Source organism: Alosa sapidissima, chromosome 1, assembly GCF_018492685.1.
Source record: "Alosa sapidissima isolate fAloSap1 chromosome 1, fAloSap1.pri, whole genome shotgun sequence".
NCBI lineage: Eukaryota > Metazoa > Chordata > Actinopteri > Clupeiformes > Clupeidae > Alosa > Alosa sapidissima.
Genome location: NC_055957.1, coordinates 15144941 through 15267659, shown reverse-complemented (window position 1 = coordinate 15267659; position 122719 = coordinate 15144941). Strand labels below are relative to the sequence as shown.

Sequence of the window (122719 nt, the reverse complement as noted above, 5' to 3'; positions counted from 1 at the left end):
AGTTTAAAACGTGTGCTAACCTCTGTACACTTAACCTTCACAGTGCATATGTAGTTTCTGTTGTTCTCTACAAACAAAGCATGCCTACATAAACGTATGCATGCTTGTAAACAGACTTTGCGTGTATAACACTGATTCATAAGGGTAACTTATTTATAGTACTGTACAGTCATTAAAAAGCCAATTAGGTGGACCTGCAAAGCACCACAGACAGAGCACTGAATTACACTCTAACTTCATATTGTTGGTAATCCTGGAGCCTGATCATTTGTGTCAATTCTGCACCTTTTAATCTGCAGGGGAATTGCAGGACATTCTATGATTATGGCACCCATGGCCACATTTACAGCAGGTCCCTGCCCTGAGAGCACATGGTTGAGACGACCATGTGACCACACCCCCCCCCCCCCCACACACACACACACACACACACACCTCGCAACTGTCCCTCAACCACCAGGAACACCACCAATACCCGCCCTCCCCAAACACTCTCACATAAGAGTTTCTCCCTCTGAACTCTCCCCTGCTCTTACATGCATACTGTACACTCACTTATGCACACTGTACTCTGCTCTCCCCTCTGCACCCCTCTCTGTGCACCTGTTGTGGTAAATCTGGGCTGCATACCTGTGCATCAGAATCAGTTCATGTTTGTCCTTACAGTGCTCTCCAGAAATAGGATTACCTGTCCCTTCCATGAAGATATTATTTTGAACCCATTTGGCCTTTTGCCAATGGCTTGACTCTAATGACTTGCCTGGTTACATAAAGGTTCAATAAAAACGGATAACATAAACTTGTTGTTTTCATTTCTGCTCTGCGCAGTAGCCCTACACACTTTGATCTTGTTGCCAAGGAGATAAAGATCAGCACAAATTCTTGACATTTCTCCCCGCATTTCTCCCCGTTCCATGATAACAGGAGATGAAACTTTTGTTTGTCTACAACACTAGATGAAACTACAGCTCTCATCACCCACGCAACAATGGTGTTCACAAGCATACAATGGACACAAGCATGCAGATGGAGAACCACCCCACCAGCACAAAGGGGCTAGTCGTCATGTCAGGATCACTACTCTTTCATGCAGCATTTCTGCTTCCCTGTCTGCCACACTGAACAGACATTTGAATCAACTTGCATTTCTTCTCAGCCTGTGGTGGTGTCCCAGAGATTGTGATTATGGTGCCGTACTGGTGCTCAAGAAGTGATTGGGATCATTGCAGAAGGTTTCTTCTTCGGTTCATTTACGTCCAGTCTTCAGTGGAGTCAAATGACATGAGGACACTGCTTTTTTTGTGTCCTTTCTTCTCACATTGCCTGTTTTGCAACAATTGTGACTGATAGGGTTGGAGCTAATCTAATCACACGGCATTTAGCTGTTTTGACTGGTATGCCACAGGGCCTGTTGGAGATGAGAAACAGACCCCCTGCAGCTGAGACGCTGAAGACACAAAGTGCCACCTCCAGCTGTTCCCATCAGGAAGGCCTAATTCTATTAAAGGAAAATTAGTCAGTACCCCGCACCCCCCACCTCCACCCACCCTCCTGCTGAAAGTGCCTCTTTTGCCCTCCCCCTCCCCCATCTTTCTTCTATCTGCCTTTTTCTTCTCCGCCCTCTGCTCTCTCTCTCTCTCTCTCTCTCTCTACTGCTCTCCTTCTCTCTCCCTCTGCAGCGCTCTCTCTCTCTCCTTCTCTCTCTTTCACCTTTTCTTTGTTTGTCTCTCTCACCCCCTCGTCTCGCTCACCAGTCTGTCAGTGTGTGCATGTGTTATTGCGTGTGTGCAACATGTGCCCAGGTTGTGGTACAGTGCAGTGAGTCAGTGGCCACTGCTGATTCAGCCCTGGCACCCCCCCCCCCCCCCCCCCCTGCTTGCACGCGTTGATCTTGTAATGATAGGTGTCTGATCCGCGCAGAGTCGCTGCACGCAGGTTGAAACTGGCCTGGGGGATAAATCAAGCAGAGAGGCTCTCTCTATTCCCTGACCCCGCCACCACCCCTGCCATCACTACCACCAGCACCACCCAAAACCCAGAGTTAGAGTTTCAGGTGTGGGGAGACACTTCAGCCGTCAGCTGAGCATTCACAAGGTCAACATGCACATTTGATTCTGTAAAATAGATTATTTCATTATTTTCTTTGTGTATTATTTTGCACCAAATCATTTTATTTCATATTATTTGGTGCAAAAAAAATGTTTAGACATGTCAGATAAACCGTGTTAAATGTCAGCTGATGACTTGGCAACCTGTCGGATCTGAGGTTGCATTATGTGGTTGAGCGCTATGAACTGCGCCCTGTTGCAAGAACACAGGTCAGCCAGCATGCTAAAGCCAGGGTCCTGTTTACTCACTGCTCACATGTCTCTTCAGTAATACTCACAATTGCCAGTTTGAACCAGCTCAGATCTGACATGCATTGTCTCTGTCCTCTGTTTAAAAACAAGATACATGTTGTTTTCTTTTTCTTTGGGCCGGCATGAATTCATTAATAGGTGCAACCTGGACGCCTCCCTTTGGAGGAGGGAATGCGTGGAATGTCAGCAACCCGCCTCACTCTGCCAGCGTGGTTTGGAATTCTGACCTCAGGTATATCACACGGCTCCTAGAGTTGAGCATGAGTACCTGCTGTAACCATTCTTGTGAAAACCCTTTCCACATGGAAGTTCTCTGGAAATAGACAGCTCTGTGGGTGAATGCTGTACAACTCACGTACACTCATCAGGTCTGAATTCACCTGGCAGGCATTTCAATTTGACCAAAATTGGGAGACACCTCTGAAAGTCTTGTGTTAATTCTTTCGATGCTATAAGCACCCCGAAGGCTGAATGCAAAGTGCCCCTCCTTTACTGACCAAGGCCACTCAAGTGACGCAATGGAGCTTAGTCCAGGACACACACAATTAGCAGGAGGACAGGCAATCCCAGTGTTTACAATACTCTGTCAAAAGGGTGGATATGCCTGTGCTTTCACATTGTATTTGCTGGCCACACTGCATGTTTAAGGAGATACAGTAGCAGGAGAGGATCCTGAGCAAACACCTTGTTATGTAAATAGCTCATGGTTCTGACTCATCATCCTATCAGGCCTCACTTCCAACAGAAACATACAATTCAGTACCATATATAACCGTACCTGCACAATGCAACCATACAATATATAAGCAAAGAGGTTATCTGTGTACTTTGAAATGCTCCTTTGATTCATTAAATGCTGAAGCAAAACAGACCTTCATTGTAATTTATAATTTTAGGACATCTAAATTCCTCAGTGGGTAAGCACAAAGAAACAAAAAAAGATAACAGCTTTCTCCACTTTCCTAGATCAGATCCTGTTTTGTGTTTTGCCTTACATGCCTTGGGACAGCATCATTAATGGTGTAGTAGCTAATAAAACCCTGAGATGCTTTGCGTTGGCAGATTAGCAGCTGGACAAATACCAGCAGGCAGTCACTCAGACCTTGGAGTAGCTTTTTTTGGAGTTTTATAACCTTCATGTTTTCTTATAGGCTTCACGATAATATGGATGTCTGCTTTGGGTTTGAAATAGGCTAAAGACAAAGTGAAATAGAGAAACACAAACACAGACACATTCACATAACTCATTCTTAGCAGACAGTTTTTGGGAAGGGCAGTGGATTTCCAGGTTGGGTGTTGAAGTGCAGCTGCTCTGCCCCAGACGGTGGGCTGGCTGCGGGTGTCTCTTGTCTGGGGGTTTGCTAAGCTCCTGTGATCTGCATGGGCTGGGCAAGAACCACGGGGAGCGTTTGCAGACAGTCACATTTAGAGCTCTCGACGGGGTGAGTCAGTCAGCCCCAGACACCATAAATGTTCATTTCAGCACCCGGGATTCGGTGAGTAAAGTCACAGCATGGGCGTAGATTTAGGGTGGGACGCTAAGGACTAGTCCTAATCAATATTTAAAGATGACAAAATTGTCCCCACCAATATTTTAGCGAACTTATTTGTGCTGCTGATCATTCCGACAGCCAGCACAACAGTAGGCTACAAGAAACGTCGTCATATGATTTGCTGAAAAACAGAGTGGGAAGGGTTATCTGACATGCACGCTACAGTAGGCCTACACGCATAGAGAGTGTCAAAGGCTACTGTACTTGTTTGCACCGGCAGTCAAGCGAGCGGGTGTGTCAACGACAACGGTAAGTTAGGGCTGTCTGCCAATACATAGCTTATCCCAAAAAAGGCCAGAGTAAAACATTGTGATATTCCCTTTGCCCTTCAGCATGTACATGTTTGCCTCTTTTTGTGGTTTGTAGATCAGCTTTCCCACCCCAAAATACAAAGCTTTTTCATTGCAGTCTAGGCAAAATAATTAGCCATAGCCTACAAACTGGCAACTGGTGACCAGGCTTAGGCTTTCTTATTTTATTGTGTAAAATAGCATTAGCTGTTAGGATATTACCCAGGATATTGTCACAGCTAAGCTAGCTTCTGTAATCTTTCAACCAAAATTAGGAGTCATGTTGAATAAGGGTGTGTCGCACGGATAGTCACATAGGCTATAAGTCACCATCACTGACTGTTAGGCTAATTGGGCTACCAATCTTGCAGTCGCAATAAACAATGGATCCGAGACATTTTCCTGTTTCTATATTCTGTTATATTCTGTTTATGGCTAATGTATTTGTGAATATAGCCTGCACAATGCAAAGAAATACTGGTGCATTTCCATACTCCATAGAAATGAACATTGCGAGACACTTATCTGTTCTATGATCTCATCCCAGAAAGATTTTCTTTGACTTGTTAGTTTTTTTTAACATTTATTTTATCTAATGACATGCTGAATTGAATCCACATATCCTTGCACTTGCGAAACTATTTTTCAGCATTCACGTTCCTCTTAAAGTGACAGGCACTCAATTAGATTTACACACCAAATGTGATGATATAGACAAGTGTAGCCTAATAATTTAAATATCAATATGATGTAATCAAATTACTAAATATGTTTAGCTATTAGTAATCATGTAGATCATAAAATACTATAAATAATTATCAATATAAATTTATAGTTTATATGAATTACAAAATATGAAAAAGAAACCTATGACAACCATCACTTTCTATGTGTGTGTGTGTGTGTGTGGAGGGTCAATCAAATTCTATGATTGCCACTGATGTGAATGATCTCACAAATCACACAAACCAAATCAAATTTAAAAAAATCGCAATAGTATCGAAATCGAGATTCTTCACTTGCTATTGGTATTGAAACAATAATGTTGGTATCGTGACAACAGGAGTTGTGGATGTGTCCCTACCAAAGCTGAGACCAAACCTACGCCTTTGAGTCACACTCACGGCCCCCCAGTCAATCAGACACTGGGGTAAACATTACCTTTCTACTCCGTCTAACTGCTGTTTTCGGAAATGCTCCGAGAGCAAATAAGTCCTCCCATGAAAGATGACACACAGAAAATAAGTTATCACACACCTTAATCATGATTAGGAGACCATATTGGGCAGGAAGTGTGCTCCTGTCCTAGAACAAAATGCCCTGGCTGTTCTCATGTGGTATGCACATTGTGTTTGAAACACTGCTCAGCTGTGTGGAGTGCATATTGCTGCTGGGACTGCAGTGCATTTACTGTTGTTCTTAAGCACTCCCCATCTCACAGTGAGTCATATATCCAGACTACATTCTACATATCCACACTAGACACCCACGTTATTTTATTTTGTTACATTTGTATTACTTGTTTAGCGGACCCTTTGATAGTAAACAACTTACAGGAAAGGCACGCCACGTCTAGAGGTAACTGAATGCATATGGCATGGCCAGGTGAGATGTATACTAACTAAATTGGACATACATAATGGTTATCTATGTGATCTCATCTGTCTCTACAACTCTGAATGATATGCTAGTGTGTACATGCCTGCGTATGTTCAGTGTACTGACCCTTGAGCCCTGTGTTAACCTACTTTGTTTAACGTGATAGCTGGAAAGCATAAGCTGCAGGAAGAGAATCGTTTTCTTGGCATCTTGTCTGATCTGACCTGACCCTGCACCAGCCAAAGGACTTGCAAAGTCGGACATTTGGAGTGTGCCGGTGAACAAGGCTGCAAGTGACCCTTGACCCCCGGGGCCGTGGCCACACAAAGGCAGAGGAAGTGCACAGCCCGGCCTGGTAATCTGGGGATTGAGCACTGGGGCGGACCTGCCCCTGCAGCAGTGGATGAGCCGAGCGGAGTTTATCTTCAGCAGTTTGGACAACCGGGCCGTCACTTCCCCTTGTTTATGGAGTCATGTGGACATGCCTGCTGCCTGTCTCTCTCTCTCTCTCTCTGTCTCTTTCGTTCTTCCTTTTTCAGACAGCCTGCATTTCTACTAACAACACTGCCCACATGTTTCAAATCTGTGCAGTGACCTGACTGAGGGCTCAGAATAGGTTTCACTGCTAAGTCCTGCTAGTAAACGAAAGAAGAACACATCAGTTGTCCTTGCAAGATCTAATTCAGCTGACCTCACTGCACAAACTGATAACATGGCCTTGAACATAATGTTTATCAGCCTTAGTAGGAATGTGTTCAATGGCCCTTCCCTAAAATAATAAAATTGTGCACAATACATACACAGTTATAAGACAGTCACACATTCTAAGGGTTTTTTGAAATGTGCTTTGCACAAAGACATGTCTGTTTTGCATAAGAACATGTAAATAAATGCATCAGATGAATTCAATGTTCTTGCAAAAATGCTTCACAGTATGTTGAAATACACATGTATGATTTATTATGGTACATTTATTAAAGCTGTTCCTTAGTTGTCTCAAATTTCATTTTGTTTTAGACTGATTGATTTTGGAGGAAACACAAGGCAGACCTCCCATGCTTTAGTGGTTTGAAATGTATCCTCTGCGTCTCCATGATATTTATGACTTTTGCCATATCAGTTGCTATTTCACTCATGTCTTTTCACTCACGTCAAAAGCTCACAACATGGATCATCTTTTGACCCGTTCTAAAACTTCAACTGGACAGCACTGTTGTACACATACTAATGACAGTGAATTGAGAAACAGAAAGAGAAGGAATGCAAAAGCAGACATGCGCCACTGAAACAATGCATGTGCCCAAATCCCTCCCCCTCCCTGTCTCCTGATTCATTGCTGCAGGGCTACTGTGAGGCGGTTTAGTTTCTGTGGGCCTCCCTGCCAGATTAAGGCTTTGGCCGTGATGAACACATGCCTGACTGAGTGGAGTCCTGTCGTGTGCCGGGCCATGGCTAAACAATCCGATGCGGTGGGGAGGGTGTGTGTGAGCTTTTTCTCGTCACCTTTGCTCACCATTAACCTCTTCTCCTCTTCTCCTCCCTCCCTCTTTCTTCTTCTCACTAACTCTTACCTTCTCCATTACACACACCGACGACACCTTCCAGGAATGGTTCTTCTTTTCTTCTTCTTTTTCTTCTTCAGAAAGATACCCATATCTTCTAACACCCCACAATATCTTCTGTGACAGGCTTCCTGAAATTGCCTCATTTGATCTTACTATGTGCAAAAATCTCATAGAAATGCACTGCATGTGAAGTTAAGCGTGATTGCTGTGGACATAGCTGTGCTTCCTGCTCTGGGCAACAATATGGTCATAACGGACTGTATGCTCAGGAGAGGCTAATCAGATACCCCTCTCAGGAACAAGCACACAGGATGGTGTATACACAACACAGCCCTCACAAATCAACAGGCCATTTAAAAGAAAGAAGTCATAAACGGCACCAATAGGGCTCAACAATAAACCATGCTTATTTGGTTTGAATGTAAGAATGAATGTAATGTGTGTGAATGTAATGTGTTTAAATGTCACGTGTAATAAGCTTGGATTTGGCCAGTAATGACTCTTGAACATGGTGTCATAGGTACAGTGCAAATGCACACCTAATTCTCAAAGAATAGTTGCACACACATTTTATTGCATTTTAGTGTGATGTTCTGGAAGTAATTTTATATAGTGTCATGGCCTATGCTCAGATGAAGTAAATGATGGTCATTTGTGTGACATTACTTATCAGACAAGGAGGTCTAGTCTTCTCTTTCCATGTCCCCTGACTGTTTTGAAACCTCTGAATTTATTGGTCTATCATAAATCTGCCGTCATAACAGGAAGCCTTCTGTTGAGGCAACAGGAAACGTGGGCAGAAAAGATGACATGCTTCGGCCTTCTTTCCTCTAAACACCTGCTTCAACATGGAGTCCTGTTACGTCAAGAGCGACAGATACTGTAGAGGAGAAACAGGTAAAGAGGTGATGGTGAAATTCCATGTTTGCCTAGAGTGCGACATGAATTTCTCCGCACCCTTTTACACACGTGGGAGTAGTTCAAAGGACGCACAGGGAAATCATCCAACTCGTTAAGGACTGAAGGTGTGGGCCATGCTCCAAAACAGTGTTTGACAGCAAGATGCATTATGCTGTGATCTTCTGGCAGATTAAACCAATAACCTGACACCTGACTATTTTTTAACTCACTTATGTGGAAAACTCAGGGAACTCCCTGTAACTCAGCTCGAGTCATGACGGATGATGACTAGACTCTAGGACGTCACAAACCCAACAGCTCTACAGCTATTTATGTTATAGTAGATGTGGTGTGTTGTGGAAAAAATGATTTTGCTTATGAATACCCTTGATCAACTCATCTCACCTTTGTGTTCACATAGGTCATATGATGGGGAAGCCTCTTTGCACATTCCTCAGGCATGGAAATCACCACCATTCATCTGGCTATAATAAGTAATGTGTGGCCATAAAGCCTGGTTTCCTGTGTCCTGTATCTCACATCAGCACAAAGCCTTTAGAATTCTGACAAGTTACAAGGTCGCAGGTCAAGCAGGAAGCCACACAAGACTCCCATAATTACATCCACAAACTCAGACAAGACATGTGTATCAGAAGGCTAGCAGAACTTCAATGGCCCCATCTAAGATCTAAGATTAGTTCACTTGTCTCCCTTCAGAGCAGATAGTCCTGAGGACACAAACAACTTTTGCCCTCTGAACATCTGGATGATGTATACGGTGAGGTGTCCAAAATGTGAAGAGGGGAGAGGTTGGAGAAGGTGGATCTGTGTGCTGATTTGTCTTGGCCCACTCCATTTGTCTGCCTGTCTTTCAGTCTGTCTGTGTCTCTGTCTGAATATAGTCAGAGACAGTGTGATGCATGCAGAGTTAGGGATGTCTGGAAAGCAGGGAATAACCAGGAAAACCCAGGGAGTTTCAGGAAGGCTGAGAGTTGCGCTCAGTTATAAAGGGATATACCAAGGCCCTTTTGCACCACAAAAAATATCATGTGTAGACCAAAAGTCAAAAATAAAATGCCCTTCCCACACAAAAATCTCCGGTCCCTTTTTTAGTCCTGCTAAAATACTACATGAAACTGCAAACACAAAAAGCACTGTTACAAATATAACCCCACAGTACCTAAAAATAGGCATCCATTCAGACTATTCATAGTAGCAGTGGCAGTTACCTCAATTGAGGCTTCATCGTTGCAAAGGGTTGAGCCGCCGCTGCCATGGAAATAAAAGCCTTCTGTTCCTGTTTTTCTTCTATTTTTTCCCTGTGCTTTGACGTCAGCCCGCTCCCAAAGCACGCAGCTCCTCTCTGCTGCCGCCCATGGATACGCACCAGACTTAAGTAATGTCTGCCTGCAGAGGCTCCTGGCTGAACACGCAGATTGTGCTTAACAGAGAGACCTCAGGGCAGATTGCATCTCTCCTGTTAGGCCTGGGCACCTGTGAAGCGCTGCCTTTGTCCTTTTGTTTCTTTGACTTTAAACAATGTTAGAAGTTTTTTTTTTGTCTTGTTCTTCTTTTGCAAGTGGTGTGACGATTGCACAATATTTCCTATAGATAGTTACCTGACATCTGGAAAGGCACCTCCAACGCGTCAACGCATGTTCTTCCACTTTCTACCTCATAGTTTGATAGAATGTAAGTCTTTGCACTGGTCTTGAAATCATCAATTGAACGAAGGAAAATGTTAGAAAGATGACATGGCAAATGCTCATGAACAAATATTAATGTCTGAAACAGACACAATGTGCCAAAATGGCATGAATTGCTGAATTTGATGTCTCTCCTCAGTAGTACAAGCATGCAATCAACAATCTACATGAAACTTGCCAAGAGCTGCTATCAATAGCTGTTGTTGCTAGATTTATGAAGACAATTGTAAAAGATCTACAAGGGGCACATTTTGCAGGTCACATGTGTGAGCGGCTCACATTAAGGTCGTGGTTTGTAACTCGTGGCGCCAGTCACAGGAACAAAGCTGCGGCGGGCCCCCTTCACCCCTGAAGACCGCAGGCTCCGGGTTCCCCTCCTTTGCACATCTCTCACTCCAGTGCGGCCCTGAGCCTCACTGGTGCGGTCACAGGGTCAAACCAGGTGACCCCTCCTGGTGTGTCTGTCTTAGCAAGCAGGGATCACAAGCAGACCAAAAACAGAGCGATGGCTGCAGGGAGAAATTAATGGAGTTTGGTAACTGTTCTTGCTGCCTGAAAATTCAATTATCACAGCAAAACAATCTCCTTGAAGAGCCTTGAGTGTATAATCAGTTGTGTTTCTTTGCAACATTATTCTCGGTTATATTCCTGTGCTTGACTGTGCTGGAAGGTATGCTGCATTCTTGTGTAAAAAAATGAATGGATAAAAAAGATCACAAAGAAACAACAGAAATGGATAGAGGACATTGTAAGAACTGTGAGCAGCTTGTCCAGTGGGCTACTCTGTGTTGGTTGAGTAATGGGTGGTGACTTACAGATGAATGCCTCTCTGTCTGCCTGTGGTTAGCCAGAGCTCTTCTGAGCTATTTTGTACCAAATCCATGTGCTGCTGCTACAGCTGATGATGAACAAAACAATACCGCATGCGCAAGTGGGAGCAAGTAAACAAACCCATGCAGACGATGTCAACACACACTTTTCAAACGGATGGCCAGGCAGTCTGAATGCACACCAAAAGAAAACAATGTCTTGTAGTGCTACACGGGTAATACTGTGTCTAATACTGTCATATTAACATTATGTAAGACAAGCATGACAAAGTTGCATGGTAATGAGTTCATTGTTGTACCATGTGTTATGCCCAGACCAGAGCCAAACTATTCTTAATGGTATTACTGTCCCTAGCCTTTTGTTGGGACTCACATGAGGTGCTTTCTTGCTGTTTTGTTGGACCTGGGAAATTCCCCAAACAGCAACATCACAGATCACATGAACAATAGTCAGGAGGTCTTTGTCTATGTTAGAATGTTAGATTCCAAAAATAGACCCTTAATGACTATTTCTGTCATGGTGTGTTGTCCAGGGAGCCCAGATTGCTGCAGACAAAAGGCCCATTGCAGGGTCCCTAGTGAAATGTCTTAAACTTTGAAAATACTACTGATTACTTTAAGCTGTTGAAAAGCCCTCAATATGTTTGTATAGAATAATTCATCTTGAGGTTCAGAAGAAAGTCTCTCATACAAATGAGAGCTAGGTTCTAAGTCCTAAGTTGTTTCAGAGTGAACTTGCTTGTCGGTGTTAACCACGCTAACCACTTAAAGCAACACAATGTAGTTCTTCTACCTTACAATAATGGCTTAAAATGGCTTTTTGATGCTACACTTACTTACAATGCAGAGAATGGGTTATCTGACATTGCCAACGTGCCCCCGCAAGATATGGTATTGCACTATTTACATTGTTGATTTGGGTAGGAATAGGTCCCTTTTTTAACAAGTTGGATACCCTCTTGTGTAAAGTCCAGGTACCCAGGGGATATGAGTATATAGGTACTCAGGACGGTACAGTGAATAACATACATGGATGATAAGGATAGTATGTTGTTATGTCCCAATCTAAATCCTGCTTTGTAGAACCACCTCCAACACCCTTGGAGCACACCCATTGATGCATGCACACCAACTTTTGCTCTCACACACATACATTGAACAACAAGCAGTAGTTTCTTTTACAGGGTTTATTTTCAGATAAACTTGACATCAGATAATAAATAACCAAATATATTAGTATTTTCTTGCAGAACAACTTATGGAAATGCATAAATAATTTCATGTTACAAACCACACATTTTTGCAATTAAATATGCTAGTGCTGACTCAACAGCACAGTAAAGTTTCTATGTTTTTTTTTTAAATACCATACCCCCCTCCATTTTGACCTTTGACTGAAAAAGTTACATTTCCAGCCATAACTTTTCTACTCCTCACATTGAGTAAAGTGCATAGCTGCACCATTAGGTCATTCCCGTTATTCCAACTGTCCTGTCACGTATACTCCAGGAAGCATTGACCTTCACCTGCTTCTGGGTGCATCACGGATGCTAGTTCCATAGCGTTACGCGAATAGTCCCTCAGCACTTCTAGGAACGCAAATGTCCCATCATCGCTGATCAGCCGTGCGCCCTCGGAGTACCGGACCACCCGCGTCCGGAGAGGCTTCCAATAGGATCGAGAATAATCCTGTTACTGGTGACTGTCCTCATATTCAGTGAATGACAACATCATTCTGAAACTTGACAACTTCTTGAGCAAAGTCTGTCTTTCAGCGCTCTCGCAGGGCCAGGGAGGGCACCCACTGGTTGTTGCAGCGGCTTTCCTTACAGTAGCGCCCCACTTCGTTGAGTTTCAGGTGGTCAGCATGGGGATTCTGAAAGAGCATAAACAGTTATTCAGTTATCGTCGTGTCGTGGACTACTTGAATGCTGCAGACAGGCTATAGCCTACAACTTATGATCAAAAGAGAACCGAGAGAAGGAGGTTTCGATACTCACAGTGACAAGTATACAGTGAAGGTCCTTTGATTCATTGGCGTTGCTGTCTGTGAGGGTTTCTCCCAAGATTTGCGCAAGACGCTTCATGCCAGAGACGCGCAGGATGTTAATGTCGAAGTCGCAACAGAAGGCTTGGATGAGCGTAAAGTGGATCTGCAGTGCAACATCATTTTCGTCTTCCTCGTCTGTGGCAAGTATGCACAACACCACATTGTCCGGATCCCTGCAAAATGTCAAACATAATTAGTCCACACATCTCCATCAGTAATGAATAAGATGGTGTGAGTCACAGTAGACTGCGCTCAAATAGGCGATGTATAATATACTTACACATTCATTAACTTTGCAGATTCGTAGACACCAACTGTGAGACAGTTTTGACGTTGAGCTGCCACCAGCAGTTCCTCCAGCGCTTGACTTACAGTGTCCATCCTTCAACAAAACGATTCCAAGTTAGAGTATGTAGGTAACATAAATTACAGATAGCCTATGACTGACCATAACCAGAAACTAAAAACTAAAGCGATGCATGCTACTTACTTTCTGTCAGTAGTGTTGCATCCAGACACCTCTTCGAAAGTCATAGTGATTTGATTTCTAAATTCCAAAAGCAGAATGTCCCCAAGTAAATCCAATAGGCGTACTGCACAGAACAGACAGCTGGGTAATCCGTTAAAATCCTCGCGAAACAGTTTCGCTCAATATCAAGGCAGTGCATCCAGGGCTTGTCTGACGGCTGAGTCAACACTGCAAGTTCTTATAGTTCTCCATGTGGGCGTGGATGAAACTACAGTCGAAACCTCTAATTGGTCGAGAGCTTTCAAACGAGACTACTGCGATTCAGCGTTGATTGCCATTGATCTTGTTCACGGAACGCGCGCTTTGAAGTGCATAACGACCTGCATTATTATGCTACCTTTCCCTCTTGCAGGATTAAGAACAAAACCTTTACTAAATTAAATCTTAAATGCAGATTGTTAGTCTTTGTTCTTTCTTGATTGTTCGCCCTGCAAGTTTCACTGAGATTTTTGCCTGACATTTAATGGAAATAAATCGTTGGCCTTTAAGATATCATTACGAGAAAGTGTACTATTTTTAAATTAAACGAACTCTACTTGTAAGCTGGAGACACAGGTTGCATGCGTCACGTTTTCAGAACATAATGTTTTGTAGTTCGCAACAAATCTTTATCGCCATCTAGTGGGTTATTCTACATAAACCTAGATGCGCTGCACGGTGTATTACCAATAAGGGGATGCAGCCTACATTTAAATAGAATTTAATCAATAAAATAAACATAATCAACTACGGTTGTGTTGTTTTAGTGACATTATAATGCATTTATTCTTCATTATATATGCTTGTAGTATTAAGATTTCGTCACCATGGACTTCCTATCAGTAGCTCAAAAACTCCCTCTTGTGGTCAATTTTCTGGGACAATTCATGAGATCGCCTAGGCCTAGTTGCTGAATGCGTCATCACCTAGTCTTGCATACATGCCCGTACATGACCTCAGTCTATGTATGTACATGACCGGAGAACTGCCTGAACATGACCGTTAGCAAATATCAAAGCAAATATAGAATAGCGTATGTTTTTTTCATTGTGAAGGCCAGTAGCCTAGCCTGTCAAAGGCAGATCGATAATAATTTTGATTTGTCCATATCAATGAGCTGTAGTCTATACACTCTTAAAAGTGCTGGGTTATTATTTTAACTAAAGCACTGGGTTAATGACATTTTTACTTTTTATTGGGTTATCATAACCCATGCTGGGTTATTGTTAAGACCCAGGTGCTGGGTTAGTGGCTGAGAGCACAAAAAATCATGTAATGCACCCAGTGCCTGGGTAATTTTAACCCAGTCATTGGTCATTATAATATAGTCTACCAGTTGGATTGACAATCGCAAAGACATGAAGACAACAGTCTTGTACCCCTGGAACAGTGTTCTAGAATATTTGATTGCAACCGTTGGTCCTCCACATCAAGCGACAAGCCGGCAGTGAAAGCTCGAAGGTATGTTGAATTTGTGTAAAATCCGTATGCCACAATTTATATGATGATATATGATATGATATTTGGTAGAATGCATAGACTAATCCGGTGTAGGCTAACTTTTTGAAGATAGTAACGTTATATTAAGGTTAACATTAACGGTGACGTTAACGTTGCTACACAAGCTATTTTTCAAGCTATTTGGTTATGTTAGCTGCTAACGTTAGCTGCTAACTTGCATACTGTAGGCCAACTGGCTAACTTAGGATAACACATAAGTAAACTCATTGTAGAAGTGTTTTTAATCAGATACTGTATTCTATGACGTCTGTTGTGGTTAGAAAGTGCTTTAACGGGATGTGTTTTCAGCAAACGTTAGGCAACGATAGGTAGGTAGAAGCTAGCTAGTTAGCGTTAACGTTAGCTTGCCACTTCGCTGGCCATTGCAGGGAGTCATAGCAGAGGTGAAGTTCGGCACTTCTTTTGAATCTGAGGGACTAGAGGTGACTACATATTTGGCATTTACGTTCAATTTAAACAGAACAGAAACAGTAAAGCGGAACTTCAAGCGTAACTCTGCCAAAATGCAGCCTAGGGTGTTTTTGGGAATGTACCTGAATCAAACTTTAGTTTAAAACCATAATTACGTCCATTTTTAAGCTTCTATGAGTTGTCGTTTTCGGGTGGGGTGGCCTTTTGAATGCACTACTATTTTGATACATGATCGTGTCAAAATCTGTATTTTTAAAACACTAAGAAGGCTCAACACAACTTGAAACTTTGATCGAAGTATTATCAGTGTCTATACACATGAACTCGAGCATTGAGAACATTGTTCGTGTACACATAGTTTACTAAAATGAAAGGGTTTGTTTTTAAAATAGCGCTAGCGATTTGATGCGATCATGTATAAAAGTAGTAGTGCTCCTATCATCAAAAGGCCATTTCACCTGAAAACGACAATGCAAGCTTAGAAGTGGCGCTTCGGACGTAATTTTGCTTTTATGACATCCTCTACATTCACATTGCACAGTAGCCTAGATCACAATCTACATATTTGTCATATAATGTATTGATAAGAAGGTCCTCAAATTGTCTATAAACTAATGGTCCGTACATGATTATCTGTTCCACAGGCAATGTTCAGCCCCACTCATATTCCAGATCCTGCCCAGTTTACAGCTGCAACACAGGTACACAGTAAAACCTTGACCATCATCACCCTAGCATCTATAATTTGGTTCTTAGCTGAAGTTCACTTTGGTTTCAGTCATGTGAAGTTTGTCATCAGGAACACAATATATGAGCAGATAGATCTAACTAGCCTACTATTCAAACATTTCCTTACATACTGAAATCCACTGCTTCATCAATCCCTTATTTAATCAAATATATCCCTGTTTGTTCCCTACATTTACTATCTGTGTCTGTTTCATAGCCATGTACAGTTAAACAGCAGCAATTGTTTTTTACTGGATGTATTGTACAGCTCAGCTGTGCTGTTGCCGTTTTCGTTGCTGTGCTGCTCAATAATGGAATAATAACCATAATTTAGGTCAAAATTGAAATCACAATTATTTAGTCTAAACCAGGAGTTCTCAACATTTTCTATCCCATGGCCCACCTAGACATACTTGTAACAAAACAGGGCCTGGTAAATAGCCTATTGTTAACATACTGTATGTGAATGTTAGCCTCTTATATTGACCTGGGTTAAGATGAGTTGCATGTGTGGCAATTACTCAGCCCACTGACTTTAGTTTATCTAATTGTGATAAACTTGACGTACTGTTCACTCCAATAATTTAGTTTTTCTTTATTTTCTAATGACACCGGATAATGACGAAGGACTGTTACAGCGACCTCCACACCACCCTCTTCCAGAGCTCCTTCAGAAGACTAACGATAGTAAGATATTTTACATGTAATGTATGTTATCATTTCATAGTGACAACTGTTAATTGGCAGAAGGAAGCCAAATATGAAGGGCTGGGCTCTCCTGAACGTAAGCTATTTAGCATGCAGATGGAGAACACACTGACACAGGCACACACACACAAAATACACAGCACAGTCCTATTCAAAATGGAGAATGACAAAAATTACAGAAAAAGTTTGAGAACCACAGGTGTGGGGTCACTCGTTTAGCTCTGTTAGTTGGACCTGGGTGATGCTGTTATTTGTGTAACGGGCCCTTTTTCTGTATTTCCTAGTGGCACAAGATGATTGGCAACAAGAGACACCCAGTGATGAGCTCTCCTGAATGTAAGTTAATTAACACGCAGACACAGAACAGAGTCTGTAAAGCAACTTTGTAAGCAATTAAAGCTGTGTCACTCACAGACACTCATTTCGGTTACATTACCTGTACAGTCTAGTCTGTTCTCCTGCAATCAAACTAGCTGTCTTAGTCTAAAACTACATACAGTCAAGTTAGTTTGACCCGAGAGCATGGTGGCTAGCTAGCAGGTATCTTTATATTAAAGACAATGTTTCTACTATTAGGCTGATAGAGATTCCACTTGGTAGTCACTAGAGTAGCTGGCTGCCTGTTTCGGTTTTAATTTTGGGTAGGAAGAAAAGTCTCTCTCTCTCTCTCTCTCTCTCTCTCTCTCTCTCTCTCATAGGCTAGGCTGTGCAGAGTCCAAAAAGGCTGCCCTCATTCATACGTCATTCTGACTGAATCCGATATGATCTGACACTGATTACCTAAAAGAATCATTAATCTTTGTTTTAACCTTTTTAATCTTTGTGTTTCAAGTGTCCCATCTGTCCCGTCCAGACCTTCCACACAGGATCCCTCAAAGTAAGACATATTTTAGTGTATGATGTGTTTCATGTGTCTATACTTTTTACTCTGTGTTATGGTAGGCTAGAGGCTGAGAGAGGGTAGTCACTAGAGTAGCTGGCTGCCTGTTTCGGACAAGACACATTTCATCCATTGTATTTTTGTTAACACCTATATTTTTTCTGTTTTCCACAGGTCAAAGATTTCCCAGATCAGCTCCTGCAGGATGCACAGGTATTTTGGACAAGTTCTCTCTACTGTTGTCACTACACTACTGTATTATGAGCATTGCTAGTTAATTGTTTTTTTTTTTTTTTTTTAGTTTTTTGTAAAATGTTTTTTAGATTTTAGTAAAATTGTTGTTCAAAATGAAATGAAACAGTGTTTTTTACTTTTGTACTGTAGCCCATTTGTGGCAATCAATAAAAAATATAAAAATTAATATAATGTATTCTCCTATGTCTATTTCAGCTGATTTTTTCAGCCCTATTTCACCTTGATGTACATAAGTAAAATAAAGTAAAGAAATATGTTTTTGGAAATCCATAAGCAAAAAAACAGAACACCCAATAGTGGGTCAAATATATAACCCAACAGAGAGGTAAATATGAACCAGTAATGGGCTGGTAGGTCATATCCATTTTTCTGGGTTATTTTGACCCATCATGTTAGTAAGAATGACCCATAGTTGGTTTGATAAAAGTAACCCAATTTAGAGTTAAAGTCACCAACCCAATGGATTATGTTATTTTAACCCAACATGAGGTCGGTCCAATAGTGACCCAGGTACCTGGGCTAGGAATAACCCAATTTGGGTTGTTTCCAACCCAGCATTTTTAAGAGTGTATAGGCTAATTGTTATCTGCATTTTTAAAATGTGTATGCCTACTGTGAAACATAGCTTATTTGCACAGCTACTGTGAAACTAAAGTAACATTTGATGAGATGTTTTTTTTAATTAAAAACTCACTTAAAGGAACACATTAGCAAAACAATAGGCTATAATGATAGGCCTATCAAAGGCAAAAAAAATCATCAGTAGACTACTTATAGGCTTATTGCATTAGACCAACATAGAACTGCCTACACTCTCCCTGACCAAAACTATTTTTAACTTTTAACCTCCTTGTAATCGTCATAAATCCTTAAAGAACAATTAGACACCAGGGAGTGGAGGCATGTCAAAGCATTAAGCCTGATGATGCATAATATTATCACCATGGTTAAATTCTCTGTTTTCAAAGTTTACTCGATTATGGGGGAGAAGTTAGCGCTGGCCTTAAAAAAATATATATATTTAATACTGAGTAAATATTATGTTAAGTCTGAAGCTATATTTTCTCTCAAGTATACACTTGAATGACTTCGACCAGAATAGAGAAAAGTGATGACACCACGTGATGGATTTGTTAGGAGAACTGAACAGACAATCATGTGCAAACATCTCTTCTCATATTGTTGGTGCAAATTACCTAATAAAATCCTAATAATCTGTAGCTGTTACTGTCAACACACTTTACTCCCTGATTATGTCCAAGATATCATAAGAAACATTGAATTGTGCCTTTGATGTTGCAAATTGTGTCTTTAATTCTGTTAAATAATTGAACTTTGAAACTTTTTATGTAAATAGTACCCTAAATACATTGGAAAATAGCTTGTGAAAATGTTTGTCTAGCAATCTGCTTAAGTGTTTAGACATTCCTTACTAAAATAATAGAGTTTTAGTAAGAGTTTTTCAAATGTCAAAACTGCTGTTTTTTAAGTGTCAAAGTAGCTATGATGGTTGAATTCATTGTCGTTCATATGCAGAAATGTATTATTTTAGACATGATGAACTTGTATGTTCGACGTTTGAGTTTTTCAAAAACAACCGATCGGCCGATAGTCATTTTTAACAAACACAATGTAAAAATGTTCTCCCATAACAAGGTTCTAATCAAGATGGGGAATTATGTATTTGAATAGGCCTAACTATCGAGTTTCCTAATGAAAGTTTCTTCATCAGTAATTAGTTTTGTTGTATAGAATAGAAAGAGGTATTTGTTCTGTACATTGCCACAAACTACATTGTGAGCAGTTAATCCTAATGAATGCAAGCAAAACATTTTACAAATACAGTACGAGTTAAGTACAAGTATATATACTCTTTTGATCCTGTGAGGGAAATTTGGTCTCTGCATTTATCCCAATCCGTGAATTAGTGAAACACACTCAGCACATAGTGAACACAACAGTGAGGTGAAGCTACAACAGTGGCACTTGGGGAGCAATGAGGGGTTAGGTGCCTTGCTCAAGGGCACTTCAGCCATTCCTACTGGTCGGGGTTTGAACCGGCAACCCTGCGGTTACAAGTCCGAAGCGCCAACCAGTAGGCCACGGCTGCCCACCAGTAGGCCACAGCTGCCCACCCAAAGTTACTTTACTTTAAGCCTTTGAAACCTATATCATGCTCTTCCTTATTTGAAACACCTTTGTTGAAATACAAGAAATTGAAGACTGAAACTATAGGGTGTAGTAGTGGGTGTTTGGGAATGAACGTTAGCTCAGATGCTCACATTTATTTTGTGTAGACTTTTTGTGGTCTTAATGCAACATTTTGCCAAGGGCCACCAAGGACTGTGAGCGAGTCAACAGCTGGGATCAACCATTTCATAGACAGCTTCTAACCCCAAGCAGTCACTCTGTTGAACGCTCAGAAATAGCTCCCACCCGTACACTGAACAGTCAGTCAGTCAGTCAACACTGTTCTGCTCATACCTCATGTACTGTATAATACTCCAATCTTACAACTACAATATTGTTATTAAGACATCATTGCACTGAACCGCCTTGCACTATATTTATATTTATACTTAAATCTTTAACCTCAGACTATACTGATATTGCACTATTCCTTCCCTCTCTTCATTGTATATTGTACCTCGCCTGCGCTTGTTGAGGTGTCCATGACCATGGCAACCTTGACAGGGACAACAACAGTGCCGCCCAACGGACATTTGCACTACTCTATCCCACCCATAGTGTTCTATTTATTTATTTAAAATGTACTGTAATTATACGTATACATATCTATATTCTACTGCTCTTCATACTATTCTTACTGCTCTGTTTTTATTCTTTATGTTAAGTGAGTGTTGTAGGCTACTTTGAGAGCAAAGATTAACCGGAGTCAAATTCCTTGTTTGTTTTACGGAAACTTGGCCATAAAAGCTGATTCTGATTCTGGTTAAAATAGTCCTCTTTTTCCTTTTTCACAAACTCCAATCTGGTCATCATAGGAAAATAGCACTTAGACCAATTGTTTACAACTGTTCACCCATCTGTAGTTGTATGCTGTTAATTTGCAAACTCCAGGTGGATGTCGGAAGGTAGGCCTAACTGCAAGTTCTACAATGTATTGCTGTGACTGCTGTGAGACCAGACATGGCGTTGTATTCAGAATGTGAGTGCAGGAAGAGTCCAAAGAGTACGGTTACTTTAGGCTAGTGACAATGGCCCCAATTTTTTTAGATACCCAACAACCCAACCCAAAATTTTTTAAACCCAACAATGTTTTTCCTCATCTCTAAGGTCTCCCATATATGAAATGGATTCTTGGCTAAAAATATTTTACTGCTAAGATTGTTAAATTAACAGATATTGTTATACACCCCAAAACCAAAAAAGGACTAAAATATAGCCTGTCCGTATTGGAGTTAAGACATATAAATTAGTGCAGATCAATCACACAAGCTCTGAGAGCTTTGAAACTTGGCTTGAAACTTGGCAAGTCAGGACGTTGCTTTACCTACTAGAAAAGACTGGATGTGAATATCTTGATGTATGGAATGAATAGAGACATGTAAACATACACCTAAAATAAGCGGACATGCAAAAAAATAATATCTATGCAGAATGTTTTCATTTACTTTGTGGCTGCTTTGCCAGGGATTATCATAGAAACACATATGATGGCTTGTTGGAAAGGTGGGGTTGTACTGAATCCAACAATACCAAATATGTAAATATAGTATGACACATTATGTTCTGTCACTCAATGTATGAGGTGTCCAAAATGAAAGAAAACAGAACACTGGCAAAATACAGTCTCAAGTCCAAATCACATTATCAGTGGTGAGAAGAATGTTGACAAATTAATTGTTACTGCAAGGTAAGTGCTGATCTATATCTACATTTAATAATGATACATTTCATATGAAACACAGATCCAATTGAATCAGGTTAACATTGGAATGGAACACCTTTATTAAAATATTTACATTCACTTGAATTTTGTTTTGGTCATGTCATTACTGAATAATGGAAAATAATATTGTTAGCTTTTGTCTGTCCAGACCAGCAGTGGACAGTAGAGCCTACACTGCTTACTTCACCCCTAAGTAGCTAAACAGTTAGTTGTAGAAACTACTTTCCCTAGCTAAGAAAGTACTTATCCCTCTGACTAATGTTGCATGTGTAATTCAACTTGATTTGCATTTTCAATGAAATATCTAAAATGTATATCATTTTTCCTTTTCACTAGTCTCTTGAATCATTGGATCCAAAGCTTTGTATCATTTGTGGAAAACATTTTGAAAAGGGCAAGCAATTGTCCATTTCTGGCACATTTCCTGCTTGGTCAGGTGGTGGCACTATGCCAGGCAGGCCCATTGGGTGTCTAGATATCATCATAATCATAATATCGATTAACCTGTTAAGTTTCAGACCATTTATTCAAAGCATAGAACATTTCTGGCACATTTCATGCTTAGCCAGATGGTGGCGCTATGCTAGGTATCTGAATTACACATGTGAATATCATCACAATAATGATTTACAATATTTTATACCTACCAAGATTCAAATATATCAGTTAAGGCATTGCCCATTTCTGACACATTTCCTGTTTGGCCAGGTGGTGGCGCTATGCCAGGCAGGCCAATAGGGTTTCTGGATATTCTCTTAATCATAATATCTATTAACGTGAGAAGTTTCAGACTGTTCATTCAATGCACTTTGACTAATTTCCTGTTTATGTGTAAGATATTAAAATCATAACATATTACAACATATCAAAAATCCCTTCGCGATTTAACATCAGCGTCATCATGCCATCATATTTGCCAAATTTCACATGAATCTGACAAACCGTCTAGGAGGAGTACGTTCAAATTTATCACGTGACATCAGTGTTCTTGTCATTGTTTCTGTTGCCAGTGGGTGGCACTATGACAAATATGGATTATGGGCTTGTGAATATTGTCATTACCATGGTATTCAATAACCTGTGAAATTTAAAACATTGCAAGCCATGCATGGTGAATTAAGACACATTTATTGTTTTTGTGGAAGGGTATTAAAATTCATAGTTTCGCCATTTCGTCAAATTACAACATATCAAAAAAAGCTTCACCATTTAGAATCAGAAGCATATTGGCATCATGTATACCAACTTTCACATGAATCGGAGCAACCGTCTAGGAGGAGTATGTTAAAATTGATCATGTCCACAACACACAAAATCTCAATTACCTCACTTCCTGTGGGCGTGGCTAATGGCATGTTAATACAAAAGTTGATTGTTTTTGGGATGAAATTTGGTGTGTGTATCTAACACGTTAAGCCAACCACAAGTTACAGTGACATAAGGGGGCGCTATGAAGTTCCTGGGCCACGCCCAGTGCCAAGGCTTTTCCCCTCTGTATTCATGGTACCGCTTGATGTGTGTGCCACATTTCCTGTTGGGCGTGGCTAATGCATTGTACATACGAAAGTTGTTCATCTTGGGGATATACACACACCTACCAAATTTGGTGTGTCTAGCTGAAAGTATGTGCCAACCACTGGATCAATCACCTAAGGGGGCGCTACTGAGTGCCTGGGCCACGGCCGGGGCCAAGCCTTCATGCCTGTGTAGCCATTGTCATACCAGATGTGTGTGCCAAATTCCAAGACTTTTCAACCATGGTAACCACCACAAAAATAGCAAAAAGGTGAACAAATAATAATAATAATAATAATAATAATAATCCCGCCAAAAACAATAGGGCTTCGCACCTCTCGGTGCACAAGGCCATCCCGGCCTCACGCACCGTCGGTGCTCGGGCCCTAATAATAATAAAAATAATAGATGACCTGATATATAATGATAAATATCCAACACCTTGACTAGTGTTAACATAATGCTATGTTTGTTAAAAATCCAACTCAATTAAGAATCATTCATTTAACATTAAGGCCATAATATTGAGGCTAATTTTGGCAGATAAATACATTCTTCTATTTGTAAGACAGACTTACAGAGAGACAGAGAGACTTACAGTTCAGATAACACAAACAACAGAGGGTTAAAGCAAAGCCACTGAGAATTAGAGGGCACCTTAGTCATGACTTAAACTTGCATACCTTGCAAATCAACCAGTTAAAAGTCCCATGTAACAACTGTTTTGTTTCTCCCATTTATGGTAGCAATTTATAAACAAAAACATAATTCAACCTTTTTAAACCATCCTTTGATATGTAGCCTTTGACATCCTGGTTCTGTAGATCACCACTCCACAAACCATGGCAACAGCTACCAGGAAAGCTCCAATGACCATCTCTAGGTTTGGCTTCAAGTTTTGGGCCTCTGTGCAACAGAAAGGGGAAAGTTTTCAGAGACAGTCAGGACTCAAACTTAACAACAAGAATGTAACAACAGAACTGAAATCTCAGTGAAATTTGATGTAAACAAACAAAGCCGCACTGAGCTGCTAATAACTGTCAATCATAAAATGACAACCTCCACAGGGTGCACCACTTCTCTGAAATAGCAAATGTAGCCATGATAGTTAACAGTTAGTTCCAGTAGAACAATTGATTGATTTCTGATTAATCACTTGTACTGTAACTGCTGCACTCTGTCTTTGGCATTATGCCTCTCAGGTTGAATCACAGCTGTGAGCGCATCCTTTGCCAGCCTCGAATCATTTCATACTGTACTTTGGTACTGAGGTTTTGTTTTACGTGACCAGATGTTATTATCCAGGTAAGGATTTCTAATTAACTGATTGCTACGCTTCGTATCACTGGTCAAGTGGTCTTTGGCTGCGTTACCTTGATCGGGCACATTTCGCTGGGGCCTAATACGCACGGGACCCTGGGAGATGAAGTGACGTGAGGTCTCGAGGGGGGCGTCCCTCTTGCTCCTTTCGAGCTCAGTGAAGTGGGTAACCTGGCCAACAGGCAGGAGAGAATGCTCGCTCTCATGCTCCTCAGTGGGGAGAAAATCATCATCAGTCAGGCTGGGAGCTTCCCTCTTGAGACGTGATGAAGGACATTCCTGAGAACAGGTGCTGCCCACTATGCCAGCCTTACAGAGGATGGTGGAGCAGGTGATGAACACCTGCACACAGAAGACATGGCTTAATCACAAGAACCAACAGAGGACAATAAACTGACCTTACATGTACATTGCATGAACAGTAGACTGTAAGCACAATAAGCTATGATCATTACCTGGTCTTGGAGGCCAATGAACTTGAAAGCCTTCATTGCAAACTGGACCTTTGAGTCATCGCCATTGGTATAGATCTCCACAGTCTCATCCACTTCACATCTGTAAAATAGCAGCATAATGGTAGCCACTAGCCAGCTGTTGCTTTCAGTTCAGATCAGAGAATATAGTTTGGACACCAATGGTTTTGGAATGAACCAACACACCCATTAGCATGCAACAACTGAAAACAGTCTGCAATGGAAAGGGCCCAGACCCTGTTTAAATGTGGTTTGGTGAAACATGGCTATTATAAGGGGTTATTACTTAAACATTTGAGTTAAATTCCAAGCAAAGTAAATGCTTCATAAACATTCAGATCACAACTAGTCTTACCCGTTTTGAAGAATCTGATATTTGCGTTGATCGGTAGGGACATCAGTAGGAGCAGCGGTGCAATCGAGTGCAATCAAATGGGTGTTGGGAATAGAAGAGATGGCCTCGATCTGCATGTACATCATCTCTCCCAGGTCGAACTCCAGAGGGTAGGAGTTTGGGTCCTCTGCTTGACTGTATGCCTCTGACTTGAAGAATTCAAACTGCAATGTGAACTTACCAAAGCCTCTCTGCGTGAAATTGCCTGGTGGCCTGTGACCATTGAATTCAATAGTCACGTTACTCCGTTTGGGATACTTGCAAGAAAATCCAATATCCACCAAAGGATCCCTGACTACGACAGCACTGGTATCATTATAGGACACAACATCATTGGAAAAGATGAGATATTGTCCATCATCCTTAAAAACAGATATGGGGAGCAAAATATTAGAGGCAACGATTTGACAGTAGCAGGTCAATAAAACCGGGGCAGATTAACAGAACTCGACCAATTTTTTTTATTTTTTATAAAAAACCCCAGAAATATTTGAAACATTTTGAATCTGGTTCTGTCTATCAATTCCTAAACACCTGCAAACAAGGACAAGTAAACACCTGCAAACAAGGACAAGTAAAGATTTGTCACCTATTTTGAGACTCCAAAACAAGGCCTAGCAGTTATTAGCTGCTCTAGATAGTTTGTTGAGAGCTTCTTCCGTTACATGTGCACTGAATGCCACAGGGTTGTAACATAGTTTTAGCACAATATTAGAAAGATTACCGTATTATGGCCAGTGGTGGAATGTAACGAAGTACAAATACTTCGTTACTGTACTTAAGTAAATTTCCCACGTATTTGTACTTTACTTAAGTAAAATGTATAGTGCTTTTGACTTTTACTTCGTTACATTTTACAGCAATTATCTGTACTTTTACTCCGCTACATTTCTACAACACCATCGTTCCTTTTTACGATACATTTTATAATCAGTTTTTTTTCTCTCTCTGACAAACACGGTTTGTTTTACCGGGGGGTTGCTACCAAAGATTCTGGAGCGCTACGGGCATTCTTAGAAACATAAGCTTCTAGTCTATACCAGGCGTGAGCTTGTAGCCATCTGCATTCGGTAGGCTATATTCACCAGAACAAATTCAACTTGTTTACTTTGGATTTACTTAAGAACTTTGTGTTTAGGATGAGTTTACTTAACAAAGTTTTGTCAAGTGTGGTTCCACGTAACTGTATCACTTAAACGTAACTTAATGTGGATGTGTGCTAGATATCTTTTTAACTTAAATTAATTGAACATAACAATGTGACTTTGATTGAACAGGAGAGTATTAAGTTGAGTCAATGTAAGAATGCTGAATTAATTGAACATAACAGCATTAAGTTGGTTGAACACAGCCATATTAAGTTGGTTCAATGTAAGAATACTAAATAAAAATAAAATAATTCAATTACTTACCATCTACTTTATTCACTCTTGTTCAGTTAATGTTATTTATTTCAGTCAATTGTAAAGAATATAGTATCTTTAGAGTTATTTAATACAGTTTCGTGGAACCACTTGACAAAACATTTTTAATTAAATCCAACAAGATATTTTTTTGAGTGTAGCAATCTCATCGGAGAGGAGGCCCTAACGCTGCAGATAACAGACAGAGAAAGGCACAGCACACAGTTGCATGTACAGTGTAGCCATGGGTCTGGATAACATTTCTAAATAAAATAAAATGTCTAAAATTGAACAAATGTGTTGAAATAGCAAACAGACACACAGTCTTCAAAACAAATCTGCATTTATTTAGCAGCAACCTTTGTCTCCATTCTCATCAATCCATCAGGGACATTTTTTAGTAAAATAGAAATGCAATGAACAGAAAAATATCTCTGCTAAACACAGCATGTTTAGTTTTGTTACATTGTTAGTGATTCAACTATAATGTCTACATCTTCTAGTGGAGGCATTGGCACCCTCATGTTTGATTAGAAATATCCCGATGGTGGTTTTCTCCATCTGGCTCTGGGCATCAGTCCGCGTCCTTTACCACAGACCAAAAAAAAATACATTTAATTTCAAACAAAAGTATATGTTTTTAGATATGTTTGAATTCAGTGGATTAACCTCGCATCTCCCATCTCCTTTAAATTAAAGCAATGGTTCTGAGTGAATTTCACCTTGGGTCATTGCATGATCATCGCGAGATCCAAACCCCCCCCCCCCCAAGTAGGTTTTTTCCTTTGGTCGAGTTTTTCCTGGTCGAGTTTGCACTGTCAGTCTATGTATCAGCCCAATGGCTTGCCAAAACCAAAAGTGTATCTCGTAAATTACCCCACTAATAATGTCCGGAATATCACTAAACTTCTACAGTAGTACAAAAAAGAGTCTGTACTCATTAAACGAGGCATTGGAAAGTTTGTAAGTAGCCTACACCAGGAGCTTATTTAAATAACACTTGCCTGATAGCTTCTACTCTGCTGCTACCGCTACGTCGACATCACTTCCGTGATTTGTGAAAAGCTCGTAAAAGTCCTTTGCAAAACTCACAAGTGTAAGAGAAAAGCTAGTGAATTCAACACTCCATAGTCATATATTGATAACTGGATGATATTTTAAATTGTATTTTCAGGTCAATAAGTGTTGACCTGAAAATACAAGCATTTATAAAACTTATGCATCGCTTTCTGCCAGGACTTTTACGGGCTTTTACCAAATCACGAAGTGACGTCAACGTAGCGTTGCAGTAGGTGTTGTTTATGAGTACAGACCCTTTTTGTACTACTGTAGAAGTTTGGTAATATTCCGGACATTATTAGTGGGGTAATTTACGAGATACACTTCTGGTGAAATTCACTCCGAACCATTGCTTTAGACTCTCTGCTCTCCAAAATCCCTCTAACGTCTATGATTTCTTTTAACTAAAAAGCTAGTTAACCAAAGATTAAAACTTTGGGTGACATTTTACCAACACAGACTAGGAAGCTTTGTCTGTAAAGGGTTTATGCGTGGTCAAACAGACCGATGGTGACTTGTTCTGCTTTAACATGCATATAGACAGCCTTAACAAAACATTACAAGCACCGAAACATGAACAAGGAAATGTCCATGGGTACTAAAATAATATAAGAAGCCATATTCATTCATACCCATTTTCCACTAGACGTACCACTGCTACTCTCACTGCTGTAATGCTTTACTGTTTTTTTGATATTCATTTACACTTACCAGGTATTCCTTTATGAGTTTCTCAGAGCCTTCATTTAAGTACACAAGTGCTTTCAGGTTGCAAGCTCTCAACAAGCCAATGGTATAATTCTGCAAAATAGGGAAATGAACACTACTTTACTTACATTTACAAATTAAGCATCTTAACATTTACCATGCCTTACCATGCAACCCCCTTTGTTAAATGTTAAAAGAGATTGTTAGAACGCACTGATCTTCAATGTAAATCTATTCATGGGGTTGAAACAGGCAGTGCACCCCAAATATGTCAATGTTAACTTTCAAATTCATGTCATGTCAGCAAGGTAAGACCTTTCAAAAAAAGTTAGCAGGTGCATGGCAAGGTCCGTTAGCTCATGGCCTAATATTGGATCCCAGGTTTTCAAAGTGGGAGGCACAAAACAACTTCTCACTAACCTGGTCAATGGCAGCCATGATCTCCTCCCTTCCTACGCACACACAGCAAACAGCTATTGTGCAGATGATGTCGAGTTCTGACATTCTGACAACGTTATGAGGGGAGAGGAGATAGAAAGAACAACTAACAATACAACCCAGCATTTGGAAATACAGAAAGAATTACAATTAGCATATGGTATGGGTGTCTGCGACCAAAGTAACCATGAGCTAACCTGTAATACTTCAATAAATGAGACCTTGATGACACTCCGGTCTTGCGCTCCACATTTGCACTGCCACATAAAGGCCTGTGGGGAGATGAGAAAGTATATAAAACTCAACAAATTTACACTAAAATGTGTAAAACTATAATAATATTGGATCACAGAATCAATTCAGAATTGTAATAGAATTGAACGAGGAAGAAAACCTTTAATTAGATTGGCTTGTTTGTGATTTAATTAATTACTTGTTTGTGATTAACAAATCATTCAAACATTGAAGAGTAGGCAGCCTGTAAAATTTAGCATGTAGCATGTAAAATTGAAAATTATTTACCTCCTGAATATAGTGGTTGACAACAAATGTGTGTGCTTAAAATGGGCAAGTTTCCATGCAAGAAACTGCCATTTGCTTTGCTCTTTTAACTGATATATAAGCCAGATGAGAGCCAAGTAGCCTATGATAGCAATACAAAAATAATGACAAGTCTGATGTTCCTGCAACTGCTGTCCTTCAAAGATTGCAGCTACACCTGGCTAATGTTACAGAGAGACTAGGCAAGATGGCAGAGTTTGCTACACGAACATTAAAATGATTCAAATGTTTCTTGACGGACTTTAGAGTCTGCATCAACCCTAGCTAATTGTTCATGACACAGGAGGATAAGTTGGTCAAACAGAGTGGGATGCACCTACGTTTAAACATTAAATTTTTCAGATACTGATCCAACTATTAGTATTCACATAAACCCAGGCAGGGTTTGTATGGGGCTAACGTTAGCTGCTAGCTTATCTTAGCAGTTAAATACATGAAGTCATCCTGACCTTGGCACTTCTATGAACATTCAATTGTGATTTATATGAAATAACCCCATCAAGGCACCACCCCTGTCTATCTTCAGTAGGGAGCAAAACTAACCCGGGAAACATGATAGAATTCTAACCTGAGATGACTTAACGTTAGCTCGCCAGCCACCATGACAGATTTAGTAGCTAACATTAGCTGCTCGAGTTTAGTAACACATTTACACTTACACATAAGATCTACTAAAATGATTATTCAAGTTGTTGTTACGACAAACTCGCTAAACTCAAAACAAAAACACTATGAACAGCAACAAATACATACCTTGCAATTACAGGATCCAAAAATGTTCTGTGAGCAAGTGAGGAAAAAATGGCGGGCCTTCACTTTCTCACTGGCGGAGTCCTCACCATGGTCCTCATAAGTTGTGAAATAATGCTACGGCAACCATAGAGGGACAAATTTCCTAATCTAATGTGTTTTGTTCAAGAAAGTTGTGTAGATCCAATGCAAACATGTTAAGTTAATCAGAAAAAACGCATTATTGATTTGAAATAACACAACCAACTCAATTTCACCTTAGAAACCTAATTTTGTTTTGTAAATCCTACGAAAGAGGATTTATTAAGATGAACAATAGTGAGATTTCACTTTTTTGAGTGTATCCGCGGATCAGCGAAGTTACAGGCTATGCCCATGCTTCTGTCACACGTCTGATCATTTGCGGCACAAATGAATGGTAGACTATTAATGAACCGGTGGCCGGAAAAAACGTAACATTTTCCAGATTAGGAAATATTCCTTAATTGTGTGTGATTAAATAAAGATGCATAGCCTACAATTGGGGGGTAGTAACGTGAGGGCTCATTCAATGTCTATGCGTCTGCGCAAGTGAAACTGAACAATCATAAAGACACCTTTCTCAGCAACTTTTCTGTTCAATCAGCATAATTGGCATTACGATCCACCCGACGTTTCCCTAGTCTACCCCGTTAAACTTCAGGCTCTCGTGTTTTGCTGAATGATATTACTCAGCATATCACCCTAGTAGATAACCACAATTACAGTCTCTAGAATTGTAGGTCAGAATGTAAACTGGGCCACAGATGGTAAGCACAATTGCATTAACTTAAAACTATCTAGTCGAGTATAACCTAAAACTAATTAAAATGCCACAGCCCATACTGATTTTTCCTTTTAGAATATAGATATTAAGACAATAAATCATTATGCAAATACTTTTACTTTTAATACTTAAAGTACATTTAAAAGCAGGTACTTTTTACTTTCACTTAAGTAGGGTTGTCATTGTGGTACTTTTACTTTTACTAAAGTAAATATTTCTCTGTGTATTTGTACTTTTACTTAAGTACTGAGTTTCAGTACTTCCTCCACCACTGATTATGGCTTTATGGAGCCACAAAATGAGTTACGAGCTTATGGCTCCAGTGATGCAGTGTTGTTTCACTACGGTAATGTAGTGACTATTGTTCAACTATGTACTATACAACACTGAAGGCCTTCTTTTAGTACATTTACCACTATCATTTCCCTGAAAAATGCTTACTGGACATGTATTTTAGTCTCCTCAGTCTACCTATGTGCAATATTTAAATATGTCATCAACAAATGCAATACAGAAAGTTAGTCAAGCTGACAAAGAAATTGTTTATCCAATCCAAATCCTTATCATCCATTGACATGATAACTATATTTGGTAGACGTTCTTCGGTTCTTTGTGTGCACTACTTTTTTTGGATAGAATGTGTTCAAATTCATGACTGAATGGCTGATATCAGCAGAGAAATAAGATTTTAAGGCATATTACTGATTTTCTGTTCCAAGAGTGGGATATGACATCACATGAGTCACTGTATTGACCCTTTCAACCAGGTAAACAAAAACAATGCTTGAACATTCTATTTGGGCCCCAATCTACTTCCTCTGCATTAAGATAACATATGGAATGTTAAAACGGAAGTCTTGTGGGGCCAACTATGATGCTGATAATGGAACTCTCTTGAAAGGGTCCATACACTTTAATTTTTCATGTTCATAGTCATTCCCAAATATTTCCTGGCAAAATCACCTACATTGACCACCAACAACATGCTACATGTCAGCAAAATCACCTACATTGACCACCAACAACATGCTACATGTCAGCAAAGTGAAGAATCAGAGACTGAGGAATGACAAATAACTTTTAGTTGGATATAAGCATTATTGAAAGTTATTTAAAATAACAGGACCTGAACCTGAACTAAATATCTAACTTAAACCTATACTATGTTTAATTCTTTCTTGATTATATGGTGTGCTCATTTGCATTTAAGCTGCGTCTTAGAATTCTAACAATCTGAGCTGACCTCTAATATGGCTTAAGGGTGTGAAGTCTCACCGCCATTTCAGTGCCGCAGCCATCGAGGGAAATGTTGGCTAACAGGTGAGTCCCGTTTGAGAACAGGGTACAGTTGGAATTGCCAATCCTCAGCTGATGTGCTTTCAGCACAGATTGTTTCAGCACAATGTGCATAGTGGTTTCCATGCAGATTAAATCCATATCTGTAAGAGATTAACAGACATGTTAACCTATTTTCTGGAGCACTACCGATAAAATACATTGGTAGGGCTTTAAAGCTTTTTTTATTAACCCTGCAGTGGACAGTTTGGTGCCTACTTACTGTATCAGTGATCACAAATACAATTATGGGAAATCATTGTGTTTCCTGGTATTCTGGTCACACTGGGTGTTAAACCATCAGCATAACTACCTTGTTGGGTGTAATTTGTCCGACTTATTAGGAGAAATATTCTGCATTATACAACAATTGGGTTCTATGGAACTATTTATTTGTTTCTGATTATCTGATATCCCTGGACATTTCAACTCAGACTTTCCACAGCTAATAATAAATCACTCTGCGATACAATGCGATACTGCAGGAAAATTACCTTCTTGGGTGTAACTTGTCTGACCTATTAGGAGAAATATTCTGCATTATTATGTGCTTATACACCATATACCCAAAATCAATTTAATTATAAAACTGATTAATAATAACACTGAAAAGCTCTCACCTGCTGTTGTTTCTATCATGCCTAAAGGGAGAGAAAAAGGTGTTAAGCTTATCTGACCATTGTCTGAGTCAACTACAACATGGCTAACTACTAAGCAAATATTGATTTTTGTTAAAAGGAAAGTGAAGGATTGATTTTTGTTGATTGCATCATTGTGCAAAAAGATCTAAGGGTATTAATAATGCTGGGCAAAAGGCAAAATGCTTCACTGGAAGTTTCAGCAAGTTAATGTGATATGGCAATCTCCCCCAACACCTAATTCTATGGCATAGAAACATTCATAATTGATTTCCTTGGACAATGGACAATGTGTCTCAAAATCACTTACCAGCAAGCAGAAAAATACTTAAAATAAAAAATGCTGAGAAAAACATTGATATTGATGTGTTAGAATATAAAAAGGATATGTTATCATAAATATAATGATTGCATATCAGAAAAACCACAAATGGTGGCACATCTATAAGATGTTGCAAGAGAGAACAGATGTTCAACTCATACCTGTTAAATTTGAAGCAGGATACACTAAAGTAAAACAGAGGAATTTAAAGGAAGATTTAAATATTTTTTTATATAAAAAAACAACATATTACCAATTCTGAGTGAAGCTGATTAGGCTGGCTAAAATGGTTTATACCATATTTATCATTACTGACAACATACTGAGCCCTCACAGCAATGTGAATTAGTTAAGTCTAGTAAAACAGTAAAATGATGTACAATTGTTTCCATATTAATAGTTTCCGATGCACTTTTTCTCATTCATTATCCATGCCTTAAGTAATGTACATTCATTTGAAAATTATCAAAATGTGTCCAATGGAAAAAATCATTGAGTTATTTTGGAAAACCTACTGATGAATTTGAAGTGGACTACACGCAATACGCTGGATGCTGGATGCTTAATCCTAAACTTTCTTGAATGTTCCAGGAATGCTTCAAGAGAAGAACAAATAGCAAAATAAAAGGCCTATAATAAATTAATTTGTTCATGCATTCAGTCTACCGTTTCTTTATGTGCCTTACTAGAGTGAAAATAACATAAAACATAACAGAAGGTTGATAAACATGTAGGTTGACAAACGAATGTAATTTAGAAATGATTTGAAAAGGGTTGAAAAGAAAATGGCTGTCAGTCTCAAAGGGTTCAATTAAAGTGAAATAGAAAGTGTCATCTTCTACACAACCAAAGCATTAATAACTTACAGAGATTCATGTAAGAAGGTGTGCTATGTACATTTATAGTTAAGGCCAATTTCACCCTTGACAGTAAACACTGTAGATAGATAAGACAGACAGACAAAGAGACAGACAGGTAGATTAACTCACTTGTACACAGCGATGGCGTTCACAAAGGCAGCTGAATGAGCCGAAGCCTCCTGAGCACTTACTGCAAGGCTCCTCTTCTTAAATAGACATGCCAGTCCCTCTCTGACACATCGCAATGAGGCCGATCCTTCCCCTCCAGCCCAGTAGTGACACCAGGTTCACCCCAGGGACAAAGCCTTGGGGCCACAGCATGACAGACAACTGCAACAATGAGAAAGGTCAAAAGAACAGGGACACTATATTATTTTGTGTTGTCCTTTCAATTAGAACCATTAACGGCATAGAATGTTCATTGTTTTGTTAATTTCCCCTTGGGGATCAATAAAGTATCTATCTATCTTGTAACATTAGAATGACAACTAGCGCATAGGCTACCACATTACAATCGGCCCTAGTCTTATGGTTTTAGCGACAATTATTGTGCTTTGTATTCTTTAGTAAAAATATGTAGTACAACCCTGTTTCCAAAGAAATGTCAAAAAATGGGTCACCTGCAAAGCCACATTCATAGCCAAAGGCTCCATCTACCTCAAAGCGATGGTTTTGTCCTCTCAAGAATGTTTTGAATGGTGTCACAGGCTGACTAATGAGCTACTGAGTGCAACAAGTAGCCTACAATTATGATAGGTTTGTCACAAAAGGTTGGCCGTGGTTTCACATGTGGCCTGAAAGTTTTAGTATTTTGGACAGCTACAGTATCGTAACACCCCCAATTATCACCACTTTTGTTCAGAAATTCTAAAACAACAATGTTTTTTAACACTTCAAAATAACATTTACTAAATGACCCTTACATTTTTCAGTAGCCATAGATGTGTAGATTTGAACAAAATCTGGTTTGGTTCTTAAAGCGATGGTTCGGAGTAATTTCACCCTAGGGTCCTTTGCACCATGACCCCGAGCCAAACACCCTCCCAGAACCTGTTTTCCCTTGGTCGAACCCTGCTCGAGTAGCCCTGTCAGAAACTAGTTTCTGCAGGCGTAATGGAACCAACTTTTATCTCGTAAATTACCCCACTAATAATGCCCTGAATGGTACGAAACATCTACAGTATGTTCTTTACTCATAAAACGAGGCATTGAAAAGTTTGTAAGTACACCAGGAGTGTATTTAAATAACACTTGCCTGATGGATGCTAATATCTGCTACTATACCGCTCCAGGAATGCACTAATATTTTGTTTGTAGTACCAGTTTGCAACAATTATTAGTTAACATGAAATTTTAAACACTTCGGAAAAAAATATATATAAAACTGGATATACCAAGGACCAGGACTTTTAAAGGCTTTTCCCAATTCCAATCCCACTTTTGCTGCCTTTAAGCCACTTAAATCCATAGCCTAGATGAGCATTGCGCATACGTTACAACTTGACGTGATGGTGAAGCTAAATGCCCAAGAATCGTCACGTCATAAAAGTTGTAGGCCTACTAAACGCAAAAACGTAATGACAGCTTGTTCGTGGTGGTGTAGTGCTGCCAAATTGAAATGGGATAGGCAAGGGTTATCTTATATTCGGCTATTATGTGTGGCACATTTATTGGGCTTTTAGCCTCTTTTAATTTATTTGATGAGGAACTGATAAAGACTGAGCAGCAGAAAAGTCATAGTCGATACATAAATAATTTATTATTATAATTAGGTTATTGATAGCCTACTATTACTTTACTTCTATTACTGTTATTATTATTATTATTATTCGGATGAGGCAAAGGAATGTAAATCTGAAATGTTGGCTACAAACAGTCTATACTGCTGTAACTGCACTGCTGCTATTATTAATTGTTATTCCACTGCTTGGTTGAATTTCCCATTGTCCTACATAATTTAGAACGACCATTAACCGTATGTTATTTGCACACCTATGAAGTAGATCCATTTTTTTGGCCGTATCACACTTGTATATTAATTCGCCGAACTTGTTTAAATGAACTGTCACGTTGCATCCGAGCTGTAAAATGCAGACGGTCAGAACATTGCAACATTGTAGCATATGACGGAGGTGGCTTTTAGATGGATGACAGCAGGCTAAGTAAAATAGCGATGTTTCAAAGCTAAAGTTCATCAGAATCTTGGGATACGCCCGCTTGACAACGGGAGAGATAGAACTAACCATCCATTTAGAACTAGTAACGGCAGTTTGTCCTGCAAGTTGAGATATTAGTTGATATGTGTCGGAAGAAATTAGTTCTACAAACAAGACAGTTTTAGCGATTAAAACGTTTAAATTGTAACAGGAAATGAACACAACGCAAGTGGCAACAGTGGAATAAGCGGGATAATGGACTCCACGGTGGTCTGTTCACAGAAGTTAATGCACGGTCGAGGTTATAAAACGGCCCCGACGCGAAGCGGAGGGCCGTTTAAACCTCGTAAGTGCATTGTTGCAATCTCTGAAGTGCACCGTATCGTCCATTATCCCTTACTTATTATACGGCTCTCTCAATGCAAGTAGAATACTCCATTGACTTGAATGGGATTTCCGAAAGTTCTAGCGGTCATTATTTATTGGGAAAGGACCTCTGAAAACAAGAATGACCGCTGCCAATGGCAACGGAGTTTGTGCTTGGAACTTCATTCAAAAGTGAAAGAAGACGGTTGATCAGCTGTGTTCTAAAGAATGTTTGATTCAAGTTCAGAGTGTGTTGCGAACTATTTGTTTCTCAGCAAAAGCAACGACGAAACGGTAACAAATAAGTGTAAAGAGACATATCATGGAGTTTATTTTTTCGTTTTGGCAAGTAGCCGTATAATAAGCGGGATCATGTATAAAACTCCGGTCATTATGGGAAAATAAGTCCCTTTAGGGCGAAACAAGACCCCGACGCGCCCGTTCGCCCTCTCGGGACTTATTTTCCCCATAATGACCGGCGTTCTATACATTATCCCTTACTTAACTTCCGGGAACTATTTGAGGCTTCCATTAGCTGCCATTGTTGGAAAAAAATGGAACATTAGGTACTCTATGGAGTTGTCGCAACTCTGGCTCTGGGTAAAATCTCTGAGGGTAATTGTTGCATCATAGTGTGGAACTCTTGGTTTGTGAACATTCTAATCACATATTTGTGACCGTACTCCTCATCAGGTTAAGTAAACATATTTTTTAAAAAGAAAGTACTTAAAATATTACAAGAAGGTTAGCATCAATATTTAACTCTATTTAAAAGCCTTTAATCGATGTAGTATGAACTTGCCACATAGACTATGTGACAGAAGAATGAAGATGGAGACAGGAAAGCTGGAGATGTGAGAATTTAAAATTAAATGTACCTCAAAGTACAAAATATGACCGCCACTCAATCCTGCATATTCTCTCCGCAAAAATAAATCACGCTTGTCAATTTGTCTCCATCACCTTCTCTTGCAACTTTTGTGTATATAAATGAGTGTGTGCATGTGTGTGTTTGCTTTTGTGTATGTGCTTCTATCTCTCTCTCTCTTTCTCTCCCTGTGTGTGTGTGTATGTGTGTGTGTGTGTGTACACGCATACACAAAAACACACACACATGCAGGCAAGCGCGGCACACACACACAGACACACACACATACACACACTCACAAGCGACCCCCCCCCCCCACACACACACACACACACACACACACACACATACACATGGTTGCACATATTTATCATGCCATAATTGGAAGTCAAAGTTGTGTTTTTGGAAAAAAAAACTCAAAACTCTTTTATAATAGTAGTATAATAGTATAATAACAGTAACAATAATTTGACATCATAGATATCAGATTCATACTAATGTAACTCTTTGTAGTTTCTGAGATTTAAGTATTTATGTTACCATACTATTTTTAGCTGTCAGTCACATGTGGTTACTAATTTTTCACTATTCCTAAAAACACAAGTGGAAATGCAGGTTCCTTTGACCACATGGTAAAAACGTAATGCACCTATGACACATGCAGTAAGTATCAAGGGATTAAAAAAAGATTGTCCAACTTGGTTTTGGGGAGAGCTGATGAGATTTGATGAGTTTCAACAACCCATTTGTTTTTTCTACTTTTTGGGGGGTTTTATGGGGTTTTCATCCCAGTTGAACATCTGTGAAACTTTGTATCATCCTCCCTTTCACACACAAACACACAGAATGTTGTTAGAGTCAGATTTGTTGAAATTGAGTCACCTTTTGTACAGGTTTCATGATATAATGCAATTTAATGTGAATTCAATGGTGGGTATTAGTGAGTGAGTGTGTTTATGTGTGTGAGCTTGTGTGTGTGTTTGTGTCTGTGTATATTTGTTGCTATGTTCTTGCACTATGTTTTTCCATGATCATTGTTTTAGTTAACTAAAAGGTTTGAAGGATGTTTTTTTTTACTATATGACAATTTTGTAAAATAACTAGGCTGATGAAAGTGAGGTGAGGTATTTCCCGCCCTGTCAAAGCTGATGGCATCCCCAGCCTTTGCTCTCAGGTGCCGAGCCTGGTCATGTGCTAGCCCACGTTAAACTTTTAGCCAGCCAGTGTTCGTGAGCATTTGATAAGGGATGTCATGCGTTGTGCTTCATTCAGCATTATAATCCAATTCCTCACCTAAAGCGCACATTTTGTAAATAAGCGGATCGGATATCATTTTGTCTTAATTAATATTCACGGTTCGAGTTGCGATTGGGGCACCAGGTTTTTCTTTTCTGTGCTTATGATCAGTGGGTCTTGAAGACATGTTAAGGCTCTAACAGGTAGAACTGGTTATATGACATACCACAAACTCCATAATGTAGGCTATTGCTGTCCTTCAAATCACAAAGCTTTGTTATATATTTATATTCTTAACCCAATAATGACTAAAGGCCCATTCACACTAAAAACGATAACGATAACGATAACTATAAATATCGTTCTCGTTAATATGAATGACGACGTTCACACATAAACTATAACGATAACGACATGAAGAACGATATCGTTGGGGATCACTTTCAGAGCGATTTTCACAACGATAAAATGCTAATAGCCAATCAGAACCCATCGAATTTTAGCCCTCACATTTATTAACACAATGAGAGACTTTGTTTATCGTTGTTCAGTGTGAACGCTTTTATCGTTATGGTTATAGTTATAGTTATCGTTATCGTTCTTGGTGTGAATGGGCCTTAACAGTTCTTTAAGGAAAAGGGACACAGATTAAGTTCTATAGACCCTTTCAACAATGAAAACAAAAACAATGCTTGAACGTTCTATTTGGGCCCCAATCTACTTCCTCTGCATTAAGATAACATATGGAATGTTAAAAAGGAAGTCTTGTGGGGCCAACTATGATGCTGATAATGGAACTCTCTTGAAAGGGTCAAGAGAGTTGGCCAACTATGATGCTGATAATGGAACTCTCTTGAAAGGGTCAAGAGAGTTCCATTATCAGCATCATAGTTGGCCCCACAAGGCTTCCGTTTTAACATTCCATATGTTATCGTAATGCAGAGGAAGTAGAATGGGAACCAAATAGGATACAAGGATACAAGGAAGTTTATTGTCACATGCATATAGTTACTGGAAGTAAGAAATGCAGTGAAATTATGTCTGGTGTCAGCCTATTTGTGCATTGTGCATTTATGGGGAACGGTTGTGAACGGTTGGTGAGGAAGTCAAATATCCAGTGACACAGGGTGGTGTTCAGTCCTAAGGCCTTCATCTTTGTGACCAAGGTGAGAGGTACTATCGTGTTGAATGCTGAACTAAAGTCAATGAACAGCATTCTCACATAATTCCCATTCCCCTCCTCCAGGTGAGTTAAGGTGGTGTGCATGAGGTTTGAGATGGCATCCTCTGTAGACCTGTTGGCTCTGTAAGCAAATTGGAGGGGGTCGAAGGAGGCAGGGAGGGATGAGCAGATAATGTTTTTCACAAGCTTCTCAAAACACTTCATCACTGTAGACGTCAGGGCTACTGGGCGGTAGTCATTCAGACATGATGGATTTTTGTTTTTCGGTACTGGAACAATAACAGACTGCTTGAGGCAAGTAGGAACTGTCTCTTGAGCCAATGATGTGTTAAAGATATAAGTGAACACAGGAGCTAACTGAGCAGCGCAGGATTTCAAAACCCTGTTAGAAATTCCATCCGGTCCAGCAACTTTTCTACAATTAACCCTCCTAAAGGCATTGCTCACATCGACCTCAGAGACACAGAAAGGTGCATCCTCATTTGCTTCACATGCTGCAGCTAGTGCAAGATAGTCTGTGTTTTTCATGTCAAAGCAAGCATAAAAAGCATTAAGTTCATCAGGGAGGGCTTTACTCACATTCATCATAGGAGGGGACTTTCTTTCAAAGCCAGTGATGGTTCGGAGTCCTTTCCACACTCAAATAGAATGTTCAAGCATTGTTTTTGTTTTTATTGTTGAAAGGGTCTATAAGAGACAGCAACTTGACATTTGGTGTGAGCCCTCTTGGGACAAGTGGTAAGAAAGGGGGTCACAAAGTGTCAGAGATGCACCGTTTTGGTGTAAATGTGAGATTTGAAACAGAATTTTCAAAATGGCTTTTGTGGATATCTTTGTGTTTGTATGTGTGTATGTCAAAGGGAAGATGAAACAAAGTATCAGAGATATTAAGTTTGGGTGAAAAATAAAACGGCAGTAGACCAAGATGAGCATCCAATCATGATTTGTCTTTTGTCCATGTACAGTGGCGAGAATAAGTATTTGAACCCATGCTAAAGTTGACTAAAAAGAAAAATATAAAAACATCTGTTTGAAATTGATCTTAATGCCTTAATTAAAACAAATAGTAAAAATCCAACCTTTAAGGACACCAATTTTCTTAGTGAATGAAGAATGTATCATAAATAAATAAATGTTCTTCCTTAAATTACAGGGGCAATACGTATTTGACCCCTATGTTAAATTCCCATAGAGGCAGGCATATTTTTTATTTTTAAAGGCCACTTATTTCATGGATCCAGGATACTATGCATCCTGATAAAGTTCCCTTGGCCTTTGGAATTAAAATAGCCCCACATCATCACATACCCTTCACCATACCTAGAGATTGGCATGGTGTGTTTTTCAGTTAGCTTATTAGCTGGTTTGATTTGCATTGAACCCAATGAGCATTTTAGTCAACTTTAGCATGGGTTCAAATACTTATTCTCCCCACTGTATATATATATATATGTGTGCCAGGCCTATCTGTGTATTAAATACAAGATGTACCGCATAGTGGTACAAAATATGACCGCCGCTCAGTCCTGTACATCTGTTCCACGAAAATGATCACACTTTGTCTCCATCTCCTACTCCATCCCCCACCCTTGAAACTTTGTGTCATGCTTGTGTGTGCCTGTGTGTGTGTGTGTGCGCACCTTTGTCCGTGTTTGTGTGTGTGTGGATGTGTGTGTGTTTGTGCATGTGTGTGTCTGAGTGTGGATGTGTGTGTGTGTGTGTGTGTGTATGTCAATGTATCCATCTCCTTATAGAGCCTGACCAATGGGATTTTGATGTTTGAGTTACGTTTTAGCAAACGTTAGCATTGTGGCTAACTAACTTAGCTCCTGTCAGTATTGTCAGAAAAGAATGAGATGACAGTTGAAAGACTGATTGCAGTGCTGTTATCAATTTACTTGGTATAACCGCGTTTATGTTTCACAAATACATCAACAATCAAACTAGCCTCTATCACTCAACCAATGCTAACGGTAACATTGTTTTACCTATGGATATAACATTAAGCTGGTGTAAGATTAACGTAGCTGCAGTAAAAACCAAGCATGTCCATTCTCAGGTTTATTTCGGGTTCAAGAAGAAATGGGAATTAACTTTTTATGTGAAAACCATCCTACTCTTATTAGACATTCTCTGCCTAAGCTACACTTAGGAGTCATAGGAAGAGTTGCAGGAAGTAAGTGAGTGAAGTCCCAGGTAAAAAAAAAAAAACTATTAAAAGTATACTTTTTGAAAGTGTACTAATTACAGTTTGTACTTTTTTTGTCAAATCCAAGTGTAATTAAGTGTATTGAATTATGTTCAACTTAATACCAACTTGACTATACTTTGAGTGTAATTAGTGTGCTAAAATGGAACAACTTTTTTCAAACTTTAAGTGTTTTTAAGTACATTATACAAAAAGAGATTTTATGAGCATTCGGAACACAGCCGCAGTACAATTTTGTAACATCCCAAGTGTATTGGAAATGTACTTAAAAGGCATTACAGTATAACTAATAATAGTGTAGTAGTGTATTTTGAATACACTCTTATCATCATCATTTCTATTCATTTGGCATGCTTCTGTAATATTTTAAATTAACTTCAAATGTACTTCCTGACTACAATAAGTGTCTTGAAAGTTTGCAGTTATGTTAATAAAAGTATAGTCTTAAGATACTTTAAGCATTATAAAGGCATGCAATTTAAGTATAATATTAGTGTGATTTACATTTTATTGACATGAATGAAAACAAAACATAATATTCATCCATAACAAAAGTAAAACATTTTTCTGAAAGTTATGGATCTCTTGAGCATATCTTTTCAAGTTGGATGTGGTAACGCGATAAAACATGCATTTGGGCGTGTTATATTTTTTCACATTTCGAGTGGCTGTTTGGAGCGCTGGTCAGATTCCTCCTCCCTCGCAGCATTTTCTTCCATGCTTGGGGAGCAGTTTCCTCTGAGTGTGCACGTGCAGAGAGAATTTGAAAGGTACAGCTGGTAGAGTTGTGCAGTGAGTGAACTTCCCTCCCAACACTGAGATGTGGTGGCAAAAGCTGTGGTAGCTAGCTTCCTTATAAGCACACCATCTTCCAGTCCAAGATGCATAAAGTTTTCGGTGGCAACCCGGGGCTGGACAGCAGTCAAATGCATTGACCTTGGTATTAGAGAATTTGTCTCTGTTGTCTGTGAACAGAAAGAAGATGGACAACATTTTACAAGATAAACAATATTTTACACAGAAATCCATTGGCAATGATGAGATTAATACAGATTATCTGTACCTATTTGACATTTACTTTTTATGGGTCAAATTGGTATTGACACCATCTGTTTGCCATCCTGGTATGGGTAGACCTGGCCAGGTAGTCTTTCCTTAAAGTGTTGTGCACCTTGGCACCGATATGAGTGCAACCACCCTGTTTTCTGCATTTGATTACCTTAGATTCCTTTGTTTCCAATCGTATTATCGTTTTCGGGTCAAATGGCATTTTAAATGGGAGTCGTAGGGGCACTAGCCTACTATTTTGATGCATGAATCAAAATCATCATGTATCAAAATAGTTCTACCCCTACGACTCCCATTCAAAATGGCATTTGACCCAGAAACGACAATACAGTCAAGCTTAATGGTGGCACTTCTGACTTAATTATGCTTTCAAACGAAAGTTTGACTCAGGTACATTCACAAAAAGACCCTAGGTTGCATTTTTTGAGTTATGCTTTAAGAGTAATGGGGCAAGGTCCTGGATGAAGAATATTTACCTTTACTGCTGATTATTTGAGGCGTTCAGACATCTCGGTTTCAAAACTGTCCAGGAACACCTGTAAAAACATAGTTAGGCTAAAGATTAAAACTAGGTAAACTAGATGTACCGCATAGCGGTACAAAATATGACCGCCGCTCAGTCCTGTACATCCATTCCGCGAAAATAAATCACACTTCAATTTGTCTCCATCTTTTACTCCATCCCCCACTCTTGAAACTTTTGTGTATGCTTGTTTGGCATGCCTGAGTGTGTGTGTGCGGCTGCACAGAAAGTAGCCTACTTGTGCTGAAAAGGTGAATAGATTGTAGAATAGCCAAAGAAGATGTAGCATTGTTATAAAACCTTTAAAATCTCTAAACAATCACAAGTAGGGCAGGTCATCACAGTTCATCCATTGCAACTGGATTGATGAAAGGTCACTTACACCTGTAGGCTACATTGTATTTGGGAAAAGCAAAAGGTATCAGCATAATGTTATTTATTTATTTATTTATTTTTTATGTATTTATAAACAAAAACATCTCTGTCAGTTCCATGCCGTTTTCAACAGCTATCAAAAACAAAGGTCATTTTTGGATGGATGGATTTTTTGTGAATATTTCTTCTTCTACATAAGATTTTAGTCATCTTTAGTTCATGTAATACTTTATTGTCAATGCACAAATTAAGTAACAGTAGTCTGAAACGTTATTGTTAATGCACAAATTAAGTAACAGTAGTCTGAAACGAAATGCTGTTTTACATCTAACCAGTGGTGCAAATAACTGACATGTCCAAATGGGCCTTGATGAAATGCGTCGCTAGACTGTTCATACACATTTTAACGGGCCAAAGTTGAAGAGCTTTTGTCCGTTATTGTTCGTGCAAATATAGGCTGATTCATGTTCCCTTGCATTGTGTAACTGAGGTCCATGGCTAGTCTGGCTTTCATCAGACCAAGCTCAATCTTTTAAGAAATCAAAAAATAAATAGCGGGCAGATCAGGCTGGGTTCACCCAGCCTAGTCCATAGGCACCCGATATTGTTTAATTTTCAGATTGAGATATACACGCTCTGGCTATTCTAAATGCAAAAATGCATTAGGGAGTTATGACAAAACTGTAACTAACAAACTAGATCCTAATAGAAAGCTGTTAGCTTCCCTAAGCTACAGGTAGGATTATAAGGTAGGCCTATTTACAACATAAATTGTCAATAGGCTATGCTGGCGACACAAATAAAATCTCCTTTGGAAACCAATGGCTTACGACTTACAGTATCAAGCGGACTTAAACTGCCATATCGTGGCGAAAAGTTGTAATAACATTCACGCAGTTCCATGAGTCAAGGAAAGCGCGAATGAAGTAGCCACTTCTAAATGGGACCCACTACACAGTAGGTACAACACACTTAAGGTGTGTTGCTAAAGCAGCCATAATGAAATGAAGGTGTCATTGTTTGGATACTTCACACACACATGCTTTTTAATTTCACAGACTACAACTACCAAGCTGGAATCAAAGCACATCGATTCCCCTCTCACACCCTGCACGCACTTAAAACAAAATAAACAGGCGTCTCAGTCTCACGCATGTATAGGCAAAACTGTATCAGACCGGTGTAACGTTGGTAAATCTTCCATTGCACAGAATGATTTTGTAGCACGTGCAATAAATGACAGTCGAAAGATACAAACAGTGCTGCTATCAATTTGCTTGGTATAACCGCATTTATAGTTTTCTACAAATGCATCCATCAAATGGGCCTCCATCACTCAACCAACGCTAACGGTAACATTACCTAGGTCCTTATTGATATTACAAGATTAACGTACCTGCAGTAAAAACCAAGCATGTCCGATAAACATCCTCACTTCATCCTCACTTACACTTCATGTGAACATCGTCCTGTCCTTATTAGATGTTCGCTGCGGTAAATTACAGTCCTTGTAGGAAGTGTCCATTATTTTTTCAACCCACTTTTAACTTCCAAAAAAATTACGTCTCACTGCAACGATGCGCCATCTAGTGGACAAACGACTACTTATCGCCAATACTGAAAATGCAGCCATGATGATGATGATGAATATTTTGGCTTTCTTTTGATCCTATTGAATTTGTAATTATGTATCGGCCGTTCTAATACCGATAGTATGTGGGTGCCTGTGTGTGTGTATGTTTATATGTGTGCACCGCCATTTACAGGCCAATGAGTGTACAGTCACTAAATGTACACATAACCTAATTTTTTTAGCCCCCCCCATGGATGAAATTCTACGAAACTTGGCATACCCCCAGACCCCCAGAGAATGCCAGGTCAATCATACACATAAAATTTGGTGCAGTTCTGAACATCTTAACTGAAGATAGGGGCGATTAAAGCAGAATAATATTGCATTTTCATTTTTGACCGGGGGGGGGCAAATCACAAATGAGTGATTATGAGCCAGGTTGATGTGGGCCCTTGAGACCAACATACCATAAAAGATTCACAGAGAACTGTGTCTGCCCTACCCTCCTTTCGGGGGGTCCAGTCCAGCGGGGGGGCTGCAGATGAAAACGAAAAATGACGGTTCCATGCTATCCATGTGGGGGTGCATGCCCACCAAGTTTTGTGTACCCCGGTCTTTCAGTGTCCCGGGAATCCTTGTTGGTGTACGTCACTAAATGTACACATAAATTATTTTATTGTAAGGCCCCCCATGAACGAAAGTACACAAAACTTGGCATGCATTCAGAGGGTGTCATAATGATCCTACACTTTTAATTTCGTGCAGTTTTGACCTTGTCAGCCAGAGATATTGAGATGAAAACACCTAATTTTTTGCTTTTTAATTTTTAACTAGGTGGCGCTATACATGAAATAAGTGGTAATGGGATGGGTTGACATGCCCCCTTAAGACCAACATACAAAAAAAAGGTGGACCTCCTAGGCCCTACAGTTCTCGAGATATTCACAGAAAACTGTCTCCGGCCACCTACAGGCCAGTTGGTGTATAGTAACATAAATTAATTTATTGTGTGGCCCCCCATGAACGGAATTCCACAAAACTTGGCGTGCATACAGAGGGTGTCATAATGATCCTACACTTCCAATTTCGTGCAGTTTTGACTATGTTAGGTCACAGATACCTTCAATTACACCACCTCATTTTTACTTTTTTGTGTTTAACTAGGTGGCGCTATACATGAAATGAGTGGTTATGGAATGGGTTGACATGGCCCCTTGAGATCAACATACAAAAAAAAAATGGTCCTCCTAAACCCTACGGTTTTCGAGATATTCACAGAAAACTGTGTCTGCCCTACCCTCCTTTCGGGGGGTCCAATTCAGCGGGGGGGCTACAGATCAAAACGAAAAACGATGGTTCCATGCTATCCATGTGGGGTTACATGTCCACCAAGTTTCGTGTACCCCGGTCTTTCAGTGTCCCGGGAATCATTGACGGAAATTTGGGCATGCGAAAAAGAAAAAAAAAAAAAAAAAGAAAAAGAAAAAAAAAATTAAAATAAAAAAAATAAAAAAGAAAAAAAATAAATAAATCTGACTAAACCTATATGACGCTTCGCTGCGCGGCGGTCATAATTACAAACACTACCATGAAACACTACCATCTGTCAAACACGAATAATTAAAAAAATCTAAATCTATCGCATAAACCAAGGCATAATATCAATCATGTAGCCTAAGCTTCATAGCACTAACTTAGTAGAACACCAGGTTTAATTTCCCCTCTAATATCAATGGTGGAAAAAAACGTTCTACTTCATAAAATGCATGTAATTTGTCCTGTAGACTCATTTTAAAAGATGTCTTTACGATTAAAGAAAAAAACAGCTACAACACCATTAGCTGCTAGCATGCCTAATGAATGTGAAGTGTGAAATGTGACTAGCCTAGCACCATCCTCCTTTCTGTGAGGTAGCCTACACCACACATAATATTAAAGAACATTGGTGAACTTTAGGCAAACGTTGCTTAATAAAGAACACACTTTCTTCCATCATAGTTTGTCTAATGTTAGTGCTAGCCAACGCTTGTCAATAATCCCACAAACACAAAGCAGGCTAATGTAGTTTTCTTCTTGATAGGGATCTGGGTCGACAACCTACATCAGAATGATTTAACAATATGCTTTGGGACTCACCTGATAACGAATAACTTGGCACTTTAGATCCAACTGGCTTCAGCCCTTGTTATCTCATATGACGAGTCCTTCTGGCTCTGTAAGACCAACGTCTCTGGCATGACTAGAATTTATGGTAGGCCTATCTTTAATTTGGACACCTGACAACCTGTAACCTTATACAGACCGTAAACGTATGCATTTTCTGGTCTCTACAGTCCATCTGTCTTGCAAATAAAGTTACAAGCATAGACTATCAAATAACGTTAATGTTTGCTCACACCACGTTTTGCTCGAAAGGTGCACAGATCCGCCCACTCCATTTCAAAAACAGCCATGTTATTGGTCAACTGGACTGCCTATAAATTTAACTGTGTTGCCTATAAATGTAACAAAATGCCACATTCATCCTCTCACAACCTCTACTACATCACAAACGTATAGGCTACTACCTTACTAAGACACAAAATCAACAAAAGAAAAAATATTATTTGATGACCAAAACTGATAGATCAGTGCGTCTAGGCTAGGTTATTGCACATTGCCATCCATGCGGCTGACATATCAGGCCTAAAGGCTACACACATTAGTATTTTATTAAAGGTGAGATGACTATGAAACTATACAAACAATGTATTAGGCCTACCAAAAAAATATACTTTCTATAAGTACACTATATTACAACTCTAAGTATTAGCAATTTAATACACTTAAACTAAATAAACTTCTTTACAATTTAAAATACACTAACAACAAAGTACACTTTTAAAAGTACATTACAAAAACACTTTGAATATTGCACAATAAGTATATTTAATTTTAGTACACTGAAATTGAACTTAATGACATCTACTTTGAAGTATACTTTCTAAAAGTACACATTAAACATACTTTACATAAAGTACAAAAAGTGTAAGCATACTTGCTTTATACTTCATGTACTTTAATCATATTTCTAACACACTATAGTACAAAAGTATACTACTTTTTTTCCTGGGGTGGTACAAGTCAAGTCTAGCAGCAAGACACTGTGCCATCTGGTGGACAAACTATGTAATGGCAATACTGGAAATGCAGCCTAAATGAAGAATCAATATTCAGTTTTTCTTTACTGAATTTGTAATTATTTATCTGCCGTTATAATTGCAGTTACCGATTGTATGTGCGTGCCTGTGTGTGTGTATATATGTGTGTGTGGGTGTGTGTGTGTGCGGGAATGATGCCAAAAACCTCCCTTCCTACCATCCGGTGGATCCATCAAATGTCATGTCAAACGCCTACCAGCACGTTCATTGCTTTATCATGCAACAACAAATGTGTAGCTACCTCTCCGGAGGTTTTGTTTTTGGTGCATTTTGTCTGTTTGTCTAAAATCTAAGACAGTAGAAAATTATGTTTAAAGACTTAATTAAATTAAAAACATAATTTTCTACTGTCTTAGATTTTAGTTTCACATTGCAAGTAACGCTTAACATGACCAATAGGGCTACAAATTGTGGTTAACTAGTGTCGATAGCATATTGCGAGTAGGCCTAGTTGTGAACCATAGGAACTTTAATCGTAGCCTATAGCCAAATTGAAATAAATGCGAATTTATGATAAGCCTGTCAGTTCTGGGACTGGCGACCCACAGTTGGATAAGCAGGTCCCCCTGAACAGTCTGCATTGCTACACTGAGGGCTTCTCTGTCTGCTGATGTTTTGCTCAAAGGTCCAGGCGGTCCACATATAGCCTTCATGCCATTTCAGCTGAAAACACTTTTCATTTGTTAGCCTACTCATAAAGGTATCTTTATTAGTGTCAACATTACAGTATTTAGGCTATGTTACTGTAATCTCAAGCCACTCTAAGAAATGGCCGTAGGTCTACTTTTATAATACAGCACAGAAAAATCTATTCAAATTGCAGTCCGAGGGATATTGTCCATAAAACGTTGTTAAACTTAGCCTATAGGCTAGGATATATAATCACATATTTGGAGATTTGAAGTGGGCTCATATGCTTCCATAACGTATTGATGTAAGAAAGAGAAAATGTGGTAAGGCCAGCCTATGGCATTTCTCATATCTCGCAGATAATTGGTTAGTCCTGTTTTGCCGATGGTTATTACGCATAATAGTTTATTAATAATAATAAGCTTTATTTGTATAGCACCTTTCATACACAGAATGCAGCTCAAAGTGCTTTACATTTGAAGCATGTAACACAATAATAGTCAGTCAGTCATTATCAATCACTTTTCTTTGCTGTTTGTGATCTACTCAGCAACATATCAAAAATATAGAAAATGACGTCATAAGACTGGCAGCCTTAACCCTCTTACCCCCCACAAGCACGCCATATGGCAACTGTGGCAAGGAAAAACTCCCATATTCCAGGAAGAAACCTTGAGCAGAACCTGACTTAATAGGGGGAGCCCATCTGCTTCTGGCTGGCTGCGCCCTCCAATAGTAGCAGATGTAGAATAATCTGAAAATGTAGTCTACAGGATAAGATGAGTTAACTAAAAGCTTTCCTGTACAGGTATGTTTTCAGATCTTTTTTAAAAATATTTACTGAACTCACCTGCTTGATGTACAGAGGCAGGGTGTTCCATAGTTTGGGGGCATAATGGATAAACGCAGCTTCTCCACTTTGTTTGTGGAGCACTTTGGGTACGATTAAAAGATTTGAATTGGATGATCTAAGTTTCCTTTGTGGTTGATAAGATATTAAAAGCTCAGAGATATATGAAGGTGCTATGCCATTCAGAGCTTTGTAAGTAATTAACATAACCTTAAAATCAATTCTATAGGAAATAGGGAGCCAGTGCAGTTCAGCCAACACAGGGGTGATGTGTTCTCTCTTCTTAGTCTTAGTTATAAGTCTAGCCGCAGAGTTCTGTATGAGTGCCAATTTCTTTAGATGTTTTTTGGGAAGACCAGTGAAAAGTGCATTGCAGTAGTCTAACCTGCTAGTGATGAAGGCGTGAATTAGTTTTTCTGCATCTTGTTGAGTTAAAAAGGGCCGCACTTTGGCAATGTTTCTCAAGTGGAAATAGGCTGTCTGAGTAACTTTACCGATATGGGGCTTAAAACTTAACTCTGCATCTAGGATGACACCGAGGCTTGTTACTTTTGGTTTGACCTGGTGTGCCAAGTTCCCCAGATTACTAAGAATAATATCTCGCTTTAGTTTTGGTCCAACCAGAAGTACCTCTGTTTTGTCATCATTTAGTTTCAAAAAGTTTTTGCTCATCCACTGATTAATGGAGGTTAGGCATGCAGTGAGGGAGCAAAGGCCATCTGGGTTAGTTGGCTCCACAGAGATATACAATTGGGTATCATCTGCGTAGCTGTGGAAGTTTACATTATGCTGACTTATGACGTTTCCCAATGGAAGCATATATAGAGAAAATAGCAGGGGACCAAGGCAGCTCCCCTGGGCCACACCAAAAGGCAAGTCATGTTTTTCAGATACATGATCTCCTAGACTGATATAAAAATCTCTGCCAGTAATGTAGGTTTGAAACCAGTTTAGAGCATTATCAGAGAGACCCACCCACTTTGCAAGGCGGTGAATTAGGATGCTATGATCAATGGTGTCAAATGCCGCACTCAAATCCAGAAGAATAAGGATTGAGACTTTGTTTGAGTCGGTAGCTAGTCTGAGATCATTGACTATTTTTACTAGAGCCGTTTCTGTGCTGTGATTTGATCTAAAACCTGATTGGAATTTTTCAAGGATACTGTTTTCGTTGAGGAAGGTATTTAACTGATTACAAACAACTTTTTCAAGTACTTTGCTCAAAAACGATAGATTTGATATAGGCCTGTAGTTGCTCAGATTGGTATGGTCAAGATTTGACTTTTTAAGTAAAGGTTTCACAACAGCGGTTTTAAAAGCAGTTGGAAATATACCTGTTTCTAATGAGGTATTTATTACCTTGAGAAAAAAGGGAGCTAAGCTATCATATACTTTTTTGAGGAATGTAGTAGGGATTGGATCTAAAACACATGTTGAGGAGCCGATTTGAGTTATAATTTTACCAAGCTCAGATTGAGTAATAGTGCTAAAGGACCTTAATTTTGGGGGGCTGTTTTTGGGTGTACTATCAAACATATTACTTGTGTTACCAATAGCCTCCCTTATAGAAATGACTTTGTTTTTGAAGAAGTCTGCAAATTCTTCGCATCTTAGAGAGGATGCCTGACTGAGTGTATCAAAAGGTGTTTGATGCAATAGCCTATCAATGGTAGAGAACAACACCCTAGAGTTTCCACTGTTTTCAGCAATTACCTTAGAGAAGTGGTTCCTCCTCTCATTCCGAATAGCTCTATTATAATTTGCAATTTTTTCTTTTAGAATGGCACGGTGAACCTGTAACTTAGTTTTTCTCCATGTTCTCTCAGCTTTCCTACATGATCTTTTTAGATCATGGATATTTTCGTTCATCCAAGGTGTCAGTTTGCTACAGGGCCTTTTTTTAGTTTTTAAGGGTGCCACTCTGTCAAGCAGAGCGCCTAATTCACGATTGAGAGCCTCTACCATTTGATCAATGGGATGATGTAAAATATCTAAATTTATGGAGTCTATAAGAGCTATGAACTGCTGTTCTGCTCTAATGTCCAAGAGTCGCGATTTGATTGCAATTTCGGGATGAATTTTTGGAGTATGTAGTACTATATTAAAAGATACACAATGATGATCAGACATATTTATATCATTTACTGATAAGTCTGTGACTTCTATCCCAACAATAGCAATAGTTTAAGCAACAATAGCAATAGCTTGTCACTAATAACGACACAAATAGACTAATGAATGTTCATTTAATGAAGTTTCAACATTGTACAGTGTTCCTACATGTATTCATGTTCCAACACAAGCCTACATGTGATCATGTTCCAACAGAATAAGTACATGTTGCAACAATTCTGGGCACATGTTGGATACGTGTAAGTACGTGTAGGTATATGTAGGCTGCTTATAAAAAGGCAATTATTCTGATACATGTAAGTAAGGCGGGTGGTATGACGTTCGGTTGGTCGATCGGTTGGTTGATCAGATGGACGGTCGGAAGGTTTTAGGCACGATTCCCGCGCCATATGTGTGGATGTGTGTGTGTGTGCATGCATGCGTGTCTGTGAGTGTGTGTCTATGTGTGCGTGCATACATGTATGTGTGTGTTTATGTTGTTGGTTTATGTACGTGTTTGTGAGAAAGAGTGCGTGTGAGACAGTATCATCCTCTAGCAGCAACCCATCGCTTCACTAAATGTACACATAACTTATTTTATAGTCCCCCATGGATGAAAATTCATGAAACTTGGCATACGCCCAGAGGATGTCAGGTTAATCAAACACATGAAATTTGGTGCAGTCCAGAACATCCCACCGCACCTCACTGAATAATATATAGTCCAAGGCACAACCTCAAAAGCCATTTGAACAACTTCCAATCTGATGACAACCACGTCCACCTTTTCCTCCAAACAGATTTTTATATAGTGAATGTGCAGTTAATAGCAGTTTTTTCAGTAGTAATCGTATAAATAATAGTGTTTTGTGTAGGTATTGTGTATTGCATTTTATATTTATCATTGTGTATTTCATATCATGTGGTTAACGTTAACGTTAGCAACATGGTGCAGTGCTTCATACCTGAATGCCATCACCGCTCAGTCTGTCGGTCTGATGCATGGGCCGGTGCATAGTCTGCTCTTGGACCACCATCATATTCAGTTTGACTTGCCGTGAATTAATACACAAAATGTTAATTAAATGTATGATTCAATTGTCAATGGAGAAATTGTATTGGATTCTTACTTCCAGAATCGGCTGTGGGCGTTACTGTCGAGGTCTACAGGATATGACCGCTACGCTAGCAGCAGTCATAATAAGAATCCTTGAAGGTATAGTATGGAGAATCGTGCAATTTTAGGAACGATTCATATAGATTTTTGCAACTGGTGATTTTTTACTTGCTAGGACCCCATTGAATACAAAACAACCTGTTTCCAATTTTTTTCTTCATTTTCAGTGCCAAAATTCAAGATGGTGGACAATATATCCAGAAAAATAATATAAAGGCTTAAAGTGGTCAATTTTTTGATAAATATACATATAATAAGGTAGTCAAGTGAGATACAGACTATTTACAAAAGATGTATTGCATCATTTGCCAAGAAATTTGGAGAAAAATGGGAAAAATAGAAAAACATTTAAAAAATCTGCATTTTGTTTCATTATTGAAGAGTTCAACAAAACATTGTCACTCAAGTATTTATCCTCACCACTGTCACTGTCTTTTTAATATTGGTGCACATCTCCTCAGAGCCTTCACACCTGCAAAGTTGTGTGAATGGTAAGTTGTTACTCTTGCAAGAACACCTTCTACTGCATTGGCTGGCAAGACAACAGCACTTCACAAGCTGTACATCAGGAGCCCATTGCCCATCAACAATTTGCCTCCATCCCAGTGATAGTGAGTCAATAATCTTTGGAGCAGGCACTGTATCTTGTGCCCAAACATTTGCTTGCCTGTGTGCTCTCAGAATTTCAATTTCAACTTAATTTCACTTATAGAGCGTCAAAACATTACCCATGTCTCATGGCGCTTTACAGAGTGTTAAACATTCAGACAGAGCCAATGAGTAACGGGCGAGGAAAAACTCGCAAGAATTGGAGAAACATATCGGATGAAACCCTAAGCAGATCCACGACTCAAGGGCCTGACCCATCTGCCTGGGGTCAGTTACAGGACAGTAAGGTCTATATACAGGGAATAGAACATGGTATTTAGAGCCATCTGAAGTATATGTTACAAAGTGGTTAGATGGTTACATAACCAGTATGATAATGCATGAATCCTATTTAGTGTTAAGTTCAAATAGTCCAGTGTAGGGGATGAATTGTCCATAGGGATTAGGAGTTGTCATCGGGCAAGTAGTGGGTCTCTAGGCTGCGCGGGCTGGAATCTGAGCATGGGGACAGCAATAGACGATGGTAGGACAATCATAGGGATGGGATTTCCCTAGTTCCCGAGTTCCACTGAAGGGCTTTAGCTGTTTGAAAACCATGTTTTGAGGAGCTGACACACACATTTCTCACATCCAGCTAACACGTCTGGAGATGGATGAGGACCTACTACAAGCCTACAAAGTGTGTTAATGACATCATCATGACTTGTTTGACTTGAAACAGAAACCTTTCCTTTCCCACGGGATAAACAGTAAATGGCGGGACAAACGGTTGTCTTTCAATTTCCTGACAGGATACAATAGGATACCCGATAGGTCCACCTACTCTATGCACGATGTGATTGGCTGGACCGAAGTTTGGTTTTTCCACCTCACAAGCCAACGGAGAGTTGCTAGACTACCCTGGCTAGAAATTACATTTGCTGCTGCTAGGGTGTGTCAAGATTTCTAGGCTGAGATGTATCTTTTGTCGACGTTCTCCAGTGCCCATGATAATGAGACTGTCTTTGTTGATGTCTGGTACCCTGCGAAGGGCAAGCACCAAGACATCTGTGTGACATGTAGATATGTGGGGTTTTGCCAAAATGACTTACTGCTACTGCCACCTTTGTGTGTGTGAACTGTGACTGGCAGTTTACATAGTTCAACAGCTTTATGAGCAAGGTAGAGGACGAGGTTGGCTTTGGTTTCCTTCGATCCCAGAAAGCTTTAAAGTCTTTGATTGGTGTAGTCTTGTATTTTGTATCCCTTATCATGAGCTTTTTCCCATTGTATCGACCTGTCTCGTCCTGTCTTTCATGGAGTTTGTGATGGTATAGTTGTTAAATAATAAGTAGCCTATATGTCATTGTAGCCTCGTGCCTCACTTTCAACATTTTCAAAGAAGCATTCTGCCAGATCTTAGCAACAGTTTATGTCACTTTTCCTGACAACCATCTCCTGCACAACAGCCATGCCATCTATTAAGATGCTATCCAATGTGTGTGTTAATTGCACTGAGCTACTCTCTGTAGATTGTTCAGATGATGCTGTTTCTGAAACCAGTCACAATTCATGGATGAAGGCAGACTTAGCTGTAGTGGGCAGCATTAGGCTTGCATATAATCAACAAATTCATATGTTCCCACAATTTCCTGCAAGTCCTGTTAACAGAATTATTGAAGACCAAAGAGCTCATTGTGGACTTCAGGAAGCTTTCTATCTGAGGAGGCTAAAGAAGGTCCACCGCCTCCTCAGATCATGGTGAACTTCTACCCCTGCACCATCAAGCGTATCCTTACCAACTGTGTCACAGTTTGGTATGGCAACTGCTCTGCCCACGACCGAAAAGCATTGCAGAGGGTGGTGAAAACTGCCCAACGCATCACTGGTTCCTCACTCCCCTCCATTGAGGCCATCCAGGGCAAGTGATGCTTGCATAAGGCGCACAGCAGGTTCAGAGGAAGCTTTCCTGCAGCTGAACTCTAGCTCTGCATCCTGGTTGACAACCAACCTACAAAGCCACCCCCGCCCAATGCCTCCTTGCCTGTGCCTGTTGAGGTGTCCACGACCATAGCAATCTTGACAGGGACAACAAGGAGGCAGACCCCCCCCCACCCAATGTATGTTGTTTATACATTGTTCACATTACATAGCCATATTTATTCTGCTCTCATAAAGTAACTGCTAACATACACTGCACATATTTATATTACTCTAAACCTCTCTACCTTATATAAATCAACTGTATACTACTGTCTACACTGCACTACATTTCTTGACCTATCTATGCACCACCTGTCTATACTTTGTATATCACATTGCACTTTTCTTTTTTTTTTTGCACTTCTGGTTAGACGCAAACCACATTTCATTGTCTTCATACTTGTACTCTGCAATGACAATGAAGTTGAATCTAATCTAATCTAATCTATTGTGGTGAGTGCAGAACAATACTGTAATTCAAATGATTATTATGTTATGTGAAGGAAACTTTTAATCAGTCAATGTGTTTTTCTGGGTATGCCAATAAACAGCATAATGGTGGTTACACCCATCACTGGTTGATAATCATGACATCTCATGTCACCCATGGTCATATTTATTACCTAAGTCATTCAATTTTATTAGAAAATGTATGTATATAATGATAATACCTAACATATATCCATTTAAAATGATTAAAAAGGCGATTATTTGCCATTTTTGGTGATATATCCGCCATCTTGGATTTTGGACCTGTGCAGTCCGGGAAAAAATTGGAAACAGGTAGTTTTGCAAACTATAGGGTCTGAAGAAGTGAAAAAACATAATTTGCAAAATTCTATATGAAATGTTCCAAACACCTTTTTTTGCTACATATCGCCCTGCACTAGTAGAGCACTTAGATGCATTCCCTAGGATACATTTGGCTGGCTGTTGGGGTGTCAAGAATATTGCATTAACTGATGTCAGTGTGAAATATAAAGAATAGAACAGGTTAGACACGAAAGTCCTTTCTCAGGTCGACGGCAAGCCACACCCTCTCGACATTGAAATATTTAGGCTTTCAGCACCATGGTCAGCGTTCCGCTCATCCTTTACGTTACCTTATTTGTGTCAATTATGAGTGTGAGGTGTGATGACTGGCCTGAGATGTGTTCATCGGAGGCGACTTCAAGGCCAAAGAAGAAGGTCCATTCATCAAATCATCACATTTAAGCATTCAACATTCCTGTAATGTGGCTCTAGTCAATGTTTCATAAAACGCACATTCAGGTGGATATTAGCCTAATAATCTCTATTTTGCTATTTAGTGTGACGTGAGCACTGTTCTGTCCAAGAGTTGGGAAACTGCGCCTGCCCACATGAAACTTCCTGTGACTTCTTCACATTAAAATGTTTGTACACTCTTAAAATGAATGTGTTGTCCCTATCTGGACAAAAAGATGTGTTAAAACAACGCAAGTTGTGTTGTTTTCAACACATTCATTTTAAGAGTGTAGTGATTTACAGTGCAACGAAATATCTATCACAGTTCTTGCTAAAACGCATAACATGATGCTCATGTGCTTCATCAGTGTTTTGTATTTTAATCACAAAACCGTAGTTACTGTATGAACAGATCTGTGTTCATGTAATAAAGTCACTGTGACAAACCCATCTTTCTTCCCTAAAATTAGTTTGGACAAATTTGCCTATTTCACTATATTGCTGTTTGAAATAAAAAATATAAATGAAACTTGTGTTCTACAATATACATGCGCTGGCGACCCTGCGCAAGGCAGCGATTGGTCAGATTTTTTGTTTTTAAGCTTGATTGTTTGCGTATGACATCATAACCATAACTTTTCAACATGGCGTCTGAACAAGCGCGACCAAGGGAACCGATTGGAAACCAGGGTCGGGCAGTTCAGGCGGGCTTCAACAATGACAAATATTCTCTACTAATTATTATCGGAGCGCACCGACGACTGAGCCTTGTCGAATATGTTATGCTAGAAATTGAAAGAGGTATGGGCGTTTTATTTCAATAAATGTTTCTGCGGTGGGCAATGATGCATGTCTCAGTAGGCTATGCATTGGGTTTAGGTGACAGAATATCCGCTATACCATTTTAATGTTTGCTGAATTAGTATACTATAAACACCTATAATAAACACCTATGACAGGATCAACAATTCCTCAGTGCGCAAACGAGAAATGGCCAAGACTATTATACAGCGCAGTGTTATCTAGTCTCTGTACAATTATTCTTGTGTTAGAAGATGCTATTGTGCACAGTGGCCATTTTCATCTTCATTTCGAAATAGTGGCAAGCCTTTGGACCATAATCGCCTGCCAATATACAGTTCTAGCATAATTACAAATCCTTGATGTTTGACAAGTCCCAGTTCCCTGGTGCAGTGCAGTCTCTTGCAGTGTTTCCTGGGGCTGGAGACATCGAGCGCGAGTCATCTCGATGTCTATTATACGGTTTCGCATGGTCTAGTCATCGCACTTCGTTTGTTAAAGCAAGCTCATTTTATAGCGCTTTGTTCTGTTATCCCAGAACGACTGTCAGTCACCGGTGCTAAAGCTGTTAAGTTGAGCTGTGCCGTGTCTTAATGTGCCAGTATGTCGATTTAAAGGTTGTTAAATGCAGATGTCTGTCTGGGAGTAAAAGTCTAACCCGAACGGCTGCACTCACTGAAGTGAATCCTTTATAGTGTAAAATATCTGTTGATGCCACAACCTTATCGTCTATTTATTAAGGAATGCTAAGGACAACAAGATAATGACAAACACCAAAGACCAGTCAGGAGGCACAAAATGTTCTAAAATAAATGGAGATGACTGACTTATGTCATCTAAGCTGACTGACAAATTGAAACAGCCTTTTTTGGTCTATCAATGTAGCTGAGAGTCCATAATAGTCTCTAGCAAGTCTCTTTATGTTGACTGCTCTTCATCAACATACTGCATTGTGTACACAGAAACATAATGTATAGTGATAAACATTGAATAGCCACCCCTCTTAGGTCTTGAAACATGATATCTAAAAGGGCTGTTTTAAATACTGCTCATATGTTTCAAGATGACCTTTAAATAGCCCATTTGATAAACTGCTCGTCTCTGCCCATTTAGGCTGGTACACGTCGTCAAGCTTCAGGGAAACGAATGTTTGATTTGCCCAGCTCAGCTAAGCTGACACAGCTGAAGTAATTCTTCTCATTTAATGTATGTCATGCTCAGGCATTTAATACTGGCCTCTGCGGTCACCATAAACCCTGTACCTTCCCATAGATCAGCCCCAGCAAACACATAGATTGTCTGTGTCGTGAATACTGTAGCTATTACTTTGTCCATGTAGTACTTGGGTTCAGACAAATTCAATTATCATGAGGATATTATGACAATGACTTGATATTCTAATAATTATCTGTTTCTAAGTGTGGAGTGGAAGTTTTAGATGTCTTAACTCAGAGCCTCCTATTTCAGGACATATAGGTAAATCTTGACGTTTCACATTCACACTTGATTCTGAATTCTTGGGTTTAGGCATCCGCTCCTGGGATATTGACCTGAGTGCATGTAACCTGGATGAGCACCTCAAGCTCTTTGTGTCCAGGCATTCCAATGCCCTGTCTAGTGATGTCAAAGGTATATATATTGTCTCTCTTTTGATTTTGCGTATGTACAAAAAAAAATAATCAAATGCATTTCCTTCAATTGCCAAGTCATAATGTTACAAAGAAAGATCTCTTTTTGCAGTGGCTAAGACTGCTAAACAAAGGGATTAAATATTTATCAAGACTCTTCAATAGCTTCAGAAACAACATTGTCAACATTTCACTAATACACATATCCAAAAAAGCATATTATGTCATTTAAATAGCTCAAACTGCAAATAGAATAGAAGCTGAATTCATGGTGCAATGGCATTTGGGAAACAAAAGAGAATTGTTTTGAATGTTCTGGAACATTCTCTGCTGCTGAATATTTCCCAGACATCACTGGTCATTCTGTCCCCTTGAAATGTAATCTTACATGGTGTTATTGAAAACAATGTCTTGCATGGAAAACCTGCTAATATACTACCCAAACCAACGCTGATTGATTTACTAGATGTCATGGAAATAACATGTACTGTATGCTGTAGTATAGAGTAAATTTTTATCTGTACAATAGCTAATTGTTTACATTTTACAATACACTGGTTGTACTGGTGTGAAGGCATTAACTCATGGACTGACTCAACACAAATGAGATTGTAAATGGTTCACTGTATTATTTCCTTAAGGTAATGTTTATTGAGTAATTTTCCTTTTCATTGCTTGAGTTACAGAAACCTTGGTCAAAAATAATCAGTGACATTGATAACGTTAGTTTAACGTTGGGTTTACTTCAGACGAGTTTCATATTCTTTCTGTGCACAGTGTTTGCAGCCTTTCTTTGGGCCACCACCTCAGCACATCCTGTAAAGGGAGGGAAAGGAAGTGCTTCCAAACAATTGTTTTGCACTAGGATTCTTGGGGCAGAGTGAAGCCTAACATAATCTCTCTCTCTCTCTCTCTCTCTCTCTCTCTCTCTCACACACACACACACACACACACACACTCATTGAGACAAACATACACGGGTCAATTTATTGTTTGATAACATTTAAGCAGTAGTCCTCTCTTTTGTCCTTGAATGAAGCTGGTGTCCCTGATGAAGCTAGGGATTGAACCTCTTGGAATGTCCAGACTTGCATCCAGGGTATCACTGAATTTTGTCTTCTGTCTCTGCTATCAGGTCAGAGGTCATTACAGTATAGTTCAGACATTCTAAACATCCATGCTGTGGTCAACCCTTCTGAGGAGTTAGTGTACTCAGAGGTGAGGAGTAACCATTTTCATTGTATTTTTGAACCATTTATAGGTCTAAAATACATGATGTATTTTTTAATTAATTATATGATCATACATTTTGATATGCAGGTTCACTGGCTCATATTAGATGGATCTCGTCACAAGTTGCTTATATTAACTGGACAGTCATCAGAGGACTCCGGTGATTTGCTTCTGCATACTGGCCAGTTCTCACCACATGATTTCATCCAGATTTTTGCAGATGAGGAGGTAGGTGATTCAAAATCCATCAAGTACTGTGAGCATGTTGTATTCAAACATATTTCTATTTAACTTTACTTCAATTAATGCTTACATTCTGTTCATATCTATTATATTTAGATACGCCAGCTGCTGACTGCTGCAAGTGGGACTGGCAAGGCAGCTCTGACCTTAAGCTGCCCAAAAACTGGGAAGTGGAAGAACTCTGTGTTGGGCAAACAAACCTTGCAGGACAGTATCGATATCAAAATCAACCCTTTGATGGTGTTGCCAAAGATGGAGGGGCTTGAGGAGTTCACAGACTGCATTTCTGAGTCCATGGAGCTCCTCTCCCCCTTTGACCTGCTGGAGCCCCCAAACACTGTGGGCTTCCTGAAGCTTTGTCGGCCATGCTGCTATGTTTTCCCTGGCGGGAGGGGTGACTGTGCCTTCTTCGCAGTGAACGGTTTTAATGTCTTGGTTAATGGTGGAGCCGACACTCGCTCCTGTTTCTGGAAGCTAGTGAGGCACTTGGACAGGGTTGACTCAGTGCTTCTGACGCATGTTGGCCTAGACAGCTTGCCTGGCGTGAACAGCCTGTTGGAAAGGAAAGTGGCTGAGCAGGACGAGAACGCCACTGAATCCCAAATCAAAGAGAAATGGATGAAGAATCTTATCTCGCCAGAGATCGGCGTGGTGTTCCTCAATGCACCGAACCGGCTGAAAAAGGTCCACGGGGAGCCGAATGTGCTCAGGAGTAGTGATCAAGTGGCACTCACCTTACGGTACCTGGAGAAGCTAAAAATCACGCCTGAACCACTTTTGCGCTTAGCAGGAGCTGCAATCGAACCGGTCATCCTCTTCCAGAAGATGGGGGTGGGATGTTTGGAGCTGTATGTCCTAAACCCAGCAAAACGCTCAAAAGATCTTGAGATGTTCATGCATCACTGGCCTGAGAACAGCTCAAATCCCAAAGGAACAGAGGTGCCCCTGACTAGCCTTGTGTCAGTTTGTGCACTGCTGGTCTGGCATCCAGCTAACCCACGTGAGAAGATAATTCGAGTTCTTTTCCCTGGCTCTACACCGCAGGGGAAAATTCTGGAAGGTTTGGAAAAAATCAAACATCTGGATTTCCTCAAACGACCAGTGGTGTGCCCCAACGATTTGGAGTCATCAAAGTCAGATAAGAATCCTAAACGAGCCGAGAGCCAAGACAGCCTCAAGTCCAGCAACTCACGGCCAGGGAGTGCACTTTTCAAGGAGAAGTCACCCCGTGGAGAAGTTAAAAGTGACAAGACCAAAGCCACAACCGAAAGTGACCAAAAGGAGCCAAAGGGAGAGGAAAAGGCAAAATCCGCTGACAGCAGCAAAATGCGGGCAACCAAACTGGACAAGCCCGGTGCCACAACTGCTCCACCGAAATCTGATAATGGATTGAGGAGAACACCGAGTAAAAAGGAACCTACCTCAGGAAGACCTAAGGTAGATGTAAGAAATGATGGAAGAAAGGATGGAAAGAGGGACTTAAAAACAGAAAATGGCAAAAATAAGAAACCTCTCAGCAAGGATTCTAAGAAAGTTACAGCGTGTCAGTCTGTTGAGCCAAACAAAAATAACAGTCAAGCAGGCAGTGCAAAAGCAGCAAACAACAGCAAAGAGATGGAGTGTAAGAAAATAAACCACAAATCTAACAAAGACCAGCAAAATCAGATCCTGTCCGGTGATACAGAGGACGCTCCAAATCGCTCTCCTGTGTCATCACCAGAGAACCTCACATCAGAGTTCCTGCGGTTACGTGAGGAAGAAGATGAGGTTCATGGCAGAAGAGGAGAGGAGGGTCATGTTAAAGTTCTCACTGAACACATGCCCCAAGTACTGTCAGAATCTGGCCGTGAATTTGGTGGGCTGGATGGAACACAGTCCAACTCGGATGGTGCTGAAGGGGGTTGCTGTAAAGATGGCAAAGGAGCGCCATTTCCCTCTTCCTTTGCTAAACCCCCTAAAAGTGACGAATGCGTAAATCTGGACCTCACGCCAACTGAGTATACGTTACTCGATGGGGCTCTGAAAGAGAATGCATCCAAGAAGAATAGCCCAGAGGATGCCTGTGGTAGTCCGGACGAAAAGACGCTTGAGTTGACCTCCCCACGGTCCGGCCCAAACAGCGCTGGCCATACTCCTTACCATCTGTCACCTGAGGAGATGTGGTCCTCCAAGAAGAACAGCAGTCTTGGAAGCAAGATTTCGTGCTTGGGGTCAGACAGCCAATCAATGGAATCTTACAAGAACTCTGATGCAGGGCCTATCAAAAGCAACCAAGAGAGCACCTCTACATCCTCCAAAGACAAACACACAAGCTTCCTGTCCCTGAGTTCCTTCAAAGACATTGGCCCAGACATATCCCCCACAGTGACCACCACACATTCTATGCCTGCTGAAGTCTGTTCTCCACAATCAACAGAAGTGGATGAGTCATTATCAATGTCTTTTGAGCAGGTGCTTCCACCTGTAAGTGAATCTAGTAATGAGGACGAGCAGTCCTACTCTAATGGACATTTTGTGGACTCTGACTTCAAAGTGGGAATGGCCTTGCCCCTGAAGATTTCCCACGGCATGAAAAACCAGAATGAGGGCTCAGATGGGCGCCCCCTGGCACCACAAGGGCTCATATTTGACCCCACTCACGATGTTGACCTTTGCCTGGTGTCGCCGTGTGAGTTCAAACACTTTAAGCCTGTCGGAAATCATCAGCATCCCCTGTCGCCCAGAGTGGCTAACCCTAGCCCTCACGAATTCTCAGATGACAGTGACCTCTCTCAGGAGGTGCCAAAACCCAAGGCGCCATCTCATCTGGCCAGCAAGCCTCGTCCATGTGCACAGGAGACACCGCTGACATCCACGAGCGATTACCTGCCCACCGCCTCCGACTCGGACATGCCTCCGGGCACCGAAGACTGTCCTTCCATCACAGCCGACGGAGCCCTGGACTCGGATGATGAGTGCGGCATGGCGTTTCTGCCGCAGAACGCCGGTGATGGTGCACAGAGTCACCTTTCCCTGAAAGGGGGCAATCCGCTGCCTCAGGACCCCCTACCCACTCCCCTGAAAGACCTTCCCCCGTTGCCGCCTCAGCCTGGCACCTGCATGCCCGACCCCGGCAGAGGCGTAAGGGTTGCAACAGCGAAGACTAAGAGGTTACCTGTAGCCACTCAGAGGCCTGTGTCCACTTTAGGGCTTGTTCAGGGGAACAAAGTCAAGCCAGGCGGTGCAGGTGCTTCGGGGGGCAATCTGAAGACCAGCTGTGCTTCAGAGCCCCAGGCAGTTCTTCGTCCCTCAGGTGCTAGAGGAGGTGCATCACGGCCCACTTCTTCAGGTAAGAACTAATTATGCTGTCTTATTGCTTTTCCATCGATTATGTACTACTACTACAATGGTAGTCTCATTCCTATTTCAAGATACACAATATAGTTTTTCAGTAAATGAGTTAATACACAGTTTTACTCACTCAGTTTTTCTTGCCTAATGTTCACTTCACAGGCTATACCATTGGCAGCAAGGCTGGAAGTATTGTAGGCCCACCGATCTATTTGGACTTGGCATATCTACCATCTGGCCATGCAGCCTCTACCGTTGATGTTGAGTTCTTCACCCGTTTGCGCTCTTCCTGTTACATCATCAGCGGTGATGACTCTCTGAAGGAGACCATTTTGAGGCCCATTCTGGATGCCATCCTGGAGGGAAAATCTGTCTGGCCGGATGATGTGCCGGTCAGATAACACTTATTGACCCTTTGTTATTATTATTAAAACACCATTAGTACACATTAATACACATTTTCTGTTATATCTATGTCCTGTTTTGATCATTTTTTATTATGCATGAATGATCAAATCCTGATGGCTTAGCCATATCGTTATTGATTTTTGTGTTTTTCAGGTGACTTTGATACCCACGTTTGAGTCCCTGACCATTCATGAGTGGTACCAGCAGAGCCAGGAAAAGCAAAGGAAGCTTGGGGTCACTGTGCTAGGCAGCAACAGCACCGTGGCCATGCAGGAGGATACCTTCCCTGCTTGCAAAGTGGAGTTCTGATGAGCAGACAAAATCTTACCCATTTAGTCACAGAGAAACACACACATACTCTCTCTCTCTCTCTGTCTCTCTCTCACTCTCTCTCTCTCTCTCACACACACACACACACACACAATAACCACCACACAAAGACTCAAAACTCTCTATGTGTCACACTCTCTCACACACAAATACTCACAACTCACTAAGTGAGTATGTGTCACACTCTCTCACACACACAAATGTTCTCCTTTAGACTGAAAACTGATAACTCTGAGCACTGTCTAATTTATAGTCTAATGACAAACAATTGTGCTTGATTGGGTTTTCCAAAAGGATATATCATGTGCACTTTGAAGTGTTGACAGTTATCATAAACTAGATTTGTTTAAAAAAAGACTGTCGTATATGTAAGCAAATAAGTGTTATAGAAGACTTGTATGTAGGTACAGTAATGCATACACAGTGAATGACCAGTAAGAGGAGGAAGTGCCTGACTAAGATGTATCATTGGAGGTAATTCCAAAGTGATTGTAACAATGGAAATCTCTTGGCAACACTAACATGCATGAGCTCATTGTATAAAACCAAGCGGCAATGTGAGTCCCTCTGTAGATATGATCTAGAAAGGCTCAGGTCTGTGGTAACAAATACTTTTTTGTAGGCATAACACATAAAATCTAAGATTCATTTTTCCTATTGAAAACAAATTCTTTAAAAGAAAGACCAATCAAAGTCAATCAAATTTAGTAAAACCTGTTATATATATGAATATAGATGATGTTTAAAATTATTCTGATGCTCTTTATGTAAACTGATTAAAATAGTGGCAGATGTGAGGACATTGATCTGGCAATCAATTATGTTTACTTGGACAATTATAAAATAAACTCTATAAGAGGTTTTGAACAAATTGTTAATATCTGAATTGTTATTTAATACAGGTGTAGCTTGGTGTATACATGTTTTACATTTTGCAATACAGAACTAATGTTGCTGATGGGATATTTTCTTCTGACTGTTTCATTTTGTGCCTACAGAGTATTTGACAAAATGTAAAATTAACCTTGTGTACTTGTGTGTCTGCTTATGCGTTGTATGTATGGCTTCACATGAAAAAATAATTTAACTTACCGGTATCTTGATTTTGTAGCCTACTGTTTTAAATGGGATGTGGTTCACCAAACAGGCCATGATAGTCAATTGGTATACAATTACAATTGGTTAGACTATTACAGTCATTTTTATACACATAAAATATATTTAATTTCTTTCTTCTTTTTTTTTACTTAGGCCATATTGTAGGGTGTAGGCCCTGTCCACTAAGCGACGCTATTTCCCATTCTTAGCTGACTACTGTGATCTGATATCTTGTGGTGAGAGTAAATTGCTGGATCAATGTTCAAAGTCTGTTGTTTATGACCATTAAATTAAAGCTACAGAAAATTTTAGTTTCTCACAGTACCACTACATACTGGCTAATATGATTTTGTTTAACACAATGTGAATGTTTTAAGAAATAACTTGAATGGATTTTACTGTTTATTTCACTCTTATTTCACACTCTAAATGTATTGGGAGTTTGTTTCTCCAAGTTGTCTTTTCCAACTTATTTTAAATGTGAAAAAATGACCGTATGTATACAGCATCCCCCTTATCAAGGATTAAGTCATGGATTCTGTTTCATTCATTCTATGTCCCACTGTGTGTGACTGTAACTATGTGGCAGGCTACATGAATTATATGCCCATCTATTAAAGAACCTTCCTGGATTTTTCTGAAATAAGAACTTGTCTTGGCTTACTCAGACCTCTTTGGAGGCAGGGATCGTTGTATGGAGCAAGAATGTGGTTGTCTTTTTCTGTGACTTGTCAGATTGATTTCTTTATATGAAAAGGTACCATGTACTTATAAGAATGACCAGAAATATAAATACATATCAGATATGTGATAGTCTCTTATCAAGATGCTAATGTGGTTTAGACTTAAATCCATGATAGTCGTGTAAGTAAAGCTGGAACAGGAGATGGAATTGCTCACTTTCAATCAAATTACAGTTTTTCTTGATCGTTTTGATACCTGTGTCAACTCTGAAATCACACTCTCAAAACAGTTAACACCCGTGTCTGAACAAAAGCACTCTGGACAAAATGACACATTTTGCTTGCAAAAGGCTGTTACTCTCTCAAAACACTTAAAACATGCAGCAAAAGCAAATCTTGCCTTCAAACACTACAACTTGTTGCCAATTAAAAAACACTCTTTAATCAATCATTACACACTGGACAACAAAATGCAAAATCTAGTTCTCAAAATGAGCATTTTTGCTATGTCTGTTCCATTACTTTCTCACTTTTCTGGTAGGCCTATCAGAAAAAAACTGTGAAAAGACAAAATGTACTAGTTTTTCTCGATCGTTTTGATACCTGTGTCAACTCTGACATCACATTCTCAAAACAGTTAACACCCGTGTCTGAACAAAAGCACTCTGGACAAAATGACACATTTAGCTTGCAAAAGGCTGTTACTCTCTCAAAACACTTAAAACATGCAGCAAAAGCAAATCCTGCCTTCAAACACTACAACTTGTTACCAATTCAAAAACACTCTTTAATCAATCATTACACACTTGACAACAAAATGCAAAATCTAGTTCTCAAAATGAGCATTTTTGCTATGTCTGTACCATTACTTTCTCATTTTTCTGGTATCATTAAAAAACTGTGAAAAGAAAAAATGTACTGAATAAAAAAAATAATTTATTCATTCCTCCCAAGATGTAACTGTCATTGACATGTAAGACATACAGCAAACACCTAGCAAGATACTGTAAATTTCATTGAACTACAACATTCATCGAAATAAACCTACAGCAAAACACTTTTTGTACTGTTTTCTCCACCAAATAGGCAATACAGTACTTTGTCTAAATGTGCATTAGATCCATACTTGCAAATAGCAACACAAAACAGACATCTCTTATGTAAAATGAATGATTGCTGATTGAAGAATTGTGCAAAGGAGTTTCACACAGGTGTATCAGAGATTCAGACTTATGCAAGGAATCTATGCCACCTGTGAAAAGATGTTTTCCTTTTGTTTAGCATGGGAAAACCAATAGAGTTTGGGGCTTTTGAATGACACCTGTGCTAACTGTTTTGCAAAAGGGTGTGAGAAATGTGTGAACCCAATGAAAATGTGTGAACACATTCGCAAGAGATGACTTCTGCTGTGCAAAGAAAGTAGTCATGAAGACCAAGTGGGTTCCAGTTTACTTAAGCAGGTAAAAGCAATCGAGAAAAACTGTAAACAAATAGAAGGCTACAATGTTTGCTTGTTGCATGGGGCAGCGTGGCCTACAGGGGGCAGCAAGTAGTAGCAGAGTTACAATCTTCATCAAGTTACAGCACTCATTAAAGCATTAATTCACTGTACAAACATATTTTGTCCTCTGCCTTTGAGTGGATACTGTGATCTCCTGTACGTGAAGGCGGCACACATTGATTTTTGCTACCCCAGAGCTAACTTGCTATGCTACTTGCCATTAAGTTAGTTAACAAGTTAGATCTAAGATAGAAAAAATCAAAGTGTGCCACACGTACCGGAGTTCACAGTATCCACTCGAAGGCAGAGGACAAAAGTGTGTTTGGGAAAACGTCTTCATTTCAGACTTTTTCGTCCCCACAAGAGTTTAACAAGTGTGATAATTCAAAATCCCCAGGTTTTCCCATTGGAGAAATCACCAGATACCGGATCTCAAAGATAGCAGCTTTTTTTGTAGGCGAACTTCAGAGGTCTATTTTATTCGGTATTGTTCAGGCACATTCCCATTGATATTGGACAACATTTTTGGATAATTTTAATAAGAACTTGGCAAATTATCATGATGATTATGCAACCACCAAAATATTGAACCGGTTATGAGGTTGCCCTGCAACATTGTAAAAGTTGCTCCACCACGTTCCATGGCTCTCAGTAGGTTCAAGTGTTCAACAAGGATCAAGTAGGTTGAACTTGTAAAGTCTAGCATACCACTTGACTTGACAAGTACAGCTGTGATAGACAAAGAAACAAATAGCCTAATCCGCAAAGTCCATCGGTTTCGATTCATAGTAAACTTTTAACATAAACAAACCAAGCTGTGGATCCTGGAGCTCTAAAACTGGTAAGCATGGCATTATTGAAATGGGCTACATGTGTTTGACAATGTGTCCTAAAGTATGCAGGAAATGCAGTATTTTGGATACGAAAAAACTATTGTATTGCATAGCACTGCATGTACTGTACTTGACTGCAGAAATTCAGTATTTTGGACATGAAAATGCTGAAGCATGGGTGTTTAGCCGACGTCTTCAGATATTTGACGTCGCATAAAGTTGATTATTACTTCTCCACAGTGTTTTGTAGGTCTCCATCGGTATAAGGACCATCATGAGCGTCATAACATCCAAACTGACCAGAGATCAAGAGAGGATGATCTGTTCTATGTTTGGCTATGCCAAACTTAATCTGATATACAAAGCTAGTGTCCATAGCTATAATAATAATAACTTTCACTATAAGTGCAACCAACAAGGCCCTACCCTGACTGTTGCCTACAACAACACAGGATTCATATTTGGGGCATACATTAGTAAAGATTATGCACAAACAGGGCAAAATATTGTCGATGAAAAGGCTTTTTTGTTCAGCTTTGATGGAAGAGAGCAAAACCCCGAGCCTTATCGTGTTACAAGTACTGGCCAGTACTCCTTCAATGATGGAGACACTGGGCCCAATTTTGGGTCTCTGGTCTTCCTCTTCAACAATGAAGCTGCCATCCAAAGTAACCCAGGGAATTTCTTCAACTTCGATCCATTAAAAATGCATGGAAATGATTTGGTACTGACTGAGTGTGAAGTCTACAGAGTTGAGGGTGAGTAGGATGTTCAGCTACACAATGTTTATTGAATGTAATATGTGGAATATTTATACAAATTCCATTCACTCTCTTTACTGTGTCTCTTTAGAGTGTGATGCTCTCTTGGCAAAGCCTTGGAGGAATGTCACATGGAATGCTGAGTATGTCAGTTTTACTTTTAAAAATCATAGCCTATTAGCCACACTGAATACTTTGTTTAATTTCAATAAGGACACAATGTGTTAGCCTGGTTGACACCAGACCGCCTCTCATATTTCAGTTGAGATTGAGAGTTGGTCTAGATCGGGTTTATTCATGTACAATACTACTTCCAGGGGCGTAGCGCAGGGTCTTTTTCTGCATTAAAACACATCAAATGAGCCGTGGAGACAGTATTTTTCGTTGATCAACCACTACAGAGCTTTCACAGGTATAGCCCCAAATCGCAAACAGTGGATTAGCTAAGAGCGGTGAGCTAAACGCTTCCCAAATAGCATTTTTTAACCAGTAATATTGTTCAAAACAGCACCAAACCTTGTCAGTAGCACCAAAAACGTAGTTAGCGAACCCGGAGTTTATAAGATTTTTAAGAACACTTACCAACTGTCCCCCTACCAGCTCCTCCAACCCCAGCACGAATAATAGATTACCAAAACGTGACAGTACAACGAATCCTTGTGATAATGGGTTACTGGCCCGCCCCGCAAGTAGATAACGACATCTATGTGACACACCGAAGCTTGTAGTTTGTTTATATCTGGATCCAACATGGCAGCAGATGCAAAGTTACCTTTCGATGTATCCTTAGATAGTGTCATTTAGAACACATACATTTAGAGAAAGTTTATTTTGAAAAAAAAAGAGCATCTTTTGGTGATGTCTTTGCCCTGCTACCAACAGATACGACAGAGAGGGTTAAAGCGGATCTTTGGATACGATTGGCTATGACCTACGTACAGACACATTTGATAGACATTCGTAGCACCCAATAAATGGCTCTGGACATTCGTAAACCACGCCTCAAATACGAGAAAATTAATATGTGGTTCCCAGACCAGAATCTCAATGTAATAGATTGAGATGAGGTTTGGCGTTAGCCAGGCTATTGTCTATGTCCTTTTTGCTGCTAAATATGGGTTTATAAGACTTGTATATTATCACATTCTGTTTTTATATGCATTTTACACAGCGTCCCAACTTTTTCTGATTTGTGGTTGTATTTATATCTAAGAATTGTCAATGACCAGTTACCATGAAACATTTAATTAGCCTTCAACAGATGTAGCCTAAACATAAATTAAAATAAATAATATTTAGATTTTAGATGATAGTTTAGATTAATGTGAGATGATAATAACCTTGTGAAACAACGTGCCTACCCTATGTGAAACTACCAATACCCTATACAGAATGAAAAATGAGATGAATAGTTTGATGTTTTTTTAGGTGTAAAAAAGGCCTAATGGAAACCATTGCAAACTGGAAGTCTGACATTAACTCAGTGAGCCAAGCCCGGATACTGCTTGTTGGGCAGGTGGGGGCTGGGAAGTCGAGCTTCTTCAACTCTGTCAGTTCAGTATTCAAAGGTCATGTGACAAGTCAGGCCAACACAGGCACTGCAGGGACCAGTCTGACCACACAGGTACTTACGACTCTGTTACACAAACACACAGTTGACATCTCAATAGCCTCTCAGTGGACACACACTGTACACCTGAATGTTTTACTAATTTCCACATTTAAAATGTTGTGTTAGTGGAAGTTTACATAGCACAAGTACAGCACACTCGATGGAATGTCTTTGTATCTATCAGTTCCGCACCTACTCTATCAGAGGAGGACACAGTAAGAAGCCCCTGCCAATTGTTCTGTGTGACACCATGGGACTGGAAGAGGGCTTAAATGCTGGTTTGGATATAGAAGATTTCACAAGCATTCTCAAGGGACATGTACAAGACCGCTACCAGGTAACGTTTATTTATTGTATAGTTTTCTTAGTGTTTACAATATTCTGAGAGTAAGATAAAATATGGACAAATGTATTGGGTTACCTGGCCATTATATCTATAAGAATTTGTATGACATCCCACTCTAATTATTTTATTGTTTACTTTATATACTTTAATAGTATAGCTATAGCAGCTTCCACAGCATTTGGGATGGTTTATAATATAAGATGAAGAGACCACTGTTACTGTTTCAGTTCAACCCATCAATGCCCTTGCAAGAGGAGGCTCCTGGTTTCCGCAAATCTTTCACACTGAAGGACAAGATCCACTGTGTGGTCTATGTGATAGACACCGCCAAAGTCAAACTCCTCCCAGCCAGAATGATAGAGAAATTTGCTGCTTTCCGCAGGAAAACCAACCAGCTAGGTCAGTGTTGCGCTGAGATAATATTTAGTCCAGCAGCTTTACTCAAGAACACCACAAGATGGCACTACTAAATTTCCTAACAAATATTTCTATAACTACTGTAAATGCCAGTGAGAAATGAATGCTGCTTATTTTGTCTTGACTTCTAGGTATTCCTCAGCTCGTGCTCATGACCAAGGTGGATGAGGCCTGTCCCTTAGTTGCAGAGGACCTGAAAACTGTTTACTGCAGCAAGAACATTGAGGCAATGGTGAGGAATACATGGGCCCTAATTTAAATTATGAGAAAAGTGCAAAGTCTGACAATAAGCAAAGTGTCTTGTGCATGAAGTGTTGTGTTTAAGCATTGAGCTGACCCACCAATGTTTGTGCTTAGGATGTTGCTCATGGTATGAAATTATAAGTTAGATTTAGCCTAATTTTTGAATCCTCTGACTAATTTAGTTTTACATTTCTGTAGATGCGTGAGGTTGCTGCCCAGCTGGGCATGTCCATGTCAGCTGTGATTCCGGTGAAGAATTACAGTCAGGAGCTGGAGCTGGACCTGCACACAGACATCCTGCTGCTCAACTCTGTCATCCAGATGCTTTGGGTGGCAGAAAGCTACTGCGATGATCTCTTCCTGGACGAAGAAGAGAAGGCTGACTAGAACTTGCATTTAGTGAAGCTCTGACTTATTTGCATTGCATTTTTAAGAATCCTTATGCTGCAGGTTCCCTTTATCTCCTATCACCTTACAAGTTCATGTGTTCAAGGAAATGGTTCATGTAGATCCGCCACAGTTCAAACTGTTTTTTTTCCTGAGGTACCAACATATACAAATTAAATGCAAGTCAACATTATGATTACAGTTGAGTCATGGTATACCCTAAATCAGGGGTCTCAAACTCAAATGAGCTGGGGGCCAATTCTGCCAACGTCATCTGATTGGAGGGCCGGCTATTTCTGAAAATGCAATGGTCTTTTTTTCAAATACCACACAAAACTGTAAACAGAAAGTGCAAGTGTTTTTATCTAGTTTTAGACACCTATGCTAGCAACCTTAGCTTATAAATAAAATAATGATAAAATAAATATTAATACAAATTATAAAACAAATGAAAAGCATAAAAACAGGTATGTGTGTGTTTCACACCAAATAAAAATATTTTCCTCATAACTTTTTTAAACCTGGCAAACTATAGGCGTCAGGGTTAAGAAAGCAACACCATTGGATTTTTATATCAAAATTTCAAAAGGCCATGGCTTGAAAGTGGTCAGAGATAAAGTCCTACTGTAAATGTAAAAATCTTTGAGTAAAACAAAAGTTTATGAAGGGGGTAAATGTACCCATCTAATTTGCCACTGGATGGCAAGCACCTCAAATTATGCACCTTTCAATAAATACTGGATGAACATATTTGAGCAGGTTTACTTTACTTTTTTCATATTACCCACATAACAAATTAACAGGAAAACACCTAAGATGTATATGGTTTCTAAACCACAAGGCCTACAATAAAGTATTCTGGTTAAATCAGTTCCTATCGCGGGTAATCTGAGTACCCAGAAGTTCGCGGGGTTGCGGGTGACTTTGTAGTTTAGAGCCCTGCTGTCTGTACCACGTCCATTACGGACACTATCATCACGATTACCACTGCAACCTCCAAGCTATGTTGGGCAGAGGGTCGAAATAAGCATGGTATGCTTAGTGGACACCGTCGTATACACGCAGACGATCGATCATAATCTCCAAAAGGATATTCTCTTTCAGATTTAGAATAGGTGAATAACATAGCCTACCTAAGACTTCATCACACGTAAACGGTTTTCAACATTTGGTGTAGGCCTATTTCTGCTTAATTTCTGCTTCAATTTATGCAACACTATGGCCTGCAACGCTTCCGCGTCATTACAAATGCACGTCTTTGTGTTTCTCGTATTTCCTGAAAACTTTGCGCAGCGATTTTGGGTTTGAATGAATGAAGCTCTGTTGTTTGTCACAATTAAAAAGTCTCAAGGGCCGGATTACATTATTATTTTGACATACGTCGCGGGCCGGATTTGGCCCGCGGCCGGGTGTTTGAGACCCCTGCCCTAAATACTGATGTATGAATATGGATGTATATCTTGATAAAATATAGATTAGATATAGATATAAGATATAGTATATGATCCATGATTGCCTCGTTGTGCACCTTGAATTGCAACAGTATTCAAGTAGGCAGAGTCTAGGAAATTTCAATCTTTGGTATTTTCTTTGTATTTTTTTGTTTCAATTTTCTGGGCTTCTCAGTCTACGTGAGACTTATAGGTTTACATTTATGTGTTATTGTGGTATATTTTTATATATATATATATATATATATATATATATTTGTTAGATTGTCTCATATGTGGTCATAAGGTCATACAAAACTTGTTTATTGTTTTAATTGATCAATAATAAATACTGCGCACAAATCATAGAAACATTGGCACATATATAAAAGTAAATCATTACAAATAGTTTAACATAAGCTGGGACCACCAGCACTAAAATGTTCATCCATGGCATCCACAATTCATCAGAAGGGTGATATTTTTGTCTCTTCCTCAGAAAGTTTCTGCCAGAACATGGCTTCTGCAGGGAGGTTTACAACTTTTTCTGAGTGAACTTCACCCAGTCAGTCACTAAACCATGGACTTGGAACAACCCCAGATGTGCGTTTCCTGAAAGCATCATTGAGGAACCACCTCTGGGACTAAGAGAGTGAGAATTTTCAGGACCAACTATCTCTATTCTTTAACAATAGTATTTGCTCTGCATCCCCTGACAGGGATACTGCCCAGCTCCAAGCAGCAGTTAAGGGCACCTCCATATCGTAGCTGTCGTGCTTCTCCCTCTGGATTCCTATGAAACAGTTCTGGTGTCCAGTTCATCCTCATACATGAGCCTTCCTACCCTCTCTCAGTGCCAGGGAGAGTCTCCTGGCGCTCACCCACCCGGACCGAGAGCTGCTGAGCGGCGCCAGGATGTCGTCTCGCGGTGTGGAGGCCTGCGCACCAGTAGTGGCCATCCTCAGGGAGCCGAGGGTCTTCCTCAACCAGCCATTCTTGGCTTCTTGGAGGTCAGTCGTCAGCGCTCCGTTCTGGTGCTCCAGTTCCTGTGAGATGGTCCAATATCTCAAATTAACCCAATACATCCTATAGTTCTGTGATAATAAGCAAAGCTAGATTTCCAGGATGTTCAATGTAGATTAATAATATGAACTAGAGCTTGCCTGTATCCTGCACTTGGCCTCCACCATCTGAAGCTTGGTCTGGGCCAGCTCTTTCTCAAGCTCTCGGACCTGGTCTTGGAGCAGGTCCCTCTCTCTGCTTGGTGAAGGTTTTGACAAAGTTCTTGATTCCTCTGTTTTAAGTGTTCCATCCACACTGAAGAGCTTGCAACACTTTCCACATTCCATCACTTTGCTCTGTGGAAACAACACCCACAGGAGTTTTATTTATTTAGCAATTTAAATGTACTTTTGTATTTAATTTGTATTTTATTTCATTTAGTCTGTGTATATAAAAGCTTTCTCTGAAAACATTAATGTACACATATGCCACTGATGGGAGTACAAGGTGTATTTAATCAATCATTTGGGCCTGACTTAAGGCATGCTTTAGCTTACAGTTGTTTTTGTCAGAATATGCTTCCTGAGAACCAGCCCCTGACCTTGGTGTTTTTGTTGGTGGCCATACTAGTAACTGCAATGTGCAGGAACACAGTGGTAGCAGCACAGCTGAGACTTACCTTAATTGAAGCCATTTCCTCATCATTGTCTGTTTGCTGCTTCTCAAGTCTTGTATTCAGCTGAGAGCAGATCTAAAGATGAGGCAAAAAATAAAGTTGCCCTTTTTGCTTTGTATATTAAAAAATAATATGCAGTGCAGAGAGAGTTACCCACAGCATACCTGCTTGTAATCAGCTATGATGCTGTTTGCCCTGTTGACCTCTGTTCCTGTCTTCTCCAGCTCTTTTCTGAATACTTCCTTTAGCTGTAGACATTGATGACCATGTTATTGCCATTCACACAAAGTAAATGAATAAGGTGATTGAGTGACGGTAGCCGACCCACTGTACCTGAGTGGCCTCCTCTTCTTTCTCTTTCTTCTCTTCTTTTGCCACTTCCAAATGGTGCCTGGTTTTCAAAAACTCTTGTGTTAGTTCGTCAACCTTGTCCTCAGCCTGAGAAGATATGTTGCACAGAAGCACAGATGTTATGGACAAGAGAACATGGATAAGAACATGTAGACTCATATATGTTGTTTTTTGTTTTTTTCATTTATACTGTATACAGGTGGTCTGTCTTGATTGACCTGGTTTAAGGCATTCCTCAGGGCAATCTTGCTGGTGACGAGTTCATGGGCCAGGTGATCGTTCTCTTGCTCCAGGCGCAAACTTGTTTCGTGAAGACATAGGTTCTCCTGCTGTCAATGACAAACACAGTCTCTCAGTTAAGTATTACTACATGACAACCCCACCACAGAAAGACCTTTAAGTTTAAAGGTGCATTTAAATGACTTTATATTTAAAACAATATTGTATTTCGATGCAATCTGGTTCTGGACTTTAATTGTATTTATTGGGGGCCTAGCAGCGAAGCTGCGAAGGCACCCATTGAGTTACTAGCTTTTCCTATTATTATTATTATACATCCGACATTGCAGTCTATGGCAGCCCATAGAACGCCTGGCTAAAAAGTGCTGAAATTTGGCAGAAAGTTTCAGGACACTCCACTGACCACTCACGCTCATTTACGGATCTCTAAACCCAGTCGTCTAGCGCCACCAACGGGTCAAAATTTGGCTAAAGTTATGAAATTCGGCGCACTGATTCAGGGCCGTCCCATGATCACCCTCACTATTTTACAGAACTCTATGCCCAACACTCCTGGATTGCATTCACGCATGTGACCATTGAACGGTGCGTCCGATTTTCACAAATCAGGCACTGTTGGAATCCCTGGATCGACCTAAGTTCAATGACCCCTATTACGTCACTTTTCGCCATATTGGACCTCCGCCATATTGGATTTAGTCCAAACTCTACGAAAAGTTTCAGCCGTCACAAATTTCATCCGATTTTCACGGAACTTGGCGGAGATGATCTTCTGCCCGAGCCGCACAAAAGATACTTGTCAGATTTTTCAATTTCATTTTTGTTTGCCCGTGACAGCTAATCAAATATGGCGATGAAGCCGCCAAACAAGAAGTGGACTAACATCTCCGTGGCACTTTGAGTTAACATAACAAAACTCAATATCATTAGTCAGGACACTGTCCCAATCACTCACAGCAATTTTTATGCATATACATTGAACACTCTAGCACCACCACCAGTTCAATGCTGGACATGCGTTCATGCACGTGATCCTTGACTCTTTTGTCTGATTTTCACAATTGAGGTAGCGTCTGAATCCTTGGACCATCCCGAGTTCATCGACCCCTATCTCGTCACTTTCCGCCATATTGGACCTCCGCCATATTGGATTTGGTCCAAACTCTACAGAAAGTTTCAGCGGTCACAAATTTCATCTGATTTTCACGGAACTTGACGGAGATGATCTTCAGACCGAGCCGCACAAACTATATAGATTTCACTATTCAAATTCCACTTTATTGGAATATGACAGCCAATCAAATATGGGGCAATTCCATTCAAAGGTCATCCTTACCATGGAAAAAAAAGTTGTGCATACGCAAATAGAACTGTTGTTAAAATCTTCATTTAGGTCTATATTTTATTGTTTGTAACTGATCTGATTGAATTTGATGGAGAATGACACTCTTTTTACATCATAAATATGGTGTGCAACCATATAGAAACAACATTTTTCACATGGTAATATTATACATATTTCAAAAGTGGATAAATGGACCCAATGTTCAAACAAATTGTGTCATTTGACAAATTCCAGATTGACAAGGGAATGGTAGAGTAATGTCTATGCTCAGCTTGCCTTTAAGAGCACAACTCCTTACATTTGTAAGGCTTTTGTCAGCAAGTTCCATGGCCATGTCACATCCATAACGTTTTATAGGAAAAGTTTATGCTACACATACAGTGTTGATGCAACAATGTCCATAGTGTCTGTGCAAAGCTGATTTATATCAATGTAAAGTGTGATGACCAAATTGTGCCCCTTTCTTACTTTTAAAACCTTTAATGGTGCGTTATGGATGTGACGTTATGGATGTTACATAATGTGAATTTACAAGACTGGGGACTTTATTATACCTCAAAGCCGATAAAACGTCTGTTCTGGTGGCATGTCAGTTTCAACGCATTTCAACTTAGTGTTTACAACTGACATTTCAAAGATTATTAGGTTGATGAAAACCACAGGGAGGCCTTGCCTAACCATTAGCAAAACAAACATAATATTAAAATACCTCCAGTGATTAGCCTAGCCATAGCCTATTTTCAAGTGGCCTAATAACGAAAATCTGAGCGATTATCTTCCTGTAACTGTCATACTATACGGTGACGATGAAAAGAGAAGACGCAGAAGTGGCGGATCGTTGGTTTAGCCGTTTAGACGGAGACGCAACCCGGGTCGTCTTCAAAACTCTACACTCTGGAAGGAGTCTTCAGATTTTTGCGTCTTCAAGCCCCGATGGCGGGGTCGTCGTGTAAACGAAAGGCACTTATGATAAAATATTTTGTCATCTTCCTTCGCAATCGTTCTCGTATAAACAGCCCCTAATGTTGTACAGTAACTGGATTATCGTGATAGCTGGTGAAGATGGCTGACTTTGCAGCTGGAGTTAACATAGCAACCTCCTTCTGTTGCAGATCTGTTCAGCCTGCCGTTCACGTCTGCTTAACACAGTTTAATTCTAAATGTGACGCGATATGACAGCATTTGAAGTGTCAGGTCCTCTGTAGCTAATACCCACAGAGTAACATAAGTAATGGCAGCAATAAATTAGATGTACCGCATAGCGGTACAAAATATGACCGCCTCTCAGTCCTGCATATTCTCTTCGCAAAAATAAATCACGCTTGTCAATTTGTCTCCATCTCCTACTCCTGCAACTCATGTGCATGTAAATGAGTGTGTGCATATGTGAGTTTGCTTTTGTTTATAAGAGTGTGTGTGTGTGTGTGTGTGTGTGTCTGTGTGTGTGCATGTGCGTATGCGTGCCTGTGTTTGTGTGTTTGTGTGTGTGTGTGTATGTGTGTGTGTGTGTGTGTTTGCATGCCCACATGTGTATGCGTGCCTGTGTGTGTGTGTTTATGTGTCTGCATTCATGTGTGTGTGTGTGTGTGCTTGCCTGTCTGTATGTGTTTATGTGTGTGTGTGTGCTTGCCTGTCTGTATGTGTGCGACTGTGCGTGCGTGCGTGCGTGTGTGTGTGTGTGTGTGTGTGTGTATGTGCACATGTGCGTGTGTGTGCGTGTGCATGTACTTTATGTGTGCAAATCACAAATGAGTGGGTATGGGTTAGGTTCATGCGGGCTCTTGAGACTAACATACCATAAATATTTTGTCATCTTGGGTGCAACGGTTCAGGTAGGGCTAGTTATTTAGGGGAGTGGGCACCAAGTTTCATGTTCCCTGGTGTTTCAGTAACCCGGGAATCACTGACCAAAATTGATGACGGTAAAAGAAAAAAAATAATTTCTTTTTTATATTTGAAATGACTTGTCCTGATTCTTCCTGTGGATCATTGTGGGCACTGAGGAAGCAATAATTTCATCGCTAGTTTTTTATGATTACTATTTCAATTGTTTCATATCAAAATTCACTACTTAATTATGTGTTTTATGTAGTTTGTCGAGGACTGGTTCAGACACGTCACATCCATAACGTGAAACCGTCACATCCATAACGCCAGTTTTTCCTACATAATGCATTACGAAAATGACGCATAGTTTCAAAAACACACTTTTTGTGTTCATTCAAGTCTCCTTCATGGTACATATATCATAGATTCGACGGTTTCCTTCAAAATTCACAGAGTTTGTAGAAAACCTGTAATCTCTCACAAAAGTGTGTCCATTTCATGTCACATCCATAACGCTGATAAAATGCCTTGTATTCTTAGGATGAAATTGATTATATGCAATTTGAGGATTTCTCAGTATTCATAGGAGAGAGGTTACATTAAAAGTTATGCAAATTAATTCACTGATACTAATTTTGCATTTTGTTTACCAATATGAGTCCAATTGTCACATCCATAACGCTGGAACTGCCCTATGGCGAAGGAAGGAAGTGGGCTAACATCTCGGAGACGCTTTAATGTATGAAGTCCAAACCTGATACAGGGACATAGTAGCTGATTGTGAGGAAATGCAAGGAAAGTGGTCTCATTTGGCCTCTAGGGGTGCTGTAATAAAGAAAGTGAGCTCACATCTCAGCAACACTTTGGTGTATGAAGTCCAAACTTGGTAGAGGGACATGGTAGCTGATTGTGAGAACACACAAGGACATTGGTGTAATTTGGTCTCTTGCTGTGAGTGCTTGCTCATGCCATGGCAACGCCATTCCTGCTATAGCGCACTGCTAGGCCCCCGCATTGCTGCTTGCAGCTATATTTTGTATTTTACTTGTTGACAAAAATTAATGCTATATGCCCAAAATAAAGAAAATACAAAATCATTGTGAAACACAGTTGCTTCATTGCTCTTTCAAAAATGAATGTTTAGTCCATATTCAAATTTGACATAAATGGCCTACATATTTCACCTCTAAGTTTCGTTATTTAGTGTTTACTTACATTAATAGTACTCATAACACTCTTACTAATAATCATAGTGAAAACACACACACACACGCACACACACACACACACACACACACACACACACACACCACATGCAACTGCCTGGTTGTGGAAGTGACCAACAGACTGTGTGCTTAGAGGAAGTGTGGGCGTGCTCTCAAGTGATACTTTCAGGATGGGACTGGGGCAGGAATGGGGGAAGTGCTCACCTGGTATCTGTCAAGAGGGTCTTCTTGCCTCAGCTTCTTAGAGGGTATCTGTGAAGTGGGGACCTGTGGCAAAGTGGGGGGGGGGGGGGGGGGGGGGGTTGCAAAGCTGTGATTTTGTAACAGTGGCTGTAATATTCCAATCTCGTCTTTTATTACAAAAAATAGAAGTGAATAAAGTGAAAAATGAAGTATAGCCTAAAAATGTCTCATATTGAATCTCAGATGGTGTGCTTCAGTAGTTTGCAGAGTGTGCAGTGGACAGGGCACAGCCTCTAGAGGCCACTAAATCTGCTGTCTGTGGCACACACACACTAAAACAGACGAGTGTTTGCATTAACACCAGATTATAACATTATTAATTGACACATGATTATAGCATTACTTAGCACCTGCTGTCTCTAAATGTATTATCAATAATACTAATATTGTTTGTCTATCAGATCTAAACGTGCTATACAGCATTTGTTGTTTTTTTATGTGCAATATTTATACATAATGTACCTTGCCTTTCTTTACCTGAATAATGAAACAGATACTGACTATAATAGCTACAACATTTAAACATTTGTGTCATCCTACAGCACATTACCCAGTATTTCTGACAAATTGCAATTGCAGTTTATCCTATTGGTGTATGATGCAGGACTCACTGCTTGTTTGGGTAAGGACTCCGCCACTAAACTGGCCAGGATCTCCTCCTCGGACATCTGGTCGATGATGTGGGCATTGTAAGCCACAGAGATAGACACTTCTTCCATCATGTTTGCAGTGTGAGAGTGAGAGAGAGAGAGAGTTGACCTGCGACTATCAGACTGAAGTAGAGAGACACGCCAGCAACAGGTTCAGCAGGCGCTGACACACTGTCACACGGCAACTTCTATCCCAACAAGGAGGGGAGGGACCACACTTAAGATCGGTGTGGTCACACCCACTGGTTTTGTCCGTATTGTTTTCATGTGCAACACAATAGGCTGTACATCTCATGGTGCCCTCCGTTGTTGTCACACATGTGACACTGCCAGTAATCTGAATTTTCTGGGAAGAGAGAGTAGGCGTTCTGTAACAAAGTAGCCTTGCATACTCTTAAAGTAAATAACAATGCTGTACTCACATGTGTTTGTTGTTCAGTTGAATGTATCTGATAGTGGCAGTTTTGCTCATACTCCTACTTCTCATATCAATGCTTTAGCAGTGACTCCCCTGAGTCAAAATATAGTGCTTCAAAACACATGAGAAAAAGTGAAAACCTCTTATTATTCCCCAGATATGCTATTAAGTTCTTTAATGGGACAAACTCAACTATCTTAATTTTTAGTGTTAAAAATACCTGTTGAGTTTGGTGACCTGTAGCTCGAGCCAGTACCCCCTCACCTAGCATAGCCTTTTCTCCTCATAGCATGCGTCTGTGTGTCTTTAAAAGAACGTGTGAAACTCCGACTCTCTCTGTAAGCTGTGTGGGGCAGGGTGCCCCTGGCATACAGGCTCTCCAGTCTCTTGAAGGGGAGCAGGTGCCAGTAAATTCCTATGGCCCATAAGCTGCTTAAGTCAGTCCCTAAGTAGGCCCTATCCTCTTCTCCCCTTATTCAGTGGGAGCCACGGAGACAGAGTGCTAACTGCGCACTCATGCAAAACAACACACAAGTAAATAACCACCACATGTAAATAACCACCACATGTAAATAACGCAATATACCTATTGAGTTTGGGTGCTTTCATCCACTGTTTGTAGGTCAGTTTGGTTTTATTGGCACCATAAACAGTGGTGGGTGTGTCAGAATTGCAGGTTCACGATAAGAGTGGGGGTAATGAAATGAGTTGAATACGTCTAACAAGAGCACTCAGGTAGCTGCTGATCCTTGCCCCTACCCTGCAATGTTGAAGTGAAACCACATTTCAGCCCCCAGATCCAGATTCGCACGATCTTATAGACTGATATACACTACGGTGTCCTCTCTGCTTTGCCTTGTCTGAAAATTTGAAGTAAAGAAGACCAATAGTTTTTAAGTTACGTGAGCACTCTCTCTCTCTCTCTCTCTCTCTCTCTCTCTCTCTCTCTCTCTCTCTCTCTCTTTCACAAACACACACACACACACACACAATACTCCCCTCCTTATCAAGTGTGAGGACAATAATAATGTCCAATACTTTCCCCATGAAGACCTGAAACTAATATCTAATACGTTCCCTAATTTGATATTAGGGTGCTAAAAATGAGTCATCAGTAACAGGCTTTATGGATTTTTTGGTTATTGGCGACAGTGATACCATAGAGTAAACTTGAGTCATTTCATAGCCGTTCAACTTTCCCCATGAACACCTGAAACTGCTCACTCATGTACAACAATGATAATCACATTCAGATTTGTGTTCTCTTTCACAAGACCAGCCTGTGCTTTGTGTGGGAACAAAAACTGCAATTACAGATCCAAGAGACCAAAAGAGACGAAAAGTCTCTTACCAGTCACACAGGGTGTGATGGTGTGAATGCAAGAGCAAGATTGTGTTTCAAGTTTTAGTGAATCATTTAGTTGTGGTCTAACTAGTCATTCAGAAGTCACATTGCACTGTTCGGGGCTTCCAAATGAGATAAGGAATTTGAAGTCACGGCAGCCACCACCACAATATCATACACTAAGAATGGGACAACTAAACAGTAAATATCTTCATGAAAATTCATACCTGGATTAAAAGAGAATTCATTAATGAATGGAAGTGGCTACACCATAAACTGTAAAACGCAAGCATTACACTGTTAAGCTGATAAGCCACTGTTGTATTTAGACAATGTTTGTGTTGGCATAGACAAATAACACATAATCCTTTCTTTGCCAGAAAGCACATAACATACGATAGCTGCTCTGAAAAGGAAAAAAGAAGAGATATTTTGACAATGGCCCCAAGGGATGCCATATTTCAGGTCTTTTGTCAGATGATGACAAAAGTGTTATGTTCCAGTGCTCAAGTAAGCTTTGAGGTTGAGCAGGATTTCTGACAGGTTCTACAGGTATCGCAGCACATTGAATAAAAAAGCTTACTGAATGAAGCCTTGAAATCACAAGAATGCAGACATGGAAACACCCATCACATTCTGTTCCAGCTCTCTTTGATAGACGGCTTTGTCAGATACATGGACAGATACACACACAAACAGCTCAGATGTGATATGGTCTTATCTGAGAAGTTAAATAAGGGATGTTATATTTTCACTATCCAGGTCACTGCTCTGCTTGGAAGATAAATGTCATCATGGAGCCACTCTTAATCAACTTCCAGTCATGTCATGACATAAAATAACTTCATGAATCTAAATAGAATCTAAATACAATACATTTCATAAATCTAAATAATAGTTTTACAATACATTGCATGATATCAGAGAGGGATAAAGTGGAGCTAGTAATCAAGGATCTTTGTTGATTATTAAGACGTTTTGATGTTTAATGTCCATGATGACAATATGCCAGAGTAGAATTTCTGTTATACTGACATATTGTATAAAAATAATTGGCAATAATGTACTAATGTGTAAATCCTGAAGTGCATTCAAATAAAAGTTATCAAATGAACTAACACTAATTCTTTGGAAAATGTGATAAAAATCCAAACCACTATGTTATTTTGTTTTTATAAAAGATTACTATCGTTTTGCACCAAATCAAATTATTACCAAAAACCCTCAAATGTCTACATGTCAGATAGATTATTTTACTTCTCAGTTGACAAAGTGTTACTGTAGTAACCAGCCCACTGTTCCTGAGCCAATGCCTGCAGTAAGCGACACTACAGTATAGCTTTTCATATTACCAACAGAGATGACCTCAGAGAGTGTTGTGAGATTAGATTGTAACAGAGAAATGGACTGTGGCACTGCTTCATTCAGAGACTCTACCCAGAAACTTACAGAGGAGCTTCAGTGATTATTCGAGCATGCCAAGCAGTCCACAGCCACTGCACACTGGTGTCTTCTTTTTCTGAAGGAGCTCAGTAGTGTGTTTTTCAAGCATCAGTGTTCTGCTAATGTGTGCTATGTGGTTCTGGATGGAAGGTAAAGGGTTCCTTGTTATGTGAAACCTATATGACAGGGTTTTGGGTAATTCACCTAAATGCTCTAGGTGTCTAAGTCAGAGATTCTGAATATGCCATCACAGCTGTCAGGCTATTGGTAAAGAAAAATGAGTGCTGTGTAGGATATTAATCATATTTAGAAAGCTGGGTCGATTTTGCAGGCTAGCTAGGGTTCCATCTAACTAATTCACATATGTTAAGTGCATTCATGAAAATCTGGCAAATCTCCTTATCATGTGAGGAGTATGGAACAGCTGTAGCTGCATATAGGGTGCTGCTGTCGAGGGCAAATTTTATTTATTTTTTTTAAAAAGAGAGAATTTGTGTTGATAGGAATAACCCTGTAGCTCATTCAAATTCTAATATTTCATGCACATTTTACATGTTCCCGGTCATTATTTTCTTTTAATGTGCATTAGGTTGTTGGACGTAAATCCAGTTTGCCATATATGGTAATTCGTCAAAGCATGCAGATATGTCGTCAGCATGAAATCAACCAAAAAGAAGTGTCCAGGCATTTATAAATATTTATTAATATTCAAAAGGGAACATTCTGTGAAATAAGTGGCTGATGCTCTTGAGGAATTTCAAATGACAAATTAAATAATGTTTTAGGTCTAAGACATTAAAATCACTTTTGAGAGGAAGCTGTAGGCCGTAAGTGTTTTGCAGTAAATTGCTGCATTCTATAGTGTAAAGCTATGGGTCACATTATATTAGAAAGTAAGTTTACATAATTTTAATGCTAATGTTAATGGATATAAAATCATGTAGATATGGACTGAATAAAACCCATGACAGAATTGAATTGATAATTGGTTTTATATGTTGCTTTAGTGTGAATATTCACGACACTTGGTGAACACAGTGAAAAAACTTTAATTTCAGTATATATAATTATTATTTCAACATATTTAATAATTCAACAATTTAAAGTCATTTATAACACAGCAGGGAAGTTTTGTGTCCTGGTGAAGGTGTGATAATATTTATAAAGACTATTTCATGGATACGTTGGGTCCAAAACGGAACAGAATAAAACACAGGAGAAACTAGGAAGGTAAATGCACTGTGGAGATGAACATAATGGGACATTCATAGGTGGTACATTGATAGAAACCATACATACAATTAACAGATATTTCATTCATTTAACACTAAACACAATGCAGTTTAAAAAGACACACTCTACTCGAGAGAAATGAAAAAGAAGAGATAATGTGACTGCATAACATAATGCTCATTATGTAAATTAATAGAACAGCCAGTCAGCCATAGAAACAAAACCTGTGAATAACAATTCTGGACTTGCACATTTTGCTGTCTCAAAATGAAGAGGCAATGTTCCCCTGGGAAAACAAACTGGTAATGTGGAAAGAATCATAGAGGTAATTTCATAATAATACAATTCATATCCACTTTCACTCAGACATAGCAGCCGCGAAAAAGGTAAATTATATGTACAAATCTGCCCTGCCCCTCACATTGTATGTGTTCGCAGAGAAGTAACCTCTGTTACATTACAGGGGTCTTTTGGAAGTCTTGTTCTCTTCTCCATTTTAATATCTGGCATACAGTACTTGCATAGAGACAACCTTAAAATTGTTTGACTCTTTTTCTGTTTGCTACAGATCTACAAAATGAAAATAAAACACAGTGATCCTTAGAAGTAAGAGTATCAATTCTCCCAGTCGAGCAACGAGTACATATTTCTATTAACTTTCTTTTTTCCAACTAACAAGAGGGTAAAACAGACCGCAGAGAAGGTGAGAGGGGAAAAGAGCACTCGGCATATAGCCCTCACAGTTCATGTCTGTCGAATGAAAAAGAGAAAAGGTTGGCAGCAGAGAGGGGAAAGCTTACAGGAGAGAGAAAAACTGGATCAAAAACCGAGAACCGAGGACAAGTCGTGAGGGAACTGGGACGGTTGGCATCGGTGGGGGGGATGGCCTGTAGTAGATATGACCTTCACAGGTGACCCCTGTTAAGGTCAATTTCCCTTCCTGTGCCATGATGGGTGGCAAAATACATTTTTTCCGATCTTTTTTGGGGGTGGGGTGGGGGGGTGTGGTTGGGTATTGTGTCCTGCCATTGGGTGTGTTCCCGCCTCGGCTCAGACGTCGGTGCTGATGGCGCGGGTGTTGGTGTAGAAGTCGGGGGTGGAGCGGCTACTCAGCGGCGCCGAGTGCAGGGAGGACATGGAGAAAGACGCGGCCGGGTTCTCGTAGTGGGCAGGCATGAAGGCCATCCGCTCGCCGCCGTTGCGCAGGTCGTCCATGGAGCGCATGTAGTAGGGCGAGCACGTCGGGCAGAATTTGGGCGCCGGCGGCAACTGATGCTGCGGCAGCCGCGCCGCCGCCGCCGGCTCGTACGGCAGCGCGAGAGGCGTGACCGCCGAGCCGTCCACCCCGGGGGCGCTGCACGCGTTGCAGGCAAACTGTGGCTGAGGGTCCCCGGTAGAGCCTGCGTCCACTTCCGAGTCATTCCTCTTACAGCAGTAATACTGTGGAGAGATGGGGGGGGAGCAGTGTAGAAGAGGAGGAGGAGAGAGGAGGAGGCCTATGGTCAAATTGCAGTTCAGTCTGTGAGTATTTTGAGTGTGATGTGTGAGTATATGAATCCACGTGCGTGTGTGTGTGTGTGTGTGTGTGTGTGTGTGTGTGTGTGTGTGTGTGTGTGTGTGTGTGTGTGTGTGTGTGTTTTGGTTCACCAAATCATGTGTCTACACATTTTAAACTTGATGAGGCCAAATTACCTGGAGTCTACAGTAACACAGCACTGCTATGATACACAGGAGTATCACCGTTGCGAGAATTCCTCCAGTTATGACAACAGTTCCAGCTGTCATCCGACCAGATCTCCATCAAACCCTGCACATCCAATACAGAAAATGAGCCAGCAGACATTTACACATGCAGAACTGATTTTACACGTCTTTCACGCTAAGCCAAAACAAACCATTTGCCACCTTAATGTATCCCCAAACACCCAAAAGTCATTGATAATCACTTACATTCAGCAATGTGTGCTTTTAGTACCTGCCGAGATAATAAATGGTTACCATTAAACAACCTAACAGCATGATGCATAGCTGACACACAAAACACTCTGGCATTATAGAGGTGCAGAAAAAGCATGCAGTCAGCCTTTAGTGTGTGTTTCAGTGGAACAGAGACGTGAGTGCCTGATTGAGTGCAGTGTGGTGCGGTGTGGTGTGTGTGTGTGTGTGGGGTATGTGTGTGGGGTGGGTAGTTGAGCGCAGTAGGTGAACCTACATCAGGAGAGCGGGAGAGGAGGGGCAGGAGGGCACCAGGGGGCCTGTGGGCACAGCTGCAGCTCCGAAGGCACCAGGCATGGGTCACAGCGCCTCGACTGAATGGAGCCTCTGCTGGTCTCACACGCGACACAGAGAACAAACAAAAACAAAAACAACACAAATTAAAATATGCCCCGCTCAGCAGTAATGTGCTAAAAGACTGAGAACCACGGTTAACGTTACAGTATGGAAAGCCTTGTGTTACTAAGTGACTACTCTTGTTGTCAGACAACCATTTTGTCTTCCTTGCAGTGATACCACAGTTACCCACAAGATGGTGTGCAGGTGCACTAGCTGCAATACTGTAACTGCACTTTATGTTATGCATAATGACCACAAATACCATATCTTGATACATATCTAAATGCAACATGTTACATCATGAAACGAAGCACCAGTGGCATGACACTTGACTGTTCACAGCTGTTCAGATACAGAAATAATGATTAAATCTGAGGACAGAATGGAGAGGTGATGGAGATTTGGCCAACCCAATTGCCAGCTAAAGAGGAAGAGAGAATTGGCACGGAATGTCATATTGCTAGAGTGCAAATATGATACTGATATACCTCCTGGAATGCCCTTTAAAGGGCTAGCATGTCTCTCGATATCCAAATCGAAGAGTATGGATCTGACCACGCATGTTACCTCTATGAAACCCACAGGAAAGTGACATCGAGAAACAGCCCCACTGGCCTTTTAAAGCTCCACCTCTTGGGCAAGAGAACACCGTTGTCAGGAGCACAGATTAGCCCAGTTTCCCCAGCTAGCTCTTCTCTTCCTGTCCATTTTGGTTGCAAGTAAGAGCACTAAATTATATAGGGCGATGGGGAATGCTAATGTGGTTAAAAGCAACGTGCCATCTATTCTCCCTGGAACGTGTCCAAGCACTGTTTCAACAGCTCCTCCTCTGTTTCCACAGCTCCTCCTCTGCTTCCTTCTCCTCCTGGGCCCACGTGAGCAGGGATGGGCATGGAGGAGAGTGATCCTCTGGAGGCTTGGCCTCCTCCGATGGGAACAGGTGTCTCCGACAGTGAGGTACCGCAGAGAGCTGGCCGTGTTGAGCTGGCTTACTGGCAAGGGAGCAGGGATGACTACAATGGGGGAAATGGGCTTATGAGATACAGAGAGGTATAGGCGTAAGAGTCCAGGGTCTGTGAGGACAGATCTGTGAAGCAGAGGAATCGTATCATATATGAATGCGAACTGCCAAAGCTGTATCCATCAGAGAGGAGGCCATAGCTTTGAATAGTGGGCCGTTCAGACAGCAAATATATCTGTCTGAAAGAGAAGGATTCAGAGACATATCCATCTGAGAGGTCTGTTCACCCAACTACACCATTTCAAACTGGATATGTAATCCTGGATTTTTTTTTAGTGTGAACACTTCTTTGATTTTGTGGGTGAATGAAGTACAGTGAAATGGTAAAAGTTCATATTACAGATGTTAGGGTTTGTTTGTTTGTCAGTTTGTTAAAAAAAAGAAACGTTGTTTATTGTGGAATTCAGACACATGGATCATTTTTTCCTTTGCCCATGCAAGAGCAAGACTAGCAGCCTGGCAGGACTGACATAAGTAACATAAGAACAAACACCAAACACCAATGCACGAGTGCCAAGGACCACAAGCATAAGAACCCCCAAGGCTACTCTGTCTGCAGTCTGCCTTTCGTCCCCAAGCCAAAACAAAAGAACGCTTAAAGTAAATGGCTTCTTATATTGGCCCTTACTTTCCCTGGAGAGTCCTCTGGTAAATGGAGCATCAATTATGCATGGCGGAGAGTAAGAGACACCGCATGTGGACAGGCCGCTCCACCACGCTGACCCCAGCGGATTACATTTCAGCCGTCCGATATGATATCGACGCCCGAGTCTCTTAATGAAAAGCTAAGTGTCCATGTGTGTGTATGTGTGTGTGCGTGCGTGTCTGTATATGTGTGTGTGTGTGTGTTTCTGTGTATGTGTGTGTGAGTCTGTGTCATGTGGACATGAGTAGGGGGAGGTTTGGCAGCATCGGACCCTCAGTGCAGGCACGTCCAGCTGTGAGGAGTGATGCAGTGGTAAGGGGGTTGGACTGGCCGGCCCGGCGGAGAGGAGCGGAGGGCAGCGTGACCTGGAGCGGGCCTTGTCAGCGTGCCCGTTCATCATCCGGCTCCCTCTATTACAGCAATGAGTCTGCAGATCAATAGACAGACGCTCGTATATCTCCGTTACCATGGCATCTCGGGGGCCACTGACCCACTTCTCCTTTAACACCACCAACCTCTGTCTCTCTCTCTCTCTCTCCCCCTGTCTCTTTCTGTCTCTCTCTCTCCCCCTCCCTCTCTCTCCCCCTCCCTCTCTCTCTCTCCCCCTCCCTCTCTCTCTCTCTCTCCCCCTCCCTCTCTCTCTCTCCCCCTCCCTCTCTCTCTCTCCCCCTCCCTCTCTCTCAGTGCCTCGATCCCTCTCCCCTTCACTCTCTGCAATGTCTCTCTTTCTCTCTGCCCTCCCTCTCTCTCTCTCTCATTCTCTCTCTATCTTCTATCTCTTGGCCTGACTCCTCATCTTTGATCAGATGGCCTTTATTTAATCCGCTGCTGTTGTGATGCCTCTTCTGTAATGTCAGCGGTCAGCTCTGCTCAGCTCTCCGCGGGAATGCTCTTTTGACTTTCCTTCCTGCCTGTCAGTGGCTAGTTGTCTGTTCTCTCTCTTCCTCTCTCTCCCTCCCTCTTCCTCTCTGACAGGCTGTCTGTTTGACGGCAGTGAAGGCTACTTGGTGGTCGGGCAGAGTTCATTCTGTTTGTTGTTCTGTCGAAATTGCATAGTGATTTTCACAAGGGTCAGCTCCAAGTCTTCTTAGCTCATGCTTACACCCCGTATAACATATTTGTTATATTCTAAAGTCAGCTTTCTACAGTTAAACTGAAACGAACAAAGTTACATTTACTGATGAATAGCATAAATGAAAAGCTTTCTATGCAGAGGCTTAGACTGCGTACACGAGTCTTAGATTTTGTCTTAGTAAAGAATGTGCACCACTGAAATGAACACATTTGCTTCTTTCATGCATTCGAGTGAGCTTCTATTCAGCCTTGCTGCTGACAAGGTGCAGAGGAAATGACAAACAGGCAGCTGGAGGATACTCTGGGAGTTTTTCCACCAACAGAGAACACATTCTTGAACCGGTTCAGTTCAGAATGTCATGAACCTTGGTGCTATGTAGTGAACCAGCCTGCATTTCCACCAGTTTTGAACGGAACCAGGATGTGTTGCATGCATAAACAAGAGTTAATGGCATGCATAAACAGGACATAATAATGACAGTGGTGGTCCCATACAAATGGGAGAAATTATGCTAGTTAAGTCCTGCAGTGTAATGCTAGTTGACTAGTTTTGTTTACTTCTGGCAACAGTTGATACAGAAAGAAAACTCATGCTTTTAGCCCTCTCCTCTCTAAATGGTAGAATGATACGCTCACTCCAGACCGCAGGAAAAAACTACTATTTCTTGGTTCCAGCTCCGAACCAAAATGTCACGTTCTGAACTGGTTTTTGTTTGGTCAAAATGCTCCGGATGGTTCAAATGTTGGTTCACGAATGGCAACGGAACCGGTTCTCTGTCAGTGGAAAAGGGCTATCAGACCTGTTTCCCAAGAATGAAGAAGTGAATTGAATGATGAGCATAAAGATATAAAAGAATCTTTCAAATAAACTGTATTATATTCAGTCTTTCATAAGCCCTTTGTGATTTAACAGCATTTGGAATGGTGCTGGAAGCCTAACTGTAGAAGAGGATATTAGAGCCTACAGAAGCATTCAACTGCACTCCAAACACTCCACGCTCTTGCATTTCTCAGATTATGGCTTTTGTGTTCTCAAATCTCCAACACTAAGATTTTCTCTTTTTTCTGTCACACTTCTGGGAGTTTGCCGGCCTCCCACAGCATGGAGCTATCCCACAAATCGTAAGAATCGAGCCATCTCGGATGCCGCACTCCAAGAATAGCCCAGGGGGGACGGTAGCTGAAATAGTCCAAGCTTTCATTTAATCTCACTGCAGGGCCTGTTTTTATTCCAAACACTTAAATGACTGACTCTAATGAATTACTTACTCTTGCAATAAAAGGAACAGAAAGAGAGAGAGAGAGAGAGAGAGAGAGAGAGAGAGAGAGAGAGAGAGAGAGAGAGAGAGAGGGGTAGACAACGAAGCCCAACCCAGCCTCTTCTTGAGCTCTCCTTTACATGACTTTCCGTTCTATTGCTCTTCACAGAGAAGGAGGAGAGGGAATTTTTGGGGGAGATCTGCATGGAGAAACTGGACAGGATTGAGTCATTTTGTGTGGCTCATTCAATTAAATTAAATTCAATTGTATTTATTCATATAGCACCAATAGCAATTGTCTCAAGGCAATTGCTATTGGCACCCTGGCAACTGCACCCTGCAAAACCAAGCAGTAAGATGAAGGGGGGAAGGGAAAACTTCATTATAACAGGAGCCTCTTCATAAGGGGCTGGCCAGATACGGATAAGGGGGCGAGAGGAGGAGATGAGGTGAGGTAAGAATCAGAAGCACGCAGATCCATGTTTACATGTGAACATGCACTGTGCATGCATCAGGATTAAACATAAACATACAAAGTATGAGCATATGCAGTCAATGATACATACAATGGCACATACTTAAAAAGCTATTCAAAGAATTAGATGTAGAAGAGCTAGGCATGTACACAGCACACTCATAAGGCTAGTCTCATAAGGACAAGCAGAAATATGAAGCCATGTCAATATATAAATATTACTTCAGCCAGTGGTCACTCACAACAGGCATTATTTCGACACTGACCACAGTGAGCTCTACCCTTCATCTGGTGCTTGTGATGATGATGGGATATGGGAGAAGCTCTCTGTCTTGTACATCATCGCCTGGCATCACTGTCATCATTATAACTGTCAGTCAAGAATCAGCTACCTGCAAGACACCACCCCCCCACCCCCGCCACACACACACACCATCCCAGACTTCACTCAGTGGGGCTCAGGAACGGACACTGAAATGGATGTTGAAATGAAGACCTAGAAATAAAGGGTGACATCTGAAAAAGGCCAGAGTAGACACTAGAAGACAAGACACCGAAATAAGAAATGGACCATTGAAATAAAAATGGAAAATCACTATAAGCCTCAAAAGAAGCGCGCACAAAAGAATGGATGTTGCTGAGCTACACCCATCCTCTTTCCAAGACATCAACATCACACAGACATGAACCAACAACTGTCCAACACCACAGAGCAATCCCCCCCCCCCCCACACACACACACTCACACACACTAGTCACCAGTGCACTTGGAAATGTCCGAGTAGGCATAAGGCATGGACACAAGCTGTGGTGCTGGCAGCGGCGCTGTCGCTCGGAGGCACTGGGTAAGGAGGCTCTGTTGTGTGCCAGCGTCTATCTCATCACACCCCAGCCTCTGTCTCTCCCAGTTCACGCGGAGTGCAGCCCGCGCTGGGACTGTGCAGTGTCCACATACTTGGTAATTGTCTTTTTGGCAGGGACCAGCCGCAAGTTATGGATCCACAATCACTCCACATTCGAGCAATTCTGCGATGTGCTTCTTTGACCCTACCCACCAGCAATATCTTTTTATAGCACTCTTATCTTTGCTACAGGAAACGTCATTTGAAATGGGATTTTTTTTAATCTACAGAATGAAAAGGGCCTGTGAACAAGTGGCCAGATTTTTAAAAAGAAATTTTGTGGTATGAAGAAAATGTGTGGTTTAAGAATGAGGGAAAGAAAGGGAACTATCTCCAAATGATCAGATCTCTGGATGAGTATGATGGGTTGAGGGGAGAGGCTGAGGAATGGAGGCTGTGACTGAATCACTGAATTACAAAATGATGTTGGAACGGTGGGGGGAAGCTGCTGAGAAAACTCGTGTAAGCTTAGCTCATGATGATCAAACTCATTCATGCAAGCCTTTCCATCTTTTATGCTTTTTGCACCCCCAGATTATGGCTAAAATCCAAACAATCTCCTCTTATACTCCACACTCTTCTGTTGGTCCTAGACACACAGTATTTCTCGAGATGAGAGCAGTCTGTTTAGGCCAAGCCAGGAAACATGGCACTTCTCCATTCTATTGGTGACATATGAACACTTCCAGGAAATTATGTGAGGAAGATTTTTGCCATCTGTCATTCAACAGGGGGATATGTCACAACAGCCTGCTTTGGAGTGGAGCTGGGCCACATCTGGCCCGGAGTCACTGTGCCCTGTCTGGGCCTGAGGCAGCTTCTCTCTCAGAGAGCCCCCTCTGTCAGACTCCTGCTGGGGCCCCCCTGTGTGTGTGTGTGTGTGTGTGTGTGTGTGTGTGTGTGTGTGTACTATAGAGAGAGCTCTCTGGGCAGATTTATGGCTGTCCAGCAGGCACATCTCGCTCCAAGGACAAATCAACAGACAGCTTCAGATGTCAGGCAGTAAAGCAACATTCAGCTGCTGACTTGGGTCTTATTCAGCAATTGTGGCGGTGCTGCTTTAATTTGGACAGTGTTTATTTAAAGCACATAAAGGAACAACAACCACTCAGAAAAAACAAGATAAAATGTTGCTGATTGGACTCATTAAAAAGCAGACACAGTCCATGGGGTTCTGAGAGCCATTCCACATGACTTGCAGGCATCATCACACAGATTAGTTCAGAGGCACATATTACTGTGTGTGTGTGTGTGTGTGTGTGTGTGTGCATGTGTATCTGGTCTGTCTGTCTTGGATATTGTCCCAACGTATTTTAGAATTTCAAAATCTTGCTCAATGCTGGGTTCTGTTTTCAGCATAAACAGGACTTCCTGTGTACTGTGTGCTTCCTGTGGTAAATTGGCCTAATTAAAATGATCATTAAACCGACATTGTGTCTGGTCACTGCCTCCTGAGCAGTACAACCTCTGGAACACATGAAATGTCACAAATACTTATAACTGCTCGCTGTATTCCATTTTACAAATTAAACAACTGAATTCAACCGACACAATATCCTTAGGACTGAATCTTTTCCATGGTGACCACTGTTGAGTCTCTCCATGTCATTAGATTGGCATAGTGCAAGAATGAGCTCAATCCTTCCAAACTCAGATTTATCTCCATTAAAATAGCAGAGGAATATGTGATGTGAATATCCATCATTATCATTTGTTTCCTCACAGTCAGTCAGTCAGTGAGGACATGCGTCCATCCACGCAGTGCCCGCCTCAGCGGTGGTCTCTGAAGGCCTGTGTACAGCGCAACACAGGCACCAGATGTGACCAGATGTGAAATCAAAAGCTCAGAAACAATCAGCCTGAAGTGATGTGATGTGAAAGTGTTTTTCCATTCGAGTAGATCCTGAAACACCCTAGTAAATGAGTCAGACACTGACTTTCGCTACCTCCCTCCTCTTCATCCTCCTCCTCCTCTTCACCCGCCTCCTCCTCCTCCTCCTGCGCCTCCTCCTCCTACGCCTACCCCTCCGTCGTCATAAACATGCCAAAATGTGTTGCCTCCTTGATACCCGATACCTGTTGCATTATTCAAGTGCCGCCAAGTAAACACAAACAGGCCCTGAAGGCTCCTCCCAGAGCCGCTTGTTTAACTAATCCATGATGTCATCTAGCACAAGGCAACGGGAAGAGGGGTGCTGCTCACGTCCCTCTTCATTATTCAAATGAACCTTTCTCCAGTGACCACAGACGTCAGCACCAGCCAAGCAGACAGGGAGAGTAGGAGACCTGATCATTTTTGAATGAATCCCTGAGCCCTGATATATCCACTGTTAAATAATGACATGAATATTTGGGTGAGGTAGCCTCTAACTTTGCACTTGGAATCACGGCGAGCCTGCAATTTTAAAGCCGCGCTGCTCAATTATTTAAATATAATTCCCGTAACAATATTTTTCCATCACCAGGCAATTTAGCCAGGTAGTCCAAGTCAAGACTTTCTCCACCCCATCCTCTTCAAAAGCACTCATCTCCACCGTGCAAGGAGAAGAGAATACATCTGAATCTAGGACAGCTGCGCCACTAGCAAAACTTGAATAACAGAAGGTGAAAGAAAGAATAGTACTCCTGTATTTAGCAATTTGCACAAACCATGTTTAAAAGCATTATGATTACCTCAATTCCAGAGTTTAAATGTTTTAGTACGATTCAGTGCCCATGACTGATCCCATTAAGAGTTTGGATTTGATTTATACATATCTGGAAAATGCTGCTGTCGTCAGAAGGCATTTGGAAAATAGGCTCTGATCACCTCAAAATCTGCACATGAATGGTATGACATTTTATTGTCATAATCATGATATGGGCCAATGATTTTACCACTTGTGGCCAACGGCCTTTAACTGCCAGAAATCTACTGATCATCCTGACTCTGAGATTACATACATGGTCCCATGTGCAGGTGCGCCAGTAGCCTACTGATAAGGACACCCCTTCAGTCATCTGTGGCACAAATATGCCCCCATTAATGTGTTTGTGTGAGAGAGAGAAAGAGAGAGAGAAAGAGAGAGAGAGAGAGAGAGAGAAAGATATCATTTGATGATGGTAGTTCAATTACACACCTCGTGGTAGTCCATTTGCCTTTCAAAGACTTAACTAAATAACAGCAATGACATTCAGTTGAGAGGCGATGTCCACTACATGATACCATGACACAAAGTCACATCTGAAATATCTACTGACCAGTCCCTAGAATACTCATGCAAGTTCAAGATGCAATAGCATTTCCATGCCGGAACACAACAAATGAGGATTCTTGTCATCAGCCAGGTCCCCAACAAGTAAATTGTCCTAATACTGCAGCATCTTACAGTAGCATTAAACAAAAACAGCACTGGAGATTATGGATGGTTATGGATGGAGGTTATGGATTTCTTTCTGTAGATGGGTCTGTGCATCATGTCTCTCTGTCTTTGTCTGAACAGTGAACTGGCAAGGCGTCTACACAAATGTTCTGTTTTATTGAGGAGCAGCTGATTCTCTTCTGATGAAGTTTTGAGACTGGGAGTAAAACAGAATCCTGTATTGTAAGCTCATAATCTGATAAGCGGACTGCTCAGCTGAGGTTGACTATCTGACTCAACTTGATCTAGTGTGAAGTGAAGTGTAGTTTGCTGCGCTTTGATTCAACTTGATGCTTACACAGAGCCAAGTTTTATCAGGGGCCTCTGGAAGCTCTTCCTTGTGACAGCACTTTATACAGGCTCAAGAGTCCCTCTCTGTCAGGCACTGAGGCACTTTGATGGGATGTCACCCGCACAGGCGCCCTGCCTGGGGGACGCTGCTTTGTAAACTTCACACAGCACAGTCATCTGCTTAAAAACACAACCCACCACACACACACACACACACACACACACACACACATGCTTCTCCCACAAGCACCACATCTGCCAAGCCATAGCCGGCAGAAGGGATCACCGCAAATCCAGCAAAAACAAACCACATGGAAACAAGTGCAAACATCAGATGCAACATGGACTGTTAAGGACTGTTAAGGAGATCTGGACTGGCCAGCAACCCTGAGACCCCGAGGGTCTACCTTACACACTTGCCAACCCCAGAATGAGCAGTATAACAGCTTCCCCAAGAGGGAAGCATTACATCACTGCCACAGCACTTAGTGCTGGAGACACTGAGATGTGCATATAAAATGTATGGAAAGTGTATGGAGACACAGGTTAGCAGCCACCATACTCTCCTTTTTTTGCCATTTAAAATAATAGCAACATGGAATAGTGTTATTTCTATTATTTCAGATAGCAATTCAGTAGACTAATGCAAAAAGAAACCGTGTGCACTGACATAATATTATTTTTTATCATCAACTAAAGAACAACCTTTGTATATGGACATATAGCTGCCTGGTGTGTAAAGTCTCTAGAAGTCACATGCCTTTCCATCGATATATTAAACAACAGGATGTTGCACTTTCTAGCTGGTTGCTCAGGAATAAGAATAATTTCATGTTTTATCTGCACGCATGCAAAGGCAAAAAATCCCGTCAAAGTAACATTACCAATGTCTGCGAATGTCTGTTAAAACACGGAGTAGGCTATTCCAAATATCAGCCGCCGATTGCGTCTCGTGGTGGCTGCACAAGGTTGCCCGATGCTTTGCTTCGTTGGCAGAAAATCTCCACTGTCCGCTACATACACATACACACAGACTGTGACATCTGTTATTCGAAAATGACCACGGTCACATCATCATTGGTTGTATGTATTTTTCCTTACCATGTCTGCCTTCTCCCTCAGCTGTGCTGGTCGTGTGAGAAATGATGTTGCATTTTCTTTGTGATTGCAGAGGCGCGAGTTGGTGTTATAGCCCAGATTGCGGCTCAGTATCCAACCCATGCAGAGAGTGGCTCAGGAGCGCTGTAGGGCGCTAAAGGAAACGCAACAGTCTGAGCAGCGGCAACGACCGGCAGAGGTCAGGGGACGAAGTCCTCATAGCCTACGCCTGCTGCAGGTGTCCGGAGTTAAAACATCGGCTTCGGCTACGTCACGTTTCACATGGTCTCCCAGAGAACAACCTCAACTACAATACGAATAGGACAAGCTATATTTAGGCGATTTGTAAATTAGTTTTAGTCACCTTGCACCTCCCCTGCATATCTGCTTGCACTTAGAATGTAGGCTACAAACGCTCCCTTTCTTTTGACAATATTATTACAAGAGGAGAAATATTGCAAATACTCTAGCCTACTGTAAAACATGCTAAACAAACTTTAAACGTTACATTACATTGCCAATTTATTAATGGATAGAAGGCAATTATGACAAACATTCTAAGTAACAAGACAAAAAAAATGAGAATTATCATAAGCCACATCGCCACACCTATAGGCTTATTGGAACACAACAAACCCCACCCCAACAGCAAGCAAGTGATCATGCCACTGGGGAGTAACTGGGTGATCAGGGGCTAACCACATCTTTACAGACATTACAGCCAAACTATGTGCACTTATTTGTGCTCATCTGAAAGCTGCCTGACATCAGGTCCTGGATCCACACAAACCCTCATCAGCCAGTCAGTCAATTAGTCAGTTAGTCTGTGCTCTCCAGCAGGCTGATGCTGTAACTGCTGACTACCACCAAGAAGACTTTCTACATATCTGTTGCATGGTCCTATAAATCAACCCTAATGAAATGTCACATGCTTTTGTACATCCATTTAAACCTAGGACTAGGATAAAAAAAACATTTAAGTACTCTTTGTGGTGACCATGCCCCTTACTTAACAACCCTGCTGAAAAAACCCCAGATAGAAACCAGCTTATGCTGGTAGCTGGTTTTTGCTGGTCTAACTACTAATTAAGCCCTTGAAACATATCACTTCACAGATGCTTGCTGTGACAAAGTGTACCATGTTGAGGAGATGAGGGAGCCTGCAGACAGTGGTCTTAAAGTTCCACAAGAATACAATTTGGTGGGGGGTTGGCCTACTAAAGTACTCTGGCTCCCTGACACGATAAGGCACTTTTATCATCTGTCTCGCCACACTGGTCATGCTCACTTGCATAGTAAATCACAGCAGGCCCTCCTAGGGACTGTTTAAGACAGGTGCTAATTCAACCAGAAGTGATACTTTGCAAGAGAGTCCTGATTTAAAAGGTGACTGCCTTGTAGTCAAACCATTCGGGCTTAGTTCTATGCCTCTTTTTAACTGAGGTAGAACCTATTTTGTCCCACTTCATTGCAATGCCTTTGTCTTTCATTCACACATTGGTCATTTGCGACAACTGCAGATTTATGAAACTAGAAATCGGAATTATTTATCAAATGCATTCAAGAATGCTGCTACAGTTGTTATGACACCTGTCAACATGCAGTTGCAGCTAATTGTTGTTTTGTTTCCTACTGTATTTCTCACAAATGCTGCACAACAGTGTAAAGTAAGGAGATACACATGGAGAGAAGGGGGAGGGACTAGAGGGACAGAGAGAGAAAACAACAAAGCTCTGCACAGCATGCCCCTGAATCACGGCCTGAGTTCATTATAATCCCTAGCAGGGTTCTGCGGCAAGAAACCAGAGCTGCATCCACCAAAATGGATCCTCTTTGCAGTGAACAAAGAGGTGAGAGTGAGCACTGAGACAAGAGTGAATGCAGAACACGTGAGCAAGAGTTGAGCCATGTGGGTCTGAGCGAGATGGAACCATAGACTTCCATAAGCGCCTGTGCCAATGACCGCATCTGTCTGCAGGTCTGTCTGTTTGCATCTCCTGTATGATCCGGTGAGTGTGTCTAATGCTTTTCATATGCATCCATATTAATGACCTTTTTTTGCAGCGCATGTTAGAGCTGGGTGGAATGGAGCCGACACTGCATCAGTGGGGGTCATATGGGATTGTGCTGGGAAAATGGCACCGGAATTCACTGCTCTGATGCAGCAAGCAATCATAAAACAGAGAGAGCACGGCAGAGGGTGGGACAGCAAGAGCCAGCGCTACCTACTCTGGTTTAATAAAACGCATCTGTGGAAACTGAACTGGGAGCATTGGGCTAAGTGATACTAGACAAACCCTTTCCCATCACATTCCAAACATGTTAGATTTCAGTTTAGTTTGCCTTAAAAAGTACAATCACTGATGAAGTACCATTTAGATATTTGTATTGTTATCATTATTTTTTTCTTTTTCTTTGTCGGTTCCTTACACAGCTGATTATTAGTTGTGATTTATACTTTAGAAAACACTTCACACATGATTTTAAGGAGAATATTGACAGTGTGGAAATCCCAAATTCAGAGGTCCTGAATTTACATTATGGATTGATTCCTTAATGTAAGACAGAGCAAGACAGCTTAGTGCATAGTCAAATGCACAGAGCATTTCTCAAATATGAAGGTTTAACTGTGGAAATTTGCTATTGCCTTTTCAAAAGGGATTAGGCCTAAACCTGGCCTGGTGGAGGTGCAAGTTGTCATATCATATGACCGCAAAGCCCATTTTATGACAAACATTCTATATAAAAATATACTGACAAGAAAGTCTGACGTACGGATAGAAAAGATAATGCAGTTGCCGTAGGATCAGGTCGTGGTGTGCTGTTCCATTTGCTCATCGTGGGAGCGGGGGAAATGTGGCACTGCTTAACACACAGATGTGGCACCTTCGACCCGCCTAGTCTAAGTGCTGGCCCAGTGAACACATCTAAATTAAAAGCTCGCACTCTAGTGGTGTTAAGGCTGAAAGAGCCATGTTTCTGTACCACTAAACTCAATTAGCATCAACGCAAGCACGCAGTGAGCCTCGGAGCCGTTAGAACGCGCGCTGCTACAGGCTTTCAGGAGTTGGCATACGACACAAACAAAAGAGCCCCGTGAGCCGTATCTGCCAAAGGGCACAAGGCCTCCTCACTCGCTGATATCAGTCTTACCAATTTGTGCTTTATTTATTCATCTTGTTTAACTGTTTTCTTTTTTAAAGTACATCTCCCACCACTTAAGCCGCTCGTTTGTCATGCCACTCAGAAGCACAGGAGGAGAGAGCGAGGCAGCATGGGTAAAAAGGCACAGGAGAGAATCCATGAATCAGCGTAATAGATGCCGCCTTTCATCTGCCAGCACGCGAACATCCTCAGCTGCGCTGTGCCCCCCCCGGGGGCCCCCGGCAGGCTCAGTGCCAACTCTGCCCGTGAGCCTGCGACTCTGTGGAGCAATGCATCAGGTCTGATGCCGCCATTTAAAATGTGTAAATTAAATGTACCACAGACCATGGCGCCATGCTTAATGCACTTTTAATAAGTATCATGAACACTCCTCATTTAAGCAGTGACCTTGAAGCCAGTCATATTCACAAGCTGAAGTTATGCAAATGATGAACTGGGATCTCGCCATCTAATTTTACTCATGCAGCTTCACCTCTTCAGGAATGCCCACGAATACGCAGAACCAAGTCTGTGATCACCTACTGGCTGACATGATAGCAAGGCCAGATCCACCTCCAGTAGTGGTGTAATAGAGAGCCAATGCATTAGTACAAACAAAACACAGCAGATATAGAGGATATCAGTAAAATACACACAACTTTTCTTTTCTAAATTTCCCCAAATTTTGTCAAGTAGGTTGTGTCAATGGACTGATCACACAACAAGGGCGAGTGACAAGGGGTTTCCGTTTCTCTTAAACTCGCCGTCTCCACTGTCCAAGTCGCCTGTGAGCCACCTGGTGGTGTTATTCTGTGAGCGTGTGAGTGGAGAGGTGGTGGCGGTGGTGGATGATGGTGGAGCAGGGACTGGGTGCTTGTGTCGGTCGCTGAGGTGGCGGCTGTGCCTATTTGAGGATCTTGTGGTAGGGGTAGAGTTGCAGAGTGGCGGTGAAGGTGCGGATGTCCGTGATGACGGTGGCCGAGGCCAGCTTCGGGGAGACGGGCAGGAAGGTGAGCTTTGACACCTCGCCGTAGGAGGAAGAGGCGGAGCACTTGATGACGCCACCGTCGTCACCACCTGCTCCTTCTTCGCTGGGGTGCTCCTCACTGGGTGGGTCATTCTCCTCTACCCCAAAGCCCACCACCTGTAAACATAGAGCTGCCATTTTACATTCACTCAAAGCTTTTCACTCTATGCTGGGCAACAGTTTCCTCAAAAGATTGTTTAACAGGAGTGCCATTCATCTATTGCTTGAGTGAAGTCAGACAAATCTGTGAGCACATTTGAATTTGCTCTGCAGATCCGTCTAGCCACCTTCTCATTCATGCCCTTATATGAATAACCAAAAACCCAGGAACCAATCAAAAACAGCAGCAGGTCCTAGGCCACTTCAGAAGACTGAACCCAGGAAATGACCAGGCCATCCCACTTGTGTGACAGACTGTGAAGCTCACCTAACAGGTGTGCTGTGCTCCTCATGCACTAGGCATGCTCACATATTTTGGAAGAAAGAAATTTGAAATATTGAACTGAAGCTCAGCTTTCAAAAATGATATTGCAAATCAAATCGCAATATTTTTCCCCAAATTGTCAACCCTAATTTTAAACCTTCCTTTACCAAATCTGTTTGCTGTACTTCCGAAAATATTCTGTAAGAGTTTAATGTAACTGTTTAGTTTCACTGCTGTTTATTCTTAGAAATCTTAGAAATCAAAAGTGAACAAAGAGCCCCAAGACCAATTCTCTTTTGAGAATACTGTAGGTCTGCCTTCAGCCAGGCGTCTTCTTCTAAGTTCTCCTATACAGAAATTCCAGAGAACCCAAAAGGGTTTTAAATTACTCTTCACATTATTTTCAACATTGTTTTGAATGATCCGGATTGTATCTGCTGTATTTAAGGACATAAACAACTCCTTGGGCATATGGGCTTACATGAACACTCAGCTTCTTGCTGGTTTGGCCACGGTGCTCCATGAACCAGGAAACCAGCTCAGCCTTCGTCATCAGCTTGAGAGCATCAATCTGAACGGGAGGCACAGACAGACATGTGTTTCAAATGTGTTTTTATGTCATTGTTTCATATTGCTGACACAAAGCTCATCATTCATAACAATGCACAAGCACAACCCCCGCACCTCTCGGTTGAGTCTGTCAAAGACGTACTGCTGGGTGACCACCTCCGCCCAGTTCCTGTCCACCTCCTCGCCCAGGTGTGTGTCCTCACACTCCTTCAGCTTGATGAGCGCCGTCACCTGCGTCTTGAAAGCCTCATCGCTCAGGGCAGTCATCTTCTCCCCGAAACTCACCAGAAACTCCTCAATCTTCGTCTCAACTAGCTCTGTGCTGAGGTTGGGGAAAAAAAACACGTGCACAGGCACACACACACACACACACACACACACACACACACACACACACACACACACACACACACACACACAGGCAACGTATTATACTTCCACAGAACTTTAAAAGAGGCCTCAAAGGAGAATGAAATCAAACACAACAGAGCCGACAGAATCCATTTTCAGGGCATTTCCTCGCCAACAGTGGTTAGGCAGCCTCTGTTTCTGTGCTGATGAAAATGTTGCCATACGATTAGGACTGTTACAAGACAGGCAACAATGCATTGAGCGTCTAATTAACATCTTGGGTAATTGCGGTCTCTTCATCATCCGCCTCTTAGCCATGATTGCAGTCATTACTGTAAGCAGATTTGCAGACTGCAAATTAAATCAGGGCCGCTCACTTGAACTTGGTCGCCTGCGTCTCCACAGTGACGGAGAAGCCCAAGACCCCAGAGGTGTTGCGACAGGTGGGGTACACGTGATACCTGAGAGGGGAGCAATGAAAAGGTCATGGCAGATGCAATCCAACCAATAAAACAAACTCAAGCAGTCCTAACAAAAAATGCCTAGACACAACAACTTGGACGAACCCAAGCGTCTCTTTCGTCCTCAGGAAGTCAAAACATGGCTCCTCCATGTGCATCTAAATATGAAGACAGAGAAGTGTAAGATACAGAGTACGTAGACACAGACACATTGACATTTTCTGAAAATTCCCTTTAGGGATCAATAAAGTACTATCTCTCTCTCTGTCTCTCTCTGTCTGTCTGTCTCTCTCACACAAACACAAACACACACGCACAAACACAAACACACACACACACACACACACACACACACACACACACACACGCACGCACCCTGTTACCTCACTGCACTACACTAGCGCACGCACGCACCCTGTTATCTCTCTGGTCTACACTACACACACGCACACACCCTGTTATCTCTCTGCACTACACTAGCGCACGCACGCACCCTGTTATCTCTCTGGTCTACACTACACACACGCACGCACCCTGTTATCTCTCTGCACTACACTAGCGCACGCACACACCCTGTTACCTCACTGCACTACACACACGCACGCACCCTGTTATCTCTCTGCACTACACTAGCGCACGCACACACCCTGTTACCTCTCTGCACTACACTAGCGCACGCACGCACCCTGTTACCTCTCTGCACTACACTAGCGCACGCACGCACCCTGTTATCTCTCTGCACTACACTAGCGCACGCACGCACCCTGTTACCTCTCTGCACTACACTAGCGCACGCACGCACCCTGTTACCTCTCTGCACTACACTAGCGCACGCACGCACCCTGTTATCTCTCTGCACTACACTAGCGCACGCACGCACCCTGTTACCTCTCTGCACTACACTAGCGCACGCACGCACCCTGTTATCTCTCTGCACTACACTAGCGCACGCACGCACCCTGTTATCTCTCTGCACTACACTAGCTGAGTACTCTACGTCCTCCTCCCCACCTAATTCCAGAGAGATTCATCTCAAGAACCCCTGAGGGCTATTGGTCTTGGAGGAGTGGCAGAGTGGCAGAGTGGCCGAGATGGGCCACCCCCCCCCCCCCCCCCAGCCCACTCACCACTAGAAGCTCCATCAGAGTGTGCTCCCGCAGGTTCTTGGGCCCTGACTGAAGAGGGAGAGAAGAGAGCAGGTGAAGCGGCTTATCAAAACACAGACACTTTTAAGCATGCCAATCTAAACCCACTTTGCCACTTTCTAATGAGGTGAGGTTAATTTAAGGTTAAGAGGCAACTCGACACGATGGGATGGTGTTTGATCACAAGAACCTCTTCTAACTGTCTATTAAAAGACTGCTGGTGCACTATATGGTAGCACTGTTTTCTTTGTTTAAAATTACACTTCCAAAGCATATTTTTCTATCCCAAGAGGCTCATCATACAAATAGTATTCACAGACAGACAGAGAGCAAACAGTTGATTAACAAATTAAATAAATAATACTTTTAAACACACAAAAGAGTGGTTGAGATGGACACACCTGGTAATAAACTGTGACCTCAGAGTTAGCATCCCCTTTGTTGAGAGTCTTGACTTTACAAAGGTGGTGCTGCTGAGGAAGATCCACCACTCGGAAGAGAACAGGGACCTCTACTGGCAACTTCTTGAATTTCAGCTTACTGAAAAAATGAGGAGAGGATGTTCTCCAGAGGTATAACACACTGTTCATTTCCACCCAAAGTCCAAAACACAACACACTTACGACAAGAACAAATACTCACTCTGTAACATACTGCAGAAACTCCATTGATTCCTGTTGACAAAGAGTAGTGACAACAGATATGTCAATTGTATTTCTATCAATGGCAAAGGGATCACTATTCAACCAGGAGCCAGGAGTGCCCACCCACCCTGCTAGTGAAGTTGCCCTGCACCAGGCCCTCAGCGTACAGCTCGGACTTGAACCCGCCGACAAAGTCCATGAGGTCAGCAACGGTGAGGCCGTCCACTACAGCCTGGTACTTCTGGATCATGGACAAGCGTGCGTGTTCTAGGATCAGCAACCGTACGTCCCTGCGGTCGGAAGAGAACACAGAAAGAAAATGTGGAGAACCGACATAGAGATAGCATCTACAGAGGATTAGATACTATTTTGTCTCTACTTGCAGGTGTTGGTGGAAATAAGTAGGCCCCCAAGGTACAAAAAAGTAACTTGGAGGAGGAAAGTAAGAAGAACACATTATGCTGAAGAGGGAAAGTGGCCATATTTAGATGTCTGACATACTTTCCTAGCTTCTCTGGCTTTATTAGGATGTTGAAGTAGGTCTTCTTGAGCTGCTCAGCAAACATGGTGAACACATCAGGAGCTGCGCTGAAGTCTGCCAGGTGGTCCACGATCAGGTTGAACAGCAGCTGAAACCACACAAGACGGGAGGCCGTGTCTCAGAGAAAACCATAGGAATGAATTTATGAATTCTAAACCACCATTAATTGTCTGTGCATTCTTATCTACATGCTAACACAGACAGTTGTTTTGGTGTTGTTTAATTTTTTTACTTAAATTGACAATGTTAGACTAATTTTGTACTTTGTATTGGCTATGTGTGTGTGTGTGTGTGTGTGTGTGTGTGTGTGTGTGTGTGTGTGTGTGTGTGTGTCTCCTCACAGGTAGCTTGTGGTTGAAGCCCTTGACCTTGATGACTAGGCCGTGCTCCCCGGCCACCAGCTTATACTCCAGCTGTGCCACATCGGCCTCGTATGCCGGCTCGGCCAGGTTGTGCGTCAGGATGTTCACAAAGAGGTCGAATAACACCAGGCTGAGGAAGACAGAACAGGAACAGGAACAGAGGCAGGAAGCCTGGAGTCAGATCAACTCAGCTGTTAGAGCAGGCAAACATGCTAACCACAAGCAAGAGTAGTGTGGACTTTTGGACTTTTGTAAGGTTTGTAAATCAACTTCATGCCAATGCAAAGTCTTAAGTTAAACTAAAGCTCATTTACAGTTTTTCTCAGTCGCTTTGGTGCTATTCTCACATCACTATTAACATTTGCACAGCAGTTAGTGCATTTCTCAAAACAATTAGTGCAAACTGCAAAACCTAGTGGATGACCTGCAAAAGCACGTCACTTGCTCAAAATGGATAGTCGTTTCCTCAAAAGCACGTATTCATGTCAATGAAACTGTCAGTGTTATCAAAATGAGAAGTTTTGACACCATCGTTTATGAACAAGATAGTCAAATGGCTTTGTCATGTTTTCATTATGACAGTTCTCTCAGTGTTTTCCAATGCAAAAAAAAAGGTCAGAACTCGGTGACACTACCTGAACATGCTCAAGACAGCCCTATACAGTACTTGTACAGCCATTTGAAAACTACGGTAAAGTTACACATTGCTGTAGTTAGGGGAGTAAGTGAGTACAAGACACTGAATACGTACATTTTTACTGTATGCTCTTTGCAATTCTACAGCATTGTGACAGAATTTGATAATTAGTTCAACAATTTTGTATGTAATGACTCAAGCAATGAAATGAAGACTATTAGTTTTATAGGGAACGACTATTCAGCATTCATAAGTATAGTTCATTTTGACTGACATGACATAAGCAAATGATAATGTTAAAAAACAGCAGAGAATTGTATGAAAGCAACTGATACATGTCCAAAAGCATTTTCAATTTGTTCAGAGGAAGGAGAATTTGCTACTATGATGTGCACAAATGACTAAATGTTGTGGAGGTTGAACTAATAGTTATGAGAATTTTCATTCTGATCTGCAAAAAGCACCAAAGCGACTGAGAAAAACTGTAATAACTGGGAAAAGTAAATTTATTAATTTAACACCATAGGTGAGACACTGAAGCACAAACATGATGCCACACAATATATTTAATGCACAAGAATTTTGTTTGTTGACAGACTTTGCACTTTGCTCAGCATTTAAACTATGGCCGTAAATGACTCTTTATTTGGACAGATGGTTTCTGACACTGGGTAGTTTCATACAGAACACTTCACAGTTGGTGAGGATGTAGAAAAGCACCACACAGCTGCCACCGAGCCCTATCTCTCACCTATCTGTCAGTTAACCCTTACAAATCTGCCTATACTCAACTCTATGCCAAACTTGTACTATTCTGGACAATACAAGCTGTGCTGTGAACACAAAAGACAAATAAAGGCTAGCCAAAAGAAAGGAGGAACTTTTTATTCTATCATCATAGTGCAATCATTTATATCCAAAGCACTTATATGCACTTACTTTTTAGCAGACTTTTGAATCACAGGTGAGATTAAGTGGAACCGGATATATGCTGAAGGCAGACATACAAGTAAGAATTACCAACAACAAAAAAACAACAATAATTGAAATATCATTTTAATGCTACATCAGTGACCCTCACAAAGAAAACAAATACCTTTTGGTATCTTGAACTTGTTGTCCTTCTTATACCAAAGACATCCTCTATCACTGTTGACCACCCTAACAGGATATTCTGTGTCAGGACAGTCCGATGTTTTCAGCGTAAAATCGGTTGCTGGTAGGAGAGAATGTGGACAACATCAATTTGCTACAAGTGTGGTAACATACCATCACCAATGCAAGGTCTCTCATTTTAACACTTGTAGTACATTTAAGACAAAATGCTAGCTGGTTCAAACTACACCACAATATAGGCACTTTATGTATTTATGCTACTGGGTTATATAGTCCATCACAGTAAGTCTGCTCAATGACCTTTTCTTTACTGATTTTTCACGAAGAAACGTTATATAAATAAATAATACAGTATCTCATACACACATACCAATGAATTTGTTTTCAACTGGGAGATGCAACTCTGGGCTCAGTTCAAAATCGCCTGTCCAGCGCTCGGTCCACTCCTTCTGGACATCTGCAGGGGACAGAGGCCGGGAGACAACAGGAACCATTTACCTCTCAGTCAACACATGGCATTCAAGTGTAAAGATTCACTCTTAGGATCTCTGTTAGCTACCAGTAACAGAGCATTACAGTTAGCCAACTCTGGACTCTCCCTGTAAATCATCTCGCACGTTATTAGCCCAGTGGGTCTCACCCTCGATGCTGTACTGCGTGCCAAACCACTTCTCCCTCAGGCAACACTGGCCCTCGTGCTCTGGGGACAACAGCATCAGGTTGGCCTTGTCTGGGGTCAGCAGGGACAGAGCAGCAGAGATGACCTGAGAGAGAGAGAGAGAGAGAGAGAGAGAGAGAGAGGGGGGGGGTAGAGAGATAGGGAAGGAAGAGGAGAGGAGGAAAGAGAGGCAGAAGAGAGGAAAGAGAAGAGGAAGAAGAGAATAGACATAAGGAGAGAGAGCAAGAGAGGATTTTGAGTAACAGGATACGCAATCATTTACATCTGAGATAGTTTGTAATTCCTGTAGAGCTCACCAAAATTATAGATATGATACAAGACACTTATCTGCTATAATCCAAGGTAGATTTTCTTCGAGTTTTTGAGCATTTATTTTACCAAATGACATGGGAAACATAATTCATTTCATCCACATATTCTTATGCACCATGCACAACAATGCTACTAAGTTAGCTTAAAACCATGAGAATCAAGCAAGCCTCACGGGCCGTCACGGCATTAAAGTGACAGGCACTCAATTCGACTTGCACAGCACCAATACAGTGTAATGACATGAAAGAGAAGTCTATATTGTTTATACAGTGCTGTGCAAAGGTCAAGACACCCATGCTGAAATTGACTAAAGGGAGGAATAAAAAACATATTTTGCCTTTTGTCTTAATGCCTTAATTAAAAAAAAAATAGGACATCAATTATTTTTTAATGTATCATGTATCATAAATAAATAAATGTTATTATATAAATAAATGTCTTAACTTATGCACAACACTGTATATTCTAAATAGTAATAGTTTGTACAGTGGCCTACAGTGTACAGTGGCTAATTACTAATAATGTAAATGAAAAAGGTGAAAGAAAAACATGAATAATCCTGTTCAAGTACTGCAATAATCATGCTTTGTAAATGCTTGTGTTGATGGTTATGTCATGTGAATTAGTGAAACACACTCAGCACACAGTGAACACACAGTGAGGTGAAGCACACACTAATCCCGGCGTAGTGAGCTGCCTGCATCAACAGCGGCGCTCGGGGAGCAATGAGGGGTTAGGTGCCTTGCTCAAGGGCACTTCAGCCGTGCCTACTGGTCGGGGTTCGAACCGGCAACCCTCCGGTTACAGGTCCGAAGTGCTAACCAGTAGGCCACGGCTGCCCCGAAGGTCTGACTATTACCCCAGTGCCAGCTCAAGGACACCTGTTATACTAAATTATATGGTTTAATAAGAAGCTTCTATTGCAGCACAATCCTTGAAGAAACAATGATATAAGCAGTAAGGCTGTGATAAGCACGTACCTCTGGTTTGAACTCAAACATAAGCTGGTCTCCTGTCAGGTAGTCCTCCTTCGGAAACAGCTGCATGTTTTCACAGATGTCCTCCACATATTCAATTGGATCTGTCTGTAGGGCATCCAATGTCAGCAAAGTAAGTATATATTATAAATAATACAATTAAATAAATCATGGACACACAGACTGCATTCAGTGAATCACTTTCTCAAAATCATACAGTGAATTATAACAAGTAGAAGAGAATGACTTGTACCTGTTCCTGATAGTGGAACTCATTTGCTTCAATCTTTTGAATTTCCTCATATATTCTAAACCATGTACAGAAAGAGGAACAAAATGAATCAGTGGCCAGCAGACACACAATTACCATGTTCAGTTTTGTCCTTTACATTTATAGGGCAGGTGTGGACATGGATTGGAGAGGCCCTTATTCTACACTAAAAATACTGCAGGTAACCTACCTCTGCTGGGGCCCCAGGGTCTGTAGCATTTTCATGTACTGGAACACCAAGTGGACCACCTGCAAAAGAAGCCAGGAACCACATCTCACATCAGGACCTATCTAACCCCATCACCTCAGGCATCAGAACATGACAGCCCCCCTATAGCCTTGCGACATACTAAGTACAGCTGAAATTACATGCATCGCCTCCCCCTTCTGAGAGTTTAACGTTTTGAGCGTGGCCGGTTGAGGACCACTGAGGCTTTCTGGGGGGAGAGTGAGGCACTAAACTTGATTACGAAGCGTTAAGCAGCGATAGGACTGAATAAACCCAGTGGATAATGGATACTGGATTGCTTTAACCTGCTTCCTGTCTGGCTCAGGGCTCTGTTGATCCTATTAGACACACATGCATCAAACCAGCTCCATTTACTTCAGTAAAGATGCTGGAGGAGGGGCGTATGGAGGCCACCACAACACTGTAATGATGTTAGGTGTGACTTGTACAATATACCATGTAAGGTTTGGGTTAAAGCCATGTCTGGTCATCTCAGAATGCTTCATTTTTTTAATGTCGGAGGAATTCAGTGTACTGTAAGCAGGATGAATGAATCAAGGCTTGGAGGCAGGGAATTATGGGTAGTGGGTCTCTGAGCTGGAGGGTATGCACTGACCTGATAGAAATTCTGGAAGCCCTCGTCAGTCAGTGTGATGGAGACGCTGAAGATGGAGTAGGTGGTGTTCTGGTCAAAGCCGGTTTCGCTGTTACCCCCAAAGAGAGCCAGAGCCCAGCACCTGAAGGGGTGAGACAGAGACATGAGAGAGATTTGCCATTTCCGTCACACGAGGAGCAGAATTTCAGAATCCGTGTGGGATTAGTTAGAGGACAGCATTTCCTTTGCGCGTCTGGACAAGGCGACACTTACTTTTTCCTCAGCAAAGACAGAATGCTGCCAGTTCCTTCGTGGCCGATTAGCCAAGATATGTAATGGAGGGGTTTTACCCTGGAAATAAACACACAAGCCAGGTTTGAGCTTAAGCAAAAATAAAAGAAGCTGAAGATGTTTAGACCACCTTGAAATGGCTAATAGCTTTGTAATTGGTGGAGACTCTCAGCATTCTCACCTGTAATGTTTTTCCTGAGGAGGCAGGGCCCAGGTGATGGTGAGGGCGTGAACTTTTCTGACAGGCACCACTGCAACACAGATGGCATTCCAATGGCATATTACACACACACACCTTCAGCCAAAATATCGCTGGCCACAGGTACATTATACTCATCAGTGCATGACATGATCAACTCGTTACTGAAGTAACACTTTGAGTGTAGCAACAACTACACGATGGACATTTATCAGTATGGGTGGTCTTGGTTCATCTTTAGAGTTAGCAATATAATTATACAATTCATTAAAACATACTTTTGTAAAACAGCATGTGTCATAACATGGTTAGCAATAAAGTATACAGTACAGAGTTTCCTAAAAAGGAAATAGTTTACAGACAGACCTCTGTAAAGCTTGTTGAAAGCCGGGGTGTCAAAAGGATCCACCAACTCAGAGAAGTTTGGTTGTGGCTGACCGCTACAAGGAAAATAAATAAATAACCGTGTCAACATAACTATGTCATAAAATACAGTCAGACCAGCACAGACTGGGACTTGGTCTCTCAACTCACTTGTTTGGAACCTTACTGAAGATCTCCCGCACCCATTCTTCTAGTGTGTCCAACTTCTCTGTGAGAAGGGAAAGCAGCACAAGTATGTTGGCATGGTAAATAGAATTTGGGCCATCTGAGTCAGGAGAGTACAGCATCCCCTTTGGTTTGGACAGGGAATGAAAAAAGGCAGAATTTAGCACACATACCTTTAGACTGCACTGCTAAGGTCATGTAATGCGCCGAATAGTATCTCTTCCAGAACTCGCGAAGACGCTTATAAACGTTGATCTTCTGTCTTTTAGGTTCATGCTTCAAAGTCTCCGCATTTCCTGGCCAGAAAGAAAACAAAAATGTCAGCATTCCTCATTAGAATCTAACAGGTCATAGAGAGAGGGCACTTACAGTATGAACAAAGCATATGGGGGCCACACATATGTTTTCTCCCAGGGTCATATAACATTGTGAAAGAGTGTGATTCTCACCCCAGCAGAACTTTCCCATGGGGTGGTTGTCCCTGGCCAGACCACCGAACAGCATCTCCTTACGATGGGAGTCAGATGGCTTTGCCAGCTGGTACTCTTTGAAAGAAAACATGCAATCAGAATCAACAATAAAAACAATACAGTAGCTGATTGGACATCATCATCTCACAATGTTGTTAGAAGTTCTTACCGCTGTCCACAGCTTCCACCTCTCTTTCAATGGCGTCTTTGATCATCAACGGACATATGAAGAACTGTGCCCACCTAGAATTACATGACAAATATAAACATATGTTCAAAACTATCACAAGGTTACCTATCAAACATGCAGTGTAGTTATATGTTCAGAATCTGTTTTCAACACTAACCATCGAAGACCATCAACATTCATAAAATACTGAAGCATGTCATACTCAAGATGACACTAGGAGGAAAATGGGTTTCTGAGAAAATTTCTGAGATTCTCTATGTGCCATTAAACTGATTAGGTGTTAGCCGGAGGGTGGAAATGTTACCCTTGCACATACACATACACATATTAAAGGACATGCTTCAAAGAGTGGCAAGTGTGGTGAAAGGCACAAGAGTGCAGAGGGCAGAGTCCACTTAATATTATGATGAGACATAGGATGTGACATAGAATCATGTTCTAAATGTAACAGAAAATGAAAAACTAAAGATCTTTGGCTGTAAGCGTCTTATGCATGAATATTACTTTTTTTTGTAATGCAATGTTTATTGAGTTTTGAACAATGGGAAGTCTTATGTAGGTGAGTTAGAAGCTTTTCTGTCTGGTCTTTATGGACAAGGACTTGAGGCATTTCCTTTTGTGGCCTTGTTGACTGTACCATTTCAACTCTGTATGACAGCTCTGTTTTGTCTATCCATTCAAAAGTCCATGGGTAAGGACAGTATGGCCTCTTCATTTGAATAATTGGTTTTCCACTGTTGAGCAGCGATGACAGATTTCCATCCAACAATAATGCCTCGTGCAGACATCTGCATGCCGTTTGTGAATACTACAAACAGTGTAGAGCAGTGTTTCTCAAAGTGTGGTCCGCAAGCTATCCCAAGTGGTCCGCGAGCAGACGTGGTAAAATATAATATAGATGAGTTGTTTGCAATATTGAACCAACTTGTATGAAAATCGAAACAGTTCTGCAACACTGTCTATGTAAGATATGCCAGTTTAAATCATATGAATCCTCTGACACCATAAGCAAAGTGCAAAGACACTAAGCAAGGTGGTTCAGTGAGTATACCTATTGTGTAGGCTAATATATTGTTGAAGTAAGTCTAATCTTTTTTTTTTAGCTAGGTGGTCTGTGTGTTTCTTTTTTATTGGTTAAGTGGTCCTTCGTCTGAAAAAGTTTGAGAAACACTGTTGTAGAGTAACACATTTTGACTGTGCCTAACACATTTACAAAGCTTCTATTGATTCTAAAGAAGTGTTGTGGGGTTACTTCCTTAAGTTAAGTTTAACTTAACGGACATCTGTCGTAAGTGATCAAGTTTGCGAGGGTGTAAGGGTTCAAAACACTAATAACAGGAATGGGACAGCACCTGTTACCTATCATTAAATTGACAAGGCAAAAAATGTGTTGCAAACACGTTTCCGTTTTATGGCAGTTATTTACTGATGGTTTTTCAATGGCCTCAAGCCTCCCTTTGGGTGACTCTCTGTTTTACGTCACAACGCTATGTATTGTAGGTAATTCCCTTGAGTTAAGTGTGCATAGATGCTGACTTACGGAAAGGGCACAGAAAGGGTGTGAGCGAGCCCTCGTGCACTTCACAATTTCGCAGTGGGACAGCCCTAAGCCCTCACGAAGTTCGCGGGAACGCACATCAAAGTGTGTGAGTCCGTGAGGGGAGAGATTAGGATTCAGCCTATATTTTGTGACTTGATCTCGAAAGCACATGTGATTCCCTGAGGATAAGAAACCACAGATATTCATGGCCTACCTATCAAGGGCTTCTTTGAAGTGTTTCCTCTGCACATCAAACTGGAATATCGTCCTCTCACAGTCGGTGGAGGCATTATCACTACCGCCATGTTTTTTCAGGAATGCATCAAAGCCATTTTCTGATGGATACTTCTCACTGCCCATAAACACCACTAGAGAAGAGGATGGCAGAAGGTGAGGGAGAGAGAAGAAATAAGTAAGAGAGAGGTGGGAGGGGGACACAAAAGCAAGCAAGAAAGTAATATTTTAGTAGTATTTTTTTTTTCTGCAGCAGAACTGGTAAGTTTTGGATGACACCTAAATTCCATCCATACAAGTCTCATCCATTTGTAGCGACTCACTGTGTTCAAGGAAATGGGCTAGTCCTGGCAGGTCATTGGGGTCGCTGAAGCTCCCCACGCCAATGCAGAGTGCAGCAGCAGACTGGTGCAGCAGAGGAGAGAGAGAGAAAGAAGAAGCCTCTTGAGAGCCTACATAACACAACAGGCAAACAAAGCAACCCCACCGCCAACCCTGTTCCAACACAGCAGATCCATTACGTCTTGCCGTTAATCTCATCTTTATCAATGCAATCTTAGCCAGTTCCTCTTCAGAAGATGGCTTGTTCACACAACTTACTTCCCAAGCCCAATCATACAAAGGGAAGAATGAAAACATAAACATCAGTCTAGTACTTTGTTAATGTAATCACCTTATGGCACACAAACAGCCTTGCTTAACACACAGAAATAACTGTGGTACAAGCTGCATGTTCACCTCCCACTCCTGATCTCATGCAATGCAATACCATGTACAGTAATAACTACCACATTGCATCATTCACAGAGGCAGTGTCTAAACTGGGATGCTGGTGACAGAGGAGCTAACGGGGTCCTAATGAGTGGGCACGAATCTCAGTGTTGGCCCGGCTCAAATCTACAGGAAGCTGCTGGTATGTGTCAGTATGATGAAAAAGAAAAACAAACCAAACAACAGACTTCCGTTCATCTTTAAACATGGTTTCCTATGAGTGGCAGCTTGCTGTTGCAAGATGAGCTTGGCCACAAATAGCATGACACTATTTGAAATTAGTAATGATAAATGCAGCATTGCTATAACAATGTTGTAAATAATACAAGGAATTTGTACAATTCTAATTCAATGCAGTGTGCGACTGAGGGATTACTGAGATATGCTTTCCCAGCTCTAAATATTGAGCATCTTTTTGGCTTGCTGACCTGTTTTTCAGAGCTTGCTTTCTTCTTTCTCGTGTCATTTTCATCATCCAGGTCCTCAAAGTCACTGTCCTGTTCATCATCTCCTTCCTCTGACTCTTCGTCGGTGCCTTCTCCCGAGTCACCCTCCTCAGCACTCCCCTCTTCCTCCTCCTGCTCTTCCTCCTCCTCCTCCTCAGATTCTTCATCGTCCTCGGAGGCCACCTTGCCGCTGAAGTCTGAGATAAGGAGAGCTCTCAAGCCGTTACCAAGAACAATGTACCTGTACCAAAGACGTAGAGAGAAATGTACGTGTGAGTTTCAGACAGAATCTCAGATTTGTGCTGAATCCTCAGTGAATGCAGTGGCTTAAGGCAAGGGACTTCACCATACACTCAATACTTAACAGCTCTTCTTTCACGGTGTGATAGACACCTAGTCCCAATCTAAGCAAAACTATGATTACAAGAGAGGAAACATGGGTATCCCCTTACATTCTAACATGAAACAAGCCTTTCAGTGTGCGATCAAATTCCATGTAAACTTGGCAAGAACTTTCCTTGAACCATGGCAGTAACAGTGATATAATAGGATTATTAATGCGCTTCTGAGATGTAAGAGACTGTAAAGAATTTCAGAGTTGTATCAGATGAGTTAGAGAGCAAGCCAACATCGCACTAGATAACTTGTTGACCATATAGAACTTTACCTGTACTGCTTTGGGTCACTGGGAGATTTAACAATTTCTGGATCTCCTTGACTGTCTTCTCCACCACCATCCCCGGGAGGCACATCCTGGTCTCTTGGTTGTGAGAGCTGATGTCCCTCTCCCCGATCCGAACCAGGCGCCAGGGCTGCACTGCATTCAGCGTTTTTGGACTTGTTCGTGAGGGGCATTCTCACTGATGGCACTTTAGTATTGTAGCTGAATGACACCGTGTAACGATAAGAATGACAGGTAGACAGCCACTTGCAAAGTCGGATTGTACTTCTCGTTGCCTTGAACAGCGAAATCCTGAATATATGATGCAAAATACCGGACAGACAGACAGGGTTGTGTGAGACACACTAGAACATGTGGAAAGGAAAACAATCGTATGAATGGCTTTGGAAGCTCCCTACATGCTGCTTTGTGCCAAAAACAATACTTCCAAATAAAATGCTGGCACGGCTAAGCGCCAACAGCTTTCATCAATAGACTTTCACTCCCAACCAGCCCAAATGGCATTGCTAGTTAGCTAACATTTAATGTCACCCATTCCCAATGCGTTGGGAGATAGAATATCTAACACACATAGGCTACAGAAATCATTTTCACCCAACACATAATACATAACGTGGAAGTAGCCCTTAACAGTGACACTGACTTCATCAACTGTAGAGCCAAAATGTGTAATCGAAACTAATAGATCAGCCATGTCAATGTCTGAACTAGCAAGCCAATTATCTGGACACTAGTGGACTACCAGGCTAACGTTTCAGGGCTAATAAGCGAACTATCACCAGAGTCCGTCTATCATGATGGACTGTGCTATCATGCAGCGTGCTAGCCCTGTGGTGCTAGCTGGCAACCCTATTAGCATCCAAAGGGATGTTGTAACACGTCTTACAGGATGGTGGTTTAGACAGTGAACAAACAGATTTCTGTACAGATAAAATTTGTCTCAGCAAATTCGAATAATGTCTGTTGCTACTCTAACAATTAATTTATTACAGTTAAACAAGTTGCAGCGTAGCATCAAAACTATCATACCTGCTTGTCGCTGTGGATCAACCTAACTTCCGTACTCTAAAGTGGGTGGAACCTTTACGGCAAAGTGATTCGTGATTTGCTCAGAAATAGTGCGACACTGTTACGGATTCCAGTTACTGTCATTCCATGCAAGTGACAAGGCCAGGCCACAGGCCCCGGGATTCTTGTGGGAGGATGATTAATAATGCACGATTTTGAATTGTATCAACACATGTCACTTAAATATGTGCATCATTGATGACTGTCAAACGTACCTAACCTAATCATAGTCCATCTCTGCTCCAGATGTTGTTGTTAATTTAACGAACTAGCTGGTGCATCACCTTCACAGCATGCCTCACATCCATGCTTACATTATGTTACATTCATTCATTCATACACTCATTCAATCAATCAATCAATCAATCAGATTTTATTTATATAACCTTTCATGCAAAGTGCTGAATAGTAGGCACCAGTAGGACCTAGGAAAATACATGACAGATAAGATCAGTAGGGCAAGAATGAGAAATTGTCAGTAAACTTGATAAGTAAATCATAGTAATGGTAAGAAAGGTAAAATAAATAAATGAAAGGTGGAAATGGTAAAAAGGTCAAACGAATAAAAGGCTTTCTTTCTGGTCCTGGTTAAAACATGTGCTGTAGCCTTTTCTATGGTCTGTAACCTGTTTAAAACTTTCTTGGGAAGACCAAAAAAAGAACATTTGCAATAGTTCAACCTTCTGGTGATAAATGCATTGAACAGTTTTTCTGCATCTGCAGGAGAGGGAAATGACGGTAGTCTACATTAGCAGTATTTCTGAGAGGGTAAAATGCCTTTTTTTTGTGTTATGGCAGATATATTGTGTTAATTGTGTTTGAAATGTTATAAGTGGCACAAAAGGCACAAACTGTAGGCCTTGCCAAACCACCATTGTGTTTCATTATTTATAAACAAATGCAGTAATTTTGTTAGCCTAAACAGAACAGACCCAAATAGTTGCAGCCTAAGACTGCATTGATGCATTAGGCCTATATATTTTTTGCATAGCCATGCCATGCCTCATGTCCATTGTATATAAAGTCAATGCATCATGCCTTGTTCATAATTTGCAGGAGGGGAAAAGTCATTTTTCTAGTCCCTTATTCTATCATCGCCCCTTACAATATTGATGTAGGTCATGTGTATTTATACGGGGATGTTTAAGAAATTATAATTATAAAGTGGGCTAGCTAATTTTCATTTTAAATATAAAAAAGAAGGTGTGGTGTTTACTGCACTACTGAAGAGAGCCACAAGGTGACAGACAAACCACTATTTGCTGGGAGACAGGGTCAGAATGGGATGAAAAATTCAAATGTCCTTTTCAGCATATCTGTGAGGGGCTGGCGAACACCAAAGCAGGGGGTGGAGGGCCTGATGCAACCCTAACAAGGTTGGGTGCAGTGGCTTTGTGGGCCAGTCTTTCTACTGGGCACTTAAGCACCTGGGACTTGAACTGGACAGGAGCAACGGCATCAAGAACATCATAGATGATTCAGAGAAGGCATCAAGGTATCTGTGGATTGAGCAGGGCGATCTGAGCTGCTTGGATAGAAGGAACCACCTCATCTGCGTTGCTTGGACTAGGTTATTTGTCTGATGATGAAGGACCTGAAGCACCCAATGATGCCAGGTATTATCACTAGTGAGCTGTCCAAACTGCATCGTAAGGTGTGTGCCAAAGCCACCACTTAAAGATGCTTTCCCAATATAGTTATAATGCATGCAATGTGCAGGTTGGGTGTTTTGACACCTTGTCACCTCAAGTGAAGAACTGGTTACCAAGCAGAAAACCTATCAAGAGATGGTTGCAAGGCTATCAACCAAATTGGTGGTAATACCTTAGGTCAGATTAGGTTCTGCTGGGATGATAATCTCATTGTCATTAGAGCTAATGAGCATTGTTGTACTGTTGAACCAAGCTCACACCCACAACACTCAAGTCCCTACTGTACGGCAATGTCAGCTAATACCTCATTCTCCAGGTTTGAGCATGTAGCCCATGTCACCCCACTCATCATTAGGAAATTCAGGAGTTATCACATACCACTTATTCAATTTCAATTTCATTGTGATTTGAACTTGAAATAGTATAGTTACTGCACAAGCCTGTCTTGATGAAAAGAACAGCTTTGTGTCAGGTCACTGAAACTGCTGGAATTAGTCATTAGAAAAGAGTGGTCGAGTGTACTGGTGATATTGGATGACTCAGCCTGAGACTGCCCCAGTTTTTCTAACACTGGCTTGCAGCATCATGGTGGCCCTTACAAAAAATATTTGGTAATGTAAATGTCTGTGCCAGCTTGTCAGTTTTACTGTGGATTAGTTATGGATTAGTTTGTGGGACTCTGACCCAGGGTTTAAATAGTCAATGCTGGCATACTAGTCTGGGATGACTAAACAAATATCTCGGCTTTTGTACTCAGTGTGTCTTTTGTTTCTAAAACCAATCGATTTGTTGTGTGTATGTAGCTAAACCTGTAGGATGACCAAACAAATTTAGGCTTTAACACACTTTAACGTCTGCCATTTGTTTCCATAATCAATCAATTTATACCTCCAGTCATGCATATTGTTGTTGTATATGTAAGTTCTTTTACTGAATGCAAACCAATATACAGAATCAAAACCATTTATATCAAGATCTATCATTTCGACTGAATGAGTTTACCTTCAGCATGTCTGCAGCATGTTTGAAGTTTGAAAAAAGCAAATAATTTGGAAACAGTGGACTTATGTGCAATAGAGTGTTGATCGACTGCTTTGCCACTGTTTGAGATGCTGATGTCTTCTTGTACTCCAATCTCCTCTGCAAGCTTTCATGCTCAAAGTCTGCAATTTAACATCAATATCCCAGTGTAAACATATTAGCCAATTTGACTCATGTAAATCTATCTCTCTAGTGTAATTACTTTTTTAAATGTTTAACAAAGTCTCTGTTTTTAAATAATGAATGCCACTCACAGTGGCAAGAATTGCAAAAGAAAGTCCAGTGTTGACCATAAAGCACAAAGGAATTTGTGAAGACAATATTACAACAGGACCATGTAACGAAAATCCTCACATTGTCACACTAAAGTCCAAGCATCAAACACTGCCCGACCTGACTGATTCATTCAGAAGTTATAGAAAATTAAATTTACTCAGAATCTCAGCTGCACATCCTTAAACACCCACCATCTCAAAGAAGGTCAGCAAAAAGTGGATGCTAAATAGACATCCCACGGACTGCATAATGTGCTTCTCAGTGGGTCTGTAGGCGCATACAGTATGAAAAACACAGGCCCTGCGCAGTGGGTTGTCCCAAACGTCATTTCATTTTCCTCTGCAGTATGTGGCCCCAGTGGAACGCCAAGAAGCATTTT

At 41.1% G+C, this 122719-nt stretch overlaps 7 protein-coding genes and 2 long non-coding RNA genes across 13 annotated transcripts; 2 read left to right on the top strand and 7 right to left on the bottom strand.

The window, feature by feature from the left end:
- Positions 1-11975: 11975 nt before the first annotated feature.
- gadd45bb (growth arrest and DNA-damage-inducible, beta b) lies at positions 11976-13520 on the bottom strand. The gene is made up of 4 exons (XM_042108614.1): positions 13344-13520; positions 13134-13235; positions 12804-13026; positions 11976-12679 (listed from the first exon to the last, which is right to left on the bottom strand). The coding sequence occupies exons 1-4, from the start codon at positions 13385-13387 to the stop codon at positions 12575-12577; spliced, it is 474 nt and encodes a 157-aa protein (XP_041964548.1). The 5' UTR covers positions 13388-13520; the 3' UTR covers positions 11976-12574.
- A 9589-nt stretch (positions 13521-23109) lies between these two features.
- Positions 23110-34706, bottom strand: LOC121721448 (ZP domain-containing protein-like). 2 transcript variants are annotated; one of them, XM_042108387.1, is made up of 11 exons: positions 34489-34706; positions 34015-34095; positions 33661-33684; positions 33488-33520; positions 33160-33180; positions 33034-33057; positions 32480-32643; positions 25442-25842; positions 25069-25168; positions 24667-24955; positions 23110-24199 (listed from the first exon to the last, which is right to left on the bottom strand). In XM_042108387.1, coding segments are annotated over exons 2-11 (1185 nt in total). In that variant the 5' UTR covers positions 34016-34095; positions 34489-34706; the 3' UTR covers positions 23110-24071. The 2 variants fall into 2 exon arrangements, with proteins under 2 accessions (XP_041964321.1, XP_041964330.1); XM_042108396.1 differs by lacking the exon at positions 33034-33057 and adding an exon at positions 32853-32876.
- Positions 27210-30744, bottom strand: LOC121721457. The gene is made up of 5 exons (XR_006034832.1): positions 30403-30744; positions 29286-29360; positions 29071-29155; positions 28654-28743; positions 27210-27469 (listed from the first exon to the last, which is right to left on the bottom strand). It is a non-coding gene; the product is annotated as an uncharacterized LOC121721457 (long non-coding RNA).
- An 8499-nt stretch (positions 34707-43205) lies between the features above and the next one.
- Positions 43206-48153, bottom strand: LOC121721460. Its single transcript, XR_006034833.1, has 3 exons — positions 48053-48153; positions 43922-43981; positions 43206-43342 (listed from the first exon to the last, which is right to left on the bottom strand). It is a non-coding gene; the product is annotated as an uncharacterized LOC121721460 (long non-coding RNA).
- Positions 48154-58306: 10153 nt separating this feature from the next.
- Positions 58307-67397, top strand: map1sb (microtubule-associated protein 1Sb). The gene is made up of 7 exons (XM_042111007.1): positions 58307-58463; positions 59991-60092; positions 61227-61309; positions 61412-61552; positions 61664-64895; positions 65060-65289; positions 65459-67397. Exons 1-7 carry the CDS (start codon positions 58307-58309, stop codon positions 65612-65614), a joined length of 4101 nt encoding a protein of 1366 aa, XP_041966941.1. The 3' UTR covers positions 65615-67397.
- A 2173-nt stretch (positions 67398-69570) lies between these two features.
- LOC121715868 (interferon-induced protein 44-like) lies at positions 69571-73709 on the top strand. Its single transcript, XM_042101891.1, has 8 exons — positions 69571-69758; positions 69991-70508; positions 70603-70654; positions 71940-72135; positions 72308-72460; positions 72697-72868; positions 73018-73118; positions 73328-73709. Exons 2-8 carry the CDS (start codon positions 70025-70027, stop codon positions 73514-73516), a joined length of 1347 nt encoding a protein of 448 aa, XP_041957825.1. The 5' UTR covers positions 69571-69758; positions 69991-70024; the 3' UTR covers positions 73517-73709.
- Positions 73710-75576: 1867 nt separating this feature from the next.
- Positions 75577-82879, bottom strand: rabgap1l2 (RAB GTPase activating protein 1-like 2). Of its 2 annotated transcripts, none has more exons than XM_042101910.1 (8): positions 82468-82879; positions 81818-81880; positions 77194-77301; positions 76958-77062; positions 76789-76872; positions 76628-76699; positions 76110-76304; positions 75577-75992 (listed from the first exon to the last, which is right to left on the bottom strand). In XM_042101910.1, exons 1-8 carry the CDS (start codon positions 82576-82578, stop codon positions 75771-75773), a joined length of 960 nt encoding a protein of 319 aa, XP_041957844.1. In that variant the 5' UTR covers positions 82579-82879; the 3' UTR covers positions 75577-75770. The 2 variants fall into 2 exon arrangements, with proteins under 2 accessions (XP_041957844.1, XP_041957836.1); XM_042101902.1 differs by having other exon boundaries at positions 77194-77304; positions 82468-82873.
- Positions 82880-86459: 3580 nt separating this feature from the next.
- On the bottom strand, positions 86460-99955 carry fam163aa (family with sequence similarity 163 member Aa). 3 transcript variants are annotated; one of them, XM_042101922.1, is made up of 5 exons: positions 99450-99955; positions 89158-89270; positions 88896-88920; positions 88638-88752; positions 86460-88385 (listed from the first exon to the last, which is right to left on the bottom strand). In XM_042101922.1, the coding sequence occupies exons 4-5, from the start codon at positions 88728-88730 to the stop codon at positions 87996-87998; spliced, it is 483 nt and encodes a 160-aa protein (XP_041957856.1). In that variant the 5' UTR covers positions 88731-88752; positions 88896-88920; positions 89158-89270; positions 99450-99955; the 3' UTR covers positions 86460-87995. The 3 variants fall into 3 exon arrangements, with proteins under 3 accessions (XP_041957856.1, XP_041957862.1, XP_041957872.1); XM_042101928.1 differs by lacking the exon at positions 99450-99955 and adding an exon at positions 99233-99426; XM_042101938.1 differs by having other exon boundaries at positions 88638-88920.
- Positions 99956-102942: 2987 nt separating this feature from the next.
- nrd1a (nardilysin a (N-arginine dibasic convertase)) lies at positions 102943-119421 on the bottom strand. Its single transcript, XM_042102524.1, has 31 exons — positions 119333-119421; positions 118289-118594; positions 117604-117862; positions 116728-116809; positions 116385-116538; positions 114610-114683; positions 114420-114515; positions 114144-114266; positions 113956-114013; positions 113788-113861; positions 113404-113473; positions 113205-113282; positions 112953-113073; positions 112298-112356; positions 112090-112144; positions 111840-111944; positions 110509-110632; positions 110239-110325; positions 109849-109968; positions 109692-109743; positions 108095-108245; positions 107714-107841; positions 107340-107502; positions 107211-107242; positions 106970-107108; positions 106551-106598; positions 105529-105581; positions 105340-105423; positions 104726-104933; positions 104523-104612; positions 102943-103734 (listed from the first exon to the last, which is right to left on the bottom strand). Exons 2-31 carry the CDS (start codon positions 118474-118476, stop codon positions 103495-103497), a joined length of 3315 nt encoding a protein of 1104 aa, XP_041958458.1. The 5' UTR covers positions 118477-118594; positions 119333-119421; the 3' UTR covers positions 102943-103494.
- Between the last annotated feature and the right edge of the window lie 3298 nt (positions 119422-122719).

Coding starts and splice junctions, on each gene's coding strand:
- map1sb (XM_042111007.1), top strand. CDS start 58,307: ATGGCGTCTGAACAAGCGCGACCAAGGGAACCGATTGGAAACCAGGGT. Junction 58,464..59,990: donor TATGCTAGAAATTGAAAGAG/GTATGGGCGTTT, acceptor TCTTGGGTTTAG/GCATCCGCTCCTGGGATATT. Junction 61,310..61,411: donor AGGAGTTAGTGTACTCAGAG/GTGAGGAGTAAC, acceptor TTTGATATGCAG/GTTCACTGGCTCATATTAGA.
- fam163aa (XM_042101938.1), bottom strand. CDS start 88,730: ATGACAGCTGGAACTGTTGTCATAACTGGAGGAATTCTCGCAACGGTG. Junction 88,386..88,637: donor TGTGTTACTGTAGACTCCAG/GTAATTTGGCCT, acceptor ATCTCTCCACAG/TATTACTGCTGTAAGAGGAA.
- LOC121721448 (XM_042108387.1), bottom strand. Junction 33,181..33,487: donor AAGTATTTTTCTGCTTGCTG/GTAAGTGATTTT, acceptor CTCTCCCTTTAG/GCATGATAGAAACAACAGCA. Junction 24,956..25,068: donor TCATTGGCCTCCAAGACCAG/GTAATGATCATA, acceptor TTCTGTGTGCAG/GTGTTCATCACCTGCTCCAC.
- rabgap1l2 (XM_042101902.1), bottom strand. CDS start 82,578: ATGATGGAAGAAGTGTCTATCTCTGTGGCTTACAATGCCCACATCATC. Junction 81,881..82,467: donor AGTCCTTACCCAAACAAGCA/GTGAGTCCTGCA, acceptor ACTTTGCCACAG/GTCCCCACTTCACAGATACC. Junction 76,305..76,627: donor AGGAAATGGCTTCAATTAAG/GTAAGTCTCAGC, acceptor TTGTTTCCACAG/AGCAAAGTGATGGAATGTGG.
- nrd1a (XM_042102524.1), bottom strand. CDS start 118,476: ATGCCCCTCACGAACAAGTCCAAAAACGCTGAATGCAGTGCAGCCCTG. Junction 110,633..111,839: donor TGTTTGAGTTCAAACCAGAG/GTACGTGCTTAT, acceptor TCTCTCTCTCAG/GTCATCTCTGCTGCTCTGTC. Junction 107,503..107,713: donor AAGCCAGAGAAGCTAGGAAA/GTATGTCAGACA, acceptor TTCCGACCGCAG/GGACGTACGGTTGCTGATCC.
- LOC121715868 (XM_042101891.1), top strand. CDS start 70,025: ATGAGCGTCATAACATCCAAACTGACCAGAGATCAAGAGAGGATGATC. Junction 70,655..71,939: donor AATGTCACATGGAATGCTGA/GTATGTCAGTTT, acceptor ATGTTTTTTTAG/GTGTAAAAAAGGCCTAATGG. Junction 72,461..72,696: donor ATGTACAAGACCGCTACCAG/GTAACGTTTATT, acceptor TTACTGTTTCAG/TTCAACCCATCAATGCCCTT.
- gadd45bb (XM_042108614.1), bottom strand. CDS start 13,387: ATGACTTTCGAAGAGGTGTCTGGATGCAACACTACTGACAGAAA. Junction 13,236..13,343: donor TGCAACACTACTGACAGAAA/GTAAGTAGCATG, acceptor GTTTTGTTGAAG/GATGGACACTGTAAGTCAAG. Junction 12,680..12,803: donor TTCACTGTATACTTGTCACT/GTGAGTATCGAA, acceptor ATGCTCTTTCAG/AATCCCCATGCTGACCACCT.